Source organism: Salvia splendens, unplaced genomic scaffold (genome assembly GCF_004379255.2).
Source record: "Salvia splendens isolate huo1 unplaced genomic scaffold, SspV2 ctg46, whole genome shotgun sequence".
Classification (NCBI taxonomy): domain Eukaryota; kingdom Viridiplantae; phylum Streptophyta; class Magnoliopsida; order Lamiales; family Lamiaceae; genus Salvia; species Salvia splendens.
In genome coordinates this window covers 1-117,546 of record NW_024599112.1, presented here as the reverse complement: position 1 = coordinate 117,546, position 117,546 = coordinate 1, and the positions used below count along the sequence as shown (strand labels likewise).

Below are 117,546 nucleotides of genomic sequence, written 5' to 3'. Positions count from 1 at the left end.
AAATTCTAAGTAAATCTAGGAAAGAAGTTTATAAATGAAAAAAAAAAATCATTGGATCTTACATTCGCTTGACAGTGTTGCTTAAGAATTTCAAGTTTTAGTTTCGTAGGTCAAGAAGAGAGTACAAGGGACCTCCAAGGAATTCCAATGATGAAGCTCCCAATTCAGGAAATAAGGAAGACGACTACCTGACCCAGCAGAATGGCAAGTCAGAACAGGGGAAACAGAGGATTCCGCCTAGCAGGGGGTGGCCAATCTGCTCTACAAACTCCAGAACTGTCGATGTTGATGTACCAGCAAGAGAGCAAGGAATCCCCAAAGAAGATGGGCAACCACACATGACCAGCAAGAGGACCAAGAAGGCAAGCACCCCCAGGAAGGCTGGCTCCAAAAGGAGCCAGAAGTAAATTGAACCACCCCAAATGACCAAGTAATTTTTATTTTTCAGTTTTTGTTTTTTTAAGATGTCTGCTATGCATGTTGTGTTTCTGTTATCGTGCATGCTTCGTTGTGTATGTATATATGTATGTTTGTGTGCCTTCTCCCACTTAGCCCAATTCTTGGTCTAAGTGTGAGAAATTTTTGTTAATCTAACATGTGTTTGTTATTTGTGTTTTTCTGTTTATATCTTCTCACCTCCCCTTAGCCCATTGCTTGGCCTAAGTGTGAGAAGATTGTTGTGTATATACGTTATGTTAGTTGATGTTTGTGTCTTCTCCCACTTAGCCCAATTCTTGGTCTAAGTATGAGAAGTTTGTGTTTTTCTTTGTGTCTGTGATCTTTGTTTTGTTATCGCCACTAACTGCCCTGTTTTCCACCCCTCATTGGGATTGCTTTTGGGACAAGCATGACTGAAGTGGGAGGGGAGAGCAGTTAGCGCAGTTAGTGTCAAGATGTAAATAATCTGTTAGGTCTAAGAGTTTGTAGTTTTTTTTTAAGTTCTGTGTTTGTGTATTCATAACTGGTATAATAAATAGCAAAGCCCCTTAGGGAGAGTGTTTTGAAGAGAGAATACATGCTAATTTGTGAATCCTTTTCTCTAATAAATCAAAGTCAGTGGTATGAAGTACGAACGATAGAAAAGCCTTAATTTAAACTAATGGTGAAGCCTTACTATATAAGTGAGTTATGAGCCTAAACACTTTGAGTTAACATATACAAAAGAGGGCCGCCACTGGATGTGTAGGGAGAAGAGTCAAAAGGATAAAATAGGGGAAAAATAATTTAAAATCGGAGGTATAAGCTGGACGAAGTCCAGAAAAACAAAGGAAAAAGGTATAAGCTGGACGAAGTCCAAGGGATATGAAAAAAATATTAAAAAGGAGGAGAAAGAAGGAAAAGAATCCAAGGGCAGGAAGCAATAGTAACCTGACCCGGAATAAAGAAAAGGGACTTAGTAAAGAAACTCTCATAACCCGAAGCATCAGTGGTATGGCAAAATAAAGAGTGAATGATACTAACATCCCTGGTGAGGAATGAGTGATCGAGCGAATTCAACAAATGGTCAGAATTAAGCTATCTATCTGACGAACTGACAACTTGACTAGATAAAAGAATGGAGGGGGAAGATCTGAGGCTGTAAATACTTGGATTGACCTTAAACTTGTGGGGATGGCTGCTAGGAAAAATACCAGTTTATGCGTTAATGTGTTTTTCTTGTCTTGTCGTTTCTGTATGTGTGTTCGTGTTGCGTCTAGGTCTAGGAGTTTTTTGTTTCCCGTTTAGAAGTCAGTCAGTTGATAACCATGCATTGAAACTTGCCTTATTTCTTTTCTTGTCTTTCACCTGCTTGAGGACAAGCATGGTTTAAGTGTGAGCAGTTTGATAAGGCTCGTTTCATGCATTGCTTTTTGGTGATATCACATGTTTTTTTTGGAGAGATAATGCGCAATTTGAGATTAAGTGTGCAGATATTTGCTGGGTCAAGTAGATGCTGCAAATTGACCGAGCAGATGCAAAATGAGCAGAAAATGAGTAAAAAGTGTCAAAAGTCCGCTAGGTTAAGGAGAATTATCAGGAGGGCAGGTGTGTGAAAAATCTGCCTGACTCAGGAATGCACACAAATTACCCGGGGCGGGGAAAATGGAGCAGAAAAAGTGAAGAAAGGAACAGATTTAAAAGATCCTATTTTAAGGGTACAAACGTCAAATCATGAAGAGCATACCCTAGGGATTCGAGCTTGAAGCCTCCCTATATAAAGGGACCAACATGAATGAAGAAGAGGGCTTAACGCTATGGTAGTTAGGTAGGAAGTTCTCAGTAGCGCTTAACGCTACCATTCTCGTAGTTTAGGTAGGAAACTCTCATAGGCGCTTAACGCCACCGCTTTCTTTCTTAGCTTAGTTTAGTTTAGTTGTTGATTTCTTAGCTTAGTTCAATGGTTTCGACGGGGGAATTGACGACTCCGACGTTGGATCTTGCTTTCTTTACCGCTTTTGAGACGATGTAGTTAGATCTCGAGTTTCATTGGAGGAATTGACGACTCCGCCTTTGGATCTCGACCTATTTCTGGTTTTATGAAGCTTGGTGTTTATTTTCATGTTGATGATGCTATTTACTCATGTTTCTTGGATGCTTTTCGCAATTGGTGGCTTAGATGTTTAGATCCATGATGTTTACATGATTCCCAGTAGTGTAGAGGTTAAGATCTCGTTGTTCATGTGCTCGATTTCTGAGATTTGTTAGTTTAGGTGATGCATGCAAGGTTAATCTGTGTTTATTCCGCTTTCTGCTAGACCCAGTAGCTTAGATCTGTTAGTTTAGGCTTTAATTTCATGTTTAAATTTAGATCTGAGATTGATCTGTTTTCATGGTGTTAAATGCTCTGTTTTTCTGTATTTCCCGTAGGATTCATGAAGAAGACGAAGTTTGCTGGTGGTTAGAATCAGGTCTGCTTTAGTTTGTTAGTTGCAGCTTTCTTGTCAGTAGCTATTTAGGGAAATCTGCTATGTTGCTTTTCTTATGCTCCGCTGTCTGGCTGTTTTAGGAAACTTATTTGCTTGACCCAGGAAATTTGGTGAATGATCTAAAGTTAATTTTCAGTTTCAAATCATGATTGCAGTTACATTTGAAGCACCTTCAGTTCTCTTGATCCAGTAGATAGAATAGATTATGGTTTAAATTCTCAGGTCTAGTAGTTAAAAACTCAGCCCTTAATGAATGCGTGGCAGCAGCGATTACTCTTCCGATTGTGTCGTAGGAACAATCTCGAGTAGGTCCCTAGTCTTGGTGGTTGGACCCCGCTCTTGCCGCTTACACTTTTTTAATATTCGTTGCATTAGTGGGAGAAAATTATAAATCTTGTGAAAAGGGGGAACACGTGCACACGACACACGTGCAAAAATCCTCTCTCAAGAGCCTTTGTCTAGCGGCAAGGAGCTTAGACATTATTGCATGAGGTGTCTGAGTTCGAGCTCTCTGACATCAGTTATAATTTCCTCCTATCTATAGTATATGAGTTTATTTGTAATTACCTCCCTATATAAGGAGTTAATTTTTTTTAAACTACAAAGTACTTACTCGAACCTCTAAACTTTAAAAGAAGTTTCTTTTAAAGGAGAATCAATCATGGTTCCCTATCTACCCCGTGTTGACTCGACCCCCTAAACTATAAAAGAAGTTTTCTCAATTGCCTTTAGTTACGCTTCCTTAAATTGCTAATTCTATTAATGTAATGGTTTGGCAATAGTCAATCAAATCATCAATATTGTTGTTGTTGGAAATACTATAGTACGCTAAATGTTAAATCATCAACACATTTGTTCTTAATTTAGTTTATTTTGGAATTAAACTATATTTTTTCATTGTGGGTCAGGCATGGCCGAGGGTCGAGGTTCAAAAATGGTGGTCGGTTATAGTCATGGGACACAAGGTATGTGATTATGTGTAGCACTCTATAATAACTGAGTAATTTATTTTTAATGAATTTCACACGGACGCTCATATGTCGTCAATGAAGATCTTCTCCACAAGTAGTAGTAATATGGGGTGTATCAAACCCAACAAAAGAGAAAAGACAAGACGTGGTTGGTCTTTTCGTGAAGGAAGGAAGTGGGACAATGGTTTAATAACTGAATACCCTCATTTGAAGATGCTTTGAAATGTGATTTCTCTAAAACTAATATAAGGGCTTACCCTCACATTGTATAAAAAATGACTACATGGACGAAGAGTTGTTACTCGCTGCAAGAAACTCTCAGTCGCAGACTCGTAGTGGGATTGAATTCAAACTCAATGGGGATCACGGGATTGAGTGTGAGAACGAACAACAGATCATCTATGTATTTTATAAAATTTATTTATACTATTACAACTCCGTGGATTTATTTTCAAACTTTAGGTTTTGAAATGATAATGATATTTGATCTTTATGCCTCATGTTAACTGAAATGCTGAAAACACATATTTGGTCATGACCGAGCGAATGGCATGAACATTGAAGATATCTCGAATCTATTAATGTACTAGATGGATATGACAAATAGGGAGCATGAGAGTCGATTGGTGATTACCATGTCAACTTAGAGACGTTTTTTGCGAATGGGAATGTTCAAGATAGTATTCTCAACGATGTAGCGGAGGAAAATGTGTCCAAGGCAAAAGAGATTACCCACCTCCAAAACAATCCTATAAAAATTACAACATTGGTGATGGGGTGGATGTTTCTTTGATTTGTTTAGTGAAATGCACAATGACAACAATTCTCAAATGAAAGTCTTATCTTACAAAATCGGTAATGAAATTGCTATAAGCAAGGGATGGAATGAGGTATACGATCATTTGGGCCAAATTCTTGGGCTAACTATTCACGACAAATTTGACGTGTGTGACACCCTCATTAAAGAAACAGATCGGCTAGAGTTCTTTATGGGCTTACCCGATGAGGTCATCGGGTAATTATGTTGGCATTGGTAGAACGGGAAGACTTATCTAGTACTTGGTTTTTTTTATTTATTTAATGGATATTGTTTCCTTTTATTAAGCTTCATTGTTCCTTTAATTTTCACTTTAAAATAGTGAGAAATTATCCACTATTCTTCTAGTAATTTTGGAGATATCATTTACCATATTGTAACTCTCCAAGTTTGATATATATAAAACATACTACCCTCCGTCCCATAAAAATATATGCACTTTTCATTTTCGTCAGTCCTATTAAAATATGGGCATTTCCATTTATGAAAAGTTATCCCAATTTATTAACTCTATACATCATGTTATTTACAAACTTATAACATTATTAGAAAACTAATAATAATGGGGTCTCACTATCCACTAACACTATTTGAACTACATTTCTCCTTTTATCTCTTACTTACCAATTTTATCTTAATTCTCATGTCATATCATATGTCCATATTTTTATGGGACGGGGGGAGTATATTCTCTTTGTTAGCAAGTGTCTTGGTGAAACCTACCAAGTATTCGACAAAAGTGTACAGTAACTTATAGAGGTATAAAACATATTACACACACTAAATGCTCGACGAATATCCTCTCTGCTAGCAAGTATCTTGGTGACACCTACCCAAATATTCGACAAAAGTACACAATAACTTATAGAGGTATAAACACATTACACATACCAAATGCTCGACGAATTCAAAGAAAGGGAAATTTATCGAAAAAAAGATAAAAGAACTCCTCTAGACCTTTGTCTATAACCAAACAATACTAGATTGCAAGGCATATATTCCCTTTCAAAGACTATGTATATATTCAAATACTTTAATTATGAAAATGAAAGAAATCCTAAGACCTTTTTTTAAAAAATGGAATAACTTAAGAAGACTCACATTTTTTAATAAGTATGCCTAAATCATTTCACTCACATATTACTAAAAAATTAATACCAGTATTATAAAAATAAGACATATATTTTGCTAATTTTTTATTCATTTTCTTTCACACTCCCTTCGTCTCAAGGTAGGTTGAGTCATAATATTCCTTTTTCTGCTTGTCCCAAAATAGTTGAGTCATTTCCTTTTTTGGTAAAAACTGTATTCTCTCTCTTACTTTACAGTCACTTTTCTTTATTACTTTATTTTCCTCTTACTTTTTTCCTTCTCCACTTTAACCTTTAACAAATCAATTTCTTAAATCCCGTGCCAAAAAAAATGCCCCCTACTACCTTAGAACGGAGGGAGTATATATCTTAAATCCGTGCAAATCAAAGTGGGGACTATACATGGGAGACGGAGGAAGAAGTTGTTTTTAATGTCGTCCAGAAATTACTGCTCCCTTCGGTCCCTAATAGAAGTCTCATTTCACTTTTACAGTACTCCATCCGTCCCTCTGTAGTAGAGACGTTTCTTGTCGGCACGGGATTTAAGAAATTGTGTTAAAAGTGAGTTAAGTGAAGAGAGAATAAAGTAGGAAAAGAAAAAGGTAGAGAGAGGAAGAGATAATAAAGTAAGAGATAAGAAAAGTTGGTGCTTTTTGCCAAAATAGGAAATGACTCAGCTACAGTGAGACAACCAAAAAGGAATACGACTCAGATACAGAAGGACGAAGGGAGTACTATTTTTGGCAAATGGACCTCATATTCTCCTAACTCACTCCATTCACATTCTAATAATTGAATCCCACCATAAACTCTGATGGGCCGGCCCAATCAATTTGGGCGCCCTTCCTCCACTTTTAATAATTCCCTGGACTCCACCGCTCGCTATTAATTCCCTCCCCTTTTCAAACCCTCTTTCCGCCACCGCCGTCACACTCTTCTTCTCCTTCGCCGCCGTCGAAATGGGCGCTATTGATACCTTAGCTAAAGGAGCTATGGACTCATCGAAGAAGAAGCGCAAGAGAAACAGAGACAAAAGCAAAACTCCAAAGCCCCCAAAAAACGAAGAAGAGGTGCAAGTAGACGACTTGAAACACGACGCCGTAAGCGAAATGGATGAGGAAGAAGAAGTGGTCGTGGAGGAGGAGGAGAAGAAAGAGAAGAAAAGGAAGAAGGAAATTAACACAGCTGGAGAAGCCGGAGAAGAGATAGAGAAGGAGGAGAGTGGTTTGAAGAGTGAGATGAAGGTCAATTCGTCAGGGATTATGAGCAGCGAAGCTTTTGAAGCGCTACCGATATCAAAGCCCTCTATGGATGCCATTAAAGATATGAAATTTGAGTACATGACTCAGGTAATTAAAGAGTTCCTTTTAGGAATCATTCGTAATGTAATCTAGAATTGCTGATTGTTTGTGCTTTTTTATTTGTGTTGGGTGATAAAGATTCAAGCTAGATCAATTCCGCCGCTATTGGAAGGAAAAGACGTTCTTGGAGCTGCAAGGACAGGTTCTGGAAAAACGCTTGCCTTTTTGGTTCCAGCTGTTGAATTGCTTTTTAACATACGGTTTACCCCTCGAAATGGAACTGGTGTTATTGTCATTTGTCCAACGAGGGAGTTGGCCATACAGGTACCTTTTTCATTTTCATTATTATTGGTAATGCCCCACATAAACCTTAATATTTGCCCCTCTTTGGCTATGCTGAAGATTGAATTGAATGGTTTAGCTACAGTTGATTTCACCTGTTGTTTGTTACTGCGGGCCATCTGTTTTATGGATTTACAATCATGTATTTGTAGTCGTCTAAGCTTGGGTAGAGTTATACATCTTATTACTAACTTTTCTAGGGTATTAGTGGTTGGATTTTCCTTCTACTAAGTTTTTGTTTCTTGTTTGCTTTACTTATCTAGGTAACTTGTGCATTCAGATTTTGTGAATCATTTTGTGGTATTGTGAACTCACGGTCTGATGGCATCCCTTAAAAACCTCTTTGTGCACTTCAGACTTCAGTTCACCTAAACCAAATCTTGTCAAGCTCATTGTGCCATTTTTAATTAGCTGATTGATGAACTACTGTGGTGGTGGTTCATGATTTGTTCGGATTGGGTGTGCTATACACTCCTCTATATACCCCCTCACTCCAATTTGTAACCTAAGAATTGACACCATTTGGTTGCAGAGAGATCCTTTAAGTTGAATGTTCTTGTTTCAAGACTTAACTTTAGCTAAATGATGCAGACACATGCTGTAGCTAAGGACCTTCTGAAGTATCATTCGCAGACACTGGGATTGGTAATTGGGGGTGCAGCACGAAGAGGGGAAGCAGAGCGTATTGCCAAAGGAGTTAATCTTTTGGTAGCAACCCCTGGTCGGCTTCTTGACCATCTCCAAAATACAAGGGCTTTATGTATAAAAATCTGAAGGTATGACTGCATCCACTCAATGTTTCCCTGCATCACCCCATGTCCCAGCTTGATTCTTATTGTGCTTTTATTTAAATGGAGTACTTGCTGTAATAAGCATTTCCATTCCAGTGTTATTCTGTATTGAAGAAACTTCTTTTTACATACCTAGAAGGATGCTCCTGATGAGCCTTTTCTATGCTGCATCTTATTTGTTACCAATGAGAAAGTTATGAACATTGCTAATATTCTACTTACTGCATAACATGTTCTAATTACTACCACAGATCACTTTATCTTTGTTGTAAAGTTTAGTCTATTTTTTGTTGTTAGACGACTCTTGCCTTACTTCTATCCTATGCTCATTTTTTGGAATATGCAAATCAGTTTCTTTGTGGTGAAATTTTAAATACAGAGCTTTCCCGAACAATACATCCTTCTGTGTTTAGTCTATTTTTGTTGTCAGACACCTCTTACCTTCTATGCTCATTTTTTGGAATATGCAGTGCCTTGTGATTGATGAAGCTGATAGGATTCTGGAAGCTAATTTTGAAGAAGAAATGAAGCAAATTATTAAAATTTTGCCCAAGGTACATATCACCAGAGCTAGTTAAGCAATTCTTTCCACACAAGTATTCATTATTGGATATATACTTCTTGTGTGTTTCTCATGGATAAGAATCTGGAAGTCCTTGGTTGACTTATTTGGATCATACTCTGTTTTAATGTCATTGGAAGTATAAATTTTAGGTCTTCAATATCAAATTTTCTTGGTGAATAATTGGTTTATTTACTCTGTGGTAACTCATGTCTTACCTCTAATATGCTACCTTATGTAGGAGAGGCAAACAGCTCTTTTCTCAGCTACACAAACAAAGAAGGTACATCTATTCTTTTGCAGGAGAAAGTCTCTCTGTGTTGCTTTTGGGAAAAAAACTAGTAAACTGATAGTAATCCAACATCTAAATTTGAAATGGTAATATTGAATTATCTACTTGTCTGATCTGCCAATGCTTAGGCCTCAAAATTAAATTATCATAGTATGTTTGAATTTTGCTGGAAGTTAAAACAAAAGAGTAGTTTCCAGCTTATGGGATTGTAATGTTTTTATTTGCTATATGATGACAAACTAAAAAGGAGACCTTATACTCATTTCAGGTTGAGGACCTTGTAAGGTTGTCATTTCAGACAAAGCCAGTTTATATTGATGTGGATGATGGAAGGAAGAGGGTGTGGAAGTTGTTCACTTTCTCTTTTTGTTTATATGGTTAAACATTAAACTTCTAAACTAAGTAAAATTAAATGATTAGGTCACCAATGAAGGGCTGCAGCAAGGTTATTGTGTTGTCCCTTGTGCCAAGAGATTTAATCTTCTCTATTCCTTCTTGAAGAAAAATCTGACAAAGAAAGTCATGGTTTTCTTCTCATCTTGCAATTCTGTCAAGTTCCATTTCAGAACTTCTTAGATACATTCAGATCGATTGTGATGATATACATGGCAAGCAAAAGCAGCAGAAAAGAACTCTACCTTTTTTGATTTCTGCAAAGCTGAGAAGGGTATCTTATTGTGTACGGATGTTGCTGCACGTGGGCTTGATATTCCTGCAGTGGTATGTTTTTTTACTTGTGATAAGCTGATCTTTATTTCTGAGAGATACGCTGCTTGCGGTAATAATCTGTTTACCCTTCTTTCTGTAGGACTGGATTGTGCAGTATGACCCTCCTGATGAGCCCAAGGTAATGAAAACCAGTTCCTGTCAAATTGACGGTTGTATATCCATAATGTTTTTAGTGTCCTGCCCACCCTTCCTAACACGAGGTGTCAATGCTTTCAGGAATACGTCCATAGAGTTGGTCGAACAGCTCGTGGGGCAGGTGCGAAAGGGAATGCTTTGCTTTTCTTGATTCCAGAAGAGCTTGGCTTTCTGAAATACCTCAAGGTAGGAGTCCTATGTTATTCCATGGAAATATTGTATGACAATTGATTTGGCCATAATAGAAATAAGCCTACACTCACCAGTGCAATGTTACATTAATCTAGTTCTGTTGCTGGAGTCCTGGGCTTTACCATTCCATAATGAATAGCTTCAACCAAATTTCAAATAGGGAGTTGTTTCCTTAGTTAAAGTCCTTTCAGTCGATTAACATATGGAACTGAAGTTTTATGTTCCTCAATCAATCATGGATGTTCTCCGGCAAACTGTGAAGGCTGAAGATCTCTTTTAGTTCTATATTCAATGAAAAATCTCTTTGTTTCATTATATCCATTAATCCAGCTGTTATTGCTTTTATTAGTATTAGAAATGTGGCATGCCATATGATGCAATTTCGTATGCTTATTGTCTTGTTTTTTTATTATTCTCTGAAAATGTGATTACTGGAATTTCAGGCTGCAAAAGTGCCAGTCAAAGAGTATGATTATGATGAGAAGAAAATAGTGAATGCCCAATCTAAATTGGTATGTTCTTGTTCACAAGGCTTTCAATTAGTTGTTTCTTAGTAAGTACACTTCCCTCTGTATCTGGTTATGTTAGAACTCAACTGTCATTATGCTTGTGATACAGGTAAACATAATCTCTGAAAACTATCATTTGAACAAGTCAGCTAAAGATGCCTACAGATCTTACATTCTCGCGTACAATTCACACTCTATGAAGGACATCTTTAATGTTCACAGGCTTGATCTAGAGGTATTTCATATCCTTCTAACTGAAACATTTGTCATGTGCATACCGAAATAAATGTATTACGGAATGTGGCTGTAGAACTAGTTAATTTTCCTTGGTGTAATTCACATCTAAATTATTTTGACCACTAAACTTTTTATCAATTTTTTGTGCATAGGAGAATAAAGTTAAGGCCTAGGGATGTCAGTTCAGCCCAAAATTGCGGGGTGACCCGATTAGCCCGCTAAATAATAAATACTATAAAGGATTAGGGCTGAAAAATCGTTACACGTTTAAGTATTGGATTACTCGGGCATGCCTATTCGGCCTGGCGAGTTGAGCGGGCTAGCCTGTCAGCTACACTAAAATAAATAAAAAATTAGGGACACAGGTTGTACAAGGTGATGCTGGAATGTTTAGGGTTAGGGTTGATAATTTGTAAACCGATTAGCATGCAAACTGAATAGGGCTGGCCCATTGACATCTGTATATGGAGTGCCTTTTTTTTATCTGTATATATGTATGTCACTATGAGCGCAGTACTGTTGTGCACAAATACCATAAAAACACCTCTATCATATTGGAATTTATGATTTTATTTTCGCATCTTGCTGATTCTGGTTCTTGGCAGGCTGTGGCTGCTTCATTTGTTTCAGTTCACCTCCTAAAGTGAACTTAAACATTGATAGCAATGCCTCTAAGTTCAGGAAGAAATCACATAAAAGTGATGGAAGCCGACATGGGTTTCAGCAAGAGCAACCCGTATGGAAGGAAAGGTGAAGATGACACGCGACAGTTTGTCAGATATTAGTCAAAGGTTCTGTATCCATACCAACATATACTTGTGTCATCAGCGAAAGGATGAGCTCCGGATATCATTCCGTTTTGCGACGAGTTTGGACTGTAAGCAGTTTGCTATAGTTTGTATGTTGAATCTGTTCTCCCTCACAAAGTACTTCTGTACCCACAATTTTGGAGCTCTAGTTCACGTTTCTTCATATAGTTGTTGCTACAACTGATTTGGATGAGAAACAATTCTTGATTTGTCATTGATTTGTTCTCGTCTTGATCTTCTCATTTATTCGTAGTGTTAACCATGTGTCCTTCCATCATACTGAATGCAGGAAATATTGTAACCTATAGTTGGAATTTTAAAGGTTGGAAGATGAATGTTTAGTTTTATCACTTGAAATATTTTGACTAAAGTTACGGATATAGTATGAGAATATTTTGACTAAAGTTACGGATATAATATTTTGACTCATTGTCATATTATTATCTATTTACGAGAAAGTTATGGGTTATTTTAATTGGAGTGGCGTGACTATAACTCATTATCATGATTATTCATATCTTGAGTTCTCATTCATATCTTGAGTTCTCATTTGATCTGATATGTCCTCTAAAGGAGAATAGCCGATCTCCAAAAAAGACAAATTAACCTAATTTATCATTTGGAGGACTTTTTTTAGTACAACATTAAGTGGCCTTCAAAAAGCAATAGAAGTGTTATGAGTTCTCATTTTATCCAAGCATACCCTCCAAAGGAAGATAACATATCTAGGCGATTGACCAAAACACTCCTATGTTTACATTTGGAGGAGGACTTTGCGTTGCAAGCACAACCCACCCATCCAAAATGAAGTTTTCTCATAAGAGACATGAGGTTCTTCTTGCCTTTCCCATTTATTGTAGACTTTACTAAGTTTTAAGGAGGGGAGATGTAAATCTGTGTTTGGGTTTCTTTAGCTCTTTTTGTTATACAAATTTTTTATCAGTGGTGCTTATGTTTTGTGCATGCCAAATTAATACATGGTGATCTTACTTCTGACGTCTCACTAGGAGCAAACTTACATAAAAAAAAACTACAGAGCTATGTGTATATGTTAGGAATACACCAGACCGGCCGGAGAACATCGATCCTACGGAAGGGGATAATGCAGGCAAGACAACCGGCGGGGTGAGTAGTGAAGGGGAAGAAGCAGCGACGGATATGGATGAGGGACCGAAGGAAGTGAACGCCGACAAGGTGACGGCGGGAAGGAAGTTGAGATCACGCGAGAACCTCAAGGCTCCGGATCGGTACCAAGATATGTCACCAAATAAGACTAACGAGAGTTGTGTGATCCTTTTTTACTGCTCTATGTTATTTTTGGATATTTTTGTTTAAAACTGTTATTTTTGCGTTTAGTGTCGGGCCGAATATATAAGCCCCGTTAGGGTTTTCTTTGTTGGTTCTTTCCCGAATGTCTAGGTTAAGTCGAACCAACCTTAGGGTCCTTAGTCATATAAATAGGGCTATTTCGTTGATGACGTTTAATTAATGAAATATTTTGCCCACAACTTGTATTGTTTTGCAAGATAATCTTTCAACCCTAAGCTGCCGACGGGATTCACCAGCGCCAGCCACTTCGAACACTGCCGCCGAGTCTGGTCTGGCCGTCGGTGCTTGTCCGAATCAACTAGACGATAGTAATCGGATTTGTTACGGAGCATGTCTGTAACATCTGGTGCTTTCATCCAGTACTCATGGCTACACACAACACCACCAACACCGACCCTCCACGCGGGTCGCGACAGGCGCTAACACAACGCCGATCAATCAGGTCGATACCTCGCGCAACACCGGTAAAACAATCACGGATTGAGATCAATCAACGCATGATGGAACGCTTTGATAAATTGGAATCTAGGATTGAGATCTTGGAAACACTGGGGATTCACGTCCCGTGCCCTAGGTATAATTCTGGCGATGAGGATGAACATGAGTATGATGATCACAGGGCACAATTATGCCAGGGTTTTGAGATGGAGGGCAGACACAATAACATGGATCTCTGGAACCGAAGGGGCGCAGGTAGGGGTCGACGTGGCGATCGTAATGGGGCTGGGCTGTACCGAGAGAGGGGTGGTCGTAATCAACCACGACGGGGCGGTGCCTACGACCAGCAGTTTGGGCGTCCCCGAAACTGCAACAATTGGGACCCACCTCAGTACAGGCATGGCAATTGGGAAGATGAGGAACAGTTTGGTAATCGCAACGCGACGTGTTGGGACCCGCCTCAGCAGCGGGCCCGTTTTAATTAGCCGGGGTACGATCCAAAGGGGTGTGAAGATGGTAACCCCCTATTTTGACGGTTCCGATGCAGCTAATTAGATTTCGAGAGTCCAATATTGTTTTGACCATGTCATGATTCCAGAGGAGGATCGTTTGCATTATGTGGTTATGTTGTTTGACCCCCCCGACTTCCAAATGGGTTTTTAATTATCGAGCAAATAATGAGTTTGTGACTTGGCCGGAATTCTTGGAAGACGTTCGACATAGGTTTGATCCTCAGAGCTTCAAAAACTACACAAGACTTATTGCGAAGTTGGTCCAAACTGGCACAGTTGGGGAATACCACGCCACTTTTGAATGATATTTGAATCGTGTGGGGGATCTTTCGGAATCATCTCTAATACCGATATTTATCGCAGGGCTTAAAAAACCGATCCAAGAAAAGTGGAGCTCCAACAGCCGACGTCCCTCGCAACTGCTATGGCTTTGGCACTTCGGCTAGCCGCGACCCAGGAGGAGAGACAACAACAGTCAGCAACCTTCTCACGCAGACAATGTTCAGGCCGTGACAATTGATCTTCCTTATCCTTGGGTCCAGGAAACGCGCACGGTTCCCTGCAGGCATACCGACAACACAGGCAATGAATCCTTCGGGTCGGGACCAGGATAAACCGTGGTTTCAACCTATTAAAGTGTCTAACGCTGAAAAGGCGGAGAGATCGCGGATGGGCATATGCTAGCATTGCCCCGAGAAGTGGGCGGTGGGCCATGTCTGCAAGGTGAAATTATTATGTTACTTGGGCGAGGATTTGGAGGAGGAACAGGGTGAAGAGGGTTTAATATGAAAGAGGAGATTATTACAGCCGATCTATCACATCTCCATTCGTTGGACGGTCAGAACCGTTCGACACCGTTTCATGTGGTTGGCTCAATTGGTAGGACGAAGGTGGGGGTGTTTGATGAGGCTCGTTTCATGCACGTGTTCTATTGGTAAAACTACATCAAATTCTATAAACTAACAGCCATTTTTGAGCCAGGTATGTGTGAAATCCGCCATTTTCAGAGAAAGGAACAAATCAATAGGGCGGACGAAAGGAACAAAAACTGCGGCTTTGAGTTGATCAAGTCAAAAATCAAAAGGATCCGGCAGGAGTTCTGCATTGGGAGATATAGCTAAAGACCCCACCACCAAATGTGAAGGGCAGGAATGACATTTCAGAGAGGATGGTACCCTAGGGATCATAGCCCTACGCCTCTCTATATAAAGGAAGCCCGACATAAGAAAAAGGGAGTCCTGCCAGTGGTGAAATGGGAGGTCTCATAAGCTTTCTTAGTTAGAACATTTTTAGAAATTCAGCTCTCTTTTCACTTCATCTTCTTGATTTCGTTGCACACACACACTTGGTCTTGTTCTAGTTTAGTTTAGCTGGTAGTTTGGTGGTAGTTTCCTGCACTTTTATCTTCGGTTCTGTTATTGCACTCCGAGAAGGGGTGATGAAACAATCTACTGCTTTCGTAGTTTATTTTCAGTTTAGTTTTAATGTTAATGACTCTTGATGTTTTGATTTAGTAAATTTGAAATTATGTTTTCATTTTCGGTTGATGTGTTCTGTTTCCATGCATGATGTTGTTGATCTGTGTCTCGATTCCTTCTTATGTCGCATGTCTTAGCTCAAAGGTGTCTTGTTCTGTTTTGATTTGGTCAAATCTGATGTTTCATGTTTGAGAGCTTTTAGGATGATTTAGATCTAGCAGTTTATGTTTCGTTTCTGCATGATTATGGGTTAGTTTTCTCGTTTAAGTGATCTTAGCTTAGATCTTAGGTGTAGATTTAATTTTATGAGTTGTTATGATGTTTCATCTTCCGTAGCTTTTCAGATCTGTTCTTTGTTCTATTTTCTATGTTGATTTGGTGAAGAAGATGAAGTTGTTAGAAAGTTTTTACTTTACAGTGCTTTTTGCAGGGGACTGACAGTCCCCGTTTATTCTGTTTGTCTATTTATGGAAAGTTTAGTTAAGTTGATCAAGTATTTTTAGCTTTGTCCTGCAAGTTGATCAATTCAGTTAATTTAGTTTTCTCAAGTCCAGTAGTTAACTTAACCCACCCCCTAGAAAGCGTGGCAGCAGCTATCCTCAAGTCGTGTCATGCAAACAAATGTCGAACGCCTCATCTCTGTGGGATCGATCCTTACTTCCCTATACTAGTTAATAGTAATGTGAGTTAAGGTTTTGAAAACACGCTCCTTTGTAGCTATCTTGTTCATCTTACTCAAGTTGAATCAGTCTCGAGTTTATCAGCCTGAGCTTTTACTGGATCCACTCACCTGCAGTTTGCAGGTAACATGCATATATAGGCTGGCTGGATCAGTTTGACGATCTAACTTGAGTAAGCCACAACGATAACACAGAAGATGAAGAGAGAGAACGAAAGGAGCAACTTTCAGTGTTGATCGACACCGGCGCGACCTATGGACTTTCTCCACACACGCATCGCGGATTCTTTACAGCTAGAACTGACACCAATTCGACCTTTCAGAGTGTTAGTCGGTAATGGGGCATCCTTGTTGTGTACACATGTATCTCGGTAGACGAAACTCACCATGCAGGGCTCACTATTTGCAGTGGATTTACATATTCTTGCTCATCACGGACCGGACGTTATACTGGGCATGGCTTGGCTCGAGTTTTTGGGGAAGATCTCGGCAGACTTTGTGGAGAAGACATTGGAATTTTACAGGGGTGATCAGAGGGTTTTCTTGAAGGGGATCTCACTGGGACCAAGGGAAATTTCTCTACAGACACTAGCGGTGATGACAGCCTGCTCGACGGATCACGAATTCTATGAAATTGTCAGTTTGGAGAACTCCGACGTAGAGATGGCAGCGAGTAAGGATGAGCAATTTCCGCCGGATATTCCGGACGAGGTGCGGCACGTGTTGGAGCTGTACCGTGGGGTTTTTAATCTTCCCCGCGGGATGCCACCACAGCGCGAATTTGATCACAAGATTCACCTGCTCCCAAACACGAAGCCTATAAATGTTCACCCATATCGCTATCCATATTTTCAGAAGAATGAAATAGAAAGGCAAGTTCGGGACATGTTGGGTCAAGGCATCATCCAACGCAGTCAGAGTCCGTTCTCTTCTCCGGTGTTGCTTATTCGCAAAAAAGACGGTACGTTCCGATTTTGCATTGATTATAGGGCTCTTAATATTGCTACAGTCCCTGACCACTTTCCCATCCCTACAGCAGATGAGTTATTTGACGAATTAGGCGGAGCTAAATTCTTCACCAAGCTGGATCTTCGATCAGGATATCACCAAATCCGAATGCATGAGGATGATATCTTTAAGACTGCCTTTAGAACATCTGATGGGCATTTTGAGTTTCTTATAATGTTGTTTGGTCTTACTACTGCACCATCCACCTTTCAAGCAGCTATGAACGGCATCTTCCGACCCCTCCTTTGAAAATGTGTGATTGTGTTTTTCGATGACATATTGGTGTATAGCCCTACTCTGGAATCACATGGTGATCATTTGACTGCAGTTTTGTCGCTCCTACGAAACAACAAGTTCTTTGTGAAATTATCTAAGTGCTCTTTCTGCAGCACTTCAGTGGAGTATCTCGGCCACATTATTTCAGAGGGATTTTTGAAGGCGGATCCGGCTATGCTAGAGGCGATGTCTGTTTGGCCGACTCCGACGAACGTTAAACAGTTAAGGGGATTTTTAGGTATGACCTGGTATTATAGGCGCTTCATAGCACATTATGCAACGATTGCTGCACCACTGACGGATTTACTAAAAAAGGATGCTTTTGAATGGTCTTCTACAACAGAGGCAGCTTTCACTGAATTAAAGCTGCTATGACTTCGGCACCAGTTTTGAGCCTTCCAGATTTCGAGCAACCATTCTGTATCAAACCGACGCATCAGATATCGGAATTGGGCGGTGCTCATTCAGTCCGGCCATCCAATTGCGTTCTTCAGTAAAAAGCTGGGTCCAAGACGTCGGGTAGCCTCCACTTATCACAAAGAGTTATATGCTATAGTAGAGGTCGTGCAGAAATGGAGACAATACCTTTTGGGTCGGCAGTTTATCATTCGCAGCGATCAAAAGAGTTTGTAAGAGTTACTGCAGCAAGTAGTCCAAACACCGGACCAGCATATGTATGCATGTAAATTGATGGGTAATAAGTTCACAATCGAGTATAAGCGCGGAAGTTCGAATCGGGTAGCTGATGCCTTGTCACGACGGGACGACGTGGAGTCGTCGGAGCCGTCAGCGCTGTCTGAGCGAGGAGCTACCGCTGATCGAATTGAGCAGGAAACAGCGGCTGCATTTCATTGGTGGCCAAGCCTGTACTACTGTTGATGGACCGAATTAGGGAGGAGACAGCATCGTTGCCGGATATGATTGAATTGACGCGGCAGATCAGAGCAGGGGAAGCCCCAGCAAATCTAGCTTGGATTGAGGGCTTAATTTATTTTAATTGGAGAGTGATGGTGAGTGCAGATTCAGCCACGAAGAAAGCGCTGCTGACTGAGCATCATAGTACTCCATTGGCAGGCCCATCCTGGCCACAAGCGCACGTTTCGCCTTTTAGCCGCGGATTTTTTTGGGCCAAAGATGCGAAAGGATGTGAGGAAGTTCGTGGATGAATGCGTGATATGTCAGTCCACAAAATATTCGACCTAAAAACCAGTGGGCCTCTTGCAGCCTTTGCTTGTCCCTTCGCAGGTCTGGGAAGATGTATGTATGGATTTCATTACGGGGCTACCGCAATCACGAGGGTACACGACTATAATGGTAGTGGTGGACCGTTTGTCTAAATATGCTCACTTATCCGTGAATATTGTACTGCGCCATCATGGTTTTCTCAAAACTTTGGTGTCTGATCGTGATTCGATGTTTTTAAATGAAGTTTGGGAGAAAATGATGCGATTAAGTGGTACTAAGCTTAATTTCACGACGGCATATCATCCACAATCGGACGGATAGACAGAGGTGCATAATAGGGTATTGGAACATTATTTGGGGGCCTTCATTGCGGATAGACCAACGAAGTGGTCGAATTTCTTATCCTGGGCTGAACTGGCGCTTAACTACTTCCATCACGCTGCATTGGGCACCTCCCCTTACCGTGCCCTTTACGGGAGGGAGCCACCTACTTTAGTGGCCGCTCTGCCATCGGCGAAGACTCTCCCTAATGTAGCAGACATAATTCGACAGAGGGTGAGCTTCTTGTCGAGCCGCGACGTAACTTGGAAAGGGCTCGACAGAGCATGGCGGCGTCGGCTAACCGTCATAGAAGACATGTGGAATTTGAAGTAGGCGATTTGGTGTGGGTAACGGAGGGGGAGTTGTTAGGTATACACCAGACCGGCCGGAGAACATCGATCCTACGGAAGGGGATAATGCAGGCAAGACAACCGGCGGGGTGAGTAGTGAAGGGGAAGAAGCAGCGACGGATATGGATGAGGGACCGAAGGAAGTGAACGCCGACGAGGGTGACGGTGGGAAGGAAGTTGAGATCAAGCGAGAACCTCAAGGCTCTGGATCGGTACCAAGATTATGTCGCCAAATAAGACTAACGAGAGCTATGTGATCCTTTTTTATTGCTTTATGTTATTTTTGGACATTTTTGTTTAAAACTATTATTTTTGCGTTTAGTGTCGAGCCGAATATATAAGTCCCGTTCGGGTTTTCTTTGTTGGTTCTTTCCCGAATGTCTAGGTTAAGTCGAACCAACCCTAGGGTCCTTAGTCATATAAATAGGGCTATTTCGTTGATGACGTTTAATTAATGAAATATTTTGCCCACAACTTGTATTGTTTTGCAAGATAATCTTTCAACCTTAAGCTGCCGACGGGATTCACCCGCGTCAGCCACTTCGAACACCGCCGCCGAGTCTATTTGGCCGCCGGCGCTTGTCCGAATAAACTAGACGATAGTAATCGGACTTGTTATGGAGCACGTCTGTAACAGTATACATGCTAGAATGATTCATGTGGATTGTTACTTGTTATATACTCTTTGATATTAGTTGCTAGTGTCGTCTTAGCTTTTCTTGTGAACCAGTGCTATGAACTTAATTGTCACCTATTTGCTTCTAGAGAACAGGAGTCTCGCATGTTGATTTAGGAAATAGTAGTATTCTTTGGTGCACGATTTCTTGAACTAATAAACAAAGTTAATTCGGTTTAAAAATAAGATAAAAATTTATACTCCATTCGTCTCATAAAAATATATGTATTTTTTTTATTTTCGTCCGTCCCGTAAAAATATGTGCATTTCCATTTATGGAAAGTAATCCCAATTTATTATCAAGTTATTTACAATTTATATCACCATTAAAATACTAATAATAATGTGAGTCTTACTATCTACTAATAGAACTTAAACTAACATTCTCCTCTTCCTCTCTCTTACTTTACCAATTTTATTTTAATTTCTGTCTCTCATATTTTTTTGGGACCTGGTGAGTACGATTGATTAATACTTATTCACCATTCCAAATCTGAGTTACATAATCCGGATTCATTTTAATTATGTTTCTTGTGTTTAAGATATTCTATGTCCATGAATTACTTGAGTTTGCTAACTAGCTCAATTTAATTAATCTCTTTTATACAGAATTGCTAGGAGGTAGTCACTATACTAACTGTGAATTCGATCTAGCTAGGTTTCCATACAATACATCATTAATAGAATATCTCTTTAGGATAATATTAACTCCGACAAATCTAAACACAATTCTATAAAGTAATACTCCCTCCGTTCCATAGTAGATATCACACTTGGGAGATGGCATGAGATTTTAAGAGATGTTATTTTGTGTGTTAAGTGGTGAGAGAAAATATAATTTGATAATTGATGTGAGAAGGAATTTTTTTTTAAAAGAGGAAATGTGACATCTTTTATGAGATAAATTAAAAGGAAAATGTGACATCTACTATGGGACGGAGTAATATAATTTATTCTGGAATGTTGATCACCACAATCTAAGATGACATAGTATTGGCTGACGAAAACATGCATATATTGATAAGTGAAAGTAGTATATGACCAACACGATAGGCTCAATGTCACTTGTACATACTTCAAAATGAGATTAATAGACAATAAACACCGGTGCGGTGACGAGAATAAATTTATCCCACCAAATAGTGAGATTAATAAACAATAAACACTGCCGTTATATACACGGGCGGACATCGACCACGATGAATAAATGCTGGCCAAGATTTTTGTAAACATTACTATTAAATTAGTCTTTGTTAGCCTTGCATCCTATTCTGCTTTTGTCATTTTAATACAGAGTCGTTTTTCAATTTTATTAGTTATAAATTAAATTTTATATTTTTCATTTTATTATAAAATTTATATTCCACCAATATTTTTAAAATTTTTAAAATTTGTATCAAGTTAACTATGCGGAGCAGGAGTACTATTTTGCAACAAAGGAAGCAAATTCAAGTTAAATACTCTCTTCGTCCCAAGATAAGCCAAACACTTCTTTTGGTTACAAGATTTAAGGAATTTATTTTTAAAGAGTTAAAGAATAAGAGTAAAGTAAGAGAGAAAAAAAAGTGGAGAAGCAGAGAAAAGATAAAATAAGTGGAGAATAAAGTAAGAGATGACTTTTTGCTAAAATGAAAAATGACCCATTATAAGGGACATCCAAAAATGAATATAACTCGCTTATCTTGGTATTGAGGGAGTATTCAAATAATACTCTCAATTCCATTAAAAATGAAACGATTTTTTTTGGATTGATATGTGTTAAAAGGGTCGATGAAGTGGCTGTATTTTCATTGATATTCAAAACTGTACATTAAGCTCTATTATATAGAGACTACCGAGAATTATACAAGGTAAACCTAGATTCTATATTGATTACAATTGATTCCATATCTTCTATACTTGGCAAGATATAATCACTCCAATCTCCCTGATATTACGTGATTTTCTTCCAACACTCCCCCTCAAGTTAAGTAACGGGATTGCCGATACTTAACTTGCATAATACCTCTTGAAAGGATTTGAGTTCACTGCCTTGGTCAAGATATCAGCCAGCTGGTCTTCGGACTTGACATAAGGCATCTCCACAATCTTCGCCTCAATGTTCTCCTTTATGAAGTGTCTGTCAACTTCTACATGCTTCGTCCGGTCATGTTGGACTGGATTCTCTGATATGCTAATTGCTGCTTTGTTATCACAGAACAACTTGCACGTCTTAAATGAATAAAGGTCTAGCTCCTTCATAAGCCTCCTTAGCCAAAGTAGTTCAGTCACCCCACTTTTAATGCCTCGAAATTCTGCCTCTGCACTTGACAGGGACACTACCTTTTGTTTCTTACTTCTCCATGTCACGAGGTTACCCCCTACAAAGGTGAAGTATCCTGCAGTGGACTTCCTATCGTTCGGGTTTCCTGCCCAATCCGCATCTGTGAACCCGTGTATCTCCAAGTGTCCATGCCTTTCAAACATCAGACCATGTTCTGCCGTTCCCTTCAAATATCGGACAATTCGCAAGGCTGCCTCCCAGTGTTCTTCCTGCGGTGCATGCATAAACTGACTCACTATTCCCACAGCGTAAGCAATATCTGGTCTGGTGTGGGATAAGTAAATCAATTTCCCAACCAATCTCTGGTATCTCCCCCTGTCTGTCTGTTTCGCTCCTTCCTTCATTTGCAGTCCATGATTTTGGACCATTGGGGTATCTGCTGGTTTGCAATCAAGCATCCCAATTTCAGCCAATAAATCCAGTATATACTTCCTCTGATTTATGAAGATTCCCTTCTTAGACCTCAATACCTCTATGCCCAAGAAGTACTTGAGAGGTCCCAAATCTTTCATCTCGAACTCGTTAAACAAGTTCTTCCTCAATTGAGCAATCTCCTCCTCATCATCTCCAGTAATGATCATGTCATCCACATATATAATTAGGCATGTGATTTTGCCATTCCTCTTCTTGATGAACAGTGTATGATCAGAGTTGCTTTGTTTGTACTCGTACTTCTTCATGACCTCCGTGAATCTCCCGAACCAGGCTCGCGGGGATTGCTTCAGCCCGTACAATGTCTTCTTCAGTTGACATACCTCCCCTTCTTGAAAGTCGTCGGTGAACCCAGGTGGGGGTTCCATGAAGATAGGTTTCGGTAACTCTCCGTGTAGGAAGGCATTAGTCACATCAAACTGATGTAGTGACCAATCCTTGTTGGCAGCAATTGAGAATAATACTCTGACAGTGTTGATCTTTGCCACGGGTGAGAAGGTCTCATCATAATCTACTCCATAGGTCTGGGTGTACCCTTTCGCCACGAGTCTCGCCTTATATCTCTCTATGGTGCCATCTGGCCTCCGCTTTATTGTGAACACCCATCTGCATCCAACAGTTCTTGCCCCTTCTGGCAGCTTGCATTTCATCCATGTACTATTCCTCATAAGTGCCTTCATTTCTGTGAACATAGCATCTCTCCAATGTTTGTGTTTCATTGCTTCCGTTGCTGACTGCGGAATCTCCTCTTCTTCATATAGTGCAGCTTCGAATGCCCGTGCCATTTTGGTCAGATTTCCTTGCACAAAGTTTGCTACCCCATAACGGCTTTTCTTTCCAATCTTCTCAGGAGAGTATCGTTTTGGTGGAACTCCTCTCGTACTCCGAAATGGGAGGACATATCTCCCAGTATCACCATCAATTGCATCATCTTCTTCCGGAGATTCTGTATCAGGGTCAGTAAAAACTGTATTTTCACTGGGACTCGGTTCAGGAATTACCTCGGATATCGTTTGAGGATGATCGTTGGGTCGTGGGTGAGAGGACTCTGGCGAGACCTGCTCGGCGGCAGTGACAACAGGTGGTTCTGTTAGATCCTCAATCGAAGAATTTGGAGGTGGCACAACCCAACTTAGGTAGTCCTCAGATTTACCTGGATCACTCTCCCCCTGACTACTAAGGTGGGTGTGGTAAAAGAATTCTGTCTCTAAGAAGTTACAGTTCATGGTGGTGACAACTTTTTTTGTGGTTGGATCAAAGCATCTATATCCCTTCTGGTTTAACCCATACCCAACGAAGACACATTTGTTCGCACATGGGGAAAGTCTCGTTCTCTCGTGTTTTGGGATATGTACATAAACGGTGCAGCCAAAAACTCTGGGTTGAAGGTTCAGGTGTTGGGGTATTTTGGTTTGTTTGGATAGGATGTCAAGAGGGGTTTTTTTGTTTAAGATTTTTGTAGGGAGTCGGTTCATGAGATAGACGGATGTGGCTATGGCTTCCGGCCAGAAATGTTTGGGAACTTTGGACTCAATCATTATGGCTCGGGTTATTTCTAGGATTGTCCTGTTTTTCCTCTCTGCTACCCCATTTTGTTCGGGTGTGTAAGCACAAGATGTTTGGTGAATCATTCCTTTTTCTCTACAAAATTGGGTCATAGCACTGTTTACAAATTCCCTCCCATTATCCGAACGAAGGGTTTTTATGGTAGTTTGGAACTGGGTTTGGATCATTTGGTAGAACAGGGTAAATTTATCAACCACCTCAGACTTATTTTTTAAGAAATAAATCCATGTCATTCTAGTACAATCATCCACAAATATAACATAATATCGAAAACCACTCCCTCCCACAATCGGTGCGGGACCCCACACATCAGCATGTACTAGAGAAAATATGGCATTCATTCGAGTGTTTGTAAGTTTAAATGATTGTCTGTGGCTCTTGGCCAAAAAACAAGTCTCACACAAAAAATCGGAAGGAATGGAAAGTTTTGGAAAAAGAAGTTTAAAGTAACCAGGGGACGGGTGTCCTATTCTTTGGTTCCACAACCAAATTTCTTGTTTCGTGGATCCGTGAGCCAGCATCGCACTGCCATGTTGAGCTATCTCGTCCACATAGTAGAGTCCTTGCTTCTCAGTGCCACGCCTAAGAATCCTCCTCGTCCGAATATCCTGTAATATACAAAAATCGGGGTGCATTAGAAGAGTACAGTTTAACTCCTTCGTCACATGACTAATAGACATCAGTCGTTGAGATAAAACTGGGACATATAAGCAATTTCTGAGCCGTAAAGTAGGAGAAATTTCAATAGTTCCCGATCCCTCAACAGTCATCAATTCCCCACTTGCAGTCTTAATGTAGGTCTTATTCACTTCATTCAAGTCAACAAAATCATCTCTGTTTGGGGTCATAGTATCAGTCGCCCCGCAATCAAAAATCCAACCCTTAGTTGTGTCGGTCCTATTATGAACAATATATGCAGCGGAAATTTTTTCAGGAGGCGCAAACGGATTTTCAGATATAAAATTGCACACATAAGGGTCTGTAAGGGATTTATGGTTTCTGTTGGGGTCAATTCCTAATTTATAGCAGTTTGGGGGGCGGTTCTTAAAGGTATGGGGTATCTTCTGCAAATACTTAAAAGTTTGGGGTGGCAATTGAGATGAACATAAAGTGTTAGGGTTTGGTATAACAATACCAAACCCGTTACCTCCTTCGGCGCAGCCCTTCACTCTGTCTTCCATCCCTGTGCGTCCGGCGAAATTGCCGGTTCCTCGCACGCTGCCGCCGCCGGATGGAGTCTCCTGGTACACCGGCGACCCCTGTCCGACTGTTCCCCCATGGTTTTCGGTAGCAATTTGTCGCGGCTGCCCTTCATCGTTTCTTCCCACCGCCACCGCCATTTTCGCCTGATATTGAGCAGGCCTCGGCTTCTGCCTTTCTTCCCACCACTCCGGATATCCCAATCTTTTGAAGCACGTTTCGTATGTGTGCTTCTGTTTTCCGCAGTGGGAGCACCACAACTTCGATGTATCTTGGCGATTCCCCGGTCGGCCGGTAGCTGCGAGGCGCGGCGTTCCGCTCCGATGCGTCGGACGTTGATTCTGGGCTGCGAATCCACTCCCGATCTCCCCAGATGATGAGTCGCCGGTTTTCCCACCGCTGGCTTCCATGGTGGTCGGAGACGATGTCGGTGGCATGATTCGACGTCGAGCCGCCTCCGTCTTCATCCAACCATAGGCAGCCTCGACTGATGGGTAGGGATCCTCTTTGAGGATATCCCGTTTGATCGAATCATACTCCGGATTCAATCCTGCCAGAAATTTGAACAGGCGTTTCTCATTCGAGTGGACCCTGTACTGTCCGATTCCTTTGTCGCAGCACGTGATGGGCTGTTTTTGGCAACGGTCGATGTTGATCCACAACCCGTGGATCTTTCGGTAATACGTCTCTAAATCGAGATCTCCTTGTCTGATTGTGATTGCTTTTTCCTCCAGGTCGTAGATGAGATACTTATCTGCCTTGTTTTCGAACGTTATGGCAAGGCTCTCCCACAACGCCTTTGATGTCTGATGATGGGCGAAGTCCGTGATGATATCGTTCTCGATATTATCAACAATCCAAGAGAATACTATCAGATCATTCTCTTCCCATTCGTCGTATCCTTTACTCTTCGAATCTGGAGGGTCCTTCCTGATGTACGAATACGCGCCCCTGCCTCCTATCTTGACTTTCATTAGTCTCGACCAGAGTGGGTAATTCCTCCCATTCAGTTTGAATGCCACGGTGACATTCTTGCTATTCTTCAAACTTGTGGTCTGTTCTGGATCGTTTTTGGTATCGTCGGGGTCTGACATGTTTCTGATGTGTAGGGTTGATTTCTGGATCTGGTTTCTGTATTGATTCTAGGCTAAAAACAGGTCGAGAAAGGTATTCTTTTGGCTATGATGAGAGTTTTCTGAGCCAAAATCGTTTCTGCTCTGAAGCCATGTTAAAAGGGTCGATGAAGTGGCTGTATTTTCATTGATATTCAAAACTGTACATTAAGCTCTATTATATAGAGACTACCGAGAATTATACAAGGTAAACCTAGATTCTATATTGATTACAATTGATTCCATATCTTCTATACTTGGCAAGATATAATCACTCCAATCTCCCTGATATTACGTGATTTTCTTCCAACAATATGTAATAAATAAAATAATTTTTAATATGAAAACAATATCATTTCTACTTTTCTATCTATATTAGTTTATTTTCTTTTTTTTAATTTATAAAATAATATTATATAAAATCATGTGTTAAAAAGAAATGTTTTATTTTAAATATGACGGATGGAGTAATAAATAAAAATGACGTAGCTCTAAAATACAAGCGTTGCGGAGAGTATATCAGTTATATCCAAAACCTCAGCTCTCAAACTCTCTTCACACACATTCAACCCACAAATGACGGCTGCGGCCACCACCCTCCGCCTCCTCAAACCCTTATCTTCCGCCGCCGCCCCTCTATTGGCTCCTCTAAACAATCCCGCAATCAACCGTTCGGTTGCTCCATTGCTTCTATTCTCCTCCGCCGCGGTCTCCCGCCACCACCGCAGCTTCTGCACCGCGGCTTCCGCCAGCGTCTCCTCCGGCGAGGCTACTAAGGCCGAGCCAATTGAGTCGGAAAAAGGCGCGAAAATCCGCGAGTTCCGCAGGAAGCTCAAAATTGTGGACATTAAAGGAGGAGTTGATGAGGGGCTGGATCGATTGGGAGAGACTCTTGTAGTCAGGGGATGGGTTAGAACGCTTAGGGCTCAGAGCAGCGTCACATTTATCGAGGTGCGATTCCAATTTCTCTTCTACTTTGTGATTGGTTGACATATTCCCTCACTGTAAAATATGGCAACTGTTTTGATTGTTGAATAATTTATTCTGTGGTGATTAGGTTAACGACGGTTCTTGTCTTTCAAATATGCAATGTGTGATGAGTTCTGATGCCGATGGTTATGATCAGGTAAAGTTAATAATGCTAATCGGATTTGTTTTTTTGTATTCTTCATTGTTATGCATTTCTGTTGTTGTGTGATTGATCCACAGTCAATTCTATTCTTATGATCGACCTGCACCAGTGAATTATTCTCTCTTTTTGAGAAACTTACTGCAATTGGTTTATTGATTTTTTTCGAACCACTTAGATGGCATGACACATAAAATCTAGTATTTTCTGTAGAGATTTGTTCCAGTACTTACTTTTTACTCACTTTATTTGGCATCTTATGTTCTTCATCTGATAAACTGCACCAAACTTGTTCTTCTGCATAGTGTGAGTTCTTAGCCTGCATTTATAATGGGATATTATAGAATACCTCCTCTCGAGCTCTAGTTTCTTATTGTTTCCACTTTGGTATTACTCTATTTTTTTTTAAATTACATAATAGTTTAGCTCAATCCTTGTGTTGGTATAATCCAGAAGTTTATTATACAGTGATAAACTGAGAAAGTCTACCCCTTACTAAGTATAGCAAGAACGGTTGATCGTGACTAAGGAATGATTTAAGAAGCGGGGAAGAAAGGAGAATTGAAGTAATATCATACTTGGACATTATTAAAATAAGAGAAACTATTTATTCAAACTCAGAGTATCAAATTGATGTATGGTAGTTCGAGTAGTTCATAGTAAATGAAACATTATTCCAAATGAAAATGTAGAATTAGCAGAAGCATTTAAGAGAAAAGAATTACGTCACGGACGACGACATGACGCATTCGGTACAATGATAAGGCGGAGACTTTGGATGCTCCACTCAACATCCACCATGTTATCATTGATGCTCATTTTCTTTTGTAAACTTGTCATCATATAACTTGTAAAACTTTCATGCATAATGTCATATGTAAAAGTAACACTTGTAGACAACATCGAAACAAAAATAACTCTTCATCAAAACGGTTAAACTTTGCCTTAACGAGGACTTATCATTCCAAAACAGAATTAAAAACAACACATGGAAAACCACTACAAGTTCAACGCAACTAAACAAAATATCAAATCAAAGGAGCTAGTGCTTCTAAGCTCAGCCCTAACCCTCAATATTGGAGTCACTAAAAATTTAGAAAGGGTCCCAATACATCTTTCCAAGTGCATCGGGAAATTCCTCCACAATAGGGGAGAGCTGCTCCTCGGGAATAACGGGGACAAAAACACTCGGGTGGTTTAGGTGCCACCGTAAAGATAGTCATGCTAAGCATTGCCTCAAGCATATAGAAATTGGTGTAGAAGTATGAACCACTTGGAAGAAAAAGAGGCAAGTGCTCGTATGTTGACTCAGACGGGAAGTGTTATTTCATGTGGTGGCTCGAGTGGGGATGGAGGAACGAACTCAACCTCTCCCATGTCTGGAGTCTCAGTCCGAGGTCCCTCCTTCTATGACGGATCCTCCTCCACTACTTCCTCCCCTCCAAGGTCTTGGGCGTACTCGTCCTCATCCTCGTCCACCGTATCCCAAGCTTAGTCCTTCTCGGCCTCGCTGGCGACATCCTCAGTATGATGCTCCTCGGACTTATCCTACACATGATACTCCTCATCATCCTCTTATGCCTCAAGGTGAAGTTTCTTTCTCCTCTTCGGAGTCATACCTGTCTCTATCTTCTGTACGGGCCCTCCCGTCCCTCGATGGTCAGGCTGAATCAAAGGCCAAACGTCCTCCGGCGCATGGCTCCATCATGTGTTGTGGACGGTGATATGCGTGGGTTCAGTAAAGCCATGTTTGAGGGGTTGGTTGATAATCCTGACAGACCACCACCTCCTTCGGTGGAGCCACCCACTATCCCTTGGAGCTACCGCCGTCGACCTTTCTGGGACTGGACGAGGGAGAGTCATCCCGACCATCGAGGGCCAAGAGGGCCCGTACAGATGATAAGGATAGGTATGACTCTGAAGAGGAGGAAGAGACAGAAGATCATCACCTTGAGGCTAAAGAAGAGGATGAGTAGCCATGCGCAGGAGGAACCGTTTGGCCGTTGATTCATCCCGACCATCGAGGGCCGGGAGGGCCCGTACAGATGATAAGGATAGATATGACCGATAGGTATGACTCTGAAGAGGAGGAAGAGACAGAAGATCATCACCTTGAGGCTAAAGAAGAGGATGAGTCCGAGGAAGTATCCAGTGTTATTAAAAAGCGGAGATGGCGGCGCCGTGGCGGATGGCGGTGGCAGTTTCTAGGCTCAACGCCACCGCCACCATGTGATATGGCAGTTTACTCCCTTTTTGAATGGCGGCCGCCATTCGCGAAGCGCCGTGGCAGGATATGGCTTTCATGGCGGTCGAGATGCCTTTTTTCCTTGTAAAACGACCCCACTTACCCCACTACCCGGCCCATTGGCCATTCTAAACAGTCTATTTATAGAGTTTATGGGAGTTTCTGGCTTCAAAACCATAACCGCTGCTGTCAATCCAAGTTATTGTCTCTCCAGTCTCCACACGCACAAGGCTCCAGATTCTAGATTTTCATTCACGATTCAAGATAACTGAAAATTTTTATGTACTACTACTTGGACCATCCACAATAGCATCAGACTAGCATAGTCTAGCCAAAAACTCTTCCTGCCACATCATCATGCCCTTCCTACAGCCTAGCCACTGTCCTAGCCAAGTAACAGCCTAGCCAATGCCCTAGCCTAACAAATAAATTGACAAATACGATTTAATTCATTTTAATTATTGGTGTTTATCAAATATTAAAAAAATGAAATGGAATGAGTTGTAAATATAGAGTATAAATAAATAAATCGGGTAGCCTATTGCTCGCCGCAAAATAGGCGGCCAGCGATCGGCTAGCCGGTTAGCCGATTTAACTTAGTCCATGTCCAACCTCTCGTCCGCTCCGCGCTCGTCCTTACCGTTAGCCGATTGCAATAGTGGACTAGACGCCCGCCCTAGCCGCTAGCCTGTGGCTAGGGCGGGCACTAATCCACTATTGTGGATGCTCAGTTTGTATTAATTCCACTATTTAATTCTCTCTCTTTTCTTATAACGGTTCTACTCGATGCATGGATTAATTCCACTGTATAATTCTCTCTCTTTTCCTATAACTATTCTACTCGATGAAAGCGTCTCCATAATTATTGTCTTCCACCATTTAATTTTCTAATTTTCCTATAACTATTCTAATTTTTTTGCATCTTATGTTATGTATTATATTTTATTTATTTGTTAATTTATCGACTGCCATTTACGCCATAATACCGCCATGCCGACCGCCATATCCCTATGGCGGTTTTTTTGACCGACCGCCATAAGCCGCCATACGCTATTAATAACACTGGGAGTATCGTACTGAGGATGCCGCCGGCGGGTCCGAGAAGGACTACGCTTGGGATACGGAGGACGAGTACGCCGAGGACCTTGGACTGAGGAGGATCCGTTAGAGTGACGAGGGACCTCAACTGTGACATGGGAGAGGTTGAGTTCTTTCCTCTGTTCCCACTTGAGCCACTACCAGAAATACCACATCCCCCGAGCTAGCGTACGAGCACTTTCCTCCAAGTGGTTCATACTTCTACACCGACGTTACTTTGTGATGTTGCCTAACATAACATGACTCATTTTTCGGTGCCACCCGAGCCTGTTTTTGTCCCCGTTATTCTCAATGAGCAGCTCTCCCGTATTGGGAAGGAGAAATTTCCCGACGTACCTTGGAAGGTGTATTGGGACCCTATCTTGATTTTTAGTAACTCTGATATTGAGTGTTGAGATTCAGCTTAGAAGCACTAGCTCTTTTTGATGTTTTCTTTAGTTGTGTTAAACTTGTAGTGGTTTTCCGCATGATTTTTTCAATTTTGTTTTGGGATAAAAAACCTCGTTGAGACAAAGTTTTACCATTTTATGAAGAATAATTTTTGTTTCGATCATGTTTACTTGTGTTACTTTTATATATGATATTATGCATGAAATTTTTACTATATTGCTTCAATTTCCCTTTCTTCACGGCTTCTTAAATCCCCCTAGTCGCCATCAACCGCAATGGTGATCATGACATCTACTTTGAATTTTGACTCAACTTTATCTACTTTTTTAATTATTAGTACTCATTTCGTCCCAAGGAAGATTACCCTTCCTTAGGCAGCATGAGAATTTATGCAACTTTTAGTGTGTTAAGGGGAGTGAATAAAGTAAGAGAGATGAAATAAAGTAGAAATAAATGCATTTACATTTTTTAGTAATGGGTCATCTTAGTTGGGACAAACCAGTAAGGAAAGTGAGTCGTCTTTAGAATTTGTTACTCCTGATGTTGTATGGATGTGTGTTCATTTGATTGACTTGTACATTTTATTTATTCACATGACAAAACATCAAGATTTATTGAATTGTTTATACATATGTTAATGAGACTTCATCAAGGAATTTTAGAGATTATTCCAATTGAATATTTTGGATAAATCGTTTTCATATGCTGTAAATTCTACATTTTTAGGAATTTAGATACTTTGTGCTCATAACTTGGAGCACTTGGGAAAAATAAACTTAGAGCACTTGGACAGTGAAGTTATGATTTACCTTTAGCTTCTTCATTTGATGTAAATAGTTTTTAGCAACTTCTACTTTTATGTGATGTACCTACCTCATGGACTTATGTCGCAAGAAAAAATCCTCACCAAATGATGGTCATACTTGGGCGTATCTGGATCAAATTTATATGTGCTAGTGACGAATGATAAAAGTATATTTTTTCTAAATCCTATTTTTGTTGAATTGGGCTTTTGTTTTATTTCTGGACCTCGTCTACATTACAGTTGTTTATAAATGCTGTTTCTTTCCCAACTTTCCTGCAATAATATGAACTGGGTGGATCTGTTTCATCATTTTTGTCATCAATTCCTATTAATAGGTGGAGAGTGGTGTGATTTCTACTGGTGCTTCAGTGTGGATACAAGGAACCGTAGTAGCCAGTCAAGGGTCAAAGCAGAAAGTAGAATTGAAGGTGGACAAACTTGTTACGGTAAATACATCTCATTTACTTTGATCTTTCAATTTTTATAATTTTTCTTTTCCATACTGTAGTTTCTTTGGACTTCTTTTGCATTAATTTGGAATGATAATGGTTATTTCATCAAGAAATCTCTTCACGTTGGTCCCGCGAGTAAGGGGACCATTGAAGTCTATAAAGCTACCGTTGATTAACTTTTTTTCATGATCATGCATTATGCATATCTACTTTTGCTTTAGTTTTAGACTAAAGTCCATTTATGGTCCTAAAGATTGACGGTCAACCAGACTAGTGTATTAATCACTGCTTAATTAAGTACTTAACATAATTAATTAATTGTTTGATTTTTTTTTCAAATTTCGAAATCAATTTTACTCCCTCCACCCCCCAATATGTGTCCAACTTAGACTCGGCACTCGTTTTAAGAAATGTAATAGAAAGTTGTGCACTATACTGTCTGGTATATTTTCTTCAGATATGCTGATATTATGATTTATATTCAACCGTCAACCTTTTCTGTAGGTTGGTATGAGTGATCCTTCTTTCCCAATACAGAAGAAAAGGGTCAGCAAAGAGTTCTTAAGAACTAAAGCTCATCTGCGTCCACGTACCAATACTTTTGGGGCGGTAAGACTCATCTTTACTTTCCAAACGGAGCAACTGAATATTGAGTTATAGGTTCTGGTTTTCACCATCCTTCCCTCCACCCCAATGTTTTTTAATATTCTATAGACAAAACAGTAATATCGATTTGACCAGAGTAAAAGAACCAGATCCCAGTCCTTCTGTAAGGTGATCCCTGTGAGCATCCTTTAGTAGTTGGTAAAAAGTCAGTGAATCATTCCATGCCAGATTATTTACTCTCTTTTAGCTCTACCAACGCTTCTCCTAGTGAGTAGATTAGCATATTATAGTTTTAACAACTTCAGAAGTTTTTTTATCTCCCCACCCCGTCTAAACTGTAGGCGATTGCCTTGCTATGGCCATTTGTGCTTTTGTAAAAAATTATTCATTCAGGAACAGTTTATTGTCTACATGAAAGTGAAAGATAACATTTCTTCCAGATCTTGTGATCAGATTCAGAGATATATTACTCTTCTTTCCACCATACATATTTGTTTATTTCATTCTTTTGCTAGCATCATCAGTCAGTGCTTTGGATAGTATTAATCAGTGTATAGCTATTTTAGTGGCTAAACAAATCTGTTCTTGGCTTAGGTTGCAAGGGTGCGCAATGCTTTGGCCTATGCAACACACAAGTTTTTTAAAGAAAATGGCTTTCTTTGGCTTTCCAGCCCAATCATAACTGCTTCAGATTGTGAAGGAGCTGGTGAACAGTTTTGTGTAACAACCTTGGTATGTGTTTCTACCAAATAGAACAATCCATGAACATGTGCTCAAGTTTCACATGTCATGTTTATCCTGTAATCTTGATATAACTTTGTTTAACATAGTTTGCTTTCGCCCTTCAATTGAGTTGGATCACGTTTAGGCATTCATCACAAAAACTGCTTGATAGCTCGATTTCACCTTTGCAAATTATTCTCCAGTTTTTTCTGTTAGGCACATTCAAGATTGTTATCTCTCTTTGTTTGTTTTTCATTTCTTTCTCATTTTAAATTATTATTTTTGTATCCATAAAGAATTTCAGTTTCAGCTTTTCAAGCAAGCTATACCTCTGGACCCATCCCAGTTACGTGCCTCATATAGGGGCAAAATTTTGACCCCTGCATGCATCTCATCTGACCCCACTAATGGTGCCAGCTTAATCTGTTTTTGAAATATTAATTTGCACGATTAGTAGGTCTAGTTTCCTGTTGGAAACAGTATTTCAAAAGTCACACCATATATAGTTAATCAAGGGAGATAAATTACGATGCAGCATGTCCTAGTAACACAATCTCAAATCCTGATTTCTTGTTTTACCCTGATTTTACCCTGATTTCTTGTTTTATTTGTTTGAGGAATTATGGTGGAGCTTCACTAGTTCTTCTGCCATTGTCACATGTTTGCTTCTACTTATATTATCAGTTCACGAGGAAGTATAAGTATGTTCTATTTATGCTGGTTCACGTGACAACATTTGTTCCTTGAACAGTTTTCAAACCCCAGTGAAGCTGTGCATTCTCCAGTTAATGCCATCCCCACAAAACAGGATGGTTCAGTCGATTGGTCCAAGGTAAGGTTCTGTTGCTTTTCCTTTGTCAAAAGTCAACTACATTGAAAGACATTTCACATTAAATTTATGATATCTGTTATGAAAAACTGTTCCATAATAATTTTTGTTTTCTATTACCTCTTAAGGACTATATGTCTGAGCTCACTTTTTCCTAGAACTTTAGGGGTGTTCATTTGGTAAAACTATACAGAATTGAGCTGAGATATCTCTTCTCTGTTGATTTACTATAGAACAGTTAAACTGATATTAATTACTACTCCCTCAGTCCCCAAAGAATATACACTTTGGGTTTGGCATGTGTTTTAATGTAAAATTGGTAAAGTAAGAGAGAGGTAGAGAGAAAAGTATTAACTAAGGGTAAAATTCAATTATGATTTCGTTATAATTTTGAATCAAACAAAATCAGGCAAACAATAAATAATTTTCTGGCAGTTGTAGAGTCAGAGTAGCTTTGGATTAATGTGGAAAAACAAAACCCCATTTTAGCCAACAAATACATTTTTATTACCATTCTTTGCTCCTTAATACCTTCATTTCCACCCGTCTAATCATAAGCAGTATACTGCTCACAAGATTCACGCAACTGATGAAAGTAGATTGCATTAATAATTGGAAACATCAGATGCTAAAAGTTTGGATCCTGAATGGAAAGCTGGGAACATTGTGCCTGAAAAACCACTACCAAATGATATTTTGGTGGGCTGGCTGAGGGGCATGGGCTACCAGCGTGCTAATTTTGCTCTGTTCTCCTTGTGAGTTTTCTGTGTCTCAATTGGAGTGAGTATGCTTGCTTGGGGTGGTCCTCAGGTTACAGTCATTTAAGCAATTTTGATATCTTCAAATGATGCTCTGCTGATAGCTGTCTTTTTCTGTGGCAGATATCATGTGATACAGTACTATTTTCTTATGCATTCTTATGTAAAAGCAATGAAAACAAAATAATGTTTGACGTGTTCTTTGTTTATTCTCTGGGCAGGACTTCTTTGGAAAACCGGCTTTTCTAACAGTGTCTGGGCAACTGAATGCTGAAACATATGCTACTGCTCTTACGGATGTAAAACTCTTGCTTGTCAATTAATATGTACTTGCCATTTCTAGTGTATAATAGCAATTTAGAGCTATCCCTGGAACTTTTACAGTTGCTTATTTACTTGCTCTCTGTATATTGTCTGTTAATATTTATTTGCTATCTGCCAGGTATATACTTTTGGTCCTACATTTAGAGCAGAAAATTCAAATACATCTCGGCACTTGGCTGAATTTTGGGTATACATAGGATTTACTAAGTTACTGACATGTATACTTCCGATTTGTTTTCTGTTCCATTATTTCCTTCCAGGAATTAGTGTTTATGTGCATTTAGATTGTGGCAATAATCTTGACTACTGCTTTTTTTCCCAAGATGATAGAACCAGAACTTGCATTTGCTGATCTAGAAGATGACATGGCTTGTGCAACTGCATATCTCCAGTATGTAGTAGGTTACCGTACAAACCCTATTGTCCTTCTATGAATTTATCGACATACTTTAATTTTTGCTGTGTTTCTAACACTGGCTTGTATTTCTTATTTTGTTTGATAGGTAAAATACGTTCTTGAAAACTGCAAAGAAGATATGGATTTCTTCAATACTTGGATTGAGAAAGGAATCATCGACCGGCTAAGTGTATGGGTTCTAACTCAGTCATTTGGAACTTCTTCTATTTTCCTTGATTTTTAAGAGCATTCTACTACTCCGTACTATTTATGCCAATTGTTATATGTTCGTATTATATTTGCTGATTATTGTCTCATTTTGAAACACACTTGTCAGGATGTAGTTGAGAAAAAGGTTGTCCAGCTGACATACACTGATGCAGTTGAACTTCTCCTGAAAGCAAAGAAGAAATTTGAATTTCCGGTACTTGTCTTATGGCCCAGCACTTCAATTTTTTCTTTTCTTTTTTTCAACTAGGATGGCCTATTTAACTATTTGACCTTTTTTATATGTTGTTATAGGTAACATGGGGATGTGATCTGCAAAGTGAGCATGAACGATATATAACTGAGCAAGCTTTTGGTGGATGTCCTGTAATTGTAAGAGATTATCCGAAGGTAAGAATATCTTCTTCCTAGGCTTATTTGCATTATATTCCTCTACAGATTGGGGATTGGACTTTTGTTCTCTTAACTCTCAGGATATCAAGGCATTTTACATGCGCCAAAATGATGATGGGCGGACTGTTGCAGCCATGGATATGTTGGTTCCTCGGGTAAATCTATCAGAATCGTAATTCTATCTATCAGATAATATAATGTGATGACGAATATAGTCTGCAGTTCTGGACACATTGCTTTGCATTAAGTTCCTTTTACTCCATCGATTGCACAATATTTGCTTGTCATGTTACATTTGGATTGATATGTGCACAGTATTCCATCTCAATCTACTTGGCTTTATCTTCCGACTTCATGCAATCTACATATACCACACCTTCCAACCCACCACTTTCTTCTAAGGTGTTAATTAGGCATGCAGAAAAGTTATGGTCTCTGCATTTGAAGTATCTTTTTATTTTCTTGTCTTCTAAACTACTATTCCTCAGATTGGCGAACTAATTGGTGGAAGCCAAAGAGAAGAACGCCTTGCTTATCTGGAACAAAGGTTGGATGATTTAAAGCTCAACAAGGAGAGCTACTGGTGGTACCTTGACCTGCGGCGCTATGGTTCAGGTGAGGCTTATACTTCATCCAATTTTACATCCCAATCTTATCGAGTTCAAGCACTATAGCTGATGCTGAAGATGTAGCAAGTATCTTAAAATTGAGGGTGAAATACTATATTACTTGTGTTACACTTGGGAGAAGGGCATCTTTAATCCTATTACTAAGGAGTGGCAAAATAGTCCCAAAAACATTCAGAAGTGTACATTGTCCCTTAACCTCAGGATTTTGGAACTGCCATCATTTGTGCATTATTCCGAAAATATATTCATTATGGGGTCTTGAGTGAGACCGCATCAAGGGTCAAGCTCCACGAGCCAGTACCCATACCTTGATTGAAACACCAACGAAATTGCATGTGGATCCCCATATAGGCACCTTCTTACATATTTTGACACTTGAGATAACCCCCCAAGTTTTGCGTTTCATTATCGATTAATCAATCTTGAAGTTTGATGTGAAGATTTGGTATAGGAATTTAAGCTTTAGTATCAAAAAGGCCCCAAATTTAAAGTTTCTGGCAAAATGTACAGAAATTGCATACTTTCGAAGTATATAGGACTAAGTTTGCCCTCTAAATTATGGGATTACAACTGCTACCAACAGGACTAAAAATAACACCCTGTGTTATTCTTGTGTGACAGTTCCCCATGCCGGATTCGGGTTGGGTTTCGAGAGGCTTGTGCAGTTTGCTACTGGGGTCGACAATATAAGAGATGCAATACCCTTCCCTCGAGCACCTGGATCAGCTGATTTTTGACATTTCAAAGTATACTGCCCTCGATTGGAACACCAAAATTTCACAGTTAAGATTTTTTTTTCTGTAAAATCTCGCAATCGTGTACTTGGTTTAGGTGTCATTGTATCTAAAATAATTCAATCATTATCTTTACGTCATAAAAAGACAATGTAGAAAAAGTGTCATACGTGATACATGTGCTGGAACTTTGGTGTATCACTGTTGAGAATATTTCAAGAACATTATTTCTATCAGTGATTTTGCAAATGAAACAAAATACTAACACTACCATCAAAATCAGGTGTTTAGCAAAACTGAAACAAAATGTTAAATATTATTCAACTGTTTATAACTTATCAAAATCCTCTGCGTAACATTCCTATTCTTTGCTCGAATGTTTACAGTTCGCGCGCTATTACTTTCCAGCGACCAGAACAGTGTTCATTTTTAATGATGAGCAAACCTCTATAAAGTATAGTACTGGCTACTAAATAACAAACTAACATTTAAAATACAATAGTAAAAACACAAAACATATAATTGATGCCACAAAAATTAAAAAAAGGGGCTATCGAAAAGGAGAGAAAATAAAAGGACAGAAAATTTGTCGATCTCCATCACTTGCTGCAGACAATCTGTGATTTGAACAGGCTCTGGCTGTATGGATAAATTTGCTATGTACATCTTGAGGATATTAGAGCTCGACTTCTTGTAGTTCTTCTCCGAAACTGCCACCACTCACTGATGAATCTGCTAGCGAAGTGTCACTTTGCCTGAAAGATGGAGGACGCATGCCCAGTGGCTCTCCCGGAGGTTGTCCCCTATTTGGAGGGCTCATTGAGTCATTTAAGCTCCCACCCCATGAAGCAGTTCTCCGTGAATGTAACGCAAAGGAGCTATCATTTGCCCCCTTGTTGTATATGTTGCTCATGCTTCCAAATCTTTGCATGGCTGCCATGGAAGATGAGGGAGTTGGCGAATGGAACGAGTCATTAGGAGGAGAGGAAGAAGGATTTTCATAAGTGGTGGAAGCATTCTGCTTTTCTTCAACGACTAGCTGCTCAGCATGGGATACTGGTGCTGGAACGAAAAATTTAGGGTTGATGCCACCTGCTGGTTTTGCAGAAGGTACAAAAGGCGACTGGAACCCACTTACTGTGTTCCCGCCACCTCGGTTGAAAGTGTCAACATACCTGGCCATTAAAAGAGGGAACTAATCAGATAAGAGCTAAGTATTAGTATTTGATTGATAACTTCTCTTTCAAACAGTTGCAACATCAGTTCTCATGGGAGATAAAAGCTGAAAAGCTTGAGAAATTAATATAAGTTCAATCCCCAATGCCTGACCCGAGAGCACCAAACAAGTCCTTACCTCAGCATTATTACACAGTTGTTTTGTTTCCGCACATAATGGAAGAAGACCCAAGTAGCAACACGAATTACAAAAGTAGTTTAAAGAATTTACCTAGAGCGAACACCCATCCTTCCACGTGCCGAGTACTGATTGGCTGTCGGAGGAAGTGGTGGCATTCCTGGACTATTATCCATAGTGCTTGGGCTTTTAAATTCAAGGTTCCCATTGTTACGAGGTTCACTTTGCAATGAATTCATTTCTGATGCTCCATTCTGAAAAACTGAAGCCTTTGGTGGCGGCGGAAGAGCTGCTTCTGGTGCTGGAGGATCGACACCTTCCTCCACCCATCTCTTGAGTTTTTCATTATAATAAAACTTATTTGTCTCACCCAATTTTGCCTAGGAAAAAGTACAAACAGGATCAACCAAACAATAAATGCATACTTCAAATTATAAAGTAAATTTAAGGCATGTTTTTGGAAAACAGGGAGCTCAGTAAATATACCTGGCGACCTTGACGATTGAGTACTAAACCAACAGTCTTCTGAAAGAGCTGAGATCCAAAACTAAAACGCCCTAAGCGAGATGTACCACCTCCTGCTGATGCTTTGTTCTGTGTGCTAGCAGAAGTTGCTTCTTTCGATGGATCAGCCTGACTCTACTCGTCAAAAGAAGATATCATGTCATTATTTATAGAAACATATGACATCATTCTACATATTGAATAAGCATATTCAGGTAAAATAGCATATAAAAGGGCTGAAAGAAACCTGCATCGGACTCCTTCCAAAGTCAGGTTCTGAAACGCTTCTTGTGTGCATAATCTTTTTGCTATCAGCTGCCCATTCATTTATAGGTTCCATGGATTGAGGAACTAATGAAGACATAGCCATTGTTGATTGACTACTCGACACTCTGGGTCCACTGGACTGGTAATGATTCTCATTACCATAAACAGCACCGCCTGAGGTCGGTGCAGGTGGTGGCAGGCCCCCAACAACACGATGTGCAGTACTGTCAAAAAGGTTTAGCAATTTTCCGATAAATTCCTTGGGAGCTAAGTTTACAGAGAATCCTCCCTGCATCAAAAGAGGTTCCAGATTTAAGAATATACCAAAAATCAATGACGTAAATTAGAGGAAGCAAAGTTGACCTGTTGATGAGCTTTAATCCTATCCTCAAGGGATGAAACTAAATTCCTTAGATTCTCCAGCTCGTGAGTTCGTCCAGTTTTAAGCGATTTTAGTACCGCTTGACAGTACCTACATCGAAATAATTTAGAAAACAAAGATGAAATCCGTAAAACAAAGACAAGAATCCACAAAAGATGTTTTAGGTATAAGATAAATACTTTAATGCCTCCGACGTCCTCCCAACTTCAGCCAACATGAGTGCATATACATACTTATAAGGTTGAAATGAAAGTAGAACGGACTGAGAGTTCCCAAGTGTCTTTGAATACTCATATATCTCTGTCCTCTGTTAAAATACACAAAGGTCAAACACACAAAGGTCATATATGCAGTTGGGGCTAATATCAATGTACTAAATACAAGCTAACAATAAAACTATTTAATATATTATGCTTCTGCAAGAAAAATACTCTTCAAATTTGTTCACACCAAGTAGATGTAAGTTGTATGGTACAAATAGTTGACCCAACTGTAACATAAACTTGTTGGAGCAGTAAAACAAAGTAAACAACCCTGCCTACAAGGAGAGTGCTAAAGGATAATACTACGTACTCGAGCAAGAAAACTGTCAGAAAAGTGGAATTTAAAATGATATTTGTGTTTTTCATATAGAATTCCTTCCAGGCTGATTGAAACTCAGACTCAGTACCCTAGGTAGTGGATTACATGTTCTCAAAAGGTAAAGACTGCTCTGCAAAGTAATGGTAACTCAGGCAAACCTGAATTGCTTCTGGACTTGCATACGTCCGTGGCATTTTTAAATGATTGGCACCAATGAGACACAATCTTGCACTGTCGGAATACGGCTCAAAGCTAGCTTCCGCAACCAAATAGCATATATGAGCAGCAATTATCTAAGCAAAAGTAATTCATTAACTCACGAGTTAGGAAGGACTGAAGGAACTACCAAAAGTAAAAACAAAAATATAGTTTGAGCGAAACTAGACATACATCACTTCTTTCCTTCCACAAACAATCACCGAGATGGATAAGCACAAGTTCATCATCCTTTGTTCTATTTGCAGTTATCACAGCCAAATTTTCTTCCCAGTCGTCCAGCATGCAATTGGCTCCAAACTGGGTAGTTGGCAATACAAAACAGAGGAGATAAACTTAACATGCTGCCCAAATCTAACAACATACAAATTAAGAAACAGAGGGAAATAGATAGAATATCCAACTAGATCCTCTAGTGATGCATACAGCACAATCTCAACCCTTATAAACAACTATTATAGCTAAATTTTTTAAAACTACATCTGGAAAAATCACAGAAAGTTTTTCAAAGCATTTACTTCACACCTGTGCAGGTTGTTGAGGCACATTTATAGAACCAGTGATGTTGTTAACAGCTGCAGTATCTGCAGAGAAGACGTCAGCTGGTTGGCCAGCAATGAGCAGGCATAGTGTTCGCAAGGGTGATCCAGCCACTAACTGGCGAAGTGCCATTTGCTTGACAGTGTGAACATAGAACTGCATATGTTTTTCCGTCAACAAAGTTATAATAAAGATACATAGGCCAAGAGAGGATTCAAATATTTATTAACCGGAATCAGGTTTGAGATGAACTAACTTGATCACCAAGTTGAGCAGCAAGAACAAGGGCAGGACCCCATAACTGTCCCTCCTGTGCACATTCTAAAGCTTCCTTCTTTCTTCCGGAAACCAGAAGAATTTGAACCTCAGCAGCAGTGGCCTAAAACAGAATTTTATCTGTCATATATAGAATTATTGATTAAAGAATTAACATGCTATTGTGCGGTAAATGATTGAGTACCTGCAATTGTCCTTCAGATGGAAGTTGCTGCAAGCATCGGGTGACATCACCATACTGATTAAACTGTGACCCATTTCTTTTAGCAAAAGCAAACAGTTTGGCAACCGCCGATTCTGGAGCATCACTTTCCTGTTTGAAAAAATAAATGATCAAAATACGGACATAGAGATCAAAGTAATGACAAGCACCCAGGCCGCAGATATATAAGCAACTAATTTCTGTAGACTGTAATAGAACAATAGTTATAAGAACAAAAAATTGATATCCACCACTCAACTTATCAAGTTACTAGAATATTTGATTCAGTGGCTATGTATTTTTACAAATTCAAACAAAAGGTTAATATTTGATTTTATTTGTTTACATGTTTAACGGTGGTTAAGTATAAAACTATTCTGTTACGTGAATATCAGACGAGTGACATACTCGGAGAGAAAAGGGAATAGCATAAGATACACCACACATACAGAAAATAATTATTATAGTCAGGCAGCTGTTGTTAGGTACTCCAGTATATTTCATGGAATTAGTGGTAATTTTCAAAAAAGAGACTACCACATTTTTGAAGCAGATATTGATGACAAAAAGAAAAATGGCTTTTAAAACAAAAGTAAATCAATCCTTCTTTGACTTAATAATTTACCTTCATCGCAGCATCTGTGCCATAAGGAGATCGAAGTTTTCCATAATACTGACAGGCTATTTTTAACAGCGACAGGAGCAGCTTCAACACTTCAGCCTTTCTGTAATCCATATGAGCAGGCTCAGAATTTAACCTTTCCTCAATCCATTTATTCAACTCCTTTGTGGCCACACTTCCACCTGTGAGAGGACCTGGAAGAGAATGCTGGCAGAGAGCCTGGAAATAAGTGCTTACACCCCTTCCATGATTTACAGCATCAATGTTGCCAGTCACAACTTCTGATAAGTTGAGAACAGTTATTGAGCCACCCACAGGATTCTTCATGAAAAATAAAATTTTATAAGCATGCAATACAAGGCCAGTTATTAACAGAACCTATGAGAATGGCACAAACACATACCTGGCTTCCAAAGTTCAAATTTTCATTAGAGTTGTTATGGTTCATCACAACGAGCTTGCCACCAAAACCAAAGGCAACTAAAGCATGAGCAGGACGACCAGCAGATGACCTCCCCGACGCAGGATTGTATGTCATTGGAGTATTTTGAATCTGTTGCTGAGAGAAGTTCACAGCGTTTTGATTGCCATAAAGTCATTTGAAAAGTATTTCTGGTCATTTTGATTGACTTTGGAGTCATTGAAATGTTGACTGAAGTTTCCGCCAACAAACTGGGAAGGCATAGAATAGTTGTTGTTCTGATGTTGGCTTAGATTTTCATAATACGGACCATTTACTGCATAATGAGCGTTACTTTGTTGACTTCCATGCAGACTTGCAGAAACATTCTGTGCATAGTTATTTTCCGTTACTTGGTTTTCTGTGTATTGTAAAGCAGCTTCCCCAGTGGTACCAGTTTTATCAGGTAACCACATTCTTGAGTTTTGTTGGTTGTAGTTGTTAGCAGATCCCAACCAATTCTGATCTGGGCTTTGGCTGCCAAAGATTTGAGGATTGTAATTATTACCTTGATCATGCGAACTGCTTGCCGTCAGTGTATTGTTCTGAGAAAATGTATCAGTAAATGAATAATCATCCTTACTCATCTGATCGTGGACTTGAGCATTAGACTGCTCAGACTGGGCGTATGACTCTAAAGCGCGCCATTCTTGGGCAATAGTATCATAGTACCACCCAGGGTACTGAGGATCAAATACCATATGAGCAGGGTAACCATTATTATCATTAGATGCCTGATTCCAGTCTGATGAAACCACACTGCTATTACCACTCACTTCTGACACCTGATTCCAGTTTGTTGTTTCCGTAGCATCACTCGCCAGAGAGGTCTGGTTCCAATTAGAAACTGTCTCTGTTTTACCAGCCTCAGCAACAGCTCCAGATACAGAATGACCAGTTTGCTGCATGTAAGAGAGATCAACCTGCCCACCAGCCCCTCCCCAAGTAGAAGTTACATTAGAGTCAGCATTTCCTTCCACAGTAGAACCCCCATCATAGCCATCAACCTGATACCATTGTCCAGTACCGTAGTCATACTGCCAACCTGGGTATTGGTTTTCCCAGTACTGGGTGCTACTCATATCCTGCACAGATGAACTCTGATCTGCTGCAATACTATCATTCTGTGTATGATTGTACTGCCCGTAATTGTCTGCAGTATCCGTATAAGTGGATCCATGTACATCATTTCCAACAGCATCTTGCGACCCATTCTTTGAAGTAACCCCCACTGTGTTGCTAAATGCATCAATGGGATTTTCCCCTCCGAATTCGGTGAAAAAGTCTGAGTATGATCCAAAGCCATTGCTATCATTCTGAACCGACTCCTCATTAAAGGCACTCCAGGCAACTTCTTTAACTCCACGAGCCCCTATTTCGCTACCACTAGTTGTCTTGCTCAGCACTGGCATGTCAGAGACACCCACATTTTCAGCCTCACCACTGTCAGCATTAGCCAAAACATTAGCACCGCCATTTTCATTTTCCAGTTTTTGTAACACGGTACCAAATTCAAATGAATCAGCTGACACTAATGGAATTCCATGCCTCTCCCCTGTTTCAACTTTGCTAATCTGTTCAGCTGTCTCCACTTTTGCACTTAAATCATCAACTACGCTACGATCACTGCTGGAGACTTGTTCAACATTAACCTCACCATGATCGTCAAGCTCATTGATACTCAAATTGGCAAAAGCCTTAGCCTCATCAGATTCATTCCCGTCCGACACGACATGACGGCCTCCAGATTCCGCCGATGTGGAGACTTTAAAGTCCACATCGTCGTCATCATCCACTAATTTATCAAAAAAATCCTCGTCAGTATTATCCTCCACCGAGAATGGAGGATTCGAAGCCATTCAATCAAACCTAACTTTAGACTCCACAAAACTCACCCCTAAATTTCAAAACCCTAATTGATCCGAGCTAGTTAATAGACACACAGATCCAGGAACAAAACCCGCCTAATTCCACAAAATACAACCCGAAACAATCCAAATCGAACAAGATCCGGGGTTTTACAAGTCCACCAATATCCGAAACGCGGTACACGAAGATGCAAAAACACGAAAATTCTGCAAAATTGTGAATCAATTCAACACATAGGACCTAAATAATTACCGAATTGATGCAGAAAATCTTGACTTACAGATCAAAATTGATAATTGAGGAAAGAGAAGGAATCGCCTATTCATACGTGTCGGCTGTGCGTATATATGTGGGGAGAGAGAGAGAGAGAGAGAGAGAGAGAGAGAGAGAGAGAGAGAGTGTCTGTAAACTCAGAAGAGAAGACAGAGCCTCGATTTCGCTCCGAAGGTCTGAACAACCCACCGAAAACCTCCTCCAATTTTACCCCTAATTATATAAATATACTCACAAACACATCTGCAAATTACAGTTAACTTCTTATCTAATTTTAGTTTGACTTTTTTTTCTTTCATAATTTTTTGTCTAAATTAATCAGCTTCGGCTTAATTAGCTGTAATAAATGATAGAGGGTGGATCAACTTCGGAAGGTGAATAAATAAGAAAATTAATTGCAATTAAGAACATGGTTTTTTACGTTAATTCTTTGTTATGAATAAAAGAAATTTAAAATAAAAAATATTACTCATTCGATATTTTGCAAGTTAAACTAACCGCTGATTCCTTCTCTAGTATTTGATGCAGGCATTTAAATATGATTTGCATCTCTTTTTATTCGAAAACAGGGGTATTTAGTGGTACAGTCATGGAATTTATATGATTTTCTACAATTCCAAAGATTATTTCCATAAACATAACAATACTAGCAAAACTTTTGAATATAAGCATTATTTTAAATATGCATTGAAGCTTGATTTATAGAGTGGACAAATCATATTTCTAAAAGGTGAAATAGGCAATAAAATCATGAAATTTGGTCAAATTCGGGTCTATCTTAGTAACTTAAATTGGTCAATTAAAACTTTGACATTTTCAATTGTCTCATAGTCTATAATTTGGAGGAAATTATGTACAGTATGATTTAGTAAAAAAATACCATGCGAACAAAACGTTCAGCTATTCAAACGACGTCATTTAATACACTTAGTCAATCACGTCTTTAATGTTTGCATATGTACGTATTACGTTGATAAATTTAAAAATATAGTACTACGGAGTATGATTAAATTTTTTGCTACAGGGCAATTAAGAAAAATGTTAAAGTTATAATTAACTACTACCAGTATTTTTTAAAGTTATTAGATAAACTAGAATTTAACCAAATTTCATAATTTTATTGCATATTTACCCTTTCTAAAATTACGTACTGTATTACCTACATTCATAATCAGCATTCGTGTTTTTTTCTATTTTATATTATTTATAAAAATTAATCTTCTTTTATTTTTAATAAGTTTCTTTTTCTAATTAGGTATATCTCATTTTTTATTAATAATATCTGTAATCACTTTTTCTATATATTTCTCCCACTTTATCCTAATGATATATAGTAGTAGTATGTAATTTTATACATTAGACTATACTGATACATTTGTATAAACTATGTTTAGTACTATCAATCAATTGCGAATGTGTGTTTTGTTTTAATCATCACAATGAGTAACATGAATATTCACCATAACATCATAAATGTATAATCTATGGTATGGCTCGAGTATTATTTCAACACTCAAACATGTATCATTACAGTGTGTATATTAATATTCAATATTTATTATTTTAGTGTGAAATATATACTATAACACTCAATATGCAAATACATTATCAATTTTCTTCATGTGAACATATACAATTAGGACATTATTAGAATCTTCATTGCATTACCTTAATTTAATATATATGTTTTATGAAAATTAATTTAAATAGTGAATTATGTAAATTTTAAAGGTAAGAGATATTTTTAGGAAAGAAAAAAGTGAGTAGCTTTAAATTGTTACATGATTAACTGCTAATTTTTTCTATGATTATTTTGATAATATTTCTAAACTTCTGTAATGATATGTATGCATATATGATCTTCGTCGTCAATTTTCCGATGGCTTATAATAGGTCTTAGTTCTGTACTACTGACAAAATCAATTTTGAACTTAGTACAACATATGCTTTCAGATCTTCTCGTTCACACAGAATTGGTGTTAATTTTGTCATTCAACTTTTTGATCAGGTCAAATTATTTATTAAAAAATTCAATTCTTGAAGTTTTTAGAATTGAAATTGTTATAGGGTGAATATGCCTATACTAGTATATACGTGAAGTTAACATACAAACCATTGTATGACTATAATAATAATATAAGAAATTTAAACCATCATAAATATAGTAGGAGTAGTAGAAATTAAACTTGCACATAAATGTGATTGAACTGAACTCGTTGGCTTAAATGGAAACGGATCATAATTGGTCTTTACTTATCTAGTTTGAATGGACTTATAGTATTTAATGATAGTTGCCATATATGAATTTAAGTTAAAATCATATTTTTTTATTTTCAATTTTATATTTCTTTCTTTTATTCCAATATAGCACAAAGCAGATAAAAAACTTTGATATAATGAAAGTAGTAAAAGACTTCTGGAATATAATTTCTAAAAGAAAGGGAATATTTTTTCTACTTGTGTAAAAACTTTTACTGATCTCATAAATGGTTGAGGTAAGAATAATAGTAGAAAGGATAAATTTATTGTTAAATGGAAAATAAATTGCATTTTAATATTCTCAAGTTATCATGCTTTATACAGTTTTGGTAGTTCAAGTCAAATGTTCCAACATTTTGAGATTTAACAAAAGTGTTTAGAGTTGAACTTAAAAATGCTCTAGCCTGCATTTCATTGTATGTTCTCTTCAATATTATATACTTCTTTGTATAAAGCATAAATATGTCGAATTAGCCGATTTTGTTAGCCACGATTAAAAGTAGGCCACGAACTTAAAGTGAAAAGACAATTTTACTCAAATTATTGAGTATTACTCCCTTCGTCCCTTAAAATAGATCAATTTTAAAATAACACGAATTTAAATAATACGAATTTTAATGTGCAATCTATACCTATAATATAAAAAGAGAATTTTAAGATTATTTACAAGATTGCCATTTTTAGGGAAATGTGATCTTGGTTAGAATAAAAAAACAAAAGTTATTAGTCAACTCCATTGTCCAATACAATACAATGTCATTGGCTTCACAAATAAATTTTGTAAATAATGAATAAATTAATTTTTGTCAGTTACAATTTATAAGTCCCAAATACTTAAAAGTAATTGATGCATTGCTCATGTTTGGAAATGTAAGATTTTTTTCTCCAATGTCTGTATCTATATGTATTATTAATTTTTTTTTGATAGACGTATATATTAGATGATGTTTCGGTATAGAAATGTCTGTTGTTAAATTATGATTGCTCTATTTGTAGTAGAGTTCTTTTTTAATCAACATGTGTCCGTATTGGTTTGGTCACTTGGTGGTTTGGTTTCAAACTTATCCAATTTTATCCATAGTTTTCTAATAAATTACTATCCTATGTAATGACATTCTTATTTTAACTAATTAAATAACAATATGCCATACAACTAAATTTTTACTCGCCAGCACGTTAAGAAAAAAAAAGTTTCCTTATTAAGCAACGCTGATTTAGCTCATATCATAGCTCAAAATAAAAATTAATGTCCAGATATATTGTAATTAGTTGGATACATAACATGAAAATATATCCATACCAGATACCACTAAATTTTTAATCGCCAACACATTCAGAATAAGCATGTGAAGCAGATCGGAAGACCAGCTCTGGTGGTTGCCATCGAATATTTTTTTTTTGCAAGAAAAAAATCTCTAGCAGTATTCATGTGAGGAATATAATTTTCAGATCTAAAAAATTCCAATAAATATAAAATCAGCATTCACAAAAGAAGACCAAGAAGTCGTATTATAACAAACAACTCCAATTTATGCAAAACTAGCCTTGTGTTATGTGCTTGTGCTTGTGGTGGATGATTGCTATTGATAAAGAACACGATGTCAAAGAAAATAAAGCAATCTTTCCAGAGAATTAACTGTAAACGGAAAACATGAGAGCACACTTGGTCAACCAAAACATAAGTTGTGTATCAATAATCCTTGCATTGTAAAGCATAGTTATGTGATGACGAGAAAACGATTTAAGATGCTAGTTGTGATACTAACAAAACCATCGAGAGAGCGTAGAACGCTACCACGAGCACAAGAGCGGTCATCTCAGATCTCACTTCTTAGCCTTCTTAGTACCTCTGCATCGCAGATAATTTTGAAGGCTGTTAGTCAAACTAGATTTTGTGGTAATAAACCAATTGAAATGGTGAATATACATGTCAGTCACTTACTGAGATGTAGGGACAGGAGTGGCCGCAGCTGGTGGTGCTACTTTCTCTCCCGGTCCCTGAATTCATATAAGAAACAATAAGAAAATCCAGTGTAGAATGTTTCTTTATAATATACGTGCATGTTCTAATACATGAGAGTTAGTGAGTCGAGGAAAAGAATTCAACCAACATTACCTGCGCTAGTCGTTCTTCTCTTCTTGCAAACTTCCTTTCCCTGCTAGCTTTGTTCTTAGCTCTCTTAGCCTCGAACTGGTCAGACAGCGTCTTCTCCCTAGCCTTCTCAGCCTTAGACTTGTGGATGCTCTCCATGAGAACACGCTTGTTCTTGAAAACATTACCCTTCACTCTCATGTACATGTCATGGTACATATGCTTGTCAATCTTCTTAGCCTCCCTATATTTCCTCAGCAACCGTCTTAGCACTCTCATTCTCCTCATCCAAAGAATTTTTGTGGGCAGCCTTGCCTCCCTGGTACCCTTTCTTTTACCTGTATTCATTCAGAAATTCAAAAATAATTATAAACTTACAAAAGTAAACAGTAATGTGAAGTGGGTTAAACCAAATGAATCCATTCTATGAAATTCATCTTAGATAGAGTCTCAAAAAGAAAATGGAACGGGAATCTTTAGACTTTTGATTTGACTAACGAACAACCAGCCACTAATTAATTTCAGATTGATCCAAACATACATTAAAGCTAGAGAAGAAGTGAATGACTGTACCATAACCAGAGTGTCGACCCTTCCTCTTGGCCTCTTTCATCCGACGAGCCCGTGATCGTGAATGAATCTTGGTGGGCTTCCTGATAATGAAACCATCCTTGACCAGTTTCCTAATGTTTTGTCCTACAACAAAAAAGGAAGAACATCAACTATGAAACCGAGCGATGAAATAATCACCGGTAGAAACTCATTACAAATGCTAGGAAATTAAAAGATTAATATTGAGTAGAACCAAAAAACAGACGATAGACTAATAGTGTTAGAGTAATGAATAAAAGGGTGTTTTTTTCATTCAAAGAGATTTAGCTGATTTTTAGTCATAATATGACAACAAAAATTAGGTCAGACTCAAAAAATTCTTGGCACGGCAGTAGAGCTTTCACTAGTTTGTGTTCCTGATTTGAACAAGCTGAAGCGTTTCCCAATTTCATCCAGAAACACACTGATAAATAACAATCGACTCTAGGTAAAATACGAAGCATAACTGACCGACACATCAAAAAGCTAAAACTACTAAGAAATTTAAACCAATTATCTGCAATTCGAAATTATCCACTGCTCTGAACAATGAAAAGTCAATTAAACAAGCTCAATGAGATTTATCAATTAAACGATGAACCAACAACAAAAAGCGCATTTCCATCTAGAACAATCCGAAACATATGAAACCCCTCACAGCCATCAATATTAACATCCTAATTTTCAAAATAAGTATTTCGCAGCTAGACATAGCGCTAATAGAAACAAATTGCGCAGATCTCAGAGAACCACAACCACCAGCAGAAAAGTTTCGAGAGCGTACGAGAATTAGCCATGGAGATTTCGTTAACTTCATTAGGGTCGAGCCAGACCTTGCCCTTGCCGCACTTGAGGACGCTGGCGGATAGCCGCTTCTGCAGCTTTAGCGACACCATTTCTCTATCTCGCAAAAGGAGGAAAATTGGCGAGAGGAGAAATACAATTTTATAACGCGATGGATTAGGGTTATACAATATAATTGGGCTTTTATTTGTGAAATTAGAGGGAGTTTATAAATAAAGTTTGGGCCTATATTAATTGGGCCTTCTCGATCTACATTTCTGTAATAACATAATCATGATTTATGGGGAAATTTTGTATTTTCCTTACCAAAAAAACACTTTTTAATTATATTTCGTCTATCCCATATAATTAGTCTGTATCTATTTTTGAAAACTTTTTCATAATAAAGAACTATTGATAATATGAGCCACCTATCAACTAGGAGTGAGGAAAATTACCGAAATACTGCACTTATCGTATCGAAAAAATATCGAAAATACTGATTTTTTCGGTACACAGCAAATTTGGTACGATATAATACCGTATCGAAATATTTCGGTACGGTAACAGAATCATTTTTCCTAAACCGTAGATTTGGTATACTGCAGTATACCGAACCTTTGGTGCATACCGAAAAATCAGTATATGTTGAAATATTATATAAATATTATATTATACTCCCTTCGGCCCCAAAGAATATGCAATTTGGGTTCAGCACGGGTTTTAATGCAAATTTGGTAAAGTAAAAAGAGAGATAGAGAGAAAAAGTAATTAAAGAATTGTTAGTGGGGAATGGGTCCCACCTCATTAGAGATAAGTGAGTTTCTAAAGTTGGAAAATGCATTTTCTTGTGAGACGGACTAAAAAGGAAATAGTGCATATTTTTGTGGGACGGAGGGAGTATTTAATATATTTTTATATATAATAGTATTAAAAATAAAAAAATCTATGAAAATCATACTTTTAAATATTTTGTATATAATTTTTTTTTTCAAAACGGTATTACAGTAGACCGTACCGTACTTCGGTATACCGCAATAACGGTAAGGTAAAGGTATAAAAAATTAACCATACCGAATTTTCAGTATACCGAAAATTCAAAATTCGGTATGGTATCGGTATGATATTTTGTCAAACCGCAGTTTTCGGTACGGTATACCGTACCGACCCACCCCTACTATCAACAACATTACTTTAATCACTTCTTTTTCTCTATCTTACTTTTTCAATTTCACATTGTATCATCCTCAAATTCTCTATTTTTATGAGAAAGATAGTACCCCCCTCCGTCCCACTCAAGATGACCACATTTTTTAGTGGCACGGAATTTTAGGAAGTGTTGTTAGGCGGAATAAAGTAGAGAGAAAAATGGTAGTTGAATATTTTAATGAGGAGAGATGAGGTTATTTTCAAAATTGGAAAATGGTCATCTTGATTGAGACAAACAAAAAAGGAAAGGTGACCATCTTGAATGGACGGAGAGAGTACTACCCAACTTTTTAACGTCGAAGCTAGTGCACAAAAGAGAGGCGCAAAAGATAAAACACTAAAAGATTATTTTGTTTTGCAATAAGCTTATCAAAAGCTCTAGATTTTTTTGTCAATACACAAAAATACATGCTACCTCAGTCATACAATAAGAGTCCATTTTCGTCATTGTAGTCCGTCCTACAATAAGAATCCAATTTTACTTTTACTATAAATGGTAAGTAGGTCTTATATTCCACTAACCCATTCCATTCACATTCATTATGAAACTAATAAATAAAAGTGGGACTTTTACTCCACTAACTTTTTCAACTCACTTTTCATTACATTTCTTCAAACTCGTCCTGAGTCAAATGTGGACTCCTATTGTGGGACGGAAATAGTAGATTTTATTATTTTTTTTATATACGTGCAATTATGACATCATGATGACTATCGAAATAGTTAACGTGTTTATTCACATATACTACCAGGCTTAGGTATTCAGTCGGCTTGAATAATAATCGAACCGACAAGCCAATTAACCGACTATTGCAAGGCGCTGAAACAATAACTAAAACTATGGCTGAGAAGGATTTGGTTAGCCTACAAACCAGTGAGTTAAGCCATTAATATAATTGAATTTAAAATTTATCATGTCCCATGATCGTTTTGATATGCCATGGGCTAGACTAATAAGCATGTTTTGAGTCGAACAGTTTTTTTTATTCGGTAAATTCTATACTCACTTTAACCCATTAGGTGAAGAAGTAATTTTATGGTATTAGTCTTTACTTATTCGTTAAATGCTTTGCATATACTTCCTCCCCTCTTCTACCTTAATAGAAGCATTTCATTTTCTGAGAAAAAATAAAACAAGAGAGAAAATTATATTTACTCTCAACGTTGTCCACTTGCAATCTTATTTTTGTGCTAAACAAAAATACTACTGCATTTATAAACTCTCCTTCCACTTGTCAAGATCGTGATTTTCCTCAAAAAGAAATTGGAGATTTTGCGTCAATTTATGACTTAATGGTTTAATTAGGGATGTCAATCGGGTCAGCCCAGCGGGTTTCGAGCCAGCCCTATTCGGATTTAGGGTTTATCGGATGCGGGCTTATCGGGCTGAGATTTTATCTGGTTCTAAATTTTCAGCCATAACCCTAAACCTTCGGGTTTCGGGCTAGCCCAACGGGCTAATTAAATTAAAGTAAATAATTAACTATAACACTAATTTAACTTTTAAGAATTCTATATCTATATTTTATAATTAATTATTATATTATATATAAAAGATGCGAAGTCAGTTTATATGAAAAAGGTAACATTTAAAATTCAAAATATTTATGACAAAACTCCAAGATTACATAACATAAAATTAAAGATAAATTGTTCAAACTACAAACTCTTAAAGAGTCTATAATTCACAAATAAGTCTAAAACTTAAGTATCTGAATTTCATTCTTCCAAGTCGATAATTTTTTACGCTTTGCCTTGATCATGTGCTTCCTCCTCCTCATCTTCGGAATCTTCATCTTCTATTGGAAGAATTATAATATAAAAATAAAATATAGTTTGATTTTTTTAATTTTATAACTAAAGTAAAATCTTACCATTAGAATATCCATGCAACCAATTATGCGTGCAAATAAGAGCTTGGACTTTTTAAGAAAGAAGTCTATTTCTATATTTGTTTAGGATATGTGCTCCAACGCTAAAGGAAGATTCAGATGCTACCGTTGTTATAGGAATACTAAGCACATCACACGCCATCCTAGCAAGTTCTGCGCAATTGGATGAATGATCTTTCCAATACTTAAGCAAATCAAGTTTAGCATTTTCATCCATCATCATGTCTTCCAAATATACATCCAATGCTGGCTTTGCTTCCAAAGTTGCACCTCTATAACTCATATATGCCTATAACAATATTATCAAAATGTAAGTAAAATGATACTAAATGAAATTAATATAAATTAAACAAATATTTATAAAAAAAATACTTACAGCAAACACATTAGGATTCATTTTCAATTTTCCCACTTCTTGTCTTCTTACTCCTTCCATGAATTTAGATTCTCCAACTTTAGAATTACAACTTCCACTAGGTTGAGAAACTTTAGACAAAGATGCATCATCACCTTTTTTCTTGTACTCATAGTATAGAATATACATTTTCGTCTTCAACCTATTGACTTTGTCCTCACTTGAAAGAGGATCAAGTGTTGAGTAACAATACTCCACAAGTTTCAGCTTCATTCTTGGATCAAACACGACCCCCATGGAAAGAATATCACTATACTCTTCCCAATATTTCTCAAACTTTGATTGCATCTTAAGAGACATAGACTTTACCACTTCATCATGACTTCTAGAATTATTCTCCAACAAACACAAACGTGCGATATTCCACACTTCCATAAAGTACAAGCTGGAAGTAGGATAGGATGAATAGAAATTAAAGTAGTAATATCATAAAATAGCTCCAAGAATTCACACATTACTTTTCCTCTTTCCCACTTCTTCTGTCGGACAATGCTTATAAGCTAAATCATCACATCCAAGCATAGAAAAAACCCGTCGATATTTAATTCCACTGGCAAGCATCAAATATGTGGAATTCCAACGTGTAGGCATATCCAAGCACAATGAAGTAGTAAATTCAATATCAACTTTTCTTGCACATTCCTTAAACTTGATCATTCTAGCTTCTGATGCTTTAACATATTTGATACTCGCTCTAACTTTATCTAAAGCATCACTAGCTACTTTCAACCCTTCTTGTACAATAAGTTTCAAAATATGTGCCCAACATCTCACATGAAACCCATTGCACAATAATGAGTTTTGCAACTAAAGTCGTGTTTTCAATAATTTCACCATGGCATTATTAGCCGCAGCATTATCCAAAGTCAAAGGAAAGATTTTCCTATCTATCTTCCAATCCATCAAGATATCAGAAATTTTTTGAGCTAATCCAGGTGCAGAATGTGGAGGCATAGAACAAAATGCAAGTATTTTGCTATTTAGTTTATGAAGAGAGGTAAATTTTGTTTCGAGTGTGCACAGAAATGGATCACTGCAAGCGCTTGGTCAAGACACCACGCTCCTTAAATCCACTAGAGCACAAGGTCTAGGAACTTAAGAGAACATAGAGTGCTTGGTCGTTGGACACACATCGACTCCCCTTCAAAAATTATAAAAAATCCCTCAACCCGAATACTATGAATTAGTATAGGGAAGTGGGTCGATCCCACAGAGATGGACTCGCAAAGTAGTGCTCAGAGACTTTGGACAGACAAATGGCTGCTGCCACGCAACAAAAGGGTTGAGAATTTTAAACTAACTCTAGACCTAGGCAGAAAATGTAAATGCTAGACCTAGGACACGTTAAACTTGTAAATTCAGATTTCGACAAGAAGAAACATAACCACTTCCTAGACAGTGTAAACAACTACCTAATCTAGCTAAACAGAATATGACTGAAAGTAGGGACCATAATTCCAAAAGTGGCAAGTACGGAAAGAACTGCAGATTAACAAACTCTGACGCTAGCTCGCAGCAAAATGCATCCTCTCTACCAAATTAAACTTGCAGATGAACAAAACAGAGCAAAAGCGAGATTCGAACAGAATATAGAGATTTGGTCACCGTTATCTTGCTGCAACTCGGAAACACATCAGATCTGCGTACACTAGACGGAATGAAAGAAAAACACGTAAACCAAGCATGAAAATCAGATCGAAACTACTCAGATTCACGTCAGAATGCTTGATCCACTCCGGATCCAAGACATCCGAACCCAACAACCAACAAATCCAGCAAATCCAACCAAAATTCTTCCACAATCCAACTCCAATCTCCCAGATCTTACCATTAACCTGCAATAACTCAGTAAACAGCTGCGAAACGCATCCAACTCAGACAAATTAAAACTCCAAAATCTCAATAAGCGAAACGATCAAACCAGAAATCAACACAATCGCCATAACGGAAAATCAAACTTGCAATTAAACCAGAAACTATTCGGTGAAAACAGCGAACCGAGCTTCGAACAACGAAGCTCGGCAAAGTAAGCAAAATGCGGAAAGCAGAAAATAAATTGTTTCTTCTTCGCTCTTAACAAGAGCGGTGTTACACCATATCGGAAGCTAAGGTAAAACCCGAACGTGCGAACTGAGATCTCCTCAAAACTAGTATCAAGTGTGTGTGTGGGAAAGTGAACTAAGCAACAGGCTGTGGTGAGGTCTCCCCCGGGAAGATCCCTCCAGCTTGCATGCTTCTGCCTTTTATAGATGCGGAAATAGCCCTTGAGTCTTCGTAGAAATCTCTATTCTACCCTTCAACTCTGGAGCTTCCTCCGTCGAGCAATTCTCTTCATAATCGTTCACTAAATCGCCAGTTCCTCGACCTTGTGATTTTTTGGTCTTCTTTCCTGGACCTGGCGAATTCCTTCACACACCTGGCTTAAAAACGTGTGTTAGTCCCAGTAAAATCACGAATTAAATCCCTAGACCCATGCATGAAATTAGCCTTATCAGTTTACATTCTTCATCCACAAAATGTGCAGTCAAACAAATGTATCCTGAATTAGTACAAGCAGTCCAAAGATCACTAGTCACGCACAACATTCCAGGAACACTATTCAATCTTATCTTTAATTTTTCCTTTTCATATTCATACATTTTCATCACATCCGAGGCATGAGTATTTCTAGAGATAAATGTTATGTTCGGGTTCAAATACTTAAAAAAACCTCTCATTGCGCTATATTCAGCCCACTTCAAGGGAAGATTATGTGTAACTGATACCTTAATCATCCAATCCCGACATGTTTTTGGATCTATTACATTATCCTTAACCCTTAACTTCCCATCGTGATTAAGAAACATAGCACTCAAATCACCGAAATTAGGTTTCTTCTTACAAAGCAACATATGACGACTAAAAGTGGATGTTCCATTTTTCGTACCTTCATATTTCCATCTTAGAAGACAGTGATTGCACTTGACATTTTTCCCATTTTTGTCGGGTTCTTCAACCGTAAAGTTATTCCAAACTTCATAAGTTTTTTTGTCTCTTCTTGGAGTTGGAACTATTTGGAGTCTCTGTATTAATTGTTGGAGAAGAATCTTCCATCCTTAGCAATTATAAATCTGCAACATAAAAATATAATTAGCATAAATTAATTACTAATCAAGAAATAATATAGAATCAATTCACCACATATATTTAGCACAAAACTATAACGTAATTAATAACTATACATTAACTAAAATGTCCAAAATATCATAAAGACGCAGTCAGTAACATATGTTTAGTAATAAAGTAACTACTGATATATATTTAACCAAAAAAAGGTTAGGGTTTATTGACTATTTAAATTCCTTTTATGTCTAAATAGCATAAAACTGAAATAATGCCTAAACAAATAATTAATATAAGCCATCTCATGATTCTCATATTAATTTTGTTCTCCAGTAGGCGATAGCTAAAAAATCTAAAATACTCCCATATTATATACACATACACATAAATCATAATGTATATACTATATAAGCCATCTCATGATTCTCATTTGCAGCAACTAAAAACCAAATACATATATGTTACATACACAGATTACAGATACATCCATTATCCATATATGTTACATACACAGATTATCAGATACATCCATTATCCATATATGTTACATACACAGATTATCAGATACATCCATTATCCATATATACATTATATTATGCAAATAAATTGATAGTACATCTTATTCTTAGTGACATATTACACACACGATATTGACAACATAGCACAAAAAGTAATTTTTTAATTTTAAACAATGCATACACTGGTACACATGTTGTATGATACACCTACTGACCTACAGCAACTAAAAACCAAATACATATATGTTACATACACAGATTACAGATACATCCATTATCCATATATGTTACATACACAGATTATCAGATACATCCATTATCCATATATGTTACATACACAGATTATCAGATACATCCATTATCCATATATACATTATATTATGCAAATAAATTGATAGTACATCTTATTCTTAGTGACATATTACACACACGATATTGACAACATAGCACAAAAAGTAATTTTTTAATTTTAAACAATGCATACACTGGTACACATGTTGTATGATACACCTACTGACCTACAGCAACTAAAAACCAAATACATATATGTTACATACACAGATTACAGATACATCCATTATCCATATATGTTACATACACAGATTATCAGATACATCCATTATCCATATATGTTACATACACAGATTATCAGATACATCCATTATCCATATATACATTATATTATGCAAATAAATTGATAGTACATCTTATTCTTAGTGACATATTACACACACGATATTGACAACATAGCACAAAAAGTAATTTTTTAATTTTAAACAATGCATACACTGGTACACATGTTGTATGATACACCTACTGACCTACAGCAACTAAAACCAAATACATATATGTTACATACACAGATTACAGATACATCCATTATCCATATATGTTACATACACAGATTATCAGATACATCCATTATCCATATATGTTACATACACAGATTATCAGATACATCCATTATCCATATATACATTATATTATGCAAATAAATTGATAGTACATCTTATTCTTAGTGACATATTACACACACGATATTGACAACATAGCACAAAAAGTAATTTTTTAATTTTAAACAATGCATACACTGGTACACATGTTGTATGATACACCTACTGACCTACACGCATAACAAATAGAGAAAGAGAGGGGAAGAGAGAGAAAGCACCTGCTAAAGAGTAACAAATTGAGCCACCAAATTGTGAATTCGACGGTGAAGAGTGGAAGGGAATAGTGAATACTGAATAATGTGTGAAAGTGAAACAATAGAAACGGTGATTTAAATACTAATCAATTGGAAGTAGAAGAGTCATCAACCGGAAGTGGTAGAGTCAGAAGATCATTAAAATTTAAAACTCACACATTTAATTTTTAGGGTTTTTATGCATAGCCCGATGGGCTGACCCGCCTAGCCCGACAGACCGATCGGGCTAGCCTAATTAGCCCGATTTCCTATCGGTTTATAGATTTTCAGCCCTAACCCTGTAAATTATTTACCGGTCTATTCAGGCTAGTCCATCAGGTTCGGGCTAAATTGACATCCCTAGGTTTTATAAATGAGACAGACTTGAATATAGCATTGAGAAAGATGTTGAGTTGCAGGGACGTAAGTTAGGCGATATGAAGTCATAAAAAAGTAAGACCTGCAACTCACATCAGCTTGTTTTTAAGACAGATATTATTTGATCTTGTCAACAGCAAGAAGCAGAAAGCTCGTTTGAACTTCACTGCCTCAACTGTCTTGGTGAGGTTGGTGCAACTGTGCAAGCATCATGATTAAATAAAATACGAGATTGAAACATTATAAATGGATCGAGGAATCCCGCGCATGCATACAAGCACCAAAAACATTCATTTCACACTCTGCTCATCTCATCGACCGATCCCTACTGTATTTTCACTACTATGCTAACCCTCTTCTTTCTATATACAGATTTCGCTACCATTATACCCTAGGCTTTCAAAAGAATTCCACAACTAGAAGCTGAATAATCCCAAATCCACCCGGCAAAACTCATTTTTATCAGTGTCAGCTGAGTGAACTATATTTAACACTCTAGGATCTGGCAATTCTCCGATGAGCTCAGCCAGCTGCAACCGGTTGACCACCCCAAAACACCAAGGATTAGATCCACCTTCGAGCAAGTATTGGTCTGGGACGAGGAAAAATATGCAAGTGTTAGTTTAGGATCAAGTGAGGGGGTTATATAGATTTTGGGATGCGTACCAAATCATCCATGCTGGCTTCGACCTGAAACAACATGACACCCATTCCCTTCCTTCGATCAATTTCAGCCTGCCAATTGTGTATAACATCATATATAACATGTCAGAAGAGACGGATTTTGTAAACGATAGGAAATAGTTAAGGAGTTGGACGAGTTATTGTTAAATCTAAACTCACAGCACATGAACATAAAGTAATTCCTGCAGCTGCAAGTGCTGATGTGACATCTGCCATCATCCCTGAGTACATCAGAATTCGAGCAAAACAAATAAGAACAATCGCTTAATTTGTTTAGCGGTGAGTGCATGAAAGCTATTCAGAAAATCATTATTGCAGACACAGGTGGTTAACGAGAAAAGACTAGTGGCATAACCAACCATTGAAATTACCTTTACGGTCTATGCACACTATGGACAGCCACTGGATAGAGTTACCCTCGAGGTTGTGCCAAGACATAATCTTGCTAGCTTGCCATACCTCTAGTCCCAGTAACACTTCTCTGTACAAAGGAATATTGGCAAGAATCATCTTAGCAACACCATTTCCTTGAGATAGCACCTCCCCTTCGGCCTTCAAACTCACATGCTGCATATTCTTGTTGTGCTTCCCATTAACAGTTGGAACTTGAATCTTCCCCTTGTCAAATTGGAATATATCTTCACTGCTTGCTTTTGAATATGCTATTTGCATGACATTCCTCAATAATTTCTGCCACGTATGTTTAGCCCCCTCAGAGTAATTTACTACTGGTTCCTCTTTGCTTTCCTCTTGAGATTCAGCAATAAATTCCTCCACAGAATCAGCAGTTATTTCAGTTGCTGATAGTGCAGCTTGTTCCCTCAGAAACTGCTATAGGGGATATATAATCAGGCAGAACATTATAATTAAAAATAAGAGTAGCTCCAAAAGTAACCTACTTTCATTATCTTATGTCGAGCACTTCGTGTTTTTGCATATTGAAGCCACTGCTTGTGTCTCTGAAAGACAGATTTATTTGAGAGCCCCTGAAATGAAACTCCAATGAATATGCAAGATAGAGCTCGTACTATATCCTATATTCCCATTGTGGATAATGCAATAATATAAGGTGGTTCCAGAATGAGAATGAAAAGCGGCTGCTAGGGACAGGCACAACACACAACTTAACGAGACAAATAATATGCATTATGATGTGCATGATATCATGCGGTGACATTGAATAGGGGAAGTATAGGCAGATATAGATAGAAGTGTGAACAAATGAACTGACATTATAAGTTATGATCTCCACTACTTCAGCATTCACAAGCATATGTGTCGGGGAGACAAGATTGCCATTAACCTGGAAATAGAGAACTTCTGACAGTGAGAGGGACTAAAGAGGAGTCTCAAATTGATAAAAGTGAAATTTCCATGCAGCACAGAATCAGCAATACAAAAAATACCTTTGCAGCAACCATTTTGTTTCCAATTTCAGTGTGGATCATATACGCATAATCAATCACTGTTGCCCCTTTAGGCAGATTCTTAATCTGTTGACAGAAAACTTTATAAGCACTAATAATAGAGTATATTACAGCAGACGCAAATTATAATATTCTTGCCTCTCCCCTGGGTGTAAATACAAAGACACGACTGCCAAGAAGATCCCTAGTGACCGTGTCAACAAACTCCCTAGAGCTCATATTTCCAACAAATTCCTCCTGCCACTCCCTGATTGCATTTAGCCAGCTTATCTATGAGGAAAATAAAAATCAATTGTTCATATAATTAGTGACTTAATCAAAGATGCTAACCAGGAAATTCCTTTATGGATTGACATGTGAGAAACTAAAAGTAATGTACTATACCCTCAGAGCAATATTAGCATTGTTAAGGCAGACTGCTTTCCCTTTGGACGTTCTACCACTCGGCATAGCGTGTCCAACCAATCCATTCACAAAAACTTTGCCACTGTAATGTGCAGCAATGCCTCTTTCAGCAATCAAATCCATCTCTTCTGTCCTAATCTGCCAACCAAAATTAAGATCAATATTAACAAATATCAGCAGATACATATACAATGCTAGTCATTGGCATGTATAAATTTTGTATAAAGCTTTGTGCTTCAAGAGAGAGCATGAGGAAAGTGATGACAAATATATCAACAGCACATTTAGTCAAACCTGAACTTCCAGCCTGAACATGCTTTCATAAAGAAAGGGAATCACGGTAGTGTGAAGACTCTGATAGCCATTAGGCTTCGGAGTGGCAATATAATCCTTCATCTGTTATAAAAGGAGAGATTAAGGACATATCCATCTGAAATATAACTAAACACTAAGTTCTTTAGTAGCAGTTTGATATTTCATACAGCTCGAGGGATGGGTGACCAAATCCCATGGACGAGTCCAAGCACATGGTAGCATATCTGTAGCATATATGAAGTCAGTAAAAAAAAGTTAATTCAATATAGATAGAAGAATATTAATTCAACAGAGTCATAGAAAGAAGAATCTAAATAACCTCACCTGCTGTGCATTACACAAGGGCCCAATTCCTACGCATGGCTTTGGTTTTATAATAATTCGAAGCTGGAGTTCAAGAAACTTACATGTAAGAAACAGTAGTGCATTACAAATTAGAAGGTGATAAATTCAAAACCATATACCTGAGCGATCTGATTAAATTCGTTTATTGAGCTTTTAGATTTTAGAACGGCTTTATAAATGCTGCATATCAGAGAGAATTTAGGACAAAGTAAGACATCTCAACTGCCACATTAATTTCCTTTTAATTGGTAGGATCAAAAGTAATTTGTAACTGCCCAGATTTCATATAATAGATGGGACTGACTATTTTGAACATTTATTATACAGAAATATGAGAAGTAGTTACTAACTATATAGCCAAGTGTTGAATCCAATATGAACACAAAAAAATCTATATATTACCTGTAGGGTTCCTTGCACACAGGCCGAACCTCAGTTTTCACAGTCAGAAGGTCCAAGAATTGATCATCTTCAATCCTTTTCATCAAAATTTGGTTTGCCTAATGGAATGAGGAAAAATCATGAGTAGGTAACAAACTAATTCTGAAAAAGGCATATTAGTACAAAACATTGTTGGATCAGTGCAAAAGAGATCGTTGCAGCACAGCATAGCGAGCTTGTGCTAAATGACAAACTTATGAGCTAAAAAAGTCCCAGCCGAATCACAGTATAAGCACCTCTTTGAGATGTTTTTCATGTTCTCTATAAAGTTCGGCAACTCTTCTTTTGACCTTTGGATTATCTTCAGGGTTTGTGTACATAAATGCCAGATTTTCAAGTTCGGACTGTAAGAAGGAAACCGAAAATAAGTAAAAAAATCCAGACAAAAAACCGTGGAGAGAATTACGTGTGATCAACACAGAAACAGAACTTTCCACAACAATGACAAGTTATGCATAAAAAGCAAAGAATTACTAGTATTGAGGAATTGGATCAAAGGCTGGAGAGAAGTAATAACAGAATCAAACAAGAGGGAGAAGGTCGACGATGTAGCAAGAACAATCGTTCTGAATGGTTATCGAGTGATGAAATATAACTGCATTCACTTTTGCTCCAATAATGACTTATTGTCAAATCACTCAATCATGCCTATGCTACTATAAACATTCAAACAAAAATGGTGTAAATTATCGGGCAACAATCAAGTACTTGTGCATCTTATACAGAGTCCCGCTGGTGCAAAACATTGGATGCTTAAATAAGAACGGACTCCTAAAAATAAATATGTGAAAATAAAGTCCTTGCATGCACTTGGGCACTTTTATGAACAAGCTTTACTTTTTTCGACCTTCAAGTATTAAAGTGCAAATTGATAGGTTCATGAATAAAAGGTTGACCTTCCGGGAGCAGACATCTTAGCAATAGAAAACTCAGTAATCACCAAAATACATACTTAACTGGAATAATGATCAAGCAAATTAAATTATATCGGCCATATTAAATTCAAATATTAAAAAAAAACTAGAAGTCAACCAGTCAACCAGTCAACCTACTCAATTATGGTTGAAATAGCAAATGGGAATTTTAATTTGTTATCGAACATAAAATTACATACATGAATGTATACACAAAAATACATTGAACATGTATGATGATGCTATATAGCCAAAAGAGGGGCACATTACTTACCTTTATCTGGTAAATTCCAAGCAGTTTTGCCAGAGGAGCAAAAACCTGCAGTGTTTCCATAGCAATACTCGACTGCAGATAATACTCGATATCAAAAAATTAGATCAAATGCAATTTGGCTGAAACATAACTGAACCATACAAACCTGCTTATGTGGAGGCATGTGTGCAAGAGTCCGCATGTTGTGCAATCTGTCAGCCAATTTGACAATTATAACACGGACCTGATACACCACTACTTTGATCAAAAAATGCGATAATGAATATAATCACTATACATGTTCTCATAAATCCATAATTTACCTCTTCAGTCATGGCCAGAAACATCTGACGGAGGTCATCTGCTTTCACATCTTGAACAGAAAGGTTCTCATTCTTTGACTTGAGTTTCCCAAGTTTAGATACCTGGAACATCAATAACTCACAAGTAAGAAATGCTTGATAATTGCTGCCAATATAAAACAGAACTTAGTTAGACAAATTCACATTACTTTTTTGTCCCCTGCCATAATAAAGTGACATAATTGGCAAAGACTCTTTCTGAAAGGAAAGTAAAGAATGATAAAATCATATTGCACATAGCTACCTTTGTTTCCCCTTCAACAATGTGGCGAACAGTTGCACCGAATTCTTTCTCTATACTTTCAAAAGTAACGACAACTGTGTCTTCCACTGTATCATGTAAAAGACCAGCAGCAATAGACTCCCAGTCCAGTTCCTGGAATAACAATTGCAAGTCAGAGATATATTCCACTCAGAGAAACTCTTAAAATCTGAAATAACCCCAAAAAATATTTAAATCATTAAATCAACAAGACTAAGAATAAAATATTTAACACGACTCACTAGTTCACCAAGAATTTGAGCAACTGCAACCGGATGTATAATAAAGGGCTCCCCGCTGCGCCTTCTTTGACCATCATGTGCCTCAAAAGCTAACTATAAAACAAGATAAATACAAAAAAGAGGGCCAGGGAAAAGAAAAGGCCCGCAGATAAGTCAAGGGGTATATTGAAATAAAATCAAACGGAATGCAGGCCTATGGAGAACAAAAATAACTTGAGAATATTTGATGGAAACTTACATTCAGGGCCTTGTGAACTAAATCCAATTCCTTTGGGGATAGATATGAGATGCTAGGTTTAAGATCCTGAAAATAATCAGAACTCCATATTGTGAGTAAACTTAGAATGCTTAGCTATACGACTTCATTTACATTCAACAAATCCTCCAAGCCTAAACATCTGTAAGAGGTCATAATGGGGAGACAATGAAAGCTCATCTTTTTCTTCCAACTGCTCCATGTTTTGTTAATAATCTATGGCGATTTAGCTCATTATAGATTTTAGAATAATTTCTCGATTATACTGTTATACATTATGTTGTCATGCTCCAACAACAACATTGTAGCTAAGTGGCATTCTCCACCTTTATAAGGTTGAGAGACCAAAGATCAATCCCAGTAAGCCACCCACTACCAACTCCCAAAAGAAGAAGAAAAGTTCTGCCAGAGAAGCGTTTATAGAAGTTGTACTTGCAGATAATATAAACTGCAAGCCATATTTCCATCTATAGTATCTCTGCGTCGTATATTTATTATGATCAATAAAGTTGAATATCACCTGCTCTACTAATAAATGAATTCTTCAAATTACAATAATTAGCTTAAAGACAAAAACTATTTTATTCCAGTTACCTCCCATAAGCTGTCCGGAGAAACCTCGCAATGTTCTGAAGAAGAATAAGAAGATGGAGAACAATATAACTTCCATTTGTTGCAAATAGAATGTCCGGTACTTGCTTTCACAAGACCAGAGGTCTCATAAAAGCAACATTCTCCCCAATTATGAACTTCACATCTCTGGCAAAAGAATAACGAGTAGATGTCCATTAGCAACTGATGATAGTTCATTCCTCTCTATGGGAGGAAAGTATAAAATAAAGTATCTATGAAAGAAGAGAACGTTATATTTTAATTGTTATAATTCTTTAATGGAACACATAATTATTGATCCCTAGTTCCGATAATTATATCTACCCCAAAATGACATGTGATAAAAACTGTTAGGTACTTTAAATCCCCCGGTACACTTTTGTGATGTTCGCCTAATTTAATGCATCCCAGCATTGCATATATGTAATCATGAATATCACAGAAAATAACATTATAGGAACAACCTCAAAATTTACTCACACGTCGGATACTATTTCTTCGCACAATTCTTCCAGACGGCTGAGGAGGGTGTGCAGTGCTTGCAAGAAATCCAGTCAGCACCCTCGGAGCTTTAGAAGCACACGATAGCATGCTGCAATCAAATCTTCCGGCCACGTCCCCATTCTGCAACTTGCATACATTCACACACTCGATAGAAACTGCCCAAAAAATCATCAAAAGCAGAATAACCACACAAGACCATTCAAAGAAACCAAATTCCAAACATATAATCCATAGTTCCAACAAACTCAACTACACCAATCAACTTAAAACTGAAAAATTAAGTGAAGAACTATATTTCCGCACATCGCCCTTTCCACTCAAATGAAACTATACCAAAACCTCCAATTAAAGCGGCAAACACATAGTATCTCATTACTAAACGAATTCCAAAAAAGCACAGAACAAACCATACCTAAGCGCAGTAAAATAACACCACCTTTAACGAAACCAGCAGAAAAATAACTGAATGATCGAGAAAATACCTGACATTGAAGAAGGCGACGCCATTTTAATCCGAAGCATCGGCGAGGAAACTAGACACTGAAACAGAAACCACGAAAGCTGATTCCACAGCTAAACATAAAACTGAGCTATAATCTGCTCAAACAAAAAAAACTAAATTTCCTTTCCAAAAACCTAGAAAACTCTCCAATTTAAAACAGAGTTAGAGAAGATTTAGATGGAAATAAGGTAGTGAAGAAAATAGTGGGATAATCAACAAGTAAGAGAGGGATAAAATGGAGTTTTAGTGGAGGCCACACAAATGGAAATTGCGCATGTGTTTGTGTACTCCACAATTCTTTTTTCCCGGTTTATTTATTATTTTTATCTTTCTAATTCAGTATCTAAAATTTTAACGGCGCAAAACAAATTCACCTTCCTCTGTCAAATTTTTCAGGGACGGTGACGGTGAGGTGACTGAGCACTAACCCTCCTCTTCCTCTTCCCCTTCCCCTTCCCCTTCCCCTTCCCCTGTGTACGAAAAATCCAGAAAAAAAACCTCTCAGTCCATGCCAATACTTTCACAAAAAATAGATTAAATTCGCGCAATTTGAAGTTAAATTCACTTCACTTATCATCAAGGATATGAGGTCGTAACATACATATTCTTCAAAATAAAAGATTTTTATCTATTTCCCTTTTTTTCTTACTAATATCACACCATGCAATACACGTCATTTATTATACACTAAAAATAGAAAATAAAATAAATTATTTATTAAAATTAGCTCATAATATAGATTTAAATCTTTTTGGATATCCAATACAAAAAATGCAAATAAGCCTTAACAACATATAAAAATAAGAGTTGAGAGTGTATATATGGCAGTAAAATAATATAGTATTAATAGATTAAAGGGAAAAAAAACCATCAACCACAAAATCGAGTTTATGTTATTTCAAATTTGATCAAATCGAGTTTATGTTATTTCAGCTTTGATGGAAGGACAGAACAAAACCTAAAACCGAGATAGAATTCTGTCGTAAATAAAGTGAAGAATGTAATGAAAAATTACGTGGGAGAGTAGATTTATGACACCCAGATACCTATATATTTATAATGCAACAAAATCACTATGTAGCTATTCCAAAACCCTTTCACTTTCCTCTTCCAAAACACTTTTACTTCACCCCTTCCAAAACCCTTTCAATAGGCATCGGTCGGGTGTGAATCCCGCGTCGGCAACGCCCAGGAGGCATCCGCCGCTCGGCTCTCCCCTTCCAATAGGTGCCGATTGGAGCCCCTATTGTGAGTGGCCTAAGATTGAATCTCATAACTTAATCTTAGATTAATAATCATATGATAATTAGTTATAGTCAACCCCTCCAACTAAAATAATTTCACAATTTAATCTTAGATTTATTATCCCATATAGTCATGGCAACCGTACAACAACTTAGACCAAGTTTATCGGTTGATGGAGGCCGACCTCCATGTCATTACACACTTAAAAAAAAATAGAATTGATGGTCTCCCTCTTTCTTTAACCACGGTCACACGGAGGCCAACCTCCAACCACTTGGTTGCCCATGTCATTTTATTCATTCAGCCAATGAGACTGTGTCAAATGGTATAATCTCATTGTATTTTTTAAAAAAGTTATATATCTTTCATATATACTATTCAAAAATTATAAAAATTATACCAAAATTCTTAATTTTTCATCCTCTATAAATATAGACCACATTTACTATAGTTTTGTATAAAAAATGTCATCTTTTCACCTCATATAATCTTTCTTCTTTAGTAATAATTTCATGTATTTTTATTTGTTTATTTTTATAATTTTTATTTTGTCATTTATTGTGCTTTTTATAAATTTTATTGTGCAATAGTAATATTTCAAGTAATAATATCATTATTAAAAATGATAAAAATAAATATATAATGGTGTGGTTGGGTGGTCATTAATGATAAAACATCAAAAAATGTATGGTTGGGTTGAATATTGATAATGTGAAGGATAATAGAAATTAATTAAATATTAAAAAAAATTGGATAGTTGGATTGGATTGAGTGGTTGCTGATAAACTTGTCTCATGCAAACAAAATGCTCATTCTTTCAACCAAATTGTCAACACCGACTCGTTTCAAGCCGAGGCTTTAATTCTTTTATTTCTAATTCAGAGTCTCACTTTCCTTAATATTTAACCGTGGAGGTCAAGCAAAATGAGGTAGTAAACTTCTTAGTCCTCTCATCTTGAAGTGATTGAAAATACTTTTGTTCCACTTAAGACGACAACACTTGATAATCCAACATTACGGCCCATTAAGTAAATATGATAGACAGCCATTCAGTAAATATAAATGGTTGTGGGTATTGTCTCTTGAATAAGAGATAAGTAAAATGTAGTGTAGGGCTCATGAATTGTTGAAGAGATTGATACAATTAAGACCAGTTACAGTTGTGTAGTATGTCCTAAATATATTTAATTTCATTAGAATATAAAATAAATAAATAAAATAAGAAATGAATAAATATTAAAATGTACTAAGATCCATAAATATTGTAAGAAAATATATGACTGAAACGCCAAGAGAGCGCGTGCTGAAAATGATAGAATATTGAATTGCAGACTAGTCAAGCATACTGACTAGACCAAACTGGTCAGGCAGATTCACTAGACCTATCTACGTGTCGTCAGACGCGCAATCCAAGGCTGCTTTCAAAAACCCTAACTCACAAATACTATTAATAGTATAGGGAAGTAAAGATCGAATCCCACAAGGATGGAGGCGAAAAGCATGTGTTCGGGACATTTTGGGAGGTTTTTGGCTGTTGCCACACAAATAAGTGGGTTAAGAATCTACTTGACTTGGCGGATAAAACAGGAACTCTACCTAACAGATCAACTAGACAGGCTACGCACGGAAATATGCATGAAAGACTAAGCATGAAACAAACATTCAAATCTGAAATAAAGCAACCGGGAGCACCTGCAACCAACAACTCATCTAGAAATTTCCTAAAATAGGCAGACAAGTAAGAAAAGTAAGTGGGGACCATTTTCCTAAACTGGTTAGGCTGACAGAAAAGCTGTAAAAGCAAAAGCATAAAGCAGACTTGCAGATCTGAACATTAACTACCTCCTACTTCATCTTCTTCATGTAACTAAACAAAAACAAAGTAAAAACAGAGCATTGAGACACCATTGATGCTGGAAAACAGAGCATGCTTCAAACGAAATGCGAACAAGAAATTTAAACTAAGAACTACTGGATCTACGCTAACTGGTTAACCAGAACGATGAACGAACAGAAACAAGCCATAATCATGCAGTTCCAGAACAGAGCAAAACTAAATCTAAAAGATCGAACACTAACTAACATGGATCTACGAAAATCAAATGCTAACAAGCATGGATCTATGAAATCAAATACAAATAAACTAGATCTAAGAGATTCTAACACTACCAATTGCGAAAAGCATCCAACACAAATAAAGCCTAACATCTCAAGATCTAACTACCAATTGCGAAAAGCATCCAACAAAACACAAATAAAGCTCAACTCCACCAGAATCTAACAAAAACTCCAACGTGAACTTCCATAACTTCAAATAAAAACAGATCTAAAACTTCCAAGAGACAAGATTCAACACCAACAACGAAATACTACGAAATTCTTGAGCTAAGATGTTCAAAACCACGGAAAACGCTTAAAAAACAAAACTAGAGCAATTCAAAACAGGATGTAAGATTGTATCTTCACTCCATAGAGCGGTGGAACACGATTTCAGAACTAAGAACGGTCGGAATTAAGGATTTTCCCCCTCTGAGCTAGAAGGCAGAGAGCTAGAAACTGAAGTTGGAGTGGATTTGCAGCTAAGAACTATATCTAATGACTACTGTGTGTAGAATGGTGAGCTCCCAAAGGCTGCTTTCTTCCTTCAATGTTGGCTCCTTTATATAGGGAGGCTTGAGGCCAATTCTCTAGGGTATGTCTTCCATGATTTGACATTTGTACTCTTAAAATAATGGGGTCTTCGAATTCTCTCTCATTTATCCTACTCCTTGCACTGCCTGCCTCTTCTGATAATTCTCCTTGACCAATTAGGCGGCTTTTCAGCATTTTCACTCCTTTTTGCTCAATCTGCGTTTGCTCGGTCAGTTTACTCGATCTACCTGATCCAGCAGCAACATGCACACTTAAACTCAAATTTTGTGCATGATCTCCCCCCAAAGCACGTGAATTCACCCATAAATCAATGCATGAAACGAGCCTTATCAATGATGAATTGTAGATGTTGGTTCATAAATAAGTGAATGTGGTAAAGAGTGGAATGAAGATTGAGAAATAAACACTGCATTATGGATTGTATGAAAATCCCTATTTTAAAATCGAGCAACTTGAAAAATTAACTAAATAACTTAGTAGAAAGAGTGAGCTGAAATATATTGTAAAATGCATAATAAAATAGCTCACCAGCTTAGTTTGGACGACTAATATATGACCGAGTGACTCAGTTGATTTAATTTAAATTGTTATTTGAAAATTTCCATCTGATTAAACAAGAAACGATTAATTTAAATATTAGAGCATTCATAATGCATGTCGCGCCAGCCATGTTGAGCGCCCTCGTAGAAGGAAGGGGGTGCGGCGGGGACTGTGATTGTGGGCAGAGAGGGCGCTGCTTGTCGCTCGTTAAAAGCGCGTGCCACAACCCTAGGGGGGTGATTTCGAGGTTGGAGGTCGAATTTTAATTTTTTTATTTCAAATTCAAAACATCATAAATGCAAAAACATTCACTTTCATTTTATTCCAAATCCACTTTCATTATGACAAAAGGATTAATCCCAACCACACGTTCTCATTCAACTACAATGAGCGAGACGAAATGGATAACTTTGTCCACTCTAGGGGCAGGAACGTTGAGAGGCCGGCAGAATGGGATCGAAGTCAATGCAGATGTTCTATCCCATTATCCATTGACAGGTCAAACGATAGTCTTTACTAACTGTAGGCAGTGAATATAACGACGCCTACGAGATTTGTAAGATGAAGGCGAGACCAATCCTGGGAAGGGGCAAAGTAAGAAGCCGACATTTGGGGATGGGCCGAAAAGGTACTGCCCGAAGGAATGTTTTGTTTTGGTGTTGTTCTACATCGATGCGTCAAAGACCTCATCCTTGTCAAAAACCAAAAGTTCTAAATGTTTTGGAAACAAGTTGCTAAGAAGTACGACACATGTATGCCCAATGATGCGCCAAAGCGTGATTGTGACATGCTAAGGAAGGTGGAAGCACTGGTCTCGAATGCAGAAAGACGTGATATAGAAAAAAAAGAGTGGAATGATAATGTACTCCCTCCGTCCCAAGGAAGATGACCCTTTTCTTGAGCGGCACGAGAATTTATGCAACTTTATTTTGTGTGTGACGTGAAGAGAGTAAAGTAAGAAAGATGAAATAAAGTAGAGAGAAATGTGTTTCTCCTTTTAGTAATGTGTCATCTTGGTTGGAATAAACCAAAAAGGAAAGTGAGTCATCTTCAATGGGACGGGGGAAGTAGTATTTTGTACTCCCTCCATTCCATAGTAGTGGAGACGTTTCATTTTGGCACGCGATTTAAGAAAAATTGTGTTAAGTAAGTTAAATAAAGAAATAATATAGTAGGAAATGAAAAAGGTAGAGAGATGAAGAGAGAATAAAGTAAGAGAGTAAAGTAAAAGAGAATAAATGTGTTGACTTTTGCTAGAAAAGGAAATGCCTCCACTATTATAGAAAGTACTAAATGACAAAATGACTTTACTACCGTGGGACGGAGAAAATAGTATTTCAAATTTATAATTATTTAAAATTAAAATAAATAAATATTGCAAATTAATAGTAAGCATGAAATTAAATTCAGGGACGGACTAATAAGGTACTAGTACTATTTTTCAAGGACAGATGAAGTATAAGAGAACGAGGGATATGACCTTTTATTGGAATTTTGTATGTCGGTGAAATGCAATGTTTTAGAACCGCCCGGCTGGACTGCGAACTAGAAACAAATTTTTTTATTTTTTCATCAAAGTTTTTAAAAAACCTGTTTTTTTTCGTCAAAGTTTTTAAAAATTTGTTGTTGGTAGGGGTTAAACTCATGACCTCTCTTCTAGTTAAAAAAACCTCTATCAGTCCACCATAAGGGTTCATTAAACAATTTGAAACATTAAATATTTTTATACATTAACCATTAAACTTTTCATCTACCTACATAAACTAATAATTCATTTTAATTTTATAACTCTTTAATATAATTATTAATTATAATATACTATATAATTATCATCCTCTAAATTTTAAGGATACTTTACTTGCCACTTATACTATTATTATTACCATATAGGTTCATTATTTACTATAAATAAATAATTTTTTATAATATATATTTAATTTATATACCCTAGCTATTGATATTAATGAATATTCTTTTCTAAACTAATTAATAATTCACATTTAACTATATAATATTATTTTACCAAATAAACTTTTTGAAATTAATATAAATTTTATCTATTTTAATTACATGAACTATTAAATTTTTTTTATCTACACTAACTAATATTAAATTTATATGTAACTAATTATCTATAAGGTTTAATGTTTTGTAATATATTATAAATTATATTTTATCATTTATAAAATTTAATATAAATTTTTATTATATATATTTGCAATTGTAAAATGGTTAGATAAATGGTTCAACTAGTCTGGTCGATTGAACCATGAATCAGTAGTTTCACAAGTTCGCTTATCGACCCGGTTTTTAAAACATGGTGAAATGGCATGGCTTGATGTAGGGGTGTCGAAACGGGTAGCGGGTAACGGGTAATCCCGAACCCGACCCGTTACCTGCCGAGTATCGGGTACCCGTTACCCAACGGAATCGGGAAACAGGGCGGGGTCGGGTATAATAATTTTGGGTTTTGCGGGTATCGGGGTAATCCCGATAGTCCCGAAAATACCCGATATACATATTGATATTTTATAATTTTTTATTTTTTATTTTAATACTTGCTCTTCATGATGTAATTTTTTTAAGATTTTAATATTTTAAAATATAATTTTTTATTAGTAATATATTATAAAATGTATTTTTTAAGTTTTGAAGAATGATTGGTGAAACCGTGTGAAACTTTTATTACTTTAGACTTTTGGTTGAAGTTATTTACTTATTTTATATTTATACTTTTGATTAAAGTAAGACATTGTTGCTTACTTTGTTAATTGTTTTCATATTTAGATTTTTGAATGGTAATTTGGAGTTTGGATTTTTTGGCATTGTAATTGAATTTGGATTACATATTTACTTTGCAGGTGGTATTTGTGCAGCTCATATGATTATTTAAAGTAGATATTTCAAAGATTACATGGCTTGATCTCAATTCTCAACAAAATTAAATAATAATAAAAAGTTTCAAGTGAGACTATTACATTCATCAAGTAGTATTTTTTAAAAAAGCATCTAAAATATACAAATAATATTTTAAAAAAGAAGATTTCAAAAAAAAATGTTTCGGGTAGGGTACCCGAGGCGTCGGGTGCGGGATACCCGACTCGGGTATCAGGTAATACCCGACTAAATGCGGGACGGATATTGGGACTAACTTTTCGGCCAAAATCGGGTGCGGGTACCCGCGGGTACCCGTTTCGACACCCATAGCTTGATGTTGAAAGAGGGAAAAAAAAACACGTTTCTTTGGAAGTCGAGTTGCAACTACCACCCCAATTATAAATATAGTCCCAACAACCAAATCAGTCTACCTAAAAACAAAAGGTCATACTCCTTCACTTCATTCCAAAATTCATCATCAAAATTTCCCCAATTTTTACTCCATTAAATTTCCTCTCTCCCAACACTCGCCGGAATCCATGTATACGACCGCCGCACGCCTCTTCCTAATCCTCTCCCTGCTCTCCGCCGCTGCCGCTGCAGCCAATCCCCCCTCAGTCTACGAAGTTCTCCAATCCTACGGCTTCCCCGCCGGCCTCCTGCCGCAAGGAGTCACAAGCTACGAGCTCGACACCACCACCGGCAAATTCTCGGTGTCCCTGGGCGGCAGCTGCAGCTTCTCCATCAGCGGCTACGATCTCAAGTACAAGAGCACCATCACTGGCACCATCGCCAACAATAAGATAACAGATCTGAACGGGATCCAGGTGAAAATTCTGTTTTTCTGGATCAACATCATCGAGGTCACAAGCGACGGTGACGAATTACAGCTTTCTGTTGGAATAGCGTCGGCTAATTTTCCGGTGGATAATTTCTTCGAGTGTCCGCAATGTGGTTGTGGATTTGACTGTGTGACGAGGAAGGCTCGGGCTCTGCCGCTGGTTCAGTATGATTAGATTTAGCGTCGCCGATTGCAGAACTCCGGCGTCAGGGGTTTTGCAGCAACTCGTCGTTTTCGGTGAGTAGTTGATGCATTTATGTTAGCTTCTACTAGTAATTTTGTAGTAATATTTAGTGCTCTTAACTTCCACTTTTTAAATTCCTATGAATAAAACTGACGCTTTAAGACTTACTATATGTATTAATTGTTATTCATGTTTTCTGAAAGTTTATTCTTCAATAAATGTGTTGTATTTGGCATATTCTTCCACATATAGCTCGATCTATTATTGTCCGTCCCAATTCAAAAATCTAAAGAAAAATGAAAAAAAGTAGCCTAATCTTATACATACCTCCGCCCCTCAATAAATGTCCTATTTTGATTCGATATGTATTTTAAAAAATGTAACAGAAAGTAGGTTGAAAGTTAATAAATGAGTTAGTGGAATGTGATGTTCATTACTAAAAATGATAAAAATGAAGTGGGACGATTAATATGGGGCGAACTAAAATAGAAAACTAAGACACATAATGAGGAACAAAAAGAGTAATAATTTTATGATCAAATATAAATGGAATGTGAAACGAAACTAAACTTTGATGGACAAACTAAAATACTAAATGAAACTATTTGAATAATATGAAAGATGTAAAGATCAAACAAAATACTCTCTCTGTCCTACCGAAGATGACTCATTTTTTTTAAGTATGTCTGATTGGTAGCGAAATTGTTTCGGATTTGATCAAGTTATATAGAAGATAACCGACCAAATGGATCAGTTAGCAAATGTCGTTGCCACTTAATCAAGGCGTTCTCGCTCTCACTCACCACTAATGTAATTTGTAACTCCCAAACTCGCACAACTTTAACAGTAAAGCGGCAAGAACGGGGTTGATCCCACAGAGAAACCGGTGTATCTAGTGTGTGAGTAGTGAACAGGGTTCGACTGCTGCCACGCTTTAGTTTGAGAGTTTCTAAGCTACTGGATTTACGCTAGGCAAAATGTAAACTATCTACTTGATCAAGCTACTCATCATGCTGACACAATTTAATGGATCAAGTAAGCGACAGGCGGAAATAAGATCTTAACTACCTAGGCATGCTACGAAAAACACAAACACTTTGCCATTCAACATAATAAAGATTCGGACAATTAATCGAAGACTTAAAAGCGAAACTGAACTGGAATAGTAAACAAGATGACGAAAACAAAACAACTTCAACTTTATAGCTCAGAACAGTGCGGTGAACATACGGAATACAAAAGATCTATTCTTTAACTATGGAATTAAACTAAGCTATCAACTTCGGAAAATAAGAAAGCGAGTAAAGCTGAGGAGTTCTCGGTTGGAAACTTGGGACGGCGCCGAACAGATATTGAGTATTCTGTTGCGCTCCCTTCGGTCGCTCTCTCTCTAACTATTTCTTTTACTACGCTACCTTCGGAACGGGAAACTAAACTCAGAACTAAACTAGAACGAAAAAAAGGAAAATAAAAGAAGAAACTGATAAGGAGATTCTAAAAAGAAGATTCTTCATTATGGTGGCACCAGTGGCGGATCCAGGATTAAAAAACGGAGGAGGCGGAATAAAATAATAAATAATAAAATATTAAATATAATACTTCAATATGTTTTTTTAGATTTCTAGCATCTGTTAACCGAGACAACTGATTTCTACGGGTATCCATATCTTGAAAACGTTTCAAGATTCTTTCATTAGAAACACTAGCAAAGATGGATCTTTCATTGTATACTACCAAACTGTCATTCAACCACTCATCTCCCATCTTATTCCGCAAGTCAGTCTTGACAAATTTCATTGCTAAAGATACTTTTTCAACAGATGCAGTCGCTACAGGTAAGATCAATACCAACTCAATTAGACGATAAACCAACGGAAAAACTTTATCTTTCGTGGTTTCAATAATCTTCTGAGATAGGCTAGCCAAATCTTCAATACCATTCAATCGTGCATCTCTTCTCACAACATCAACAAAAGTTTCAAGTTGTTTAAACAATTCAGTATGTTGAGTCGATGTGAAGTCCTTTGGGTAAAGAGTAGCAAGATGAACAAGCTTATGAACATTAAAAGCAGCGAAATCATTTTTTTGATCGAGGCATGCCATACAACTTAGCAAGTCTGTGGATGCCTCAGAGAAACGATTTTCCATCTCTTGTGTAAGTAAGTCGACGACCTAATTGACACACAAGAAAGATTAAATATCAAGATGATTCTATTTTAGTAAATGAATAAGATATTAAATTTCAAATTACCTGAAAAAATATTCCAACGCGATAATGATGGTAGTTCTTGATGTTTGAACCATTTCTCTTACTAATCCGCTTTGGAGCATCATCATCCATGTTTGTTATTGAAATGTCATTTGCCCCACAAAAATCATTCACTTCTTGCAAGAAAGTATCCCATCCAAATTCTCGAAATGATCTCAAGCTTTCTTTCACATTCTCTATCTAGAAAATCACATTTAAAATATCTTGATCTCTTTGTTGCAAGGTACATGACAATGGTTGAATAACCCCCAACAAATGTTTCATCAACATAAGGATGAATACAAATTCAAAAGTCTCCATTTTTTGTACGAGACCTACAGCTTTGCCCCTTGTTTCATATTCTTCTCCATCAACAAGTACTTTTCAAGTACTTCGGTTACTGACTGCCACATATTTGCAAGACGAATCACGGTGACATAATGAGATCCCCATCGAGTATCACCTGGTCTCTTCAAAGAAGTTTCTTGATTTTGGCCTCTACCAGTACCAATTTCCCCATTCTCTATCATTTCAACTAGTCTATCGTGCTCAATTTTTCGAATCATATCAGCCCTTTTGCAGGAAGAACCACATGTTGTGACAATCTAGATAAGATAACTGAAAAAATCACAAACATATTGATTTGTCTTGCACACGGCCACACATACCAATTGAAGTTGGTGGGCAAAACAATGGACATACCAAGCTGATGGATTTTCCTTTAAAATTAGTGCTTTCAATCCATTGCATTCACCTCGCATGTTTGATGCTCCATCGTATCCTTGGCCTCTCAATCTCGACAAAGGTAACTTAAACTTAGCAAATACGGAGTCAATTGCCTCTTTCAAACAAACTGATGTAGTTTTTTTTACATGAGCCAAAGCTAAAAACCTTTCAATTATCTGGCCATCCTTGTTCACAAATCTTATGACAATTACCATTTGCTCCTTTGTTGATCAATCACGTGACTCATCAACTAGGATTGAAAAGTGTCTGTCTCCAAGTTCTGTGGTTTCCACCGCACAAGCATTAGCCATATCTTTTTGGACTGATGGAGAAGTCATTTGGTTATTTCCAGGGGCATTTTTCAAAATCACTTTACCAACTTCATCATTCCTCAAACCATACCATTCTAATAGCTCAAGAAAATTACCTTTGTTCAAAGACGTAGATGACTCGTCATGTCCCCTAAAAGGCAAACCTTGAATCAAAAGAAAACGAACTACATCAACAGTTGCAGTCAATCGAATTCGATATTCCTTTTCTTTTGTTGTCATACCTCTACTTACAACATAAGCCACACTTTGCCTTTGATTGACAAAATTTTCATATTCTATCCTTGCTTTGTTGTGTGCACTACTTTTATCCCCAACATGCGCCTTGAATTTTTCTAGTGCTTTTTTCCAATTAGAAAAACCACAACTAGTGAAGGCTTCATCTCCCGGTGCCACATAACCACGCTTGAAAAGAAAATAGTAAAAACAATATGCGGCATGTTTCGCTTCACTATATTCTAGCCAATCATAATCTTTGTACCAAGCATCTCTAAAACTCCTATTATCTTTTCCTTGACGCGTTTTTTGAAAAATATTATCCTTTGGTTGACAAGGGCCTTTTGCTACATATTCTCTACGAATACGATCCCAGATATTCACACCATATTCTGCAATTGGTTTTCGCAAATCAGGATCAGCCTTGATTTCACTTTCATTTATATCATCATTCTCCATCAAATTTTCTTCAGCATTATGTGCTTCTAGTTCTTGACAAGAATCCAAAATTGTTGGTCTTTTTCCAAAATATTTCTCCATACCTAATGAAACAAAAAAAGGTATAATTATAAAATATTATAACAAAGTAACTATCATTTACTCACTTTATACTATCCATGGGACCATACTTTGTCATTAGCATTTACCACATGCCACATGGAACCCACCCAATGTTTTATATATACACCACTAACCACTTCGGCACTTCTCATTTTATAGCCATTCCAAATTTCCAATCTCTTTAAAATTCAAATGCAGCTGTTGTATTTTTTTTTCCTATACCAAGTTTCAACTATGAGTTGCTGCTGCCTCTTTAATCTTCTAAGCTACTTTGTTTTCCTATTCCAAATGGAAAATATTTAATCTTTCCTCAATGGCTAAATGCCTAAATCTACAAATTCAAAGACATGAAATTGAATTTTAAAACACAACACACCTTCAAATTTATGAAATTATGCTTCTGGAATTTGAGAATGGTTGGGCTTCTTCTTGAGATGGAAATTGGAGAGGCAGCAGCCAGCAGGGGCGGACTTGTGGAGTTGTGGTTGTGGAGTCCGGAGGGTGGACGACACAGAGGAAATCAGAGCTTCGCTGGGAGCAGACTCGTCACTCCCTCCGCCAGAGCGTATGGAATTTGGGGATTTCTTTAGGGCTGAAGTTTATTCATTATTATTTTTTATTTATTAGAGTTTAATTTTATTGAAAAGGCAGATACGATTGGGCTTTTAGTACTTTTTTAATTGGGCTTGAGTTGAGTTTTAAAATTTTATTTTAATTAAGCTTGGGAATAATGGGTATTTTTTTTCGGTCAACAGGGCGACGTCGGAGACAACGAAGTGGGCGGATATGGAAATTATACATCCGAGATAAGGGAAAATTAGTCGCATGGAGGGGGTCGCCCCCCTCCTACCCCCTGGATCCGCCAGTGGGTGGCACATCCTCTATTTATAAGTTCGCCGTAATGACCTCCAGATGGATAATGATCTCGGAAGAGGATATTCGCTCACGTTGTGACCGAGCATCTCATCGATTGATACGTGCCTTTCTTCTAGAATGACGTCACTCCTCAATAACAGAATGATGACTCAGCTCTGTCCTTGCGTATTGCGTTTCAGCACGTGTTCCCTTGTAGAACGTCGTCCTTGATAACAGAATGATGATCATCATCCAGCTCATTAGCCTCACGTGTCCTTCTTCTAGAATGCAGTGGTCCCCGCCTAACTGCTTGATCACCCCCTTGATCATTTCACCCGATTTTTGGCCTTTTTCGCCTTTTGTACCAACTTGATCAGCTTGGCCTTGTTGCCTTGGTCAATCGGCATTCCTGCACAATTAACACTTGCTTTGCGCGATAAACTGATCAAGTATCATACATTTTACCCCTAAACCGATGCATGAAATAGGCCTTATCAATGTCACACTCGTGATTATCCATTGCAAATTCTTTTATCTATTTTATTCTATCTTTCTTATTTAATTCTCTTCATCTAACACACAAAATAAAATTATGCCACCCAAGAAAATGGCCATCTTTCTTGGGATTAACACACAAAATAAAATTATGCCACCCAAGAAAATGGTCATCTTTCTTGGGATGAAATGTATATAAAATAGTGAATAATAAAATAAATGATGTAAAGATCACTCGTATGTTTTTTTTGTTACATAAATAAAAAAATTTGTCAATAGCGCCAGTTCCAAAGCAGAAAATGCGACTGAGTTTTTTATCTTCACATGCTAGCACATGTTTTCACGTTACAACCACGAAACTTTGGGTCGAGATCGTAAACATGCATACAAATTTGATAGTTTGGGTATTTCATTGATATTATCCATAGTTTAGGATAACTTATTTGGCATTCAATGCACAGTTTGATCAATATTTATCCAAAATAAATTATCCCCTTCAAATTGGATATGCTATTTTATCCTTGTTTTGAGTTTGACCTTGCTTTTGTAATAATCGTAACCAAGTTAATAAAATGAACATTTAAGCTGGACTGAGGAATAAAAACAAATACAAAGGAATAACTATCTCATTATCATATAGTAGTACTAGTTTTCTTGTTTTTGGACATTGAAGAATAAAATCAAACATGATCAATGGGTTTAGTATACATTACCCATGAGGCCATGAGTATGCTGTGTTGATTCTGGATTACTAGAAAACTAACCGGGTGTAATATAATCCAAAAGAAGGAATACAAAAAGAAGACTGAAACGAAATTACAATAACAAAATTGAAACAGTAAATCGAAAATGTAGTAATAAGCCGAGTCGAGGAGACCTCTTTCCGCAAGACGAGATACGTCTCGGTAGTGCTCTCGGATTGGCGTGTCGTCCCCAAAGATAAAATGGCTTTCATCTTTGACGAAGTAGCACCGCTATCAGCAGAGCTCTGACAAATTGGATGGAAGTGAAGGCAGAGCTTCGACAGAAGAACAATGTAAAAGAGAGAGAGCTTATGATGCAGAATGCTTTGTATTGTGTGTATTATGCATGATATGGCTAGCCTATTTATAGGCTTAGTCCATTGCAGGGGTGAACACAACCTTGATGGCTATCATCATTGCGAGCCTGTAACCGTCGGGCGTTACAAGCCGTTACGGGAGCTGGAGAGACTGATCTTAGACGGACGTATCGAGACACACTGCGCGTTTATGTTCGCTCACGACGTTAACTTCATCACATGTCAGCCATGTTGGTTTCACTGCGTCATACTGAGGAGTTGTCATCTCACTTGGTTCACTAACGTGGAAGCGTTGGTGGTCTTAAAAGAGTTAGACTAGCATCGGGCCAAGTCCAAGTCCACGGCCACAAGCACGTGGCACGTGGCCGCAGCGGCGGAGTGCAAGTGTGGGCTCTACATCCCATCTTAGTCTACTATAATTATTACATGTAATAACTCTTTTTATTACTCCCTTCGTCCCCCATTAATTGTCCACTTTTGTTCGGGCATGAGTTTTAAGAAATGTAAAGGAAAGTATGCTAAAAAGTTAGTGGAATATGAGTCCCACTTTTATTCATTGGTTTTATAATAAAATGCGAGTGGAATAAGTTAGTGGATTGTGGAACCTACTCACTATTTATGGTAAAAGTGAAAGTGGACAATTAATGGGGGACGGACGAAAACGACAAAAGTGGACAATTAATGGGGGACAGAGGGAGTACTAAATTAATAAGGTTGTCACTTCCAATGTGGGATAAATAACTCTCTTAAATAATCTCATAGTTTTCTCATAGCTCATTTAATTAGCTCGCAATATTGTCCAACTTTAATCCATTATTTCTCACTCGCCGGGAATCAGATTTGAGATAATGAATATACCACGATCATCTACTCCGAACGTAGATCGACGCTATATCATTTAATTTCACAAAATTAAATGTTTCGTTAAATTTATTCTTGGTCAAAACCCTTTGACCGGGCACACGATTCCAACATGCTGCTAAACATGATTTAACTATAAAGGCTTGACGGAGGATGGGACCAGAGTACTTTTTCGATATTTACATCAGCACAAATAATTGAGTGACAAATAATAAAAGAGTGGTGACAATAACTAGAGATATATATGATCATTTGTTAAAAGTAGCATCGACATTGAAAAAGCCTACATGATCATGAATACTTTTAATATCAACTACTTCGTACTATGCATATATGACATATTTATTTTTCAAAATAATCAAAATTTTGAAAATGATTTATTATGAATAAAAAGAATAAGAATAATAATAACTATTAGGAGATTTTTTTTATTGCAAAGTGTGTGAAACAAAAAAAATAAAGTGCGTATAATTTAAAATCAATAGCTTGTGTATTTGCAAAAATTGGAAGAATTGACAAAATTACAAGATGTGTGTATGGAAACATAAAATTAACATGAATTACCACTTTTGAGAGATTCGAACCCACATCTTTTAAAAGGAAGGCGAGAATAACATCCGCTTGAGCTAAAAGGCATGTTTGTACATTTTGCAAAACTAATATATATAGGGGTGCATTACCCTCCTTATCATCCCCTAGTATAAAACATGGGGCTATTATAATCCATAGGATATATTAATCTGATGGCCTAGATTAATTATTAGTCGGTACATTATGTTAGTGTTTACCTACATTAAAGGGCAAATTAGTCATCAAATAATGAGGTGGTTCATTTTAAAAAATGCAGGTATGAGATTTATGGGATTTAATTCCAGCCATGATACAACTCCCCCCCCTCTCTCTCTCACCATTCCTTCCACCTTCTCTCCTCCCTCATTAATTGTTATTCCTTAGAACCCTAACCGCTGCTTCACTCAACCTTCTCTCCTCCTCTCGACGCGTTTCTCAAGTCGTAGTCGACGGCGAATCAGTCCCCATCACGACGAGTTTCTCACGGTGTAGATGATGAAGAATCAGTTTAGACGACGTCGAATCGGTCGATTCTCTACATCTCCGACGGCGGTGTGAAAGGTAAAGCAAAAAATAAAAAAAATTCCTCAAATTTCAGTTTATTCTAAACTTCTAGAACCGTTATTTCATTATTTTTGTACATTATTTGATATCAATTTTGATTTGTATTGTAGTTTATGTTCAAGAGGGTTTGTCACTAATTGAGAGGGTTATTTGTGCTCTAAATTCAAGCTTTTGTAATTTTCTGTTACTTTGCAATTCTCATTCTGATCTGTACAATTTTTGAGTTTTGTGGATCCCAATATTTTGATTTGTACATGAATAAGTGTTGATTTTAGGCTTAGTCTCGTGCTACATCTTGTAGGTAGTTCTCTACATCATATTTTTAGTACATTGTTCAAAAAAAAATGCAAACTACTATATACCAAAATCTGTACATTATTGCTGTTCTCATTGTACATTATTTTTGTTCATTATTTTCATGAAAAATGCTACATTAAGGGGTTATGTAATTACATTATTTTCCGTGCATTATGTTGCGAAGAAGTGCTACATTATATAGTCCCAGAAGTACATCATGTTCTGTTACATCATGTAGTTGGGTCTGTACATCATGTTCTATTACATTATTTAGCTATAGATGTACATTAACTGATACTGCATTGTATGTGTTTCCGAATAGGTTCAACGAGTGTAAGAATCGATTAAGAGGGCGACTTTGACGTTACCATGCCCGTTGCGTTAGCGCAACGACTGGCTTTAAAGATATTCAAAGATGTGCTACATTGTTATTGTGTTGTAGTATGCTATGTGGCTAAATTGTATTTAATGTATATGTCACCTACTGAGTAATGTAGATTATAATTCGTTGCTTAAGGGGCAGAAGTTATATCCAATCCCCTAGGGTTTAGTAGTCCATGAGGCTAGGGTGTAGTACCAACCCAATAGCACAACGTTCAGTAAATGCAAGGAGCTAGAGTGGTTCTTGTAGAGTTCAATTATTTATTGTTTGGTGTAGTAGTCTTTGTTGTATTCTTACACTTATTAAGTTACATTATTTGCTTCTGATGTACAATACATTAAAACTATAGCTATATACATTACCAAAATGACTGAAATCAAATTGACCGAAAAATATACCTTAAACTACTACATTCGTACATTATTTAGGAACAAAAATATACATTACAATACTAAAACTTAGCCCCATGGATTGCAAAACCATTTGAGAAATGGATTTAACTTCCGCAACACATTAAACCCATTATAATATACATTAATGGGAATGGGGTATATACTTTAAACTACCATAATCATACATTAAATTCAGTATGAATTCTTAGACGACAATTCAAAAATGAATTTTGATGTATGAGTTGGTGATATGCCCTAGTATTAGGGATGTCAGTCGGGCCAGCCCACCGGGTTTCGGGCCAACCCTATTCGGGTTGCGGGTCAATCGGGTGCGGGCTAATCGGGTTGTGATTTTTTCGGGTTATAAAAGTTCAACCCTAACCCTAAAGGCTCGGGTTTCGGGTTAGCCCATCGGGTTAATCGGGTTGCTACCGATAAAATTAACATGCGATCAATCCAATAAATAATGGTGAAAATTAGTTATATTTATAAAATGTAAAATATTTAATTATGATAAATTTGAGATATATGCTTAAACTCAAACATAAATATGATCAAATACTAATATTTGAGATTTTTTCAAAATAAAACATAAACATCAAGAAATTTTAAAGCATGTTTAGAAATTTAAATATATTTTTTTAGTGAATTTGAAGTTTCTAATTCATTTATTTATTATTATATTAATGAAAACTTAATATATAATTTATATATTTAATATATAAAATGGAAAATTATTTTTTCAGTAATCTATATTATAAAATAATCAATGAAGTGTCGAATTAGAGTCAAACAAATAGAACAATAGAAATTTTATCGGGTTTCCGGGCCAGCCCATCGGGTTTTCGGGTCTGGCCCTAACGGGTTACGAGTTAATCGGGTGCGGGCTAATCGGGCTGAAAATTTTCAGCCCTAACCCTATAAATTTGACGGGCTATTTGGGTCAGCCCACGGGTTGTGGGCTAAATTGACATCCCTACCTAGTATCATGGATTGCTAAACCCTATGGAATGACTCTAACTCTCTTTCCTTGGGCAAGGTTTTGTCCGTGAGTCGGTACTATACCCTAGCCCCATAGATTGCTAAACCCTTCGGGAAATTGATTTAAAACAATGTCACATTATACATGCATACTTGTGCATGACTTCAAACATCCTTTACGTATACATCATGTAGCTATACATGTACATCATGTTTTATTATTACATTATTCATTCATATCCGTACATTAGTGTGTAGGGTTCATAGATTACAATACGATATTCGTGTATAAAAACCAATATCTCTACATTCATATCCATAATGCCATGTAGCAACATTGTTCACCTTCTTTAGTCCTTGCCTTCATGTATCAACAACCGACTTCAACTCTTGAGTATATTCGAGTACAACCAAAACTGTAAACAAAAAAATATATATCATGTTAAGTTATGTACATTATACAAGCATAAATGTACATGACTGCATAACATCCTACATTGTTACACGATGTACCAATATCTCTACATCATGTTCTATTACATTATTAATTCATTTACTTACATTAATATCTGTATGAAACTAAAAACGGAATAATAAAAACATAAATTATAGAATAGTGTTGGTAATATACCCTAGCTAAAGTGATTGCTAAACCATCGGGAAATGGATTTATCTCCATGCCCTTGGTGAAGTTTTCTTTAATCAGTGAGTAATACTACCCAGCCTCATGGATTGCTAAATCCAAAGGGGATGGATTCAATAAAAAACTATGGAAAAATAAGTGCTCCATTACATTAAAACACTAGTTTCGTACATTACTAAGAAGGGCATATACATTCAGTTGCTATATCCGTACATCATGCTCTATTCCATTGTTAAGTCATTTTCATACATTAACGTGTGTGATTCATACATTAACAAACTGTATCTGTACATCAAATTTTGTATGAAACCAGAAACACAAAAGTAAAAACATAAATTACAGGAAACTGTTGGTGTTATGCCATAGCCAAATGGATTGGTAAACCGTTAGGGAATGGATTTATCTCCCTACCGTTGATGAAGTTTTCATTAATCAGTGGGTACTACAACCTAGCCCCATGGAGTGCTAAATCCTAAGGGAAAGGATTTTACATGAGGCAAACATAAAAATACATTGAAAACTACGTGCTGCAACTTCAGGCAATACCAAACAAGAACGACCGGAACATGACACATAAGAGATTTACTCAAAGCCAAACAAATTATGGTGGTCTCCCAACGTTCGGTTGATGAAATCCAGAAAACATCCAAAGCAATTCGATGAATCTAATAACTATTCACAAACCATGCTTCAAAAAATAAATTACCTTATTCCATCGTTGATAACACAGGATGATATTATTGAAACTCACGAAGGTGATGAACAAATACAATTGTTCTAATTTTATGTAGCAATAACAGTAATTTACTTCTTCAAAATCGGCGCATAGAAGATTTTTGACTGTGTGGGTTTAGGTTTGATAATTAAGGAAAACTAATCTTCCAGAAAAATAAAAGACCGTGAATCATGGGTTGGCATAACTGACATTTTTTTGCTGTTCCATCCATACCCTTTTTAATTTTTTAAATAATTTATTTAGTACCAAGTGGCAATCATATTAACCATCAGATCACACCCTATCAATGGATGGAATTAGTTTTCCTTTTAACAGTTTTCTTTACATTAATCTGAATACATATATATATATATATATATATATATATATATATATATATAGGAAAATGATCAATACAAAACTTGATCTCAATACAAAATCCAGACCAAATCCTGACCATGAGATTTGACAATCCAATGGTCAATAATTAAACAAAAACACGGAGGGTCATTGTAAAGCAGTTTTAGGTCATATTATAAACTTTGGGTTTGAGGTCATGTTAAGATCATTTCATGTCATCCTTACTATAATGACGTAAAAATAAGCTTACAATGACCTAAAAATGACTTTTGTATGCTTGGTTCTGCATTTTTGTATTAAGAATGGTTTTGCATGGATCAAAACCCTATATATATATATATATATATGGATCAAAAACCCACCTATATATATATATATATATATGGTTTTGATCCATGCAAAAGCATTCTTAATACAAAAATGCAGAACCAAGCATACAAAAGTAATTTTTAGGTCATTGTAAGCTTATTTTTACGTCATTATAGTAAGGATGACATGAAATGATCTTAACATGATCTCAAACCCAAATTTTATAATATGACCTAAAACTAATTTATAATGACCCTCCGTGTTTTTATTTAATTATTGACCATTAGATTGTCAAATCTCATGGTCAGGATTTGGTCTGGATTTTGTATTGAAATCAATTTTTGTATTGATCATTTTCCTATATATATGAGAGCATTATGGTCCTATTGCCTCTATAGTGTTAAGTTTCAACTTAATATTAACCATTAGATTAAGATGTTTGACGGACTAGATGCTGAAGAGAGATCATGGTCCACGTTACATTATTAGTTAGAATTGGTACATTATAGGGGTAGAAATGTAAACAAATCATTAATATCACACGTTTCAAAACTGCAAGTCCAAATTAAGCGCGATTTTTGGGGAAACCGATTGATATTCCCTTCCCCACTATCTCTCTGTCATTCCAAAATCCTCTCCCCCAATTCCACTCTCATTCAAAACCCTAGCCACCGGAAAGAGACCAAAAAAATAGTTCTCCCCGACGTTCTCTCCGTGAAAAGCCTTCGACTCTATGTTTCTCAGTCGTTTCAGCCTTCGACTCTACGTTTCTCTGTCGTTCCAGCCTTCTTCGTCGTTGTATGATTGCTTTGGCAGTCCAGATCCGGTGGAAACTGAACCAAAGCCCCGACGATTTCGGGTAAGTGATGAAGCTTCGACGTTTTTAGCAAAGTTTTTATGGTGGGTTTTTCTGTAAATCAGCACTTCGTGTTCATTGTTGTTAAGTTTTTTTTTTCTGTAAATCAACACTTCTGTCAATTTACAGTTTTTGGTTTGGTGATGGATTTCGATTTTATATACATTATTCACACAAATTGGTACATTATTTCACTGTTAAATCATTTAGATAGATCAGTACATTAACTGATTCTGCTTTTATGTATCATGTTCTGTTACATCATGTAGCTAGATATTTACATCGTGTTCTATTACATTATTTAGCCAAAGATGTACATTAGTTGGTAATGTTGCGGTACATTAGATGTTGCTGTCATGGGACATTTTTTCTGTACATTATTTTGATAGAAATGCTACATTATGACGATCTATTTGTACATTACTTCACGATGATGTTCTATCCATTTCCTAAGGGGTAGAAGTTATATCCATTCCACTTAGTCCGTGGGGCTAGGATGTAGTACCAACCCATTAGTACAACGTTCAATAAGGGCAGAGAGTCAGAGTCATTCCCATTATATTCATTATAATTGTAATGTGCGACTATAGTTATTTCATGTATATTTCTCTTACTAAGTAATGTACGAGGATAGTATTTTAATGTATGCTTTTATGATTTTGTTTGTGATCAGATGGGATACCATGATTCAAGAAACTCTCCAATGCTGAAAGATTTAGAGAATGACAAGGAGAAGCATAGGCAAGAGGAAATATTGACATTTTTTAGTTTGTTTTCCAGATGTATTATTTTTTATACTTGCTTTAAGACATACTCCCTTCGTCCCAATAAATATGCAACATTTGGTTTTCGGCACATGATTTTATGCAGTGTTGTTTTGTGAGTTAATAAAGAGTGAGTAAGGTAAGAGAGAATAAAAAGTAAAGATAGTGTTGTTTCCATTTTAGGAAACGTTTCATTTTTATTGGGACAACCCAAAAAAGAAAACGTTTAATTTGTAATGGGACAGAGGGAGTACATTATTTAGTAGTTAAGTATTACATTGTTTTGCAGTTATCCTACTTTATAATTTTATCCCTACTATTATTATGTTATAAATTTACATTACAATATACTTTTGACCCATGGATTGCTAAACCCAAATGGCATGTATTCAAGTTCCTTTCAACATTATTCTCTTCAATCTGTACATTATTCACTAATCCGAATGTACATTATTAGATACTATTAGTACATTAGTTACTGTACCAAATCTTAAACACATTAAAAATGAAATTTAATTCATGTGGTGGTGCTATACCCTAGCCCCATAGATTGCTAAACCCTAGGGGAATGAATCAAACTTCCTGCGCTAGGTGAAGGTTTCGTTTGTGAGTGGGTACTACAACCTAGCCTCATGAACTGCTAAACCCAAAGGGCATGAATTCAATTTCATTTCAACATTATTCTCTTCAATCTGTACATTATTCACTGATCCGTGCACATTATTAGATACTATTGGTACATTATTTACTGTACCAAATCTTAAACGCATTAAAAAATAAAATTTAATTCTTGTGGTGGTGCTATAACCTAGCCCCGTGAGTTGCTAAACCCAAGGCGGATGATTCAAACTCTCCGCCCTTTGTGATGGTTCCGTTTGTGAGTGGGTACTACAACCTAGCCCCGTGGATTGCTAAACCCAAAGGGCATGAATTCAAGTTCCTTTCAACATTATTCTCTTCAATCTGTACATTATTCACTGATCCGTGCACATTATTAGATACTATTGATACATTATTTACTGTACCAAATCTTAAACGCATTAAAAAATGAAATTTAATTCATGTGGTGGTGATATAACCTAGCCCCATGAGTTGCTAAACCCAAGGGAAATGATTCAAACTCTCTGCGCTTGATGATGGTTTCGTTTGTGAGTGGGTACTACAACCTAGTCCCATGAATCGTTGAACCCAAAGGGTATGGATTCAACTCTCGTCAAACATTAAATACTTGCACAGATACATCATTTAGTATTACACATGTACATTAAAGGCCACTTGGCGTACATTATTTAGTTCTACTCAGGCTAAACATTATTCCCTGAAACACATACATAATTCAAAAATGAATTTTGATGTATGGATTAGTAATATGCCCTAGCCCTATGGATTGCTAAACCCTATGGGAATGGTTCTAACTCCCTTCCCGTAGTCAAGGTTTTGTTAGTGAGTCGGTACTATACCCTAGCCCCATGGATTGTTAAACCCTTTGGGGAATGGATTTAACTTCTGCCACACATTAAACCCATTGTAATCTACATTATTCAAAGATGGCATATACATTATACAACTATAATCGTACATTAATACAATCTACATTATACACTTAATATAGTACATTACTTGTCGAAAATTTACAAACTGTAACTTACTAAAAGAAAACACAAAAATCTGTAAATGTCAGATGATTTCATGAAAATAAAACGACAATTGATGCAAAATAAAACTAAATACAAGAATGAACTAATGACAAACAAATACAGAAAACCATAGATGTCAATTACACGACTAATCAATAACTTTTTACCAAAATTTATCAATAATTCTCAAAATCGATGAACGAATTAATTAAATGACTTTCTTCCATTGTTGAAAAACCCGAAAGGAATCAAGGGACACCACCAGAATTCGGGTTTAGGCGAGAAACTACACCACCATGTGTGTTCAGTGTAGAAAATTGAGTCAGTTACGGGAGATAGGAAAGGGAAATTATTGTGTAATCATGAACACAAAATCAGAATCAATATATTTGAATTATGCGTGAGATTTGAGGGAGAAATTAAAGGAAACTTCCATAACTGACTAAAATATGACTTCCTCAAAAGCCCTTTCTGATTTTTTTTAATTATTTAAATTAATAACATGTGGCACTATTTTCGGCCACTAGATGATCAAATCGTGAGGCAGAGATTTAGTTGGAAGAATGAACCATATTTAAAAAGGGATATGAATGCATCCATATATATATATATAGTCAAAGTTTTGAATGGGGGTTCCATAGGACCCACAAGATCCCATGTTGGTCTGCCAATGCAGGCAGGGAGAGCTGCCATGGTGGGCACTGGGTCCGGTTGGCCCATGTCTGGGTTGGTCTATGGCTTGATGAATACTTTGATTCTTGTCCTTTTATGAGGATAATCAGAGATATAATGTTTTCTTTGTTGACAATAGTAACAGTTAAGATTTCTTTGTCTCATTTTGACATTTTTACGTTCTTTTGAATTGGCACAACAAGAGTCTTTCCTCAATATCTAATTCTGACTTGGTATACGTTCATTTCATCAAGTCTTGGATATCACATATTATACAACTCGTGATAATATACCACTTGTCGTGTTCTTAAGTTTTAGTCATCATAGAAGAGCTGTCATTTTTAATGTATCACTTTTGTATGATGAAACAATAAAATAGTTCAGATAGTTGTTTGAAACATTTTTGTAGGCACACAAACACAAAAGACCTCTCATTGTCTTTACCGACCAGGATCAAGCTATTGCAAAAGGCTTGCATGAGGTAATGCCATAAACATTTCACGGGTTATGCACTTGGTATTTAATGCAAAATGGAATCAAACATCTGGAATTCTTATGTAGGACGGACCATGTTCCTTGACAGATTTTAAGAGGTGTATGTATGGCTTTGAGGAATAAACTAAGTTTGAGGAGGCTTGGAGCAACTTATTGACACAATTTAATCTTCAAGACAACACATGGTTGGAGCATATATATCGCATGGAGGCAAAATGGGCACTTCACGCTTGGTATGAGAAGCACACATTTTAGTGATAGTGTCAATTTTAGCATTAAGAATTGTAGGATGACCAACTTACACGTTGCTCACTCTTTTTAAGAATTTGGAGCGGGTTGTGGGGGATAAATGGTACAGTGAACTAAAGTGTGATATTGAGATACGCCAAAAGTTACCCAGATTGAGGTTAGAGAGTTATCCTATGTTACGACAACTTCCTAAGGTCTATACTCCACTAGTTTTTTTATCTCTTCCAGAATGAGTTTGGCTTGTTTGCAGTTGCACACATAGAGCATAAAGATGAATCAGGATCATTAATTGAATATGTTATAGGACTGATTAATCATAATATTATGGATGGAAGGTGACCTATTATCCCAATACAAAGATGATTCATTGCAGTGGTCGAAAGTTTGAGATGGTTAGATTAATATGTTCACATTTTGTGAAAGTGTTTGATGCGTTAAAAGTGAAGTTACTTCTAGAGAATTCTATTCTTAAAAGGTGGACAAGAGAAGCTAAAGCTAGTGTAGTACATGACTATATAGGTAATAAAGTTAAAGAAAATTCTAAGTTACAAAGTACGGAGACTATGTCAAATACTTATAAGGTTGTCTAATGAAGTTTTTGTCTATCAATTCACTTTTTCCTTGGTGCATGAAACAATGTATGATTTATATAAAAAGGAAACAGAAATGCGTTCAACAAATGAAGATCAAGACATTAACAATGTGAATATCTCTTCAATGGTCTCTTCTATGATAGCATCAAAAGGATTCAAGAAAAAAATGGTGCAAAAGGATTCAAGAAAAAAATGATGCAAAAGGTTCAAAACGATTAAAGAGTTGGCTAGAACTTCAGCCACTATGAAGAAAAACAAACCATAAGGTACATGTAAGTACACATATTATACTTGTATATATTTAGAAAATAAGTTAATTAAATATACATTTAATATTATTGTAGGATGTTTGAGCACGGGGTCCGTTGCGTGTTGGAACTGCAATGATCTCTCGGTCCCATTGAGTTCCAACACCTCATTGCGTGCCAAGTAACAATTAAGTGAACTCCAAATGATCTCTCTGTCCCGTGTTACTCGTAATTTCTAGTTCGACTCGTCCCAAACTACTTATACTATTTCTATTAAGTAAGAATTAAGGTATTTAAATAATATATTGTACTCCCTCCGTCCAAAAGTAGTTGAGTCGTTCCTTTTTACCGCCCATTTTGTAAAAATGATAATAAATAAGTTAAAGTGAAGAGACACTGAAGTAAGAGAAAGAATAATATAGATAAATTTCTTCTCTACATTATTCTCTCTTATATTACTCTCTCTCCACTTTAACTATTCCTATTAATCACTCTATCTTTCTTTAACTACTCCTATTAATTACTCTATCTTTCTCTTAAAAATAGATTATACTATTTTTTATATTAAAAATAGATCAATTCTATTTAAGGAAACCTTTTTCTCTAAGGTGAGTCCCTTCTCCACTATTAATACTTCAATCACTTGTCATTATTTCTCTCTTAGTTTATCAATTATGCATTAAAACTCGTATCGTTTGAAAAATTAGTTATGCTTAAATACCAATATACTTATACTAAAAAATCAATCTCAAATTTATTGACTAAAATGAGTAACATGAGAGGAAATAATAATCTGAGTTGTGACGGGAGTAATACTTACCAACTTTTCTGCATATAAAAAAGAAGAATTCAATATATTTGTTGAGGATAAAATAATCCACCACAAAAAACAACACAACATACTTTTCGAAAAGTAGAAAACTAGTAAAGCAATGCAGTATTAAGGGTCATGCATCAAGCCACACGCCTCGCAGAAGGAAGCCGACGACATTCAGCAGCACAAAGCATTATTACAACAACAACAAAGTGAACACTTTGACATAGCCCATTAAACAGTGCACACATCAGATGACAAACTTGTAGAAATACCAAAACCCAGATTAGGAAAACCATTGATTTACAAGAAAGCCAAACCTTGTATGCACCACCAATCTGAAAACCAACCTAAACGAACAAATCAACGCAACGTGACTGGAACTGCATTACTATACTAGATCAATGTTTTATAGCACAAATTGTGTAACTATGACAAGGAAAGCAGATGATCACATCAAAATTCAATCTAATAATAAGCAGTCTCAGAAATATTAGAATGAAGACAGAACAAACAACACGAACTGATCCAAAAAAGTGGTTTCGTCCAAGCATAAAAGGAACATGAAACTAATCTCCCTATATTTAATCTTCCTCCTCTCCCTCTTGCTCAGCAATGTTGAAGTAGCGAAGTTCGTACACGTTTCTTTCTTTGTTGGATGAAATCACGCGAAGCCAATCCCTCACATTGTGCTTCTTCAAGTATTTCTTAGTCAAATACTTCAAATACCTGCATATCCACAAGATTCACAATCTTTTAATCGAAAATTAACTTACCAACCAATGAAAATGCAAATGCACATTTCAGTACAAACCGATGCAAAATAGCCCTATGGTTTCACGCTACATAACTAACATTTCATTCAACAAAACTGCAAATCTGTGGTAATTAAATCCCCTCTATTCCAATCAAGGCAATGCAGTTGTCAAAACCAGCAGTTGAATATATAAAGATTTAGCAATTGAAAATAAGTAATTTTAGCTCATTCTGTATTTCATTATCAGGTTATTCAAATAGGCCAATCTACACAATTGAAAAAAAAATTATATTAGTTGATTCAGCATTTTAGTATCAGCTCATTCAAATAGCCAAATCCACAATATTACACATGAGCAAAACTTAATTAACACAGCTTTCGGAGAAAGTGGAGATTTAGCAATTGAAAATAAGTAACTTTAGTTGATTCAGCATTTCATTATCAGATTATTCAAACAGGCCAATCCACACAATCGAAAAAAAAAATATTTTATTTGATTCAGCATTTCAGTATCAGCTCATTCAAATAGCCAAATCGACTACATTACACATGAGCGAAACTTAATTAACACACCTTTTGGAGAAATTGGAATCGGCGGTGACGGTGATCTTGCTCTTGTCGCGGCTAACAGTAACGGAATCGCCGAGAGCACCAGCTTTGCCACCGACCTTAATTCTCTCCTGCAAAAACTTCTCCAGCGAAGCGATCTCCATGATCTTATCCTCCACCGGCTTCGAGCAATCGATAACGAAGGTAACGCCCTTCTTCTTCCCGCCCTTCACCGCCGCAGCCGCCGTGCCTTTGCTCATCTTCGCACAATTTTTCTTCGCCTACAAAAAATTAAGAGGAAACTTCGGAATTACAACACAACGACGGATTAATATAGTGAAAACGGAAGAACTTTTCTGAAAACGGAGCGCATTTGCTTACAGGTGTTGAATCGAAGGGCTGAGTGTGTGAACTGTGCGTTGAGAAAGGGAGGAATACAGATAAACAGATATATTAGGGTTTCTGGAGTTTGTCGAAATGGGCTTTAGGTTTAAATTTTGGATCTGACTGGGATTGGAAATCCAGCAGGCTTCGTTTTATGGACCATGAACCCAATATTTTGGACAGTTTTTTTTTCTCTTTTTTCAATAAAAACAAATTAAAGTTCAAAATTATAAATTTACTGCTACTTTTGGTTATAAATAATATAATTTGGTCTATACTGTAATTAATAAATTAAATTATATTCTGATTAAAAGGTTAATAAAAATGTAAATAAATAATATTAAAAAATTACTCTTTTCGTCCTATAAAAATATGTGCATGTTTCATTTTCGTATGTCCCATAAAAGTATGGGCATTTCCATTTATGTAAAGTTGTCTCAACTCATATACATCAATTTATTTACAACTTATACAACTATGGCTCATCATTACAACTCACTAAACACTAATAATAATGTGGGTCTCACTATCCACTAACACTACTTTAACTATCATTCTCTTCATATCTCTTACTTTACCACTCATGCATTAATTTCAGTGCCATTTCAATTGCTCGTATTTTTATGAGACGGAGTATGTATTAGCCTTCTCCATTTCAGATAAAACCATTCCTTTTTTACATCGTTGTTGTTGAATTTAAACCAATTCATTTTCAAAGTTTATAAAATGTTTTAAAATATTGAATTTTAAAAATGGAAATAAGAAAAAGGAAATAAAAAATAAACTAAAAATGGAATTAAAAAAATTGAAGTTAAAAAATCTCAAAATAAAAAACAAACAACCATGCATATAATATGAGTCATACATTTCACTACCACACTCTAATTAGTATTACACACTCAAATAATTTCTTTGAAACTGTTTCATACTCAACTTGAACTCTTAATCTCGGACGGAGAGAGTATATAGTTACATTAGCTTTGTACAAACTTCAAATTGATAGACATCAACATCATCAATTGATGAAATTTTTCAAGACACTCAATTCATACAAAAAGAAGTTGCAAACTTGTGAGTTGAGACTAATTGGGTGGAATCATGCCTAACCCCTTTGATATGGAACTACTTCACCAGCTCATTCCTTTTGTTTAAGTTGGTGTCCCAACATCATTTCATAACATTCGCTATAGAACTCTGTAACAACTCAAATCATTCAACCAAAAAATATCATAATTTAGATGGTTAAACCACAACCAGTTAAAACCATTTTTTCATGTCGTTTAGACCAACACTATGCAAAAATATCAACAACAGAACTTGAATAATATATCAACAATTAATAGTATCCACACAATTATTCGTGTGTATCACATGATCATCATCACAAAATATCATGCCATGTTACTAATATGTTGCACCACAAAATATCATAATTCTTTGTAATTACTTACTTACAAAATACGTATTTCCATATAGTCACTTAATTTATTCAATTGCCAATTATTATTTATTCATACTCATTTTTATCTAATAAGTATAATATTTCCCACAATCGGTCTTACGTCCTATTTCCATATCCAAAGTCATGCATTCAATCGTTTATAACTTTATATCACATTCATTTCCACATTTCAAGGCGCATATAACAACCACCAACATTCTCACATATGAAAATAGATATAGCCCCATTAAGTGCTTAGTGACAGACTAAGATACGCGGACCAAATCAGAAACAGAATCAGATACATACGGACGCAGATTTTTGTCCTTGAGAGGACTCTGCACATACCACCTATTTAGAGTGTAGACAGATAATTAGACATATCAGACATCAGACGATCCTCGCTTCGCTTATCCAGAAGATGAGTGATCACAGATAATACAACACTAATTGTACCCAAGAGCACACTCAAGCACGGAGCATAAGCACAGTCAAGTATACTTTATCAACATATATCATTTTATCACATTTACCTTTGTTAGGGTCGGCGGTCAAGAATTGATCCATCTTCAGCTCGACTTGAGTCGTTTTGAATTAGCCCAACAACTAGTTGGAAGATTGGTTAAGTCAGCAAGAGATCGACTGATGTGATTTAGAGTTGAGGATGATTTAATCCTGAACGTTGGATTCTTTCTCAGTATAACCAATTGGGGAAAGGGCTTAAGAGCTCAATAATTCAGCTCATTCGACACAAAGGAGAAAATTTGGGGAAAAGGAAGAAGAAGGGGAATTAAAGCTTGGAGCGGAGAGAGCTAGATATACTCAGCCGTTGCCGGTCAAAATCACATCGCATTTTGTGAGATTACTTCTTTCTTGGTTTTCGGTTTTGGTTCCTGATTGTTGATGTACAGATCTTGCAAATAGTTTTGGGTGTTGAATAAAATCGAACATCGTGTTCTCGTGGATGTAGACTTACGTCGAACCATGTATTTCTGATGTTGTGCATTCTGATTTTGCGTGTTTGGTTTAGATTTACACATTGTCATTTTGGTTCTTGATCAATAATTGGCGCCATCTGTGGGAACTCTTTTTTGGATTGTACCGATGGAAATGGCGCGATATGAAGCAGAGAAATTCAATGGCAGAAATGATTTTGGGCTATGGAGGATTAAGATGAAGACTCTCCTAACCCATCAAGGATTGGACGCTGCGCTCAAACCTTTGGAGGCAGATCAGAAGCCGATAGAAAATCAGTTGGTAGCTATGAAGAAATCTCACAGCGCGATCATTCTAAATCATGATGATAAAGTATTGAGGGAGGGTCTCAAGAGAAGAGACTGTTGCATCAATGTGGAAGAAACTTGAATAGCTTTACATGACAGTCTCTAGCCAACCAACTATACCTCAAGCAACGTTTATATTCGTTCAAGATATATGAAGATCGCAACATTTCTGAGCAGTTAGATCAGTTCAACAAATTGATTGATGATCTAGAGAACATAGACGCCAAAATGGAATATGAAGACAAGGCAATCGCCTTGCTCAATGCGCTTCCAAAGACCTTTGAGCAGCTTATGGATTCCATGTTGTATTGCAGGTAAAAGACTATCTCACTTCATGAAGTGCAGTCTGCAATAAAGACCAAGGATCTACAAAGATATGGGCCAGGAACAGGAGAAGCATCAACCGAAGTTCTCAATGTCAAAAAATTTAAGGGCAAAGGTGTAAAGTTTCAGAAACCAAAGGATAAAGATGAAAATAAAGAAACAAGATCATGCCACTAATGCAAGAAGCCCGGCCACCTAAAGAAGAATTGTTTTTCTTGGAAAAGAAAGCAAAATGAAGAATCTCAAGCTCAATGATCTTCTGATACAGCTCAAGAAGCAGAAGATGTACATGTTCTCAATGTGGCAGAGGTTGATATTGGAGCTAAGTGGATTGTTGATCTCGTGATGTAGCTTCCATATTTGCTCACACGGAGAATGGTTCGAGGAGATTCAACTAGCCCAAGGGTTTGTAGTGTTGGGAAATAATCAGATGTGCATGGTGCAGGGGATTGGGAAAATCAGACTCAGATTAGAGAATGGAGAAGTCAGAATCCTCACTGAAGTCAAATTGATCCCAGAAATCAAGAGATATCTGATATCTCTTGGTGTACAACAGTCAAAAGGCCGCGAGTTTAGATCACAGGAGGGGAATCTTGAGATATACAAAAAATCTCAAGTGATCATGACAGCCATCAGGAATAGAAGTTTATATTATCTAGAAGCAATGGCTGTCCCAGGAGAAGTCCATGTCTCTCAAAAGCAGCAAGTTGAGGTATGTCACAGAATATTGGGTCACATTGGCCTTAAGGGATTGAAAATTCTTGAAAAGGAAGGTTTGATTCAATGCTCAGATATAAAAGCTTTTACAAAAGTGTGAAGAGTGCATCACAGGAAAGGGAAAGAAATTACCATTCCCTAAAGGAAAGCACGTCTCCAAGGCCCCACTGGATTATGCTCACAGAGACTTATGGGGTCCTACACAGCCTCAGACAGCAGGTGGAGCAAAGTATTTCATGACAATTATAGATGACTACTCTAAGAAGTTGTGGGTCTTTGTACTAAAGGAGAAGTCAGACGCTTTCAGAAACTTCAACGAATGGCACACATTGGTAGAGAAGCATAAATGCAACACACTCAAATGCTTAAGGACTGACAATGGTCTTGAGTATTTGTCTAGTGAATTTGATGGTTTCTATAAAGCAAAGGAATCAGAAGACACAATATAGTGGCTAGGAATCCACAACATAATGGTATGGCAGTTGGAAAGAGTAAGGTGTATGTTCTTGGCTTCTGCAGTTCCTAAGAGTTTTTGGGGTGAGGTTGTGATGACAGCTTCAAAAGTGATTAACAAATCTCCATTCTCAGTAATTGATTTTGATATTCCAGATAGGAGATGGTATGGAGAAGTGCCAGATTTTAGCAGATTGAAACCATTTGTAACACCCCATATCCGACCGTCTGCCAGCCGAATAGGTGATGTTATGAAAGAGGCATCCTAAAAAAATGACAATTTAAAATTTTCATTTTCTGAACCATTAAAAAACCAAATATTTATAAGATTTACAACCATAACGGAAATAATTTAGTATAATATTTAGTGCTAACACGCCATAACTAACAATTCAAAAGATCTATATTACAAACAGGCTCAGTGACCCACCAAGGATGCAGCGCCGAGACAGACATAGAGAAACATAGACTGATACTCTCCAATGCAAACTAACCTATAGCGCACCCAACACTTTAATCAAAAATTCCCTATAAACTATAATCATGTAACAAAAAAAAAATCCTTAGATTCAAATATTATTTTATTTAGTGATAATTTCCACGTCTATCATATTATGATCGTCTTATTAATTTCTAACATAAATTGGGTAACATCTCTCGTTTAACCAACACATCTCCAGAATCTAAAATAGGCATATCAATCGTAAAAATATATCAACAGTCACCAACATCCACATAACATCAAGTGTACCACGTGATATCCACACATCAATACAGTATCAGCACATAAACCGATCACCAACATTTTCACGTATCCAAACATATATTGCCCCATTAAGTGCTTAGTGACGGACCAGGGTACGCGGACCAGATCAGAAACAGAATCAGATGCAGACACAGATTGTGTCCTCGAGAGGACTCCTCACAAACCACCCATTTAGGGTGCAGACAGATCAGATAACAGATAATCAGACCACTTATGAGGTTGCATATTAGACAGATCAGATGACATATCAGATATCAGACAAAACAGATGACAGATAGCAGACGATCCTCGCTTAGGTTATCCAGAAGACGAGTGATCACAGCTAATGTAGCGTTGTTGTCCTATGGCATACCAATTGTACCCACAGAACACACTCAAGCACGGGGCATAAACACGGCCAAGTATACTTATTTTCATCTCAATACTTATTTCTAATAATATCTGTCATAACGCATCCAAAACTCCAATACCATCACATATTTAGAACACATATTTCACACTATAACTATAAGCAACATATGCATAACACTCATTGAATCGTTCATTAGCACACAATATTCTATATGCAATCAGCCAATCACGTAGACTTAATTCAGGAATTAAGACTTAATGTAGAATATACTACCTTAAAACCGAGAGTGTCTTCGCCTGCTCGTTGCTCGTGCTATCTTTCGGGAAGAATTACATTTCAATATGCATTTCTTATATAAACAACAAAACAAAGTAATTTTAAGCATATATCAAGTTCTCCTTTTTACTTACTTTTAGCTAAATTTATGTACAATTGCTAAAAATTCAATCCTTGCTCCGATTCTCAACAAAAAATCTTTCAATCAAATTATAGCTGAAATATTACTCCGTATAAACTTTAACCTTGGCATTTATAGTGAAAATTCTCTCAATTTTGAAAACTAAGTTAGCGACATCGATAAATTTCAAATAAATTCAATCCAAACATTATTAATGATTTAAATTACAAAACCAATGACCAATTTATCAAAATAAAACCACCACATATTGAACCCATAGCTGATCAGCTTGATCCTTTCCTAAGTTCAACCTAAATTTCATATTTTTTGTTTTTCGATCCAAAATGAGCTCCTACACGTCGTGTAACATATATCTCTATCCAAATCAAGCTAAAACCCAACTAAATTCAACATTGAAACATCCCCTGCATTCAGTCATTTCATGATCGTCATGCCAAGATTTCTAAACTTTCAGAATAGTAATCAAAACGTGCTTATCGACATCTATACACAAGGTTTTAACCCTTTATCCCAACATAATGTAACACCTTCACTCAGCCCCTTATATGCCGATTTCTTCCTCAATTCTAACTCTAAATTTATCCAATTGTAGACATTTAAAGAAGGTATAAGTGAAGAGGCCTTATTTGGATTATTGGAGATTTTGCGATTGGATTCACGGAAAGACGAAGAATCGAGGTGTAGAAGCAAGCATGAAGCTCATGGCTTCATCTTCTCCATGGAGGCCGAGCTCCCTCTCTCTAAATGTGGGGAAGAAAAGTAGTCTATCAACTTTATATAGTAGCTACTAATAGTTATTTCAATATGTGGATTTTGTATGTGACAAATGGCAACATATTAATAATATTTCTCTTTCTCATTCCTTCTAGATATTTCATTATATTTGTAGGCTTAAATTACAACCATTTTACTTCCCTAGTTATGCATATAAATCGGTCATATTGAAAAATAGAGGAAGGAATTAATTTATTTTGGGTAAAATGACTATTTTTCCTTTAGTATATTACTTTCACTATCTTTAATTAAACTCTAATTCCTTTCTTAAACCCAATCTAAATCATACTAATGATACTTAAATTCTAAATACTATGTAAATCCTACAGAATTATCATTAATTAGATCGAGCAATCTGATTAATTTTCAATAACATACCCATAGTTTGATCATCGACAAACCCCGATTGACGAATTTGATTCTAATCACTTTATCATTAAATTTAATTACATGTACCATTTATAATAATTATTCTACATTATTCTTATATCGACGCCAATTACTAAACATAGAAATCTCATTTCACGGGCTGTTATAACCGGAACTATGATCCTCTTTTCGGGTCCATTTTGAGATATTACAATTCATCCCCCTCAAAAGAATTTCGTCCTCCAAAATTCCATCAGATTCACTTAGCCTAAAGGCATCACTTACTTTCATATGTTCTTCCATTGCATCCTATTACCTCACACATATGCTTATAGCATATCCTCACTTCGATAATGATTCACAAATTATCACACAATTCTGTTTTAGTTAAATGTTAATAACCTGATTAAAATTAGCAGCAACTCCAAAGTAACTAGTACATTCCCTAACCAACAATGCACAAAATTATTAAGCATAAAATATCCCAACATATCAACAATTTACAACAAAACCCAAATATCTTATCTGCAATTTACAACTATAAATACCAATTGCCATATTTATTTTTCAACCTCATCAAATATCAATCACTACACCACATTTCACCTTCTCATAGCTCGTCTTCGAGTGCACATAAAATTCATATAGAATCCGTAATTCCAAACATATCACATTTCATATCATATAGCTCAAGTTTGAGCACATGTCCAAATCATATCATTCATTCTTCAATCATGCACATATAGCTTCATACCTTCACATTTCAATATTCATCATCGTATATCTTCGTATTATTCAAGGTTATTACTTAACAAAACTTTTATTCCATAATCCTTTTAATATTATTGTTTCGTGTCATTACACACATATATTCCTATATTCTCTTCTTCCACATTTTCAGACGTGTCATTGTTTTTTCACCAACTTAACTTGCAACATATTATCTCAAATTCTTATCTATAACCAACACATTTGTAGATCACGAGCAATATCATTTCTTATTGACCATTGATCATTTCTAATCTCAACATTCTTAAAGCTTCCCCTCTCTAATTTTTTTTCCACTCAATATGACGCTACCGAGATTCGAGCTATATGGGGTGGCCAGTCCCATATAAGTCACAGTCAAGAAGGTTGGGACCAAGGACGATGCGGGCTGATGCCCTAACTAAAGCACTACCAGTTGCCAAATTCAAGCATTGCTTGAAGTTAGTTAGTGTGGTTGAAGTTTGAGGTGGAGTATCTGGGAGGTTGGAAAGCAGACTTGATCAACTTCGTACCCAAGGTAGAGATTGTTAGGGTCGGTGGTCAAGAAGAAGAAGAGGATGAAGAGGAGGAGGAGAAGGAGAAGAAGAAGTAATCTCGCATTTTGTGAGATTACTTCTTTCTTATTTTTCGGTTTTGGTTCCTGATTGTTGATGTACCGATCTTGCGAACAGTTTTGGGTGTTGAATAAAATCGAGCCTCGTTTTCCTGTGGATGTAGACTTACGTCGAACCACATATTTCTGGTGTTGTGCATTCTGATTTTGCATGTTTGATTTAGATTTACACATTGTCATTTTGGCTTTGGATCAATAACCTTAATGCACATTTCCACTTTTATCTCCAACTTTACAGGTACAATCATATTCATTTTCTTATCAAATTCATATAATCATTTCACACCAATACATATATTATTACCTTTCATAATATATTATTTTTAATCTCATCATAAACTCATATATATATCACTTCTTCACTGAACTTTCATACTCCATCCGTCCCCAAAGAATATGCACTTTGGGTCCAGCACGGGTTTTAATGTAAAATTGATAGAGCAAGAGAGAAGTAGAGAGAAAAAGTAAATAAAATATTGTCAGTGGAGAATGAGTGCCACCTTAAAGAGAAAAGAGTTTCAAAATTAGAAAGTGCATATTCTTGTGGGGCGAACTAAAAAAGAAAGAGTGTATATTTTGGTGGGAGGAGGGAGTATTAAATTAATGAATATCATAACAGTTCATGTCTTTCACATTATAAACATAATAATTAAGCATTTCTTTCGTCTATATTCATATTTATTCATAACTTAACACCCATTATTTCATCTCTAATTATTATTAAATAATTCTATTTCTAGAAAATAATCTCCAATACATACTGGTCCATTAACCATTTAGCTAGCAATATTACCGTAATCATAATTCTCTACTCATCAGCTATAGAGCATCGAATTTGATACCATGGATACGGGCATTCCCACAATTCCTACCCCACTATTCAGATTAAATATAATCACTATGTTTATTTCCAAATTAATAAGATTGAAATCTTTCATAGATATAATAGAGAAATAAGAATCGCTTCAGATGATTCATGGTTCCCACTCCACCTATCATATCATACTTAGTCACTCATATTCATAATTAATTATGGGGTAACACTTCCTTATAGCTATGATTTTTCTTTCACCAATTCCTATCTAATCATAATCCTATGTGTCAACAATGACTTCAAGGAAATTTAGCATAAATTTACTCATTCTGTGCAGTGTGTGCTCCGAGTTGCAGGGGGAGAAGGGCTGGCCGAGCATGTAAAAAAAACAAAGATGCGGTGCAATGGTCGACGACATCCGATGACAGCAAAATAAGAAGCAGAGCTGACGGTATGCACCGGAAGTCATCAAACAAGAAGAGGACCGACATAAATTACTCAATGTGTGTGCTTATGCAAAGACTCCAGTTATTGGAAAATTAGATGACTGGGTCGACTATTTGACATTTATGTGAGATAATGGACCAAATTCGGCTTTGTGATTGGGAATTAATTTGTGTTGGGGAACAAATTAATTCAGTGGCCCATTCCCTATGTTTCTGGCCCAAGTGACATTGGCCCGTTACTTATCTGAGATGCACCGATGGGTGCCGCATGGCACTCCACGAGGATCCTGAATGATGACTATCGGATGTAGGGTTCTTTGTGAGTTAAACACAACCTCTCTCTTTCTGCGCCTCTTATTCTACACTTACTCTCTCTCTCTCTCCTGAAATGACTCCGATCTTCTCCTTCGGTCAGTCTAATCTCTGTTTTAGTTAGGTTTGAGTGTGTATCTCTCAACTCATGTGTTGATCTGGAGATTTCCTACGAGATTCAAACGATTTGTTTGATTTGTTTGTGGTGGTTAAAGATCTACGGTTGATTTCTTAAATCCGTGAGAACTTTGTGTTCTTAAGGCCTTCGGCAGTGATTGTGAGAAGTTTTGTCGTTGTAGAACTTTGTGATCTTGCTCCCTGTGTTACTGATATGTGAATTTAGTGTGCAAGTGATACCTCAACTTGTTAGCTGGGAGTTCATACCGGTTGAGAGATCTGAACATAGCTATGGTTTTTCCTGTGTATCGTGTACTAAATTGTGATTGTGTAATCTTGTAATCTTTTTGTATCTTGCCTTGTTACGTATGAGATTAGTCATCTCAGTAGCGGTGTAATACAGAGAGGTCCCGGTAATTAGTGAATCTCGTCGGTCTAATCCATACAGTGGTATCAGAGTCACGGGGGGATCAATAGGCACGCCGAGTCACTAATTCTAAGTAGGTGGGCTCGTCAGAGTATGGCTCATCCTCCGGTACAGACTCTGAGGTGTAATCGGGTTCTCTTTAACGATAGGGTTCCCGCTCTGATATATTGGATATTCTCTTTGTTGGTTTTGCAGTGGAAAACATTTAGTTTGATTGAACGATTTACATCTAAACATGCTTTCATCCGATTGTAAACTAGAAACATGTTTATAAACATATAATCACATATCATATTGAATATATATGCAATTAAATACAACGATTTACCGTATGAATTCAAGTAATTGAATTCGAACCCCTTCTTCAATCGTCTCTACCACGGATCTTCTGATCTGTTCCCTTTAATTCGGAGTTGACCTTTGTGTGGGAAAAGCTTGTCAAATCCTCAAAAGCTGGAGAAGAATTGAAGACAGAAATCTCTACGGAAGAACCCCAAAAAAACGATAATTTTCTCTCTACAGAATGTAGAGACCGAAATTTTTACGGGAGAATTAATTAATCTGTCTTCTCTTCTTCTCCCTTTTATAATAAGTTAATTATTTTTGGCCAGACCAGAGATCTGTGGAGGATTGGATTGGGCCACAGTTCAGGCTTTCACTAATTAAATTAAAATCAATTTAATTCAAGCCCAAACTTAAATATTATTATCATCCACTATAGATATAATATTGACTGCCCGTCCAAACCGAAATTACGAGTATTCCGAGACTTCCTCTTTAATTAAATCATTTCCCGTGTTAAAGATATAAATATCCATTAATTAATATCAAGTCTGCTATCTGACTATTATTAATTAATTTCTTTTTCCAAGAGTGGTCTAGTTTAGAAACATTATTTATTATTCATGGAATAAATTCCAACTGGCCAGTTTTCTGAATAATAAAACATGTTCCTAAACACCTCTTGAGGATATTATCATACTGGCCTCTCCCAGCACACGATTCATTGCAATAACAATACTAGCACCACTTAGACATTAATGATCATTACCCAATCTATCAGGATTCTTGGGCAACGAAATTCCCTCACCATTTGATAAGTCAAAGTAGTTTTCAATTAATATCGTATGCTCAATGTTATGTCAACAATGATTAAGAAACGACAATCACCGAGACCTCGTCTTTCAGTAAATAGCCAAGAAAGACTTATCTCACTGTTTGATCCTTTCAGTGCTATACCACACCGACGTCGTTCATTTCCTTAGGTAAGGAAACTTTCGGACTGACGTCGCAACCTTTCACGATAGGTAGTCAAAGCCTATCTAGGTTGTGAAACAGTTTTTCTTCTGCATGAACTGACAAGTTACCTACTGTGAACGCCGCTCACAACTCGTCTACTATGCAGAAGACTTAGACTCATTTTGCTTAAACTATGTATTTAAATGGAAAATGCATTTCAACATCTCATAAATACATAAGCAAAATACATTGTAACAAAATATTATTTCTCATAAAATGGTAACAAATGGATAAAAGAGTTATTACATATACAAGCATTCGAAAGATGCTTTCAGTATACTAAACTCTAACAATCTCCCACTTATACTCAAAACAGCTTTCGAGTATACCAAAACTGTAAAATCCTCCCACTTACACTGAAAGCGGGTCTAGGTCAATCGAACACCTAATCCTTTCACGTGACGTTCAAACGTCCTGGCTGGAAGTGCCTTTGTGAATGGATCTGCCAAGTTGTTTTCTGATGCGATCTTGACCACTTCTATGTCTCCTCTCCGCACTATATCACGAATGATGTGATATTTCCTTTCTATGTGTTTGCTTGCCTTGTGGGCTCGTGGTTTCCTTGAGTTTGCCACAGCACCAGAATTATCACAATAAACAGTGATGCTCTTGGGCATACTCGGAATTACATTCAAATCAATAAGAAAGTTTCTGAACCATACTGCTTCCTTTGCGGCTTCTGATGCTGCCACATATTCAGCTTCCATGGTAGAGTCCGCGATGCATTTCTGCTTCACACTCTTCCAAATTACGGCTCCACCTCTTAAAGTAAACACATATCCAGAGGTTGATTTTCTCGAATCCCGATCAGACTGAAAGTCTGAATCAGTGTAACCCAAAGGATATATCTCGGATGCCTGGTAAACTAGAGAATACTCCTTAGTTCTTCTCAGATACTTGAGTATTTTCTTTACCGCAATCCAGTGTCCTTGACCAGGGTTTGACTGATACCTTGCTACCATGCCAACGACAAAGCAAATATCGGGCCTTGTGCATAACATAGCATACATGAGACTCCCAACAGCTAATGCATAAGGGATCATTCTCATAGCTTCTATCTCAATAGGTGTTTTGGGACACATATCCTGAGACAGGGTGATTCCATGGCTAAAAGGTAGAAAACCTTTCTTGGAATCTTGCATACTAAAGCGTTTAACTATCGTATCGATGTAAGATTCTTGAGATATGCACAACATCCTTTTCTGGCGGTTCCTAAGAACTTTAATGCCTAGGATGTGTCCAGCTTCTCCCATATCTTTCATCTCAAATTGACATGAAAGCCAATCTCTCACGTCTGACAACATTTTCTTACTATTTCCAATCAACAGTATGTCATCTACGTAGAGTACCATAAACACTACATTCTTACCTTCAACTTTCTTGTACACGCAGCTCTCATCTGGGCACTGCTCAAAGCCAAAAGACTTAACAGTTTGGTCAAAACACATGTTCCATGATCAGGATGCTTGCTTGAGGCCATAAATGGCCTTCTTAAGCTTCCACACCATGTGTTCTTTGCTCTTGACTACATATCCTTCGGGTTGTTCCATGTAGATGGTCTCCTCAAGACTGCCGTTTAGAAACGCAGTCTTGACGTCCATCTGCCATACATCCCAATCCATGTAGGCTGCGATAGACAAAAGAATTCGGATTGACTTGAGCATAGCTACTGGCGAAAAGGTCTCATCGTAATCGATACCTTCTCTCTGGGTATAACCCTTAGCTACTAGTCTTGCTTTGAAGACTTTAACTCGTCCGTCAGGTCCTCGTTTGCGTTTGTAAATCCATTTGCTCCCAATGGCAGTACAATCTTCAGGTAGGACTAACAAATCATAAACGTCTTTGTCTATCATTGATTGTAGTTCAGAATCCATTCCTTCTTTCCAGGAACGACTATCTGAATCTGCCATCGCCTCTTTAAAGTTCCATGGATCTGATACATTGCCGTCTGGGTCTAAGTCAGATGACTCACCCAAACCAATGTACCTTTCTGGTTCACGAGGAACCCTCCCACTACGACGAGGCTCTACAATTTGTGGTATAAAAGTTGATATCTCAGGTATAGATTGTACTTGTGTTATTGGTTCTTTGCTTGTGGAAACTGAAGTATCTCTTAGTTCCTCAAGAGCTACTTCACTGATGGGCTTATGATTCATCACGTAGTCTTCTTCTAAGAACTTAGCATTTGTGCTAACAAATACCTTCTTATCTCGTAGACTATAGAATTCATAGCCTTTCGTTCCACTGAGATACCCTACAAACAAACATACCTCAGTACGAGACTCCAACTTCGTTGGATCTTTCTCCAACACGTGTGCTGGACAACCCCACACTCTGAGATGTCTCAGACTAGATTTTCGTCCAGTCCACAACTCATGTTGTGTTGTAGGTACTGATTTGGATGGTAAGTTGTTCAAGGTATAGCTTGCTGTGAGCAATGCGTGTCCCCAGAACGAAATAGGTAACTTAGCATAACTCATCATCGATCGAACCATTTCTAAGAGGGTTCTATTCCTTCGTTCAGCTACGCCGTTCTGCTGGGGTGTGCCAGGCGCAGTCAATTGGGATTCAATTCCCGCCTCTGATAAGTAGTCCAAGAACTCACTACTAGGTACTCGCCTCCACAGTCAGACCGTAGAGACTTGATTGTCTTACCATGTCGCGTCTCCACAAGTGCCCTGAATTCTTTGAACTTTTCAAAAGATTCTGACTTGTGACGCATCAAATAGATATATCCAACTTTCGAGTAGTCATCAATAAAGGTGATGAAATATCGAAAACCACCTCTTGCTTGAGTAGACATTGGACCACATACATCGGAATGAACGAGCTCAAGTACTTCCTTGGCCCTATTGCCCTTAGCCTGAAAAGGCCTCTTGGTCATCTTGCCTTCCAAACATGATTCACAAGTTGTATAAGGTTCTATTTCTAGATCCTTAAGTAGACCTTGGTCTACTAACGCTTGAATCCTAGTAGGGTTAGCATGACCAAGTCTAAGGTGCCATAAGTACGTTTCGTTCATTGAAACAGAAGGAGATTTTCTTTTTCGAGAAACTTTCGATGTTGAGTTAGATTCAGTTTTATGTTGCATATACTGTGTAGACACTATAGTGTAAAGGTTGTTTTCCATGATACCACGACAGATATAAGAACCACATTTCTTGATAATGCATGAATCATCAAATGAAATCGAATATCCATTAGAAACAAGTTTAGAAACTGAAATTAAATTTCTTCTAAACGAAGGTATCAACAAAATATTGTTCAACACTAAAACTCTATCACTAGAAAAACGTAAATAAACGTCTCCCACTGCAACGGCTGCCACTCTCGTAGCATCGCCCAGCTGGATCTCGATCTCTGTTTCATTCAACTGTCTTGTACCTGCATTAAATCAGGATCAAAACAAACATGATCAGTAGCTCCAGTATCAACCACCCATTGCTGAGTAGATACAACTGCTAAACATGATTCAACAACGAAAGCTTGGTGCATACCTGAGCCATTGGCCTTCTTAGGACAATCCGGCTTCCAATGCCCCTTTTCGCCGCATTTGAAACACTTGCCACTTTGCTTCTTGTTCGTGTTCATCCGTTTCTTTTTGCCCTTAGCTATCTTTGGTGCTACAACATTCTGGGCTTTCTTCTTCCCCTTACCTGGCTTAGAGCCTGAGGAAGACGGCCTAGAACTCATCATAGCAGCCTTTGTCTGGACCATAAGATCCTCCGCTGACTGCAACTCAGTCAACAGTTCAGCTAAGGTGTAAGCCCTCTTGTTCATCTCGAAATTGAGCTTGAACTGCTGATAGCTAGCTGGCAAACTCTGAAGGATTATAGTTACTTGGGACTCGGGATCAATGATCCCTCCCAAAACCTCAATTTGATTGAGGTGGCTCATCATCTCGAGGACATGGTCCCTCACAGATGTGCCCTCCTTCATAACCTTAGTCATGATGCTCCGAAAGGCTAAAGATTTAGCCGCTCGATTCTGAGTACCAAAAAGGTTATTAAGATTGTTCATAATCTCAGTAGCAGTGTTCATGCCTTGATGCTGATGTTGAAGTACTGTTGACATAGAAGCCAACATGTAGCACTTCGCCATCTCATTGGCTTTACACCACTTTCTGTATGTTTCTTTCACTGCTGCAGAAGCATTTGTAGCAGGTTCAGGTGGACATTCAGTAGTGAGCACATATTTGTACTATTCGGCAGTGAGAACGATATCCAAGTTTTGTTTCCATACGATATAGTTATGACCTTCGAGTTTGTGTTCTTTGAGAATAGCGGAAAGAGGATTGAATGACATCATGATTTGGATTTAGCTGAGAAAATGAATAGCTTATTGTTACCAACTATGTAAGATTCTAAAGAGTAAAAACCATTAAAACAGTTTAGATTCTCACAACAGTTAAATAGAATTAAGTACGCCTCTAGGGAGGTCAAGTAAACGATTCATATTTAACAAAATTCTGGTCACAACATCGACGAATAGTCCAGAGACCACTAAGGTGGCATGGCCGCCAAACGTTGCCTAAGCTTGTACCATTGAATATTCACCCCAAGAATTCCGTTTCCGTATTGATACTCCTTCTAGGGAAGGTCGCACGCTACAAACAAAATTCTACAGTTATCTCACAAGTTAATTTAATCTTCTGAACTCTGCAATTTCTTAGGATTAAAGCTCCACTAAGGTGGGTCGCGATAATATTGGAAATCACGTCTAGATAAAATTGAACTTTATTTTGAGAAGTCTAACCAATGAACTTGCTATTTCTTAGGATTAAGGCTCCCACTAAGGTGAGTCGCGTTAATATTAGAAACTGCTTCATACATAGACTAATTCTTTGGACACCATATACGACATGGATCGTAATTATCGCTTAGTCATTTTAAGGTATGGTTTTTCTTTTAATTATCACTTAAGTGAATTAGGCAGAGAGTTCACTTATATTAATTTCAAATTAATAGGTAGTTCTATTAAATCCATGAAATTAAACTAAGATAATTAAATAATTTGATTACTTATAATTAATCAATTATAAATAATTAATCAAATATTTTCTTTAATTAATATTAATCGATTATTATTAAATAATAATAATATTAATTATAATACTTATCCTTTTCCATTAGGTTTAGGAAATCTAGATATAATAGGATTTAATTGAAAAATACTTATCCAAATCATCTTAAGATATATTCTAGATAAATGAAATTTATCAATATCTTATAGATAAGGATTATAATTCAAACATATTTATATCATGATAAGTATATATTATGGATATAATCTACATTAAATTCCAATTTATTTCTTCCATAAAAAATATGGAATCCTAGATTTATAGGATTATTTGAACAACCAAATCTAATCTAACTAGGATATATCTAGATAGATATAATCTATCAACATCCCTAAGATATTGATTAAATATTCAAACCTATGTAAATATTAATAAATTAATTTAATGATATTCCATGCAATAAATTAATTTTAATTTTAGATAACATTTGATGTGTATCCAAAATTACCAAAATTAATTTTAATTGAGACATAGGTGTCTCTTTATATACACGTAAAACATGCCTTTGTATTTCATGGCAATACAAATTAAATACTACATGCAATGATTAAAAGCATTGACCAAGTCCATAATAAAATTCACGCAAAACACGTAGTCAGATTTAACGCAAATCAGTTCCAACAATTCTCGTAAATCAGTTCCAACAATTCACGTAAACTACTCTTGTTGCGCATGACCTAAGGATTCATCTCAACAAACACGTAATCATTTCCAAAAATCACGCAAAAATCATAACCTCCGCCGGGCTTCACAAAAAACTCGGCGCTGCTTTCCGCCGATAACTCGGCCAGCAACTCTGACGGATATTATTGAAAACTATCGTCGGTTAGCGGTCCCGGTACTGCTCTTGGCCGAGATAGATTCGGTCAGGGGCTCCGACCACCAATCAACTCAGTTGTGATTTTTCTTTTGCCGGAAGAGAGTGCTCTCGGCTGTAAAACACAGCCAGCACAATGGGAGTTGCCGGCGCTTGCTCTGAACGCGAAGTCCAGCCAGCAGCACCCTCGGCTCCCTCTGATCTTCCTTCATTGTCAACCAGTTAGCGCCGCAACATAGTCAATATTGTCGTCGACTAAACGGAGCTAACTTTCCGTCGACAAAACACGAGTGAATCCGGAGCTGCCCTCGGCGTATAACCCGCAGCACCCACTCAATTTCTCTGAACAGTCACGATATGGGTTGTCGAACAGTCACGAGCAGCCCCGGCGCAAGCGCCGGCTGCTCGTGATCACAAAAACCCAATTATCGAATGTCCATTGTTCAAGAGATCGGTTAGATCGTGGCTTGAATATTTAAAGATATGGTTGTCCAGCCCTAGGTTAGAAACCGTGGGACACAACCAAGTCTCCATTAAGCAAAGTTTTGGAGCTGTTCAGGGGTCACGTGCAGCCCTGGCGCGAACGCCGGCTGCTCGAGGTTGAAGAACCCGTATGATGAATGTTTCCACATGTTCATAGTCAGCAATTCGATAAAGAATATAAAGAACACTTAAACATGCATTGAAAATATTAAACATGCTATTCATACAATCAAAGCACGTAGTAAATCAAACAATCAGAGCCTAAAAACCGGCTCTGATACAATTGTTGGTTTTTGCAGCGGAAAAACATTTAGTTTGATTGCAACGATTTACATCTAAACATGCTTTCATCCGATTGTAAACTAGAAACATGTTTTATAAACATATAATCACATTATCATATTGAATATATATGCAATTAAATACAACGATTTACCGTATGAATTCAAGTAATTGAATTCGAACTCCTTCTTCAATCGTCTCTACCACGGATCTTCTGATCTGTTCCCTTTAATTCGGAGTTGACCTTTGTGTGGGAAAAGCTTGTCAATCCTCAAAAGCTGGAGAAGAATTGAAGACAGAAATCTCTACGGAAGAACCCTAAAAAAACGATATTTTTCTCTCTACAGAATGTAGAGATCGAAATTTTTACGGGAAATTAATTAATCTGTCTTCTCTTCTTCTCCCTTTTATAATAAGTTAATTATTTTGGGCCAGACCAGGGATCTGTGGAGGATTGGATTGGGCCACAGTTCAGGCTTTCACTAATTAAATTAAAATCAATTTAATTCAAGCCCAAACTTAAATATTATTCATCCACTATAGATATAATATTGACTGCCCGTCCAAACCGAAATTACGAGTATTCCGGGACTTCCTCTTTAATTAAATCATTTCCGTGTTAAAGATATAAATATCCATTAATTAATATCAAGTCTGCTATCTGACTATTATTAATTAATTTCTTTTTCCAAGAGTGGTCTAGTTTAGAAACATTATTTATTATTCATGGAATAAATTCCAACTGGCCAGTTTTCTGAATAATAAAACATTTTCCTAAACACCTCTTGAGGATATTATCATACTGGCCTCTCCCAGCACACGATTCATTGCAATAACAATACTAGCACCACTTAGACATTAATGATCATTACCCAATCTATCAGGATTCTTGGGCAACGAAATTCCCTCACCATTTGATAAGTCAAAGTAGTTTTCAATTAATATCGTATGCTCAATGTTATGTCAAACAATGATTAAGAAACGACAATCACCGAGACCTCGTCTTTCAGTAAATAGCCAAGAAAGACTTATCTCACTGTTTGATCCTTTCAGTGCTATACCACACCGACGTCGTTCATTTCCTTAGGTAAGGAAACTTTCGGACTGACGTCGCAACCTTTCACGATAGGTAGTCAAAGCCTATCTAGGTTGTGAAACAGTTTTTCTTCTGCATGAACTGACAAGTTACCTACTGTGAACGCCGCTCACAACTCGTCTACTATGCAGAAGACTTAGACTCATTTTGCTTAAACTATGTATTTAAATGGAAAACGCATTTCAACATCTCATAAATACATAAGCAATACATAAGCAAAATACATTGTAACAAAATATTATTTCTCATAAAATGGTAACAAATGGATAAAAGAGTTATTACATATACAAGCATTCGAAAGATGCTTTCAGTATACTAAACTCTAACACCTTACCCTTTTACTGCTTCTAGTTCTAGGTTTGGCTTCTGTGCTAGTAGATATCGCTGGCGCGCAATCTAGGTTTCTGCTCTTGTTTTCTAGCCTTTTTTATTGCTTCTTTACTTGCTCATGCTGTTGTCTTTGTTTTTTGTTCCGCTGTGTGGTTTTCTGGTGTTTTACTTGTTAGCTGAAATTTGTGTCAGTGAGTACACTGCCATCTGAGAAACTTACCTATGCACCCAGTGTTGTTAACAGCCTTGAGTGACCCCCTGCACCCTCATTCAGTGAGTGCTTGCGAACTGGGAAATCCTCTTTTCGGGGTTCTCGTGACAGATAGGGAGAATCTCTGTTAGGACATGCTTCTTGAAGTTGTTGTCCTTCAATTTTGAACATTTTTTAGTCTGACTACATGCGTGTGCATGCTTGTGAGTGCGATTTTAGGTGTTGTATTTGCTATCTGTGTTGTCATAGCTTAGGAAAATCCTTGCATGTCTGTCACTAGTGGTTTCTATGTCTTGTCTTCCTTTAGGACCACCTTTTGTGATAGCAAGGTTCTGTGCAGGGCCTATTTTGTTGCTGGGTGTGTTTTCTCTTTTGGGTGTGTAAAAATCTTCTAAAAAATGTCTCAGCCTGTTGGAATTGTGTCTTTCAATGGCAAAAATGATTTTGTTATCCGGACACAGAAACAAAAATGTATTTTGGTTCAGCAAAAAGTGTTTAAGGTTGTAGATGGAACTATTCCTGATACTGAGCCTGAAGATAAGGTTGTTGAAATGAATGAATTAGCTAGGTCCACTATAATTCTCAACCTTTCAGATTATGTGATTAGAAATGTTGGATCTATTGAGTCTACCTCTAAGTTGTGAACAAAACTAGACACTCTCTACACTGAAACTTCTATGTCTTCCAGAATGTATTTGTTGGGGTTGTATACTAAAAGATACTTCGAGCGTACATTCCTTCGTATAGTCAGTTTGTGCATGTATACGAGAAACGCCACGTCCACTTGTTTACCTAATTATGAGAATAAATAATATAATATAATGG

The 117,546-nt window shown here is 37.0% G+C and overlaps 7 protein-coding genes, 1 long non-coding RNA gene and 2 pseudogenes across 10 annotated transcripts; 4 read left to right on the top strand and 6 right to left on the bottom strand.

Moving 5' to 3' along the window:
• The first annotated feature begins 6,663 nt into the window (after positions 1-6,663).
• LOC121790281 lies at positions 6,664-12,031 on the top strand (annotated as a pseudogene).
• A 15,048-nt stretch (positions 12,032-27,079) lies between these two features.
• Positions 27,080-38,545, top strand: LOC121790275 (asparagine--tRNA ligase, chloroplastic/mitochondrial-like). The gene is made up of 15 exons (XM_042188537.1): positions 27,080-27,520; positions 27,627-27,695; positions 32,572-32,682; positions 33,193-33,297; positions 33,889-34,026; positions 34,769-34,849; positions 35,826-35,903; positions 36,047-36,115; positions 36,252-36,326; positions 36,432-36,515; positions 36,663-36,749; positions 36,848-36,943; positions 37,027-37,101; positions 37,435-37,561; positions 38,197-38,545. Exons 1-15 carry the CDS (start codon positions 27,146-27,148, stop codon positions 38,310-38,312), a joined length of 1,686 nt encoding a protein of 561 aa, XP_042044471.1. The 5' UTR covers positions 27,080-27,145; the 3' UTR covers positions 38,313-38,545.
• A 50-nt stretch (positions 38,546-38,595) lies between these two features.
• Positions 38,596-46,058, bottom strand: LOC121790274 (annotated as a pseudogene).
• A 3,658-nt stretch (positions 46,059-49,716) lies between these two features.
• On the bottom strand, positions 49,717-51,741 carry LOC121790280 (60S ribosomal protein L19-1-like). The gene is made up of 5 exons (XM_042188544.1): positions 51,583-51,741; positions 50,781-50,903; positions 50,232-50,545; positions 50,058-50,113; positions 49,717-49,964 (listed from the first exon to the last, which is right to left on the bottom strand). Exons 1-5 carry the CDS (start codon positions 51,692-51,694, stop codon positions 49,940-49,942), a joined length of 630 nt encoding a protein of 209 aa, XP_042044478.1. The 5' UTR covers positions 51,695-51,741; the 3' UTR covers positions 49,717-49,939.
• Positions 51,742-60,493: 8,752 nt separating this feature from the next.
• Positions 60,494-68,036, bottom strand: LOC121790279 (putative GTP diphosphokinase RSH1, chloroplastic). 3 transcript variants are annotated; one of them, XM_042188543.1, is made up of 24 exons: positions 67,786-68,036; positions 67,280-67,458; positions 66,782-66,946; positions 66,170-66,235; positions 65,932-66,024; positions 65,672-65,803; positions 65,389-65,490; positions 65,232-65,309; positions 65,087-65,158; positions 64,135-64,242; positions 63,860-63,957; positions 63,577-63,637; positions 63,437-63,499; positions 63,280-63,336; positions 63,092-63,193; positions 62,777-62,935; positions 62,531-62,662; positions 62,372-62,458; positions 62,197-62,268; positions 61,865-61,951; positions 61,337-61,736; positions 61,125-61,186; positions 60,948-61,016; positions 60,494-60,873 (listed from the first exon to the last, which is right to left on the bottom strand). In XM_042188543.1, exons 1-24 carry the CDS (start codon positions 67,823-67,825, stop codon positions 60,769-60,771), a joined length of 2,589 nt encoding a protein of 862 aa, XP_042044477.1. In that variant the 5' UTR covers positions 67,826-68,036; the 3' UTR covers positions 60,494-60,768. The 3 variants fall into 3 exon arrangements, with proteins under 3 accessions (XP_042044477.1, XP_042044475.1, XP_042044476.1); XM_042188541.1 differs by having other exon boundaries at positions 61,337-61,796; positions 67,786-68,035; XM_042188542.1 differs by having other exon boundaries at positions 61,337-61,793; positions 67,786-68,035.
• A 7,522-nt stretch (positions 68,037-75,558) lies between these two features.
• Positions 75,559-76,379, top strand: LOC121790273 (uncharacterized protein At5g01610-like). The gene has a single exon (XM_042188536.1). The coding sequence runs from the start codon at positions 75,659-75,661 to the stop codon at positions 76,133-76,135; it is 477 nt and encodes a 158-aa protein (XP_042044470.1). The 5' UTR covers positions 75,559-75,658; the 3' UTR covers positions 76,136-76,379.
• A 1,176-nt stretch (positions 76,380-77,555) lies between these two features.
• On the bottom strand, positions 77,556-79,333 carry LOC121790278. Its single transcript, XM_042188540.1, has 5 exons — positions 79,095-79,333; positions 78,785-78,965; positions 78,396-78,593; positions 77,879-78,316; positions 77,556-77,591 (listed from the first exon to the last, which is right to left on the bottom strand). The coding sequence occupies exons 1-5, from the start codon at positions 79,331-79,333 to the stop codon at positions 77,556-77,558; spliced, it is 1,092 nt and encodes a 363-aa protein (XP_042044474.1).
• Positions 79,334-79,348: 15 nt separating this feature from the next.
• Positions 79,349-80,203, bottom strand: LOC121790277 (zinc finger MYM-type protein 1-like). The gene has a single exon (XM_042188538.1). The coding sequence runs from the start codon at positions 80,201-80,203 to the stop codon at positions 79,349-79,351; it is 855 nt and encodes a 284-aa protein (XP_042044472.1).
• Positions 80,204-84,380: 4,177 nt separating this feature from the next.
• Positions 84,381-85,618, top strand: LOC121790276. The gene is made up of 2 exons (XR_006048248.1): positions 84,381-84,626; positions 85,249-85,618. It is a non-coding gene; the product is annotated as an uncharacterized LOC121790276 (long non-coding RNA).
• Positions 85,619-95,484: 9,866 nt separating this feature from the next.
• LOC121790272 (60S ribosomal protein L22-2-like) lies at positions 95,485-96,835 on the bottom strand. Its single transcript, XM_042188535.1, has 3 exons — positions 96,724-96,835; positions 96,367-96,623; positions 95,485-95,765 (listed from the first exon to the last, which is right to left on the bottom strand). Exons 2-3 carry the CDS (start codon positions 96,600-96,602, stop codon positions 95,621-95,623), a joined length of 381 nt encoding a protein of 126 aa, XP_042044469.1. The 5' UTR covers positions 96,603-96,623; positions 96,724-96,835; the 3' UTR covers positions 95,485-95,620.
• Positions 96,836-117,546: the final 20,711 nt, after the last annotated feature.

Coding starts and splice junctions, on each gene's coding strand:
- LOC121790275 (XM_042188537.1), top strand. CDS start 27,146: ATGACGGCTGCGGCCACCACCCTCCGCCTCCTCAAACCCTTATCTTCC. Junction 32,683..33,192: donor AGGTGGACAAACTTGTTACG/GTAAATACATCT, acceptor CCTTTTCTGTAG/GTTGGTATGAGTGATCCTTC. Junction 36,516..36,662: donor GAATCATCGACCGGCTAAGT/GTATGGGTTCTA, acceptor CACACTTGTCAG/GATGTAGTTGAGAAAAAGGT.
- LOC121790280 (XM_042188544.1), bottom strand. CDS start 51,694: ATGGTGTCGCTAAAGCTGCAGAAGCGGCTATCCGCCAGCGTCCTCAAG. Junction 50,114..50,231: donor GAGAAGAACGACTAGCGCAG/GTAATGTTGGTT, acceptor ATATGAATTCAG/GGACCGGGAGAGAAAGTAGC. Junction 49,965..50,057: donor ACTCCTGTCCCTACATCTCA/GTAAGTGACTGA, acceptor TCTGCGATGCAG/AGGTACTAAGAAGGCTAAGA.
- LOC121790279 (XM_042188541.1), bottom strand. CDS start 67,825: ATGCTTCGGATTAAAATGGCGTCGCCTTCTTCAATGTCAG. Junction 66,236..66,781: donor CTCCGGACAGCTTATGGGAG/GTAACTGGAATA, acceptor GATTATTTTCAG/GATCTTAAACCTAGCATCTC. Junction 61,797..61,864: donor CTCGACATAAGATAATGAAA/GTAGGTTACTTT, acceptor TATCCCCTATAG/CAGTTTCTGAGGGAACAAGC.
- LOC121790273 (XM_042188536.1), top strand. CDS start 75,659: ATGTATACGACCGCCGCACGCCTCTTCCTAATCCTCTCCCTGCTCTCC.
- LOC121790278 (XM_042188540.1), bottom strand. CDS start 79,333: ATGGTAATTGTCATAAGATTTGTGAACAAGGATGGCCAGATAATTGAA. Junction 78,966..79,094: donor AAGGAAAATCCATCAGCTTG/GTATGTCCATTG, acceptor TTCCTGCAAAAG/GGCTGATATGATTCGAAAAA. Junction 78,594..78,784: donor TGTGGCAGTCAGTAACCGAA/GTACTTGAAAAG, acceptor GTGATTTTCTAG/ATAGAGAATGTGAAAGAAAG.
- LOC121790277 (XM_042188538.1), bottom strand. CDS start 80,203: ATGGAGAAATATTTTGGAAAAAGACCAACAATTTTGGATTCTTGTCAA.
- LOC121790272 (XM_042188535.1), bottom strand. CDS start 96,602: ATGAGCAAAGGCACGGCGGCTGCGGCGGTGAAGGGCGGGAAGAAGAAG. Junction 95,766..96,366: donor GATTCCAATTTCTCCAAAAG/GTGTGTTAATTA, acceptor GTGGATATGCAG/GTATTTGAAGTATTTGACTA.